This window comes from Saccoglossus kowalevskii, chromosome 22 (assembly GCF_978046115.1).
Source record: "Saccoglossus kowalevskii chromosome 22, keSacKowa6.1, whole genome shotgun sequence".
Taxonomy (NCBI): domain Eukaryota; kingdom Metazoa; phylum Hemichordata; class Enteropneusta; family Harrimaniidae; genus Saccoglossus; species Saccoglossus kowalevskii.
Window position 1 is genome coordinate 3,564,375 of NC_140662.1, and position 144,179 is coordinate 3,708,553.

Genomic DNA, 144,179 nt, shown 5'->3' on the forward strand with positions numbered 1-144,179 from the left:
GTCAAATTTATACAAGGTATTTGTAATCTAAAAATATTGTATATTTGTTATTTAAATTTGAAATATTAAGAAGATTGTATTTGAGCTGGTCGGATAGAAACATTCATTGGAATTAACCATTCATTTTTTGTTTAATATACTACAATAAATTGTAGGCGAGCTCATTAATATATAACTGATCTGTTACAGAGAGTACTGTAAAACATGTCTTTTGCGTGAGTATGTCTTTTTAGCGAATTTAGCGAGAGAACTGATTCGCTAATTCAAGATGTGGCTGATGACTTTATTATAAATTCAAAATGGCCAAGGCTTGGGGATTTGTATACAGTAATCCGGGACATAAAAATCTGGGGCGCTTTCTAATTACACTTCACAGTTGAGCATAGCGAACATGGGAATACTAGTATGTCGCTGTTTACAAAACATTTATTGAATTCTAATATATATTTGACTTGAATAGATTAGTAGATTACATGGCTGTAACAATTTAGGGAGAAAACTACAATTTAGCAATGTAAAAGACCTCCATAGAATCACAGAGCACTAAAGAATCGCGTTCTGCTACTTTATATGTCTTAGAGTCTCGCAAAAATGTCAGATAAAATAATGAATTATTATGGGTTGTGGACTGAAAATAGCACTAATCTCTAGGTATTTTTTGAGTGAAAATAGCCCATTTGTGCGGGAGATCCTGTACCAGCCATATCAACTGACATTATAATTCGTGCTTATTCTGTTGCGCCTGCCTAACTGTATGCATACTGTTTATCGAGTACGGTTGCAATTTAGCTACATTGTTAGTGTGTTTTATCGACCACACAATACTGTAATGTGCACGGAGAGGTAAAACTATCTCTCCACATATTCGCGTTATTGCATATAATTGTCAGAATTTCTACGTATTTCGTTATTGAAAGTAGAGTCCTTACATATTCGCCTGTTACATAGTGTTTGGCAATAACTGGAACATCGTGATTGAGATTGCTTTGAGATATTCGTTTTGAATTATGTTCGATCTGATCAGTAAAGCATTGTCAGCTGCATTACAGATGAGTTATACCTACATTCTGTTGGTTGCAACCATCATATTCCTGTTTTCATATTGGTGGCTTCGACGACATCAAATTTATAAGCATGGCAACCTTCCACCTGGTCCACGTGGTCTACCATTAATCGGGAGCATACTAGATCTCGCTACCCAGGATGCCCCGTATCGCACTCTGCGTGACATGGCTGGTAAATATGGAGACGTGTTTTCGTTGAAGTTAGGTCAACAATTGGTCATTGTGTTAAATAGCTATGATACAATACATGAGGCATTGGTGAAGAACGCAGCGGACTTTGCTGATCGACCTCAATTGCCGATCAAGATCAGTACCCACGACAGTGGTGAGTGTATATAATTTGACGATCCATGTATGATAATTTAAATCGATGGTAGATTTGTAGATTACTCTTTCATTGTTGACCTCACATTTTCGGAATTCACCTAAATCGGCCAGGAACATGCATAGCAAAAATATGGTTTATTGCACATAAAATTAGGAAGCTTTGGCCGTACATTATCCGTTTGATTGGTGTTAATAAGAAACAAATGTCTCAACGTTTTGTAATTTGTGTCGAAAATTATTTAATTTTTTGCCATATAATTTGAATAGTTGAAGCACTCATAGCCCCAAAATGTTATTTTTCCCGAAATCAAAAATGGTTGCAAATAAATCTGACTGATCAAACTTATTTTATTTTGTTGCATGACAATTTTTTGCTACGCATGTCATATACAAAATATGAAATAGATCGGTTGAAATATTCATGAAAAACTTAACTTGTTGTAATCCCAATATGCATGGAAACCAAACTGTCTATAACAATTCATTTATTATCGATGAGGGTGGTGGATTGACGAACATCTCACCGACTGAGGGCAGTATTGCATTAGCTAACTAAATCCGTAACAGACGTATTATTCCATGTTAAAATATTTCAGGTATGATCCTGATAGAAGTAAACACGGAAACAATATTAGAATACGAAACTGAGTACGAAGAAAGCCTGTGTCGATACAGCACTCAAATTCATCGGTAATTCGATCATTCATTAGTGTGATGGTGCTGTTTCGGGTTCTTTGTTGCAACCTTCATCAGTCGGAACAGTACTTGACCCAATCATTCGATTTATTTAGCTTTCAGAATGTTCGACGTTATTACTTTCATTGTACAATTTACTATACAAATGGAATAATTCCAGAATGTACATTTCTGTAACGAGCTCATGGACCATATTCGTTGTAACCATGGTATCGTTACCACTAATTTTAGTTTAGTATTGCTCGTTGTTTAGTTGACGAATGCTTTCATATATATAGTCAGTTGTATTCATGATTGCAATGCCACGACCTTTGTCGAATGGTTTTATTACAATTGTGTTATCATTTATCGCTGCTCTTTCGGAAAAATTCATGTTTTGTTTGGGTTTATTGTTAGTAATTTTGGATATCTTAGCTTTGGTTGCCTCAATGTAATTTTCGAAGATACTGTTATGAGATTCTGGTGGGTTCCATGTTGATTTCATTTTGAAAGGATGTTGTTGAGATTGTTTATTACAAATTAGATATTTGATACACATTCTCCTAGATAGCATAGACATGTCTCTGAGCAAAGTGTGATAGATTGGCTTAGGTGGGGTTGGTATAAATTTGAGTCCGTTGTCAAGGGCAATGACCTCTGTTGGGGTTATAATTTTAGAAACCAACTGAGCTTGATCCGCCAACCGTTTATTTTTAGCAAGTTTTGCATTGTATTTCTTTATTCATTTGCATCTTGCAATATATTTCTTAAGTGAGAAGTGTCTATTGTGTTTTGTGTTATTGATTGTATCCATAGTAGTAATGGTAGTTCTTTTTTGGGAAGATGTGGTGGCCCTGAAAAGGGCCATTTGGTTTGTGTGCCGAAGCACTTGTTAATTTAAGGCTAAAAGGGCGTTTCCTGCCCTTTTGGGGGGTCCTGCACTCTTTTCCTCGATTTTTTGGGGGAAATGTCTTAGTTTTTCAACAGCCAGAGCCTGATGTTCTTTTCCAGCCAGGCATTTTATATCTGCAAACGCGCCCTTCTCCCACTTCTCCCAGAATGGTCTGGAATTTTTTCAGGTGGGTCTGTAAATAAATGTCAAGTAGTTTAGTGTACTGTTTAGAAGCCTGGTTTGGACGATCGTGGTTTAGAAGGGAGAAAACATACAGGAGGTGGACTGAACCACTGAAAAAGATAAAAACAACTGTTGAGTGCAAAAACAAATTAAAGACAAGGTGTCTGAAAAAAAATTCCATATCAGATAGATCATTTCAATCTTCCTGCCCCCCCCCCCCAGGATATCAATCGGTCCGTCGCTTAAAAATCAAAGATGGAGGCCAAACCACGTAACTGATCAAATGACTTGATTTTTCGCATAAGAAGCTTTGGTCATACATGACACATACCAAATACCACAAATAATTTTGCCATTTTTTCTGAAAATCTGAGATAGCGTGACTTAAATATTTTTGATCATTTTCTTGGGATTTATGTGATCGCTGAAGATTTCATTCGTGAAATAGATAACTAATAACCCGATTATGCTCCTGCAAAACATCTGAATCCTAAGACCATCAGGAAGGGCTCAAAATGGCGACTTCCGGTTGAAATTGAATTATTGATTTCAACGACAACGGTTTCTTCGTCTTCACCACACATATATGAAGTGTATAGTTTAGGGTGCGATCAGTGTCAAAATGTTGAATACATTTCGTTTTTACCATTATATATATTAAAGCGGGAGGATCGTCACCTGCGCACGTGTGGGAATTGAGTCCCAAGCGACAATAACAACACACGCTAAAAACACAAAGGCTCATGGGTAGACGCTTGTTTGAAAACAATGACACGCTATGGCCATCTGGCGCATGCGCAGATGACGACTCCTCCGCTTTAACATATTGCTGTGTGTTGTTATTCGACAAAAATTGTTTTGATCTTACTTTCATCAAAATCTTCAGTATATGGGTAGTACACATACGTTACCATACCATTCGCCTAACAAAATCTGCATGCATGTTCTAGCTTTCATTATCAATAGCGAAACGTCCAATTTGTAATACAAATGGCATTGCCAGGTTTAATATACAGACATGGGGTTTCGTATCGATGCATCTAATATTTAGTAAACTTACTTATAATTACAGGTTTTGTGATGACCAATAATAAAGCTGCCACATTCAAAAGACATATATTTCTCAGCTCAATGCGGAAATTTGGAATGGGAAAAAAGTCAATGGAGGCAAGAATTCACAAAGAAATTTGTCATCTGTTGGAGGAATGTCAGCACAACCTAGCATTTGACCCGTCGCTAAATGTATTCAACTCAGTTTTTAATGTAATTTGCTCCGTAACACTTGGACAACGATTTAGGTATTCGGATCAACGATTTAAGGATTTGACAGACGCACTGAACTTTATGTTTAATATCTTCCACTTATACTTAGGAGTGGCATTCATCTTTCCCGGGGCTGCAAGTTTGATGGAACTTGTAGTTGGCAGAAAAAGTCTTCAATCCAATGCTGCATTTTACAAAATCCTTGAACCAATCATTGATCAGCATCATGAAACATACAACGAAAATAATCCTAGAGACCTGATTGATGTGTTACTAAAAATGACTGATGACTTGAATAAGGGAAATTCTTCTCAAAATCTGGGTAAAAAAGGCATGCCATTCAAGTATTTTTACATATATGCTATGATTCTTGACATATTTGCAGCAGGGGCAGAGACAGTGTCAAGTACTTTGACATGGGGACTGCTGTATGTTTTAAAGCACCCTAATGTACAAGACAAGATACAAGTCGAGTTAGACAGCATTGTGGGCAGGGACCGTCTACCCAATATGTCCGATAAACCAAACCTTCCCTACACTGAAGCTGCAATTACTGAAGTTCTTCGCATGGCAAGCACTGTTCCATTGTCTGTACCTCGGTGGACAGCTAATGACACATCATTGTTTGGCTATCTCATCCCAAAGAACACAATGATATTGCCCAATCTATGGAATGTTCTTCACGAACCGTCTTTGTGGCAAAACCCAGAGCAATTTTATCCTGACCGTTTTCTTGATTCAAATGGCAAATTTACCAGATCCAATCAATACATACCATTTGGGCTAGGTGAGTTAACTTGTTATGATTCATAATATAATAATGATATTACCATTGGTCGTATGTATGGACATATTCAAGCCAAATTTGTCACTGATACAACTAAATCACTTTAATATGGCAAGATCCAGTTTGAGTTTTAATCACAGTATGGATAATATGATTTGGATTGAACAATACATTATTTGATTGAATGGCAAGGCGAATACCTTTAAATACTATAGTGTAATGTTTGTTTGTGCTTCGATCGCGATCGCGTAACGGATACTACTTATAGATCACACAGGATATAATAAAGCCGGATGGTCAACAAATCAGTATGCAAATTAAATCCCTTTTCTTCAGTCTGTCACTCAACATGATATGAAGGACGTGTTCACCTACAACTAAGTTTCCGGGAATAAATTGAAATTACTCAACAAATGCATCACGCACTGTAAATTCGGACCAAAGATAAAGAAAGTACACAATATAAGATTGTATAATCCGGGATTTTTAGAAAAATGTTTTTTTCTAGTTTTTCCCCTCTCGCTACCTTAACTTTACTGGAACCTAAACCCATTCACTAGGATTATAATGTTAAAATAATTATGGTCTCAGTTGAAGATTATGCCAAGAAGTGAGGGGATTAGTCTCCCAAGTGGATTAAGTCCATAAAGTCGTCGATATTAGTCGTTGTTAATCCTAGACCAGCATTCTAGTAAATGTATGTCATTCCTCCATATGAAATATAGCTTCTGGATAACTTAAAGTGCAGATTACTTTCAGACATTGCATTAGTTCATTTTTTTTTTCACATACTACACAATACTACATGAAATAATGTTTGAGAATTATTATTTATCTTATCTGTGTTTGTAAGAATGATTCTCGCAGATACAAAATAATACATTGTTCTATGAAACTTATTTCATACGGGAGGTAACACATTCTAATAATTTATTCTGTAGAGTAGTGAATATTGAATTGCCGAAACGAAACATGAAGCTAAAATATGTAATTTTACACAGTTACATTGGTGATATTAAGTAAGCTTAATGGTGCCATTCCACTGATATGTCCTTCGAAACTGGAAGTTAAAGAAACGCTGACGCACATCGGGCTTTCATTGCTAAACGACCGAAACATTGATTCAAAAAGTGTTATGACAGACACTACTTATCCTGTGGATAAATACTCACACAAATGATCGTAAATGTACAAAACGTCAGGATAGGGAGGGATACTATAAACTGTTGATTTCCCAACAAGGTCATGTACCTATCAGGGGGAATATCCTCTCTCTCTGAGGTTCTCCACACGTGTCAGGGGGGAATCTCGTCTCGTCTCCATATCTCGTCCCCTTGAGGTACGGGATCGCGAAAGTCACTTATACTTTACAGTCAAATAAGACACACACAACGAAATACGTTTCAGCTCTCGTCTTAGTCGGTCAATCGAGCACTCTATAAGACACAGCGCCCTGGGGAAATATCCCCAAGACTATCGCAAGGCTGGTCCAAGACTCTCTTAGACTGCGTCAACACTCGCCCAAGGCTCTCCAGGACTGCTCTCTCTCTCTACTGCGTCTGTCGTGGAGTATTCGTCAAGACCAACTCAAACTCTCTTTATTCATTTCCAAAACTCTAACCAATTACAAAACAGTAAAAGACTCTAGGGCGTAACCTTCAATCATAAAGCCAATCACACTAAGTACTGAATACGTCATATCTTTTGATTAATCGTTCACTACATTAATAACTATGGATACCAACTGTCAGAATGAGTAGTCTAAATAGCGGCGGTTATCTGGTAATTAGTTCCAAATCACTGAGCCAAGTTCCGTCCAAAACTTCAAATAGGCCTAAACGATGACAGACATAACACAACAATTCGCTAATAATCAACTAATTAAGTCGGTTAACAGATACGCAAAAACAAATTCATGACATACCTATATGGTTTGTTAATTTAATTCACCAACTAATTAAGAGACGATTTCGGAGTGCCATAGCAGTGATGGGTGTGCTCACTTTTTGTAAACACCTGACATCCACTCATGGTTGTATCTCCCTCGAAATTGACTGTGCTGTGTTTGTCATATTTGTTTTTCTCGAACGAGTTTGCAATGATTATTGAGATTTTATATTTTTACTTAGGTTCACGTGTTTGTCTTGGAGAGCAACTTGCAAAGATGGAATTATTCCTCATATTCGCTGGAGTGCTTCAACATTTCCGTCTAGAGGTCGATGCACAGAGTCCACTCCCATCGCTAGATGATGGTTTTATGCACATAACTTTGCGACCCCCGAAGTTTAAGATGCGGATGGTGAAACGATAAGATCAGTAGTATTTGTGCTTCAAAGGAAACCTGAAATTGCGAACTTGTGTTGGAGTAGTTGAAACAAAGGCGTAGGGCTTTTTTTTTTGTTTTTTATAAAAATGCTCTAATAATTTAGGAAGTGCTTTTTGGATTTAGCTTAAATATAATATTCACGCCCAATGTGAGCTCAATAATGTACGTGTGCATTTATGGATATTATCATTTGAATGTCTCATCTTATAGTTGGAGTAGCCTACAGTAATTGTGGTCAGTTGAAGTTGACAGTATGTTTAAACTAATTAATATGTATAAGTTTATAGAAAGAGATCCCAAACTTAGTAATAGAATATCAAAACACAACCACAAAAATTATTTTATGCCAGAGACAATAACAACATTGACGACGGGGACATCTATCACCCTCTCGTATAACTTCAATTCAAGCAGGGTAAAACAAACGAATTCTGATTATATTCTATAAACCAAAAGCAGTTCTTTTATCTTTATTTAAATTTATAAATTTCCCAATTCAAACTGAAACGAGCGGTTTCTATTGGATGATTGAATAATGTAATGTTTTCAGATGACGTTATTGTTGTCATCTTGACGATATGGAAATTTATAAATATTTATGAAGATGAAGGAATGAATCTGTTTTGACAAGGTAACTACAAGATTTATTTTCTGAGACCGCTCCATGGCAGTCATATTTTTTAATTGGTGTTGGCATAGCTTTGTTGCAAGTGTGAATAGACAACTTGCGGGTTTCAAATATACGTTATAACTTGCTGGATTATGTCAGTAACGCTATAAACTTGTTCAAATTCTGTGCCACGATACTCTCCATCAATAGCTCATGTTTACCCGTATTTGTACAAACTGCGGCGACTTTACATTGTCAGAAGTTTGTGCGACTATAAGCCCAGCGTTAACCTATACACAATTCATGTTATATCAAATTTTATGAATATCTTGGTTATTTTATAAAAAACATGTACGATAAAGCCCGATCAAAATGAGAGAAAATTATGACGAATTCGGACAAAACTACGTGACACAGAAAACCGCAAATGGTCTATTGCCTATGGGATTATAATTAAAATTACAACGTTCTTTTTAAGAGGAAGGTCAATTCCACTGGCCGGGATTCATTCACTAACGAATGCGACTTTGGGGGAACCTTGATTAATGGTCCGCAGATGCTTGCGTTCGACTGGGTCTGGTTGATGCCAGGATAACATATTAAAATGTCAATTGATACAGAGATGGCTGCACATCTCTGTCATGTAGTCCCAAACATGGCTTCTGTGGCAAAAACGCACTAGCACTTTGCACATAAAACAGTGACATTTAATGTTCTGAACTGTCACCTGACACAAACTACCATTTTTAAGGTTTGCATAGATAATGTTCAATATGAAGAAATCAAAAATCACAATGGGACATATTAGGTAATTCAAACAAGATTGTCATCATAAATCGATCAATCATCCTACACTTGAATCAATGAGACCACCCCAGTATGAGTGACCACTACAACCCTCACCTGGGGGTGCGAGATATACGTGTTGTGCCACAAAAATATGATTAAACTTTTTTGGGAAAATCCCTAAAACTGGGTAATAACTCAAAAAAAACATAAGAAAATAGGCTCATTTAAGACTACTGGGCTAACATTTTTGGAAATGACATCATTTTCCCTGATACTAGATTTTTTCTTTCTAAACGACAGGGTAAAAATGATCTCCAGTTGGCCAAATGTCAACAAAATGGAAAATAAAGCACGTAATATTTATGTATAGCATTATGACTTGGTCTTGTATCAACTATCGAAAATAATCAATAAATGATGTCTAGGAAATGGTTAAAAACACATGAAAACAAGCTATGTATGGCAAAGTCCCAGTTATCAAATTTAAAATATGTAGTTTTGTTTATAGTAATATAGTTGGAACATAAACATGTCAGAAGTATGGATCCAGAAGATAATGCTTGATTATTATGATGTTTTAACATTAAAATGATTGACATCTTGTATCTGATCGTCAAATGAGTACTTTTCCATATTGAGAAATATTGCTCTGGAACAGCATTAATGGCCATCAGTCGGCCATTTTGAATACATCTATGTATCTATAACACGATCTAAAACGAATATACAAAATTTGAACATAATCAGTCAAAGCATATCATAGATATCGCTCATAGATAAGTGCATTCATGTAAACAAAATGACCGCCAGTCAGCCATTTTGAAACCAATCTGAAAAATAAAATGATGTGCATCAGGAAACCATAATCTCTAATGAATGTACCAAGTCTGAACACAATCCATCCATAAACACCAAGCTCCAGTTCTGGAATGCCAGAAATGCTTGATTTTTGATGATTTGTCAGCACAAAAATAGAGCCATTTGGTCATTCTGAATCAGATAGTCAAATCAATACATCTATGTCACGATGTATAATGAATATATAAAATTTGATTATAATCAGTCAAAGCATGGTAGAGATATGGCACTAGAACTGCATTCATTAAAAAAAATGGCTACCATTCGGCCATTTTAAATTGGATCTGAAAAATACCAAAATCCATCTATAAATGCTTGATTGTGATGATTTTTTTTAGCACAAAAATGGCCACCATTCGACCATCTTGAATCAGATTGTGAAACATGCATATGTATAATATTATTTATGATGTATGTGTGAAGTTTGATTGTGATTGGTGCAGGCATGTCTAAGATACAGGTTCGGCCACACGCACTGATGCACAAAGGTCAAAACATAAGTGACTGTTTATGGACTGCATACGAACAGGGACTAATAAAATCAAAATGGCCACCAGTAGGCCATTTTGAATCAAGTAACATATTCAACTGATGTGCATCAATGATTCATTATGTTTACACCAGGTTTTATAATAAAATCCAGCCAGACAGAAAAATGGTTGATGAAATTTCATTATCTTTTCGAATGAAATTGGTTACCAGTCAGTCAAAAGTAAATGATAAATCGGTGCATATGTGTACCATTATGTCTTTGAACCAACTTTGAACAAAATCAGTGAAAAAAGTGTATCTGGAAAATGAGTGAATAAAACATGAGTAAAACAAAATGGCCACCAGTCAAACAAAAATGCATGCATTAGTAACCATTATGGTCAACATAGTTTTATAGATGTCTTTCAAAAATTGCTCACAATGCTATCTGGGAGACAGATTGGGAAACAAATTCTCTGACAAACGTAATTTTACTTAACATGGATTAAAAAAGTTAATACTTCTCAGTCAGATTAAAAAATATTTAGCAGTTTTTGATGACAGAGATAAACATAATAGAGCAACATGTTAAACTATATTTAAAAAAAAATCATGGGCTTTAATAATATTTATAAAACTTTTAGTAGTTTGCCCTATGCTAATATATATGGGCTATAATACATTTCCAATTATTGCCCATACTTCACCAAACTCGTGTTGATGAAACTGTATTGCTCAACTTTCATGGTAATTGCATAGTTGTGTACAAAAAAAATGAGCATTCAAGAAAGGAATTGTGAGAGACAATCCTACAGGTACTATGGGTGCAACAAGAGAATTCAATGACCACATTATTTTGTTGATGTATAAAAATGGTTCTGTATTCAAGTTTAGAACTGGGTTAAAAATACTTCACACATGTACAATGGCTGTAAAAAATAACATAAATAAATATTTGAATCTGAATACACAGCCCTTGCGAGTCAAATGGACATTAGACCCAAATTACTGCTAAGGTCTCGCTAAAAATGAGAGTCGCAAGATATTTTTATTGTTCTTTAAATAGTGTTTCATTTTTTCCTGTCATCGCATTTACTGTACCAAATATTGTGGTGTAAAATTTTTACTATGATGACATTTCATGACCACAGTATTTGTTTTTTCTTTTTAAGATTAATAACGGTATTAACCCATAGACTGGAGCTTGAAAATTATTATACAATACAATCAATTATACCTTGAAAGTGACATCCATGTTACCCTTTGTTAGTTTGCGAACATTTCCTAAAATTTACAAAATGTATTTTCATTATAACAACGGCACAATCAAGTTGGACAAAAGGAAATTCAGAGCGAAAATCAGTACAGTTCAACAATTGGGTAGTGCCACAGTTTGTATTTTTAATTATACATGAATGACCCCAAATGAAGTAGTCTCTAGACATAACAGACACTGCCTCAAGAAAAGTCAGAGACAATGTAGCTGATAATTACTGTGACCAAAAGAAAGAACAGTAAATATTGTATAATGAGTAAATAGCGACATCACACAAAGTGTTGCCACAAGAAGCAATGGCTACACTGTGAGCAATATAGCTATATTCATTAGCAAAACAGTGTCTCTTACTGCAATTGTGTTGTTACTTTCTTTTTTGCGGCCACCATAACTAAGATTACTCTAAATATTAAAAGTCACACTAGTCGTCGCCTGTGTTAGACCTGTGTTTGACACCTGTTAGACAGATCCTTATTCATACAATATAGTACCAGCTATACCTTTGATAGGCTTCGGATATTTTTCCAGTAAATCGTCGAACAAAACAAAATGTTGCATGTTGAACTGTCAAGCTAAATTGATTTCTGTTGTAATCAACTAAGTTGGGAATTAATGTAGCGATATTATGCAGTGTTCAACTGTTTGGCATCAACAGTCTTCAACAAATCTTACAAATGACCATACTGTTAAAAATTATATATTGTGTGTGCATGAGTGAGTGAAAAAAAACATGTTTTCCATATTTTATAAAATTAGGTAAACTTTTAAAAGAAACAAGGATGTCCACAATACAGTATGAAAATGCTTGTAACAAACTTGGTAAATTATTGGACTGAAACTGCTGACCAGAAGTGTATCATCTTTGACCCTTCCTTTAACATTTCGCACACATGGTAACATAGCAATAGAAGACATTATAGACATTATGCACTGGCTAATGCAATCATATAAGAATAGAAACAAATATGACGTGGGTTAGAAAGTTCATTTTTTCCTTCATTATCTTCTTGCAAAGTTTTTCTCAAGGGCTGCTTTGGTCCTTTGAAGTGAATGGATTTTGCTCTTTATTCTGTGTTCCACTGACAGATCACCGGGTAGCTTCAAAGGTCTGAAAATTCAGAATAGGTTGAATCAGTATTTTTAGTTGCAATAGATGGATGGGCAACATAACCAAATACTAGCTCATTATTGGTACTACAAATATTATATTAAGATGATACAATAAATTCAATTTTACTTCTATTGGAGATCTGCTTTCACTATAAATAGGAAAAATATGGTAATCACAATATATAAACTTACTCTAAAAACTCAGCGTCTTTAGACTTATTTTTCTCCATTTCATTTTCTTGTTGTTCCTCCACCTTTAAATAAAAGATAAAATTTGAGATCACCAAAAAAAACTGAGGTTTTATAATCATCGTTATGTAGTCAATTTATCTGCTTTGGTAGTCCTTACTCATGAATATGTACCACTGCTTTTGCCAAGTAATTTAGAATTGTTTTTTTTTTTGAGGAAAAAAACACAATATGCTTTGAGCAAGTACTAAATACTACATGTACATGTATGAAATAATTATGACATAAACTAGTTCTAAAAAAACAACATGTAAAATAAACAGTATAAAAACTAAATTAAATCACCATACAACAAGAAACATATTTATAAGTTTGCATTTTGTTTATGCTACAAATTTGGGATAATGACACATTTCTTTTGTCTTAAATAAAAATTGTGTGAACTATCAGCGTTTTTAGAACGTAAAATCTCTGTGTGATTACGAAAATTCCTCCATCCTAGCCACATATTTTTGCAACCTCTAATGAAATTATTAGGCAAGTGCACTTGCAAGCAATTAATTGGGATGCTTTTTATAAATATTACACATTATTAGTGTCAGTTATTTTCATACATGCATGAAACAATATGATTAATTATAATCTAGTATCTTGACTGTAAATTGCCATTGTATTGTTATGTACTTCTCCAGTTATCACAGTCCGAGATAGCAACAAATAGTGCCAATGATTTCAACAAAAGATGAATTTCAATCTTTTATTAATCGTTTTTATTACATAAACTCAACTACTGACAAGTGGGAAGACAATTCAAACACCTGGGTCAAACCTGGGTTAACCCAGCCTGCCTTTTCCAGCCCTAGTCAGACCTACAATATGCAAATTACTGGTAGTAGTAGGTTTGAACCTAACCTCAGGATAAACTGCTCGCCCATTAACGCTCCCCCCCCCCCACTGAAAACAAACAATAGAGAACAAAGAAGAAAGTTTTTCTTGCAATACTGTTTCAGCCTAGTTTTAGTAGGAAAAAAAAATAAGATGCATACTATAGAGCTCCATGTTCATACTGAGTGTTATATTTTGAAGTGTTATTAAGAATTCCAGCAGCAATTTTTTTTCTTTGCAAGTTATGTAAATGCTAATAATGTCATTTATAAGTGTGATGAAAATTATATTCATTTATTTCTGTGATTGGTAATAATAATCAGTTTCCCACAACTTACATTTTGGTACAAGTCAATACAATTGTTATTGTCAATACTTAGTCAATTTATCTGGAATTAATTACAGACGTGATATTTTGTCATTAAATGTGAATCAACTGATACCTTAGATGCTCTCTATTGTGATATATATGGTGAATTAATGTTTGAAACAGAACAGGGAAAAAATAGAATTTTAATGAGCAGCTTCTTGGAACAAATTACTTACGTTATATATATATTTGGCATAGTCAGTAAAATATGTTTATCCATGGAGCGAATTGGTACATTTCGTCCGCAACAAGTACGGTCAGTTTTGAGCCCATGCCAGTTCATAAATTCATAGAAAACGTTTTTTGGTTAAGTTTGTAAAGTCTGTGAGACTGCGAGTTATCAAAATATGATGAAAGTATTAAATCAAAAATAGCAACATTGTTTTCTGCGAAGGCATCTCAAAACCGCAGTCCCTCTATTATTGTCTCAAAACTAAAGTCGGCGGTAACGCTACGACTACTGTAATATTGTCAGCTGGCATTGCGGTGAAATTACGAGTATTTACCGCTGCCGATATCTTACTTTACGGTGACAAAATGCGCATTTCAAACCCCCGGTTAATTATAAATAAACGATTATTTTAGAAAGTACAACAAAGCACAGTGCCTTGAGGGAATGTGGTTGAAGTAGGCAGCGAGGTGTTGTTTTTAAACACTGCAGAAAATCAAGCACTCAACGTTGCCATCTTGGTTACCTCAATCAGAATTCCACCTTGCCAGCATGCATCGATCACGATATTGCAACGTGCATTGTGTCGGCAGTCCTTGGTACAAGGCACTCTATGAACAAGGTATTTTCAGAGAACAGGGTTAGTTTTTTTATAAGCAGTCTCGTCTGCAGATGAATAAATTTTGCCTATAATAAACGCTTACAGTACATGTAGTTCTTTCTTTCAGCGCGAGTCCATTTAATTTAGTTGATGTGCAGCAAATTGGAATAAATCTTCATGGCGTACGCTGCATTTGTTTTTCGGATTTAGTGATGCCGCCCTCCTGAAAGAATTGTTTGAAAATTGAACGTGCAGCAGTAATAATGACTTGAACACAGTAGCGCAAGTCTGAAGTGAAACTTTGTATCAACAAATTTTTGTCTTCTGATACTTATTAGCTGTCAAAGACACATATCAATTATCCAGCCCAATGAAAAGTCTGATTCACATTCTCTGCTCAATTTGCGACTCAAGCGTAACAGTTTATCAAAACAATTTATTCAGCACTCTGTTCACCGGTATTTGAAAGAGTGTTTTTTAGGCAAGATGCACGGTAAAATGAAGCTTGCACACAAATAAATCAACACATTTTAGAGACAACTATCTGGACTTGAAAAATCAACGTAAACTATGTCAATCTGAAAAATAAACAACCTCTTTGAAGGTGTGAATGAGATAGGTTTGAACCGCAGATTTTATGCAAATTCATGCGGTCGCCCTGAACCGCACTGTCTATTGTTTAAACTTCTAAACCGCAAAACTGGGTTTTGTTCGGGTTTTGTTCGGGCGGTTTTCGTAGGTTTGACCCACATGTTTGAATACGAGATCACCCCTAAAACAATGCATATAGGTCATGTCCTCAGTAAACATGGATAGAAAGCATCATCATTCCAAAAAGTTAAGTTCAGTCAGTCAGTCAGTCAGTTGAGTTTAATCTCCCCTCGTCTTTGAATTTTAGCTGCTAATCACTCAGTATAAAAAAAATAATAAAAGATAAATTCAGAATTATGATCACATGCATTGATTTACCTTGTATTGATGTACTCTCTGCTTTCTCTGTTCTGTCCGCCATGATGCATTGTCTATCATCTCTTTTCTTCTCCTTTCCATCTCCTCCGCATCGGGTCTGAATCAGAAAGCAGTGGCAAAAACATCAACATCAAAAACCATAGTGACAGAAAGAAACTGAAAATATTATAGACAGCAGCCAAGCTGATTTCAAAAATTCTGTTGATTATTAGAGAAAATTGTTTATCAAACTTTCAATAACATCCATTTCATGTAATGAAAGCATATGCATTAATTTGGTGGGACAAAAATTGTCCAAACAAATTTTTAGCAGCGACTTTTTTTAAATTAAAATATAAATATAAAAATTAGTATTTAATTGATATCATCTGCCATCTTTTCCGGAAGAGCAAATAGTTGGTAATAGCAGTTCAATATAACCTAACCCAACCCAATATTTCATAAAATTTCCCTTCATCAATACTGTATACTTACTTTTTGCTGTGCACTGGTCTTTTTTGATGAGCAGGTGATCTGCTTCGTGACTTTCTTGAATGACTGCGAGTTTGTTTTCTTTCAACAGGAGATCTAGTACGGTTTCGTGAACGCTGTGGCGATGTACTTTCTCTACCTTTTTTCCGTCTCTCCGGTGATTCACTTGACCATTGCTGACCATTGCTTCTTCTGAAATCATGGTGGTCCCGACTCCTATGCCGCCGACTGTCTTTATGCCATTCACTTCGAACATCTCTCTGTCTATCAACATATCTGTCGTGCCTGTCTGTATGTCTGTCGTTGTGCTTGTCTGTATGTCTGTCGTTGTGCTTGTCTGTATGTCTGTCGTTGTGCCTGTCTGTATGTCTGTCATCATGTTTGTCTATACGCTGCTCACTGTGGTGGTTATGTTTCCTGTTGTCTTGTCTCTCCCTTGATTGATCACTTCTTCTAGAGCCAAGCTTATGAGACAAACTTTCATCAGGTGACGCCCGTCTCTTTGGATAAGAGTAAAATACATACTAGGTATTAAGATTGGTGTATAAATGCTATATTATTTTGCACCATACACACACATGTACATACAAGAATGATATAATCCTATGTTTATTTATCTCCATAGTTTTTATACACATTATTATACACGTAACAAAAATTCATTAAGTGATGTGATTCCATTTCGGTCCTGTGCTATATTATTGGTGTATTCATTGCTAGTACATAGTTTTTTGAAAGCCTCCATGAATGAGCAAAAAACAATATTGGCAGGTGGTGTGTTGGGACAGAGTTAAAACGTGATGCATATTTTCCATGCATGAAGACATCCGAAAGACATTCAAACATGGCTGTGTAATTTTTGAATACAGCTGTATATGGAGTTTTGCAGATTGTCGACATTGTATTGTATTCACTGCCAGATTCATGTGGTTATTTGCAGAGATCACTTATTTGAGGAGCTGGTTGATACAAGTGAGGTTAAGGTGAGTTGATACATGTAACAACCAATGTGTATTAAATTGCGCCCTATTTGGAAATATTAGAGATACTTTCTTCAATGCATTGTTCAATTAATCACTCACAATAGCTGTATCATGGACAAAACAGTTGCGTCTACAGGAGAAGATTTTTTTCCAGTCAGAGATTGAGCTGGGATTTTAAAATCAATTACTTTAGCTCTGAAAATCCAAATAGGTAGATCAGTTCACTCGAATAATTGTTCTTTTTCTTCTATTTTTTCACTATAATAATAAATAATTTATTAATTTATTTTTACAGGGGTTGCATTAGTGTTTGATAATGTGGAGTCCCTGGGACCCACCCCTTATAAAATGTGTGGGTCCTTTAAAAATATGTGGGGTCCCTGCCGCTACCGCATTTTTACAGTTATTAAAATATAATGCTGCTTTTACAAATTTTAAATCATTACTGGGTTTATCCTCAAGTTCTTCATAAGCCAAGATAAATGAACTGGTGTCAGACTTAACTTAGACTTAATACAGTTCTGGCAAGAAAAGGCATGGCCTCATAGAACCTGCCGGGGAGGAGATCTTGCAAATAACTAATTGATTCATGGCTTCTAGAAAAGTGATTTTTTTTCTCCCATAGTCACTTGTGTTATACAATTAAATAGTTCATTGTTTAGATTAATATTGTCCCCAGAAAACAATACACCCAAAATTTGTATATACTAGTACTAGTACCAGATTCTGCAGTAAATTTGCCTCTGGGCAGTTTTGGTTTTTAAAAAAATAATATGGGACCAAGAAATCGGCGATTTTTCGGCAGATTTTATTTAATATTTGTTATTTAAATATTTTGGCGTAATTTTTCGGACATTACAATCTCCTGACGCCTAAAAAAAGTTTTTATTCAAGAGTATGTTTTTTGTGACTAGCGAGAGTGCGTAATCTTCGTTTCGGTTTGAGTTGTTGTCACTGTAAACGATGTTAAATTATTCTTCAAATGCTCAGTTTATTTTTTAAAAAGAACTAATTTTTTGATTTAAAAAAAATCATGCCGTTTTCCCATCAAAATCCAAGCCAAAAGATCGTACTACAACATCGGCAAATCTCTTCCGCGTTGCGTTCAATAACATTAACATATTTAAATGAGCTATGGTAATTTGAACACGTTGGCGTCATCCAGCATTTTTATTGGTTAATTAGCGATTTGACCTATTAGGTCAACCATGCAAGACAAGGAACATGGCGGATACTCGAAAGCATCGAGCGTTAATTTGCGACCGGAATTATTTGCTTACGACGAAACGAAGTTGAATTTTATTTGCATTTCATAACAATTCAAAAAATTTGTGGCAGGACTCCAGAAGACGTACCTACACTTTATGCAAATTTTTTTTTAATTATGCTAATTTACTCATGACGTAGCAGTTTCTGTGCTCATGAATATTCATTAATCTGTGGGTCAATACATTTTAAAAGGGGCGATATATTATTTTTGGGGGAAGAGTTAGAAAGGGGGATCAGTAATCATTAGGGGGTCAATACAAAAGAAGGGACCCATTTGGAGAGCAGCCATGCTCCTCGTGTCTGTTGTTGCACGTGACCTACAGCTGTCAACTGTGTTCGTTCTTCGTCGACTTCGACTGCCTTCCATGTGAGGTAGTATTCTTGCGTTCTGTTTTTCTGACTTGAGTTTTTGAATTCGCTGTTTATGTTTCTAACGTCTTTCATGTCTTTTGTAGGAGTGTCCAATCCGTGATTCGAACTTGCGATCTTTGAGTTCCCAGCGCACTGTCTTGTCCACTGTACCACGAGTGTCTTCACACAAGAGATAGGATTTAAGTCCTAGTCATAGGAGCACTGTCTTCACTAGCATTCAAAAATCTAACTAAACATACTGGATTCGAACCAGCGGTCGCTCACATTGCTGACATAGTACAAATCAACTGAGCTATGTGGGTAGTCATGCAAATTGAATAATTTGTTGTCATATTTAGCTTTATTGCCAAATAGTGTTTGCGAGAAAAAGATGGGCAGGCAAGGGAATTGAACCCGGCTCCTCCTGATCACTATGTAGAGAACTGACCCACAAGACCACGATGGATTGACTGGTTTCGTTTGCATTTGATAAGAGTATATAGTGTGTATATATATAGAAATACAACATATTTCTATTATTGAGTTACAATTGTCCAAAAAATTGGCAATTTTGTGTTTTTACTTGTGTAAACTATATACATGGCATAACCCGTTAGTGTACATTTTGCCAATTGGGTGTTTGCCATTTGCGTTGCCCATACCTGACCCGACCCTAAACCTAATGCCAAGACACATTCCTGTTTATATTTGCTCAATAATGATACTCTGTTGTGCACTGTCTGCGGGTAAGTTGCATTGATGTCAACTGATTAAACAAGTCGCGTTTAAGTAATTTCCACTATTAACAAGTGGTTAAACTGTGACAATAAATGTGTGGACAAATATTTGAGATTAATTTTGATGTAGACAACTCGTTTAATTATTTTACACCATTACAAGTTGTTAAATTGAGAGAATAAATTTCTCAACAAATATTTAATACTTAGTTTAGTGTAAACAACTCACGTTTGATTAATTCCCACAATTACAGGCTGTTAAATTAAAAGAATAAATGTGTGGACAAATATTTTATACTTATTTTGGTGTAGACAGCTCTCGTTTGATTAATTCCCACAATTACAAGTTGTTAAATTGAGAGAATAAGTGTGCGGACAAATATTTTAGACTTATTTTGGTGTAGACAGCTCTCGTTTGATTAATTCCCACAATTACAAGTTGTTAAATTGAGAGAATGAATGTGCGGACAAATATTTAATACTTATTTTGGTGTAGACAGCTCTCGTTTAATTATTTTACACCATTACAAGTTATTAAATTGAGAGAATAAGTGTGCGAACAAATATTTAATACTTATTTTGGTGTAGACAGCTCTCGTTTAATTATTTTACATCATTACAAGTTGTTAAATTGAGAGAATAAGTGTGCGGACAAATATTTTAGACTTATTTTGGTGTAGACAGCTCTCGTTTAATTATTTTACACCATTACAAGTTGTTAAATTGAGAGAATAAATGTGCGGACAAATATTTTAGACTAATTTTGGTGTAGACAGCTCTCGTTTAATTATTTTACACCATTACAAATTGTTAAATTGAGAGAATAAATGTATGGACTAATATTTGAGTCTTATTTTGGTGTAAACAACTCGCGTTTGATTAATTCCCACAAATACAAGTTGTTAAATTGAGAGAATAAATGTGTGGACAAGCATTTGAAACTTATTTTGGTGTAGAAAAGTCGCATTTAATTTACTTCCACAAATTACAAATTGTTAAATTGAGAGAATAAATGTGTGGACAAATATTTGAGACTTATTTTGGTGTAGACAACTCTCATTTAATAATTTTACACCATTACAAGTTGTTAAATTGAGAGAATAAATGTAGGGACAAGCATTTGAAACTTATTTTGGTGTAGACAACTCTCATTTGATTAATTCCAACAATTACAAGTTCTTAAATTGACAGAATGAATGTATGGACAAATATTGACCATTATATTTGTGAGTAAATACCTGTTGTTTAATTAATTTCCACCTCTACAAGGTTGTTAAATTGAGAGAATAAATGTGTGGATAAATATTTGATACTTATTTAGGTGTAAGAACTCGTGTTTGACCAACTTCCACCATTGCAAGTTGTTAAAATAATGAAATAAATATACTGGTATCATTGGATATTTGATTTAATTGTGAAACTTTCTAACAAAATGTTAACAGCTGGCTTCGAACCCTCAATCAGCAATTCTGCAGACACAGTATAAATTCCACAACACCACAGAAGATATTCGTCTGTTGCCTGAATTGTTTTCGTAATATAGGGAACGTCATCGACACTTTAACAAAACTTACCTTGACTTGGGTCTTGTTTATCTCTTGTGACTGGAAACTGTTGAACAAATTGCTCGTCGTCCAGTTTAAGACGTAAGTTATTTTATTATTTATTCCATCAGTTTTGTATGGTGGAGTTTTGTGAGGTTTATTATTTTTTCGCGACGTTCTTTGCTTACTTGTTTACGGTTTGAGAGATTTCAGTTTATTTGATTTACGTTTTTACGGTAGCTGAGCGGGACTCAAACCCACTGTCTTTTCAAGACAATTTTGTTTTTATTTGATGGCACGCTTGTGTACCACGCCACGACGTTGGTCGTGAAGTGGTGTTCATTTTTCTAACTACTCCAGTGTTCCGATGAGTTGAACGGAAAAGCCAAAACGATTGCTAGTTTCTGATTGCTTCCGGTTCTGGTGAGTGTGTATCTCATGTGATTCGAACCCATGTCGTTTGTATTGAGCATTTTTTTATTTCCCATGTTGGCTACGCCGTAATATGCAACCACTTCCCCGTTTTATTGTGATTTTGAGAGTGTTTAATGATGTCTTCCTCGCCCGTCACGCCATGACCCAGTTTCAACCACACGGCCATTTTGCAACAAGTGCGTGACCCTCGGCGTGACCCGACTGACTATATGATCGTTCTGTTCAACTGTTAAGCTAGGATTTATTACCGTTATTATCATTATATTGTCACATGATTTGTTTTACCTTATGTGTAATGTCTTAAGTATCTTTATTGTAATTTGTATATACCAATTCGTATATACCGAGGAAACGACCCCGATTGAAGATCATGTATTTTGTGACGTCACCAATTCGTGTGTAGGTACGGCTTCTAGATCCGTGCCAATTTGTTTTTTGTATGTTATTATAATCACTACTGAGTAATACCGGTAATCGACAATCTTGAAACGCAGCATGACTGGATTGCGCAACCGTGATCATTTTATGCTCGGCAGTTGTGTTCGTTTTTACTTCGTTTAAACACCGTCCCGTGTTGAGGGACGGTGGTTTAAAATAAAAATTTTTTACCAATAAAATTAGGAAAAAAAGTGTAATTTGACTTACCAGGTTCGTTTTTTTTTTTTTTTTTGAAAAAAAATTACTCTGGGTGACAATGCAAGTTTTAGGCGGATAAATTAGGTCACATTACATTCTACTTGTCTCAGTATTGACTGTCTCGCCGTACTTCAGACGGGACTTCACACTTTCCATTGTGACATGTAGATGCTAATAGGTGTTTTTGAAGACAATGGCACAGTATTTTACGTGATTTTACAAGCTCTATGAACTTTGTATGCGGGACAATGACATCGCAAACGTACACAATGCCTTTAGACCTATCATAATAGGACCGAGTCGCGTGCTCACCGGATGCGTCCCAGGGACTCACCAGTTAAAAAATTCATGCGTCCCACAGAAAAACTATGCTTCCCGGACGCAAAATTCCGCGTTAACGCAATCCCTATGTCATTCACTTTTAAAAGATACACAGCTGTGAAATCCGGCCACAGTGAAATGCATGATAATATTTGAGTGCATGATGCAAGTTGTTATGCTCACAGATCTATGAACAAAGATTTTCAACTGTCACACCTTGAAAGTTTGGGTGTACATGTATAAACTGTGAACTAATAAGACTTTAAGAATCCAAGCAATCATTTCACTATTTTGCAAAGACTGACCCATGATTGAGGCAAAGCACATCAATGAAATGAAAACATAGAATCAAGATCTTGTGCGGTGCCTGCACGCTGCTACAGGATCAGTGACAGTCTTGATGAATAGTTAGACCAACTGTATATTTTTTTTCAATAGTGTACCACATACTGAAGACATCCCTGACAGTGGGAACTATGGAAAAGCTACAAAAAATGCATCGTTGATTCTTTGCTATTGCAATACAATGCTATAATTGGTTTATGGTCATTGGTCACATTCTATATTGACTCTAACTGAACACATGCTTTAGGGTTTTCCATCAGATCTACATGTATGCATTTTATGCAAGTTCAAATATGGGACTTCATAGCAGATTTCTGCAAGGTTGTGTGGGAATACATTGTGCAAGCAAAACAGTACGATTCAGGCGATGATATACGCACCATAGACACAAGGCTTGCTGTACAGTATTTGGTTAAAAAGGTTCATGCTCCAAAATGCACAGATTCAAAGCATTTGGTTTGTGATTATGACAGAAAAATTGTAATGATACATAATTCAGCATCGTTTGATTCGTACTGTCTTGATGAAGCCAGCCTTTCATCCTAATGAACCTGTGCAGGATTGTGTTAGGAAAAGCTGTATTTGACCTCAGTTCAAAAAAGTGATTAGATTGGGCATGCAAAGGAGCTGGATCCATCAGTGTTACAGTAACAACAAGGCACATCAATTTCAAATTTTCAAAATAGCTTAAATAACAAAAACGTTGAGTTTGATTTCATCCACAATGAATATAGATTTACAGTGGAAATTCTACTATGGTACATGTATAATGGGTGAGGTAAAAGCTTAATAAATGGATTGAAAAAAATTGAATTTTTAGGGGAATATGTAAAATACTGATAACATCTCATGACCTGTCTTTAAAACAACTGTAACTGAAAGAGCCACTCACCAAAAGTCCATAGCCATCAGGTTTTCTGCGCTTCTCTGGAGATCCTTTATCTTCTGAGGAGCTACTTTTCCTTTTCCGATGTTTATGTTTTCTGTCCTCTTCCTCCTCATCACTGCTGCTTTCACGATGAGATCTTTTGTGCTTTTTCTCTTTCTTCTTCTTTTTTTTCTTGTCTTTCTTCCCAAGATTATGTCGAAGCTAATATAGAATATCAATGAAAAAAGTAAATTGGAGAAGAGTAACGGAGCTGATTAAAAAAAAATTTATGATTAGTCTTTTCAAATGTTTAACTTGATTCTCATTTTTAAAAATTTTCAGTCAGTATTAGTGACTCATAAAAATTCAAATTTATTCATTTTAGTATTTATCTTCTGTAGATACCTGGTGTTTTTGAAAGCAAGCTAAATGCTTATTGGACTATACGTGAAGGTTGGAAATTAAAACACTCTTTCTATATAATTTGAAGTGCAAGTTACTTCAAAACCAAGTAGAAGGGATACTTCATTTGATAACTAACTCCTAACATGACAACACATAGCAACAATATTTCTATTTAGTCTTTGTTCTTGTGCTAAGTTCAATTTAGTTCACAACTACTAGTCAATAGTGATGGTTTCTACATCGCCCCTAAAAAGCAGATTGTAAGTACTTAGTAATGGATGAAAATGGAAACTGAATAGCTGAATGTCAAGCACCAACCAGGGGAGGAATTTATGTGTTTCTTTTGCCAAACAAGTCAAAGTTATCAAGACGAAATAAGTCGGAGCAAGTTACCAGTGAAGGGAATATGGGATGTCCTTAAACCTGTGAAGTTTGTAAAGGACAATTTCATTGTTAGCTGAACACACGATGCTACAACACCATGGTTACATTCATTGCACAGTCAATTAGAAACAATATACTCCCAAGGATTTTAATACAAACCATAGTTCCAGTAGCCAACAAACAGGTGCTTTACAACACTATTCAACGCTGGTTACTGGGTAGGCTCAAGGACGCGAGATAGACCGGCTTAGCATGGCAAGTTCATTGTTGTATATGATCAAATCATCTACATTATACAACAAATACAAATGTATGAATTCTTGATGTTGGCTTCAGTCTAGGCCAATAAGTGAACAATATCAGCACATACCATTTCCTGCAGCTGTTTCATTTTAACTGGGTTATTCAGCAAATCTTTTTTGCTCTGCTCCTCTCGTTTCCTGCAACACAGAGATAAAACTGAAACACATTCGCTGAGCAGATACATTGTACACCTACATGTAAAACTTACTACCCTTTCAGTTTTATATGATAATTAGACTTTTGGATTTGGAATGACATCATTCATCATGGCATGCTTGTATTTCAAACTGTTTTATCAGATATAAAACTTGGATAACCAAATCTTAGAAATGTAATTTTAGCACACAACTGTGTTAAACTTTGCAAAAATACCAGCATGGTAACATTCAGCAGTTGCAATGATCATTTTTACTATTCAAAAATCAGACAAAATCAAATTGGGTATGCATAAGAAAGCTGTGCTTTTCAAGTTTTATCATTGTCGGCTATGGAGAGTTCAATTTTAGTCTTTAGCAATACATGAAACAGTCAGCAATACATGTAACAGCTAACAGCATCAAATTTTAAAGACACACATTTGGCAAATTGTTACATTTGTTGCATTGTCTGCATGTGTAGTCTATGAATCTGTAACAGACTTTAGAGTACACTTCTTAGTTACCAACGAATTACTTTGTAATTTCAATGGTGCAGATTATAAAAATACATAATATGGTTTGCAATCTAATGCTGCTGATAAGCATTTCTATAATGTGCCCAACATTATATTAATACACAAAACAACAACTAGAGAATATTATAAATAATTTAATGCTGAAGTTACTGAATGTGACTCTTTAATTTGATGAAATGTTACTTACTTGATAGCAAATAACGGATCCTCTCTGACTTTATTCGCCATATCAATAGTCAGATTCACACTGGAATTATCAAAGATTGCTCCAACACTTTGATCATCTTCTTCCGCAACAACATGTTCATTATTTGCGTCCATGATACTTTTGTCAACAGATTTACCAAGAAGATAATCTTCCCTGTTCACTTGATTGCCCGCACCTTGGTACATCCAATCTAACTTGTCACTCTTCTTTCTATGGAGCAACGATGAAATCAAAATGATCACTTTAATCTGAGGCATACATGTACTAACTTTATTTTAGTCTAAAATTGTACAAACATGTATGAACAATGATTACCTATTAAATTCCGTCAGAATGTACACGTGTATACTACGGTATAGTGTAACATAGAATCTATACAGTAATTCTATCCCCTCACTATCATTTACAATCTACTTATTAAATTAAGAATGGTCAATGCAGAGACTATTTTAAATTGGAATGCCTTTCCTCAATGACATCATATTTAATAATCTACACCAATCAAAATATTTTTCGTAAACGATTGACTTTTTACAATACCAAATCATATTGAAGTTTTGAACTGGTACAAATGTAAAAGCCATCAATTAATACAAAATTATATGGAATACATGGTGAATCATTTGTTGTCAGAAAGGAAAATTTCCGTCAAATACAATCATACATGTATTCATGGCCAGTAGAGAATAGACTTGATTTATTGCACTAATAGGTAAAATGCGTTTATATGTTATAATCATAAAAGCTGTTAAAACTCTTTCAGTACCCATATTTTACTTTTTTAAAAGTGCCAATTGATGCAAAATAAATCCTTCGAAAATAAAACATTTGTAAGACATAAAACAGTTTCACCAAATAAGCATTATGCTCACCCTGATGTGAGCCAGTGAACAAACTAGTGAGATTGTGCTCTCTATCGTGTGCACAACCTAAGAGTAAAAGTGTATTAACATCCTTAATGCTCAACATCTGCCTCGCAACTGATTGCATTCACTGCAGGGTACACATGTACATACATTGTATTTGCCAGAAACTTTAAAGTGCCTGTCAAAAATAAGCTAAAAGGGTGATTTGAGGCATTATATTTGACAGAATTGTCAAAAAAAAAAAACAGAAAAAATGTTGCTTGTCAAATTGACTGACTGATAATACATGTACATGTAGCTGGCTAATGTATGGTTTCACAGTGCATCAATGCTAGATATTATTGTTGAGGGTCTTGGAATCCTCAGAAAGCACATACATGTATGTGTACATTCTATGTTTTATGCTTGTGAAGTTTCTAATTCATGATTAAACAATAAATTTATACAAAGTAATAACACATATGAACTGCAGCTGATGCCATCTTATGATGTACAATAATACCTACTCTACTGTGCCATGATCCACTGCAAATCTTTGCATGTCCTCTCGAGCTCGTTCTTCTTCCAGCTCCTTCTGTAATTCTTCTATCTTCTTTTTTTCCGCTGCATGGGTCTCTTCCTTCTTCCACACCCGCTCTATGTTTCGCATAGTCTGCGGGTGCCAGCTCTTTTTCATGTTCTGAAAGAAAAACAATGGACATATTTGGATTGTTGAAACTTGTTTTCTCTTATGCAATTTATATATTCCGCTATGTCTTAGACTTTGCTGGGATACGCTATATATTGGCGGACAATCCTGCAATCCCTGACTGCTCCTAAAGGGGAATAAAATGACAGGGCGTGGATGTACATACATACACTGTATGTGTAACTACATTGCTGCCGTGGCCCTAAAAGTGGGTCATACAGGCCCAGACAAAATCCCCAAATTTTGTTTCCCGTTGTAGGTTACATATACATCCATGTCAGCTAATCAGTTGGTACTTCACTATTTGACACGACTATCATGCAAATTCCACACTCATGATTCAATGAAAATGAAATTCTGTCCCACCTTACTTCACTGTTTTCCCGATTCATTGTTAAGTATTGGTTATCAAAAGATGAATGAGATCGGAATTTGGCGATTATCAATTAGATTTATAATATTGAGCAACAAAATATATCTTGATTACTAAACTGTTGATAAATTTACAAGTTTCTGATTTTCTGAAATGGCAAAGTCTGAGAAGCAGGTTTGCAAATAACTCTATTTTACATGTTATTGTACATGTATATGCGCTATACACATCTTAAGCCATTCTCTAAGACGGGCCGGAACAGTAAGTCAGAAGGGTATCAGGTCGTTTGGACCCCTCGCCCTTTCGACCCCTGGACGATTAGACCCCCTCGACGTTTCGACCCTAGGACGATTAGACCCCTCGATGTTTCGACCCCTCGACGGTAGAACCGCTTGGCGTCACAATCCTCACCATTTGAACCTAGCATTATTTTACTGGGTAAAACGAGAAGATACCTAAATTTAGCGACAGAATCGTGAATTACGGCGACCCTTCGACGTTTTGACCCCTTCACAGTAGAACTGTCACAAACTATTATTACCAATATGAATACTGACTGATCAAAAAGCATTTGAACCTAGCATTATTTTACTGGGTAAAACGAGAAGATACCTAAATTTAGCGACAGAATCGCGAATTACGGAGACCCTTCGACGTTTCGACCCCTTCACAGTAGAACTGTCACAAACGTTTGGACCCACTATTATTACCAATATGAATACTGACTGATCAAAAAGCAGCAACCATTTTTCTGTATAAAATTAGTTTATAATAAAAAAAAACAGAGTCGCAAATTACAGCGGCTATCTTTTCTGATCGATGCCTGGGCGTTGGAGAGAGTTCAGTCCGCCATGTTGTTTACTATCGGCATCATGAAAAATACGAAATAAGCTTAGCATATGCAACTTTGTATATGTTTGCTAGTGTGTTTATTGAACATTGCAGTCTATTCCCTACTTGAATTCGAATTTCTACAAGTTGTCTTGGCCCCGGAAATGAACCCGACAGAATATAATTCAAATGAACATTCGCATTTTCCTGTTTGATGAAATAATCACAGCCATGTACCGGCTGTAAATATGTTTCTTGTATTTTCACCTAACTATTTTGATTGGGGTAAGGTTACATATTAATCACAGCTTTACACGGGAAAAAAACATTGACTTTTTCCTGAAAACAAAACAAAAAAAGAAATGTGTTAATTGACTATATTGCCGTCCCTAAGAATCGAATGGTATAGTCCTATTGCTAAACAATAGCCTTGCAATAGTAAACAACATGGCGGACTGAACTTTCTCCAACGCCCAGGCATCGATCAGAAAAGATAGCCGCTGTAATTTGCGACTCTGTTGCCATTTTTTTTATTATCAACTAATTTTATACAGTAAAGTGGTTGTTGCTTTTGATCGGGCAGTATTCATATTCGTAATAAGAGTGGGTTCAAACGTTTGGGGTTGTGACGACAAGGGGTTCAACCGTCGAGGGATCGCCGTAATTCGCGATTCTGTTGCCAAAGTCAGGTACTAGTATCTTCTAGTTTTATCCAGTAAAATGTTGCAACTTTTGACAAATAAAATGGGTGCAAATGTTGAGGAGTGTGACGTCAAGCGGTTATACCGTTGAGGGGTCGAAACGTCGAGGGGTCTAATCGTCCTGGGATCCAAACGGCGAGGGGTTCAAACGACTTGTAATCAGTCAGAAGACATGACACTACACAAGATCTAACAGACCAATACAATACTTACCAAGTCACCTCCTCCCATGGTGACGGTTTTCCGGGGGCAGCCTATGTACCGTAGTTGAGTAGTAGATTAATAAGCTAAGACAGCTTAGTTCGTAACGATAACGTTCGCCTCACGGCACGATCAACCAGTGTGGCGTCGCGGAGACGTTTAGTCGCTATCTTTTGATCAGCCACATGCAAGAAACGTGTTGTATGCAGTTGTGACTATGACTATATGAGTTGACTTGATTATTTCGGTCAGAATTCAAGCGCTGTATAAGTCATAACAATAATAACTGGCACAGTGTAAGAAGCAAGTTTGCAGCAAAACAACTCAACACATTAAGGAACAAAATGGTTGACCGCACTAAACGATGACGTTGCAAAACTCGTTGCACCAGTTTAAAGGTTATGGAGCCAACCATTTGAATGTAGGGGTGGCACCTTTCTTTTAACGGGACGTCTTGACAGTTTCTAGTCGATGAAGGGACACCTTCGAAGTATTTCTATTCATTACGCGCCCCAAATATTATAAATTTTAAATATAAAATTGCACTTTGAATCAATGGTCGTGTTTAACAAGGTGGACACCCTCAAATGTAAACAACGTCACGTGACCAGGTCGATGTGTGAAACAGAATAGACAGCAATTTTCTAGTGCGCACGTCGTTCGAAGTCTGTGTTCCTGTTTACTGCGAACAAGCATTTCAGAAAAACTCCGTATTTAGATATTTCAGAAATGTCCAGTGCCGAAGAAGCCGCGGACATTAAAGGTGGACATCCTCCAGCAGGTGTGTATTTTTCGTGAGCACTCACTTAATTGACCGAGAAAGTTGGCGCGACAGTATCCCGGGGGTTCTGGTAGGCGTGGTGAGCTCGATGCAGCAACCCATACTAACTGTTATTGATTATGATAACAATAGCAACGTGGTGCATTCATTTATTTCGTGATTCACCCGATTTCACTGTTTATACTAAATTTTGATTGAAATTTATTTGTCCGTGTAGTGAAGGGTTTTTGTGGTGTCAAATTCATACGACATATGCCAATCTAAAAAAAATTGATTTTTTATTCCTTAACACCTGGCAGACTCCGTACAATGGCCGGGTTATCTAGAGGTTACGAACTAGATTATACGATTACGTCAAATTTATTGCCACGTCCACATCACGCAATAAGCGAACCAGCAGACGATCAAGACATATGGAATGGTTTATTATTACAATGGGAATATTCCTGTTGTTTGAGAAAAATGTGTCTGTTGATCAAAATATGTGTTATACAAAACTGAAATAAATATCGGTTGTGTAACAGTTATAAGATAGGCAATTATTACATGCTTGGCCGATAATGAATATCATTAGTCAATTAGGCAGTTACTAGTATGCCCAATACTTTAATTTAAAATGGTACATGCATTACCATGTATATGGAAAATCTCAGAACAATACATAGTTTTTAGCATTTTTCTACAAAACATCCAAATATGTTACCGTTTCTATCTTGACCAGGGTAACTGACTAACATTTTAGTTTCAACTATCCCCACCCATAAAGGCTATTAAAGCTATGCATGTTTTAGTGTATATTTTATTTGACACTAAATAATATATTTTGTTACATTATCTGTGGTCAAAAGACATTAAATATAATAAAACACAAGTACACACACGAGACAAAAGAAAATATATAAATAACTAAAGTCTAAGTAAAATTACTTGTACATGTAGTAAAATAATGTTGTCAATAAATTTGCTAGCACTATTGGCAATGAACCAATCTCTCGAACTTAAAATTTCTGTAAACATTTGTTGTTTTGATAGTTTAAAGATACTTTTATTATAAATGCTAACTACATTCAGAAATTGAGTACGAGCATTTGTTATTCCAGTATGGTTACAGTCTAAAAGTGCATGGATTTCATTGCCAATAGCCCCATTGTTACAAAGTTGGCACTTTCTTTCCTCTGGAGGTATTCCTTGATATCTAAGTTTTTCAATTGGTAGGGTACATTTGTATGTGCAGATATCCTAAATTTGGTGAAGCTGGTTCTATGTTGTGCAATTTTTACTTGATTCAAATATGGTTCAAATTTATATGTAGGTTTGAACTGAGTGTATGTACGTAATTTATTGTTTTGGGTTGTCTGGACTGTTGGTAGCCAAACTTTTTCAACATAGATTTCTTTTAATTTTGAAATAAGCAGAGTATTGTCATCAGCATCACCAGTTTTAGTTATTTCCTGTAATTTATTTACAAATGTTGCCCATGTATTACCTTTGCTTTTGGTTTCTGAGATGTAAGCACAATGTACTAAGTGACTGCAATTGCTGGTGTTGTTTTCAATTCTTTTCTCGTATTTAAATAATTGTGCACATATTTCAGTAATGACAGGATATGTGCACAATTATTTAAATACAAGAAAGTATATCCAAATATATCCAACAGAATAACTGCAATTTGCCCCCCCCCCCCCCCAATGAACTGTTGGTGGTGAACAATTTACCTAAGTAGTTTCTTCTATAACCGTTAAACACATGCTTAACAATGACTGTGTTTTGTAATATTTTAAGCTGGTAAGGGTATTATAGTGCAGTGACTTGCCAATTATTTTATTGGACGTAAACATTTCATAATGCAAAAATTACCATTAAATTTCAGTTATAATGTGATCATACTTGGAACTATATCAGTGTTTATGTGTTGCGTTGTAATGTAACATAGACTGTACAGTGATTATGATTATTTTTTATTTGGCAGTGAAAGCCGGTGGTATGAGGATAACACAAAGCAAACATGCACATCCTGAAAAACCCGAAAAACTAACGAAGGAAGAAGAAGAAGAATATGCTGAACCCACTAGGTAGGGTTATGATAAAATAATGTTGAAAGTGATGTTCATGTAGTTTAATTAACACATTGCCAATGTTAACACAAATCCTCCATGGATAAGCTGTTAAGTATAGTATTTAATTAATGGTATCTGCAGGTAATTTGTTAATCCACAATGCCCACCTGAGCTTACATATACATGTTTATATGTTTAAGCTTAAAAAAAAAAGATTCCCCCTGAGCTGCTAAAAAAATGGTTTTTATTTTAATTTTATTTTTATAATATTTTGGCTAAAAAAAAAGAAACAAAATCTGCACTGTTTAAACTGATGCATGTGCTGACCTGATATAAATATTTTTTTTTGGTGGAAAAGTGTGGCTGGTCTTAGCTTGAAGAAATGCATGTACTTGGTTTGTCTGGCATCAAAACTGTGACAACTGTCTCGCGTGTGTATAGCCTGATGTGTAAAAAAATATAATTTTTGCTCAAATAATGTTTGTCAATAAACAGATTTTGTAACACCGACTAGTAACGCATTCCCTCATTTCATTCATATTTATTGTATAAGCACCAAGATTGAAGGGTGGTGGTATTCGCATCACCAACTGCGCAGACCACTGTGTATAGACAAATGAGTACAAACTGAGACGTTACCATGCATTAACTGTGTAATCTTTGGTGATTAGAAGGTATCAAAAGTTCACTGGCAGTAGTGCCATTAGAAGAGCGCATTGGATTGGGGGAAAATCAATGTTGATAACATGTCGCATATGCGCCAAGTGAAAAAAGGTTTTCTCAAACGAAAAATTTAGATCTTGAATTAGGTGAAGATTCCATATTTTGAAAATTTCAAAAATAACTTATGGTTTCACCGTTCAAAAAAAAGGAAAATATGAAATATTTTTTCAAAAATTTGATCAAGTCTATTAACTGATGGGGAAATTATGTCTGCTTTGTTGAAAATTTGCAAAAGAATTATGAAAAAATGAGTGAAATCGTGTGAAATGTTGGCAATAAATATTATTGATCAAAAAGTACTCGTAAACTATAAAGTATTTTATTTTCACTTGGAATTTATTTTTACTATATTTCCTAAAAGGATGATTCAGTGAAAATAAAATCCAGTGATTCTCCATTTTTTCTGAAATTTTACATTGAACTGATAAATATTCAATGAAAAAAAACTCCATACAAACAAAACGGCTAATGTACCTTTCCAGCAAAATGTTATTATTTACAGTAGACTTAAAGATGCTATACAAATGTGCATTTTTCTCAATGAATGTATTATAATCATTCTCTTATACACTAACGTTAACGTAATTTCCAATTCACTATTACATTAAGTTGCACAACCCTCACACCACCAATATGTGTTGATGGACATACTGAGAAATATATTGGCTTTTAATAAGAAGTCATTGATATGGTTACAATTAGAGGTTATTGAACTGTTACATAACATTGTTCCATAATCTCATTTTTAATTAAGATGATGAATAATTTATGCAATTAGTTGTGAAACATGGTTGTTAAAATTCACAGGATCAATTCTATCAAAGATGAGCCTAGTATGGTACAGTCCAGCCCTTTTCGAATTGTTACTATATTTAAGATACTGTTTACATTGGCAGGCAATTTGTTTTCACAGAGTTTAACATTATGTATTCATTGTAATGTGCTTTTTCATGGGTTTTTAAGATTAAATTTTAAATTGCAATAATGAGAAGACGGTAACATACCATATTTGTTCCATTAGTAAAACATACGCTTATGTAAAAATATTTTAATTTACTTCATCTGTTGTGTTATAAATGTGACTATACTGTCAAAATACTAGTAAGTCTAAGTTTTAGATACTCTGAACAGAAACATTGCAGTTGTGTGTTTGCGCCATTCGGGTAAATGAGACATACACCAGTGACTGTGTTGGTAAATGAGACATACACCAGTGACTGTGTTGGTAAATGAGACATACACCAGTGACTGTGTTGGTAAATGAGACATACACCAGTGACTGTGTTGGTAAATGAGACACACACCAGTGACTGTGTTGGTAAATGAGACATACACCAGTGACTGTGTTGGTAAATGAGACATACACCAGTGACTGTGTTGGTAAATGAGACATACACCAGTGACTGTGTTGGTAAATGAGACATACACCAGTGACTGTGTTGGTAAATGAGACACACACCAGTGACTGTGTTGGTAAATGAGACATACACCAGTGACTGTGTTGGTAAATGAGACATACACCAGTGACTGTGTTGGTAAATGAGACACAGACCAGTGACTGTGTTGGTAAATGAGACATACACCAGTGACTGTGTTGGTAAATGAGACATTGACCAGTGACTGTGTTGGTAAATGAGACATACACCAGTGACTGTGTTGGTAAATGAGACATACACCAGTGACTGTGTTGGTAAATGAGACATACACCAGTGACTGTGTTGGTAAATGAGACATACACCAGTGACTGTGTTGGTAAATGAGACATACACCAGTGACTGTGTTGGTAAATGAGACATACACCAGTGACTGTGTTGGTAAATGAGACATACACCAGTGACTGTGTTGGTAAATGAGACATACACCAGTGACTGTGTTGGTAAATGAGACACACACCAGTGACTGTGTTGGTAAATGAGACATACACCAGTGACTGTGTTGGTAAATGAGACATACACCAGTGACTGTGTTGGTAAATGAGACACAGACCAGTGACTGTGTTGGTAAATGAGACATACACCAGTGACTGTGTTGGTAAATGAGACATTGACCAGTGACTGTGTTGGTAAATGAGACATACACCAGTGACTGTGTTGGTAAATGAGACATACACCAGTGACTGTGTTGGTAAATGAGACATACACCAGTGACTGTGTTGGTAAATGAGACATACACCAGTGACTGTGTTGGTAAATGAGACATACACCAGTGACTGTGTTGGTAAATGAGACATACACCAGTGACTGTGTTGGTAAATGAGACATAGACCAGTGACTGTGTTGGTAAATGAGACATAGACCAGTGACTGTGTTGGTAAATGAGACACAGACCAGTGACTGTGTTGGTAAATGAGACATACACCAGTGACTGTGTTGGTAAATGAGACATACACCAGTGACTGTGTTGGTAAATGAGACACAGACCAGTGACTGTGTTGGTAAATGAGACATACACCAGTGACTGTGTTGGTAAATGAGACATTGACCAGTGACTGTGTTGGTAAATGAGACGTACACCAGTGAATGTGTTGGTAAATGAGACATACACCAGTGACTGTGTTGGTAAATGAGACATACACCAGTGACTGTGTTGGTAAATGAGACATACACCAGTGACTGTGTTGGTAAATGAGACATACACCAGTGACTGTGTTGGTAAATGAGACATACACCAGTGACTGTGTTGGTAAATGAGACATACACCAGTGACTGTGTTGGTAAATGAGACATACACCAGTGACTGTGTTGGTAAATGAGACATACACCAGTGACTGTGTTGGTAAATGAGACATACACCAGTGACTGTGTTGGTAAATGAGACATAGACCAGTGACTGTGTTGGTAAATGAGACATAGACCAGTGACTGTGTTGGTAAATGAGACACAGACCAGTGACTGTGTTGGTAAATGAGACATACACCAGTGACTGTGTTGGTAAATGAGACATACACCAGTGACTGTGTTGGTAAATGAGACACAGACCAGTGACTGTGTTGGTAAATGAGACATACACCAGTGACTGTGTTGGTAAATGAGACACACACCAGTGACTGTGTTGGTAAATGAGACATACACCAGTGACTGTGTTGGTAAATGAGACATACACCAGTGACTGTGTTGGTAAATGAGACATAGACCAGTGACTGTGTTGGTAAATGAGACACAGACCAGTGACTGTGTTGGTAAATGAGACATACACCAGTGACTGTGTTGGTAAATGAGACATACACCAGTGACTGTGTTGGTAAATGAGACATAGACCAGTGACTGTGTTGGTAAATGAGACACAGACCAGTGACTGTGTTGGTAAATGAGACATAGACCAGTGACTGTGTTGGTAAATGAGACACAGACCAGTGACTGTGTTGGTAAATGAGACATACACCAGTGACTGTGTTGGTAAATGAGACATACACCAGTGACTGTGTTGGTAAATGAGACATACACCAGTGATTGTGTTGGTAAATGAGACATACACCAGTGACTGTGTTGGTAAATGAGACATACACCAGTGACTGTGTTGGTAAATGAGACATACACCAGTGACTGTGTTGGTAAATGAGACACAGACCAGTGACTGTGTTGGTAAATGAGACATACACCAGTGACTGTGTTGGTAAATGAGACATACACCAGTGACTGTGTTGGTAAATGAGACATACACCAGTGATTGTGTTGGTAAATGAGACATACACCAGTGACTGTGTTGGTAAATGAGACATACACCAGTGACTGTGTTGGTAAATGAGACATACACCAGTGACTGTGTTGGTAAATGAGACATAGACCAGTGACTGTGTTGGTAAATGAGACACAGACCAGTGACTGTGTTGGTAAATGAGACATACACCAGTGACTGTGTTGGTAAATGAGACATACACCAGTGACTGTGTTGGTAAATGAGACATAGACCAGTGACTGTGTTGGTAAATGAGACACAGACCAGTGACTGTGTTGGTAAATGAGACATAGACCAGTGACTGTGTTGGTAAATGAGACACAGACCAGTGACTGTGTTGGTAAATGAGACATACACCAGTGACTGTGTTGGTAAATGAGACATACACCAGTGACTGTGTTGGTAAATGAGACATACACCAGTGATTGTGTTGGTAAATGAGACATACACCAGTGACTGTGTTGGTAAATGAGACATACACCAGTGACTGTGTTGGTAAATGAGACATACACCAGTGACTGTGTTGGTAAATGAGACACAGACCAGTGACTGTGTTGGTAAATGAGACATACACCAGTGACTGTGTTGGTAAATGAGACATACACCAGTGACTGTGTTGGTAAATGAGACATACACCAGTGATTGTGTTGGTAAATGAGACATACACCAGTGACTGTGTTGGTAAATGAGACATACACCAGTGACTGTGTTGGTAAATGAGACATACACCAGTGACTGTGTTGGTAAATGAGACATACACCAGTGACTGTGTTGGCAAATGAGACATACACCAGTGACTGTGTTGGTAAATGAGACATACACCAGTGACTGTGTTGGTAAATGAGACATACACCAGTGACTGTGTGGGTAAATGAGACATACACTAGTGACTTTGTTGGTAAATGAGACATACACCAGTGACTGTGTTGGTAAATGTATTTTGTTTAATTTATTTGGATAACTTTGTCAGAGTGCAATTTACGATTGGATGAAATAAAATTACAAAGAAGTCACATCTTCTATAATAATATTTAACATGTAATTTAGTACAAGTTTTATGTCACCTGTTGAGGTTGGTTTGTCTAAACTTGTTCCAATCGTGTAACGATCCCAAGAAGCACATTCACTCAGCACCTGAGCTGTCAATTTTACTGTTTTAGTGTCCAAAAAAATAATGTGGTGACTGTAATGCTTCAGCATGCAAAAAATGCAATGTTTTTGATGTACATGTGCTTTTATTGGAGATGTGCTTTCAATAAAGCAAATACTAAATGTATGTTGTTAAAATTTAATGACCAAATGCATTGTGTTGATGCAGAAACTTTAAACATTAGCATTCAACTAAATGATGTTCTCTTTGCTTTATTTACAGTCCTCCTAAAACAACTGTGGTTATTTCTGGTGTAGTAAGCAAAGGTGATAGAGACTTTCCACCAGAGGCAGTGAAAGTGATGCACGAGAAGCCTATTCCAAAGCATGACAACCGCAATCCACAAAGCAAACATAGTATGCCAATACAACAACCACGTAAATAGATGACACAATTTATCCATAGTTCCACATGCAACTGTTCTTTCACATATATATAGTGCCGGAAAATCAGGTTGCAAAACTATTATTAAGAAAACTATTATTTTCCTCAATTTTTACGATATGGGATTCCATTATCTTCCTTCATTGAGCATTGTGGTACACTAAAATGAAATAAAGTACCAACACATCACCATCACCCTTTTTTTCGTGAAGGCTTTCGGCAGGCGATGTGTTAATGAGAAATAAAATGATAAAACATGGCAGGTTCATTTATTATTATTGTACATGTATCTGTTATTAATTCAGTTCGAATTAAATTGTTTTATTTCAAAGTGGAATAATTAATTCAGTATCTTCTGTTGCATTTGTTTGTCTGTATGTGTTAATGGGTTATAGGTCTAGCTGTAAAAGATTATTTGCACCACAGCTGTGTTGTATTGGCAATACAATTTTCAGTTGTATAAATGGTTGGCCCAATGTAGTGCTTCCTGAATCAGTCACACCAAAGGTTGATTTAGGCGGGGTATGCTATGCATATTAATAAGGAACTAGTGTCTGAATGTTTCAATGATATATTCATGTACTTCATTGTACTGTAAGTTATATTGTACATTGTTAAGTCTCTCATGCATGTAATATTATGACAGAACCCCACACCCTCCCCGTGGCTTTCGTTGCGTATGGAAGTTATTTTCACGAGTGATGCGGTGTATCCTACGGCCGTATTTTCATGTTAAAAAACGCAAGTCCAATTGCGTTGATATCGTATATATTGGTACTACATGTGGTTCTCTTTCAGATTTGTTCGTTTTGTAATGATATCTTTAATTCTCTAATATTGGTGAATATTTTTGTCATTTTTGGTAAAAAGTGATATTTTTGACTTGTTGAAACCGCAAGTCTGATTGCTTTTATATTAGATATTCAGATTTGTTAATTTCATGGTGATATCTTCAATTATCTAATTTTTTGGTGAAAAGTGATATTTTTGAATTCTTGTTGAAAACAGTCCTGTTGTTTTGATACATGTACCTATACATATTGTTCATTTTCTAATGATATCTTCAGTTCTTTAATTGAAATGTGCATTGCTAACAGCGGAGCTATCTCAGCCGACTGGCTGCTTGTTAAAACATGCAATAGAATACCCTGAACAATTGCTTTGTTTTTTCAGTTCTTTAATAATATTATACAATAATTAATACATTCTCAGCATTAGAGTTTCCAGTCAATTTGTTTATAAAAACAATGAAATTACCAGCTGTTTTTATTTTATTTAGAAATTGTCTCAATGACCTCAAAAAGAGACCTTCAGGTTTTTACTGTGCTATCATTTTGACAAATGCCAATGAAATATATTGCTGTTATAATTTGTTCCTGGCACATGTGCAGAAAAATACTGAAATGACAAATTCTATGTTGTCTTAAATGATTTTACAATTTTAATATTGGCATAATAAAATGGTTCAATTGTTCCTCCTTCAACATGAGAACTATAAATATCTTTCCATCACCAAGTTTGTTTGTTTTTTTCTTCATGACCTTCACTGCATGTTGTTCACCAAATGTTGTCAAACTTGATATTCTTGATCACTGCATATGGTTCACTTAATGTTGAGACAATTGGCTGTTGATCTCATTTTCCATAATTGCATGTTGTACACCCAATGTTGAGACACTTCGATGTTGATTTCCAATTTTCCATAATTGCATGTTGTACACCCAATGTTGAGACACTTCGATGTTGATTTCCAATTTTCCATAATTGCATGTTGTACACCCAATGTTGTGACACCTCGATGTTGATTTCCAATTTTCCATAATTGCATGTTGTACACCCAATGTTGTGACACTTCGATGTTGATTTCCAATTCTCCATGACTACATGTTGTACACCCAATGTTGAGTCACTTCGATGTTGATTTCCAATTCTCCATGATTACATGTTGTACACCCAATGTTGAGACACTTCGATGTTGATCTCCAATTCTCTATAATTGCATGTTGTACACCCAATGTTGAGATACTTCGATGTTGATTTCCAATTTTCCATGACTACATGTTGTACACCCAATGTTGAGTCACTTCGATGTTGATTTCCAATTCTCCATGATTACATGTTGTACACCCAATGTTGAGACACTTCGATGTTGATCTCCAATTCTCCATAATTGCATGTTGTACACCCAATGTTGAGACACTTCAATGTTGATCTCCAATTTTCTATAATTGCATGTTGTACACCCAATGTTGAGATACTTCGATGTTGATTTCCAATTCTCCATGACTACATGTTGTACACCCAATGTTGAGACACTTCGATGTTGATTTCCAATTCTCCATGATTACATGTTGTACACACAATGTTGAGACACTTCGATGTTGATTTCCAATTCTCTATAATTGCATGTTGTACACCCAATGTTGAGACACTTCGATGTTCATCGCCAATTTTCCATAATTGCATGTTGTACACCCAATGTTGAGATACTTCGATGTTGATTTCCAATTCTCCATGATTACATGTTGTACACCCAATGTTGAGACACTTCGATGTTGATTTCCAATTCTCCATGATTACATGTTGTACATCCAATGTTGAGACACTTCGATGTTGATCTCCAATTCTCCATAATTGCATGTTGTACACCCAATGTTGAGACACTTCGATGTTGATCTCCAATTCTCCATAATTGCGTGTTGTACACCCAATGTTGAGATACTTCATGTTGATCTCCATAAGCATGTTATTCACCAAATGTTGAGACACTTAGATGTTGACCTCTAATAATTCTCCACCACTGATACATGTAGTACACCCAATGTTGAGACACTTGGATGTTGATCTCTATGTCTTGATCATTACAGCCATGCTAGATATATGAGCACACACTTGTTATTACGTTTAACATTCATTATTTTATATTAGTGTTAAAGTACCATATAATTGGATGAATTATAGACTGAGTGCAAAATTTGAAAATATATTTTGTGAACTGTTATTCAAATATTTGTTACATTGTTGGATAAACGAATGAAAGATTTCATATTTCGTAATACATTTATCTTCCATTAAAATAAAAAAATGAGTAATTACTGTCTGTTGGTGGCTGTCAGTAATTTCCACAATGTTTTTGGTTACAGCATAAAATACCCCATAGTGAGGTACTGTCATTATCACAAACCCATTTCGAAAATTTTATAAATATTTATCAAATTCAAACTGAACAGTGATGTTTTTATTGGCCGATGGAATTATAATATTGGAACATTTTTGTTGCAATTTATAAAAAATAGGGGAAAGTGGGTTTTGTTGCGAAGTAAGACTGGTACTTGTATGTTATAATCTATTTACGAATGTAAATATTTGTAAACTTAATTTGCAGTTACACATTGAATGAGTGTATACAGTGGCGTAGGCTGTTCTAACGTCCTCTAATTTTAATGCAAAAGCTCGTACCCAGCCAAATCCAATCTTAACCTTGGATTTGAATGAAACCTAATTCAAAGGAAGCCGAATGGGTTTATAAATTTTGTTGTGAAGTATAAACATGTCTTACCTAACTTTGGTGTTAATTAGAGAGTTGAAAAATGTTTCAGTATTACTGTTTGTTTGATGACATATTTATAAAGTTTTCAGATATTATTATAATAATGTGAATCCCTAATATGAGTATTATAACATGACTAAAGGGCAGATATCCCTTAATGTTTTCATTTGTTGTTAATTTTCAACTGTTTTTTAGACAAGTTGAACTTTTTGAAATCTACCTGTCGTTCCACTAAGATGGGAATTTAACCTGATCTACATGGGAGTAAGGGTTAACTGGCATGGTCTGTGACAGTTATTGTTTTCTCTCCTAGGCACTCTGCCAAAAACTAGTCAGGCTACAGTGAGGGATACCCTTGTTTCGCTGCATCAGCAGTAGTCATCCCCTCCTCCACATACATGCACCACTTCAAAAAAACTAGATTACTATCAATGTATTCAATAATCTGTTTTTTAATTCTGTTTTACTGGAAATCGTCTACTAAACTAAACATATAAACAAGTCAAAATTATAATATGATGGCATTTAATTCACTGGCAAGTCTGTGAATTTAAAACCTGATGTATTATACTTAAAATAGTAAAATTACAGAGATGGTGATAAATGTACATTGATGGCGTTTACTCCCCACCCCACTTTACTCATACATACAATGTATTCAGGTAATGATATTATTGTAACTGCATGTCCTCCCTACAGCTGTGTTAGAAATGGCTAAAATAATTATGAAAATTAGGAATATATTAATGTATGGTGATTCCGGGTTTTAATCTTCAAATATGGCTACACTTAAAAAAAGAAAAGAAAAGAAGTTTTAGGGCTAATCTGCACTGGCTCGGAAGGTTGTAAATGATTAGCTAGTTTGAATTTCTAATTTGCATAACATTACTGAGAATGAACGTGCATTCAACGCCACAAGTCTTTTGTTTTTTTAGCCAATCAGAATTCATCTTCCGAGCCAGTGCAGATCAGCAGAAGTTTTAACGTGTTTGCTGAGAATTTTAAAAATAGCGCCCTCTGTGACACATGAAAAAAACAAAAGTATTATCCGGTTTGTTATGCCAGCTCCATGGCCTTCTTGTATTTCGCTTTGATGGCGTGTATGTTGAATCTGTCTTACATGGCCGTTTGAAAGTTTACGTGAGATATGGAAAACATCATATTTCACGCCACAGTTCCTCTATGCATAACCTATTGATATCCATCACGTATTTAACGGAAATCGATTCAGCTCTACATGAGAACGTTGTGTTTTGTTTGGTTTTTCACAAAAATAATAATTGCAAGCTTATCAAAGGAACAGTCGGTATGCCGCGTGACGTGTGTTATAGGGCGGTAGTCGTCGCGCCACGCATGCGTGAGATATATGGTTCTCATATAAACAAAGATGGCAATTTTGACTGTTGCGCAGACCAATGAGTACAAACTGAGACGTTACTTAGCTTTAACTATGTAATTTTAGGCGATTGGAAGGTATCGAAGAAATCACTGGCAGTAAATAGTGCAAGTCGGGCCCAGGTCATACTTGAGATTCCATTAGAAGAGCGCATTAAACTGTGAGAAAATCAATGGTTATCGATACATATATCGTATATGCGCAGCGCGACGACCACCGCCCTTTAATCAACACCGGGCGACGACGATTACATTTCGCAAATTACAAAGGTACTAGGTGTTTACAACCTCCAGATATTACCTTGATGTATATCAGGTGCGCCACCACAGGTTAAATAGAACAAGCCGATAGACTGGCGACCCGCTTCGCTTAAACATAATTTTTTCTGGTGTTGCCATGGTAATAGTAGGACCGAATTTGTTTTTCAAATTGTTCCACCTAACTAGGGTGCAGGTGTGACCAGCTTATCAAGTTTGGACAGACAATGTCGAATTCATCAAAAGCACTGGCGTTCACTCAAAACAAAAAAAGTTACTTGGCTCGGCTCCCCTAAAAAATCACCGAAGAGTAAATAAGCCGTTCCTGGCGAAAAATTACCCAACTTCGAGGCTCAATTTCAATTTTTCAAGTCATGGTATTTCTGTCGATTTGTTTGAGATTGAATTTCTGTTCAAATATTTTACCTCTGTAACTTACGACGAACAATATTTGCGTTCTCCTAGTATATAATTAAGCTGCTCTAAATATAAGTGGCATATTAGCGCGCTCTAGAGGGGTTTATAGTAGATAGGCGGTCATAATTTCCCGAAGTTATAAATAAAATAGACAACTTTGTCCATGTTGCGACTACTGCGGTTGTTTTCTACGTTTTTCTTTAAGGTTGGTCTCAATTCGTTCACCTCTCCCCTGCTACACGACTGTACTGGTCTGGCGATCGCTCAATAGCTTATATATAGGTATATTTGTTTACATTTGTTTCCAACCAGGTTGTAAATAAATGAAAATGTCGCTCACTGATCGGCACTAGCTCAAAATCTGTTATGACACATTATGTTATATTCGGGTGCGCACGACCGGTTCTTTCGAAAACGTAAATCAGTGGGTATTCCTACCGCTTGAGGGAATTTATGCGTTAAGACCTTGAGTTATGACTACCTAACTCTTTTATGGTATTGCAACATGTCATGCTTATTTAATAAAATAGATTATCCAACACAATGATTGCGCTCTCTTCATGCGTACCAAATAGTGCTTTCGTTGCAGTTATTGAAAATAATAATAATAAAAAAAAACGTTTATATCTATAAAAAAACACAAAAGCAATGTAACTAAGTTATGCCGCATGTGGACATATCATACAAACGTATTTTTAATTTAAGACCAGTGATTTCCCGTGCTAAATTTCACTAAATCTCCTTCGCCATTCAACTTGAAATATTTGTTTATACTAAGACCGACAATTAGTGTCCCTACACGATGGTACATGCATAATGTTTCATCTTATCACCGAATCCCACGTGTGATTTTCTGTTCGTTGATAGACAGCATAGTGGGAATGGTGTTATAGGTGTTGAAGATCACAAGAGAAATAAAGAACAGTAGAATTGCGAGATGACCACTACTTGAGGACAACATGACCACAAATGTTTTTGATAGACCTACTGATAAGGGCCGGTATTTTTTGATACGTTACACATTTACACGCCGGCTAGTCAATTTAAACAAGTGTCATAATTATGTGTCAAGCTCGAACACAGTTGAAAATCTGTCTTGACGGATGTAATGTTACGACAGTGAACCCCGGCTATTGATCACTGAATATATCTTGAAATGCATACAGGGTGGGATGTAGGCAACAGACAATAATAGAACCGTATAATACGCACATGCACAGTCCCTACAGCACTCTCCCTTTAAAGGGCGTCGGTCGTCGCGCCGCACATGTGCAACATTTTTGTTGATAAACATTGATTTTCCCATAATCCAATGTGCTCTTCTAATGGAATTATAGGTACGAGTTGTTGGCCTGGGCACGACGTGAACTTATTACCTCCTTCGAAACCTTCCATTCACAAATAAAGATAACTTGTTAAAACTTGATAATGTCTCATCTTTGTTTACGAGACCCATATCCCTCGCATGTGTGGCGTGACGACCACCGTCCTTTAACGAACTTTGATATTTCGAGGCTTGGTGTGAGCACAGTCCCTCTATAGGGACTGTGGTGTGAGGTAATCTTAACCTGAGATCACAGCGCCCGCATGCGTACTTGAAACTACGCCACCTACATCAGGAATAATGAATGGTAATTAATGCATGTGTAACATGTAACAAATTTGTTTGTGTTACGACTTGTGTTTGACCACCACTACGAGACACGGTAGTTGTAGTCATAACATGCGCCCTTTATTCGTTGATCAGGTGATAGTTATACTACACTTATATTGGTCCAGCAGTCTATCACGTGATAGTCATACTACACTTAAGATTGGAACAGCAGTCCAGATATGCAAATATACTGTAAAACATGTCTTTTTCGCGAATTTAGCGAGAAAACTGATTCGCTAATTCAAGATGTCGCTAATGGTTAGGCTTTATTATCAATTCAAAAATGGCCGCCAAACAAAGAAACCAGAGAGATTTGCTAAATCAACATTTCGCTATTTCGTCATTTTACCACAATTCGCTAAAATTGCATGCCGCTTTTTCAATATGTTTTATAGTAATTGTAATCAGCATACTGTAGTATATTATTTGTAACAAGAGTTCGTTAGAGACGACGTCAAAAGATCGATGTCGAATAAAAAACTTAATTCTTTTAGTTTGTTTCCAAAACACCCACCCCCACTGAAACTTAATTGATACATATTGATCATGGCGTCAGACTACATTAGTATGGCATAGCAGTTGGTTGTAATAATGAAGCGGAATATACGCATGCTCAAACTACTTTTCAGGGTTCTGCGCATGCTCTAGGTCTCTAGGTTTGACGCACATATTTACACTCGGACCAAACCATTTTTTCATTTTCTGTTATTTTTGTCTATGATTGGATAGAAAAAATCGAACTACAAATACTTCAAGGTTTTTTTGACTTCATTAAAAACAAAATCGTATTTGTAGGATGGAAACTTTTTGAGGTGGAACCGCCCCCCCACTGGCAAACTAAAGCAAATAAATTTTTATCCGACATCGATCTTTTGACGTCGTCCCTTAGTTGAGAACCTTACAATCAATATCAAAGTAAATTAGAAAGAGAAGACAATTGGATGTTATATAACGCTTGATAACTTTTCCTTCTGACTTTGTCGGTGGGTAGATAATATTTAGTTTGGTGTAATTTTATTGAATTATAAAGAATTTCGTTTTCACACTACTTCAACAATTATATCACGACCTAATATTTTCTCCAAAATCATATCTAATTTGCATACAGTACGAACTATAAAGAATTTGAGTTGTGATTCCAATCGCAGCTCGATCGACACGAGTCGGAGCACAGCGAGTTTGTATTCACGTCTTTCAAGTTGTGAGCGGCATGAACCGAGAACAGAACAGAACACAAATTATATATTGCCTTAAAGTTTGATTTCGCAACAATTGTTTATTTACACTTTGACATATTATACATGTACATAGTAAATGCTAGTTTTATTCCGTAGTTTATATTTAAAATTGAAAAAAAAAATCCCGATTATGTTCTTAGAGATAATTACATAACGGAAGTTGGGACTTGATGATGTAATACACAACATATGTGCAATTAAACAGTTCAAGAAATTAACAACCATGGCAATAGTGTTCAATGTGAAACTATTCAACAACTGTTGGTGTTCTACCTATTGCAAACGTTCAAGTTACTCGAAATATCATGAGTTGAAATTTAACGCATGTTGTTGTTCTCAAATTACTTCGCACATTAATATAATCTACCTTGACTGAGAGTTGTAGTGATAGATCTGATTAAAATCACATATTAGAATAAATTCAACGGCGTACACTGCCCCTCTTACTCCAGACTATGCAAATTGTTTCAGGCAGTTCTACATGTACCCACATCGTCACCCTCTCTGAAATATATTATGATATGGTATAATAGATAATAAATATTTCGATGATGAATACGCACTAAAATCAGGTAAAACTATTGATGTGTGAAGACTGATTATTGTACGTTCGGAAATATCACGAACCTGAATAATAATTGTAATGACTTTCAAGGAAGTAGCTCATCATACACTGGACAGTGAGCATGCGTCTATGGTCGAGATAACTCGACCGAATTACTCTTGTCACGTGATCTACAAACCGAACACATTCGGCAAAATACGGCGAATTACTAGTCGATGTTTTCCCATAGTTATATAGGTTGTATAGCTCCATACGTCGTGAGTACAAGTTGAAAATTTTAAAAGATAATTATTTGTTCGTCAGCAAAGATCCAATATCATGTAACTAGCCATTTATAGCCTTTTCTCGGCTCAGAACAGAACGAATACTATGCCATATGGTGTCGTATTAAAATCATTCTGAGATCGATTGTGCTAGTGTGAAAACCCCAAACGCTGGTCCCTAAAATTGGAATTCCCCAAGAAGTAATTCAGAACAGAGCGCCCCCAGCGACATGCTGCATTCAATCATCGTCATCTTCGGAACTAGACGAAGAGGACGATCTTCCCACGGCCAACGGATCCTTTGGGATTCTTCTTCTCCTTGACGATGGAGGGGACAGAATTGCATTTAATCTTCGACTGAATCCCGATTCGTCAGCTGGTTTTGTGACAAGAAACTACGAGGGAAAAGATAGAAAGTATTTAAATCTGTCATGTTGTACTCGTACCACCGCTGTGGTGTCTCCAAATATGAGAAAAATTGACGGACGGGTGTTTTAACGTCAGCATTTGGTTGGCTAAAAGCTCCCATTTTGCGACAGTCGTGGTATTAGTTCCGGTACATAAATAATTTGAGCTCGTGCTTTATATGACGTAATTGTTACACACGACCTAAAAGTATCCTATGACTCTCTGCCATTGCTGCCACCTTCAAGAACCTTTAATAAAAGTTTGAAATTGTTGTTAAAATAAGTGAGCAATATTATATTCTGTTGGTTTTGTTCAAAATTGTAAAAAATGGCAAAAATGTTCACTCCGTTCCCGATTGCGGAATAAGCCAACACATAATTGTTGAGAACGTTGGTGATAGATCGCATGGTAACATACACTGGTATAATATGTACTTTAATATAGGTACGACAACATGGAATAGTATTCGTTTGTGTGTTACAGTACCGATTTTTAAGAAAACATGTCAAAGATAATTAAAAATTATTAGTGTTAGAACAGTTCCATAGAACACATTGTTTGTATCAATATTTAAATCCCAGATTTTTTAAATTCAGGATAATAAAAAGTAATTTAGTTGTTTCACCTAGCAGCCTACAGTTTTAGAAATATACCAGGACATCTACGCCATATGAACCAACGGTTCAACACCATATTGACAAAATGACTGCCTTTCACTAAAATATAACTACTAATGTCTTTAAAAAATAGATAGTAGCCCTGAACCGTGACGCTTTTAAGTCAACATCATTGTGTTGACCTGGAGTACAATTTAATGCAAAGGGAATAAATATCTGTTATTCACATTAACGCGTAGGCTTTCGCTTCATAAGTATCTCAAATAATTTCACATGACATAGATGTTTTACAGTGAATAAACACTTAAAACGGGTAATAAAACACCCAGACTTGCCTCCCACCATTCGCCGCTGAATTGGCGGGAAAGATTTGTCCAGTACGTTTGATGCCCTTACACAAATTCTGGCGAGAGACGCATGCTCACTCGACGCGGGTGGTCACGTGAAGCAATGGTTGATTACACTACATGAAGCCCTTACAATCAATGAGTAGAGTATTGCATTTGATCTTAGTGGTCATAGATACAAAGTAGCCTCAGGCAACAGCAAGGGTTAATGGGAACAAAAAATAGAAAGTAGATAAGCGAAAGTAATCGCAATATTGTCGCGAATTGGTTTTACCTTAGGCACAACGAATCCTTGTTTTCTGGAAGTTCTCGTGGCCCATGATGCAATGCGGCTAAACAACGGACTACTTGGTGGCGTCGAATTTGACGGTAAGCCAGAATAGGACAAACAACTTGACGAAAAAACGAGTTCCGATATTGTTCTGTCTTCATTCCGTAACCCTCCATACCCATTCGTGGCCAGAATATGTTCGGATTTCGATTTCTTTTTTGCGCCTTTTTTAATTTTTGTCGATAACATCTTCTTATTCTTTTTTATATGTTTTTTGTCCAGGTCCATGGCGCCAAGACTAGAACACCTTGATAGGTCGGGATCACTGCTGCATTTGACCCCTGATACTTTGTACATTTCATCTGTACATCGTCGAACTGCTTCCAGTTGATCGGCGAGTCGCATGATAAGAGACGAGCACATATGACGTCCACAGAAAAGGGCCCACTCGGCCGCACAGAATCCTCGCCGAAAGTCCCGCAAATCTGTAGAGGCTCCTGAAACGACGAGAAAAAACACATAGACAAACTATCATTAAAACATACATAAATAAATAGAAGCGCTGAGATAAGGTGGAAACACGGTGTAAATTATTATATGTTTGTATTCAAATTCACAGAGTTTATAAGTCAAATTATTTCGTTCGTTTTGGCGACGTTCTCATTTGGGCGTTATCGTAGTTTCGCGTTTATACATACGTTGTGACTGCTTTTTATATAATGGGGGGGGGGGCAGCCATTGAATTTATGGGGGAAACGAAGTCCGATGAAAAACAGTTTTCTGGGTTAACCGATATGCGAAAGCGACAGACAAATACTCTTCAAAAAAGGCTAGTCGCGATAAATTCAGGCAACTGTCATGAATTTGTTTTCGCGTATCTGTTGACCGACTTAATTAGCTGATTATTAGCTGAATTGCTGTGTTATGTCTGTCATCGTTTAGGCATCACTTGACAAAAATCAATATCTTCGAGACGATAATTGCATGTAAAGAAGACATTTGATAACTATTCATAAAGCAGAGAAATCTTTAAAACCTCTCTAAATACGGAAATTAGGACAAAGCTCATTTGATCAAGTTCGATTAAACCTGAGCAAAATTATCGCGAATTGTATTGGTGCCTTGAATTCTGAAATATGTGTGCTTTCTAAACAGCTTGCAGTTCATCGCCCACTATTGAATATAGACCAACAAACAGCACACCACCACTTGTTGAAGGGGTTTTCAATAGTCGGCATTTAGCTGAATGCGTTCAAGACACCCCAGTTTTCCAAACTTTATGCATAATGTATGAGCTGTCATGAATTTGTTTTTGCGTATCTGTTGACTGACTTAATTAGTTGATTATTAGCTGAATTGCTGTGTTATGTCTGTCATAGTTTAGGCCTATTTGAAGTTTTGGACGGAACTTGGCTCAGTGATTTGGAACTAATTACTAGATAACCGCCGCTATTCTGACAGTTGGTTTCTATAGTTATTAATGTAGTGAACGATTAATCAAAAGATATGACGTATTCAGTACTTAGTGTGATTGGTTTTATGATTGAAGGTTACGCCCTAGAGTCTTTTTACTGTTTTGTAATTGGTTAGAGTTTTGAAAATGAATAAAGAGAGTTTGAGTTGGTCTTGGCAAGTACTCCACGATAGACGCAGTCCTGGGCAGTCTGGAGAGTCCTGGAGAGCCTTGTGACGAGTGTTGACGCAGTCTAAGAGAGTCTTGGTTCAGTCTTGCAATAGTCTTGGGGACTTTTCCCCAGGGCGCTGTGTCTTATAGTGTGCTCGATTGACCGACTAAGACGATAGTTGAAACGTATTTCGTTGTGTGTGCCTTATTTGACTGTAAAGTATAAGTGACTTTCCCGATCCCGCACCTCGAGGGGACGAGATATAGAGACGAGACGAGATTCCCCCCTGACAAGTGTGGAGAACCCCGAGAGTAGGAGAATTTCCCCCTGATACAACATTCTCTGTTCAGCCTAATTCCAATTATATTTATTTCCCGCATCAGCTATATGGATCCGTCCGTATACTGCAGTGATTATTGGAAAATTGTTTTTCATGCGAAATAAATATATTTGGTCAATGGCAAGAATTTGAATATGAACTTTCTTGAGATTGGGGACTCGATAGAAAATTTACCAATTTCCAATTAACACTACTAAATAGACGGTATTTATTAGCCTGAGCAATGTTTAGTGTGATTACAAAAAGTGCACGTCTCGCATTTCTTCTCAATACAACGAGCGAGGTATTTTTTTTTCTTTTTAACGAGATCACTATTTTCTACTCTCACACCCCCTGTTCATTCAGTTTATAGTTTCTCAGTAATGAACGGTATAAAGGCGACGCTCGACGTGTTCTCTCAAGGTGGCTAATGAATTGTCCTTTATAAACTGTCGACTTTCATGACGTAGATGTTAAAGGAGACTCCATCGACATCCGTGAAGTTGAAACTAAGAAGGATATACCCATATATTGATGGCATTCAGAGGGAGAACACGAACTGATCAGCGTCACCTTTGCGTAAAACGTGTAACGACGACCCGCAGTCAGCTGGCGTACAAGTGATAATAAAATAAATGCGATTAATTTATCAATATTTACTATATGAAGGCCGCCATCTTGAATTCGGCATGAAACTAAATAAAAGATAATTTGAGAAATGAGTTTTTTTTTAGATTCCTACGAATCGTAGTTTCTGTATGGAAAATCCCTTGCATACGAACACCTAATTACACGAAGAACATAGAACATCCTGGTATATCATACATTTGTGTTATCTATTGCTGTATCATTAGTCATATTGGAGCGATAAGGAACGCAAATATAAAAAAACAAAAACAATAGGAAGTTACGTGGTGTGGACATTATCCTATTTGAGAACAAAGTGGCACAACGACGGAGTAATACATTTCATTATTATACATCTGTCACCGTAACGCCATAAGTTACAGCGTGCCGTAACTTAGAGGTATTTTACGGGGTATTTTCATCCTACCATATATGGAAATACGAATTCCAAATATGGAATGATTACGCTCGTAAGCGTCCCCTAATAATAAAAACAAACATGGCTGCCACCAAGGTTTGACCGGACTCTACACAAAAAAGTTCACTGATTCTGTTCTAAACTTTTTCGGAATTCACATGTATCCTTGGAAGGCAAAGATGTGTAATAATAAGGTTATTACGAGGATACCTTAAAGTATGCACTCAGACAGTACGCCGTCGTATCGACCGACGTAGATATTGCTGTTGTACTGTCCTCGTGCATACTTTGGGATATCCTCGCAATAACATCATAATCATAAACACCTCGCACAAATAACGGTCCACCCCTTACCTGAGAGTATAAGCATCTTGGCGGACCGTGCACGCCCTTGTATGGCCGCCTTAATCAGAGCAGTGAAGCCCCCGTAGTCTCGTTTATCGATTTCAACGCCTTTGTAATTAGTCAGAAGAAAATTAACGACTTCGTAATGTCCTGCGAAATAGAATATGGGATCCATAAGTCGACACCATAAACTATTAAACGTAATGAATGCAAAAGTCCTAGTTAAATAATCGCAGTAGCGTCTCCATATGAATAAAATAATGCTTAAAGCGGAGGGGTCGTCGCCTGCGCACGCGCGGGAATTGAGTCCTAAGCGACGTAACGCACACTAAAACGCAAAGGCTTATGGGTAGACGCTTGTTCGTGTACAGCGACACGCTATGGCCATCTGCCGCATGCGCAGGTGACGACTCCCCCTGTTTTAATCAATATAGGTATATTGTCTCAATCTTATCATTTCACTGATAATACTTTTGAGTTACTTGGTGACGCAGGTAATTTTTCCAGACTACGCGTGATTTGTCACGTGATTTCAATGTTAAAACTGGGGGTGAGGTGAACGATTCAAGGAAATAGAATACTGTTAAGTGAAGTGAAATCAATAATTTAATGACGACTGCATAATGTATGAATTGTGAAATACGTAAATTGAAAAAATCCGCCACCGCGAATATTTCAAACATTACTCGTCCAGCGTTCCAAATAGCATGACTGGTTTTGTTGGAATCCTGAGTCAAAATGAAATCCCCCCCCCCAACTTCTAGGGGTGGGGTGATGATGGGATATGTGACTGTATAGCCAGTTTGACGAAAATAAATACACGATCTTCACAACTAGTTGAGTCATAATTAATCTATTTGCGTGTCTCATTTCAGCTTACTGAATTTTCCGTAAACCTGGATGAGTTTCAAAATGAACGACACGCAGTGACAAAAGCTGCTTCCCCGCGAGAGCTAACGTCAACCGAGAATCGCTCGATATACGAGACTGTGACGGGAGATGCTGACATGGAATTCAGCAATAGACATACCGGATTAAGAATTTAATCAGAATAACAAGTAACAGTCATAGCAATCGGCAGAAGAGATGTTCAATATAAACCCGAGGGCAGTATTGCAATGAACACAATTACATATAGCGACATTTGGGAATTCCGAGTCATTCTAGTGTCATTCCTAACGAACTTCATACGCATAGAGGCTGACAGAAAAACGTGACGAGCCAAATAACGCAGACTGTATCTATCTGCATTGAGGATGTTAATTTTTATTTTATTTTTTAAACAAAAATTGACGTTTTCTTTGTGTGTGATTTCGTTACTAAAACAACAGTGAGTGTACGGCTTCGTGTTTTGTACCCGTCTCTACAAGAGCGAGTTACATTTAAGTAAGTTGTTTATTCACTCATTCACCGAAGATCGAACTCACTCAACCCTTATTTTGTAATAGTGTTATTCACTTATAAGTGAAGGACTATTAATGTTTTGGAGTATATTCTTATGATGCACTTTGGCAGAAAAAAAACGACTAGGAAGTAAGAACAAGTCCTTGCACCTGACCACGGAGCAGCAACAAATAGAGTATAAACGCAATAGAACGTACTACGAATAGTAGATAAATACACCTTTCTTAAAAAGTCGCGCTCACCAGCGACAAAGTGCGCATTTGATGACACGATGTCGCAGACAAGTGAAAAACAATGTCGTTCAAAGTTACAATTTGTGTGTGGCTGCTTAGACGTTCGGATTTTAAAATAAAGCTAATCTTTCGAAAGTGTTATTGATGACGTTATTGTCATTAACACGTTATGAACGTGTGTAAGATATTAATTGCTTCGCACAAGATAGCGTGGTAGAGTGGAAAGCCTGCACATCTTTTTTAACCTGGCTACCCTGCTTAAATAATGACCTCTCCTGAATGACTATAACATAAGACCGTAGTTAGTAATGCGCACATTCATTGGTCGTTTTTTTAAGCGGGAGGATCGCCACCTGCGCACGCGCGGGAATTGAGTCCCAAGCGACAATAACAACACACGCTAAAACGCTAAGGTTCATGAGGAGACGCTTGTTTGCAAACAATGACACGCTATGGCCATATGACGCATGCGCAGTTGACGACTTCCCCCGCATTAACTGAGTGGTACGACCAACATAGCTCACCTGCCTGTGCTGCAAACATTAGCGGGGTTGTGCCTTCGTTATCGGCCTGGTTGACGTCGATCAGTTCTTGCATATTTTCTAAAAGCCTGAGAACCGGGAGAAAACCACTGCTTGCAGCATAAGCGAGGCCGGTCTGTAGAAGGGATCAAACATAGACGTGGTAAGAAGGGATGAAAGCCATGAAAGCTCATGACCTTGACAATATGCTGACAGCAAGATATATTTAATTCGGCTTTAGATTAACAAATTTGAGTCTAATCTGCTCTACCACATGATTTCTGAAAAAAATGAATTAACGAAGGTTAGATGCATTTGAGATGTGTGTTTTTTGCGCACTGTACAAATTACTGCCAGGACGTACTATAATACCCAAGGAAACTGACAAGCTTGCCTAATTTGGTCATAATATTAAAACAATATTTTGTAGAATACTCTAAAATGTAAGATTGCACTTTACTTGTGAAGTCCAATTCACCCAATGCATGACTGAGACAAAGACACAGACGTAAACTTGATATAAAAACTATAGCATCGTTGATAAAGGTCACTTATTCAAATCACAGATTATAGAGAGCGCGACAATTTCGACAAGTGTTTAATCTTCTTCGAAACGTGTACATGTGAGAACTAAACTACGATCGATATGACAGCCTGTAGGATGTAACATCACTACGGCGGGGAAGGGGTCGAAACACGTTTGTAAGCGCCGACGTGATTCAATTTATTAGTCTGTTGTTGGAATATAAAATAAACCAAACTGAAAATAGTTAATTATAGAAAACAAACACAGATAGTATCAGGTACCCAACCACATGCACAGTATGCAAGTGTAAGGTTTGAACAAACCAGAATGATCTTACCTACAAAGTAGGTTAAACATACTTCATATACACATTATATGCAAATTATTTTGATGAGTTGATGTTTACATGTATGCTATTAATGAAGATTTATGCATAAATTACCATAACGAAATCATGTACGCACATTTCGTTCACACGACGTTGCAGTATTGTTTAGGATGAGATGTTGAGTTGTTCGAGTTACGGTCATCGTGTTACGAACATCGGGTTACGAAAATACTGAATTACAAAAACGACCACGCGGATATATTAAAAAAACACGCCCAAGTTTGCGAAACCACGTTCAAATTGTAACTCGATGTTCGATTAGCAGTCAATAGAACTTCGAGTTACGAGCAGCATATATTTTTGTTTTTCTTGAACGTCTACATTTAGTAACTCGACCTTTAAATAACAGTTGTCGCGCCTACCATGCGCGAGATATATGGGTCTCATATAAACAAAGATGGAGACTTTGACTGTTGTACAAATCAACGAGTACAAACTGAGACGTTACCGAGATTTAATTAGATATTTTGTAGGTAATTGGAAGGTATCGAAGGAGTCATCGACGGTAATTAGTGCAAGTCGCGCCAACGTCAAACCTCATGCTTGAGATTTCCATTAGAAGAGCGCATTGGATTGTGGGAAAATCATTTTTTATCAACACAAATGTTGCACATGCGCAGCGCAAACACCGCCCTTAACCGAACTTTGAGTAACGGGTTGTTGTTTCGTTTAACGTTGCATATTTCCCGTAATTCGAAGTTCGGCTAACTGATAATTAAAATTCGAGTTACTAAATTTGAACGTTAAACAAACAAAAAACTATGTTGCCCGTAACTCGAAGTTAGGCTAACTGTTAATTACAGTCCAAGTTACTAAATGTGGACGTTATATATGATGCCCGTACGTGAAGTTCGGTATACTGTTATTATAAAGTCTGACTTACAAATTGGGTGGATTTCTGAAATATGGGAATCTTGTTTAGAGTCACCAACTTGCATGTTTAAAGTAGACATTATAAACATATTAGAGGAATGTTATAAATTATATTGTAGAGTTTGCATGAGAAAAGGGAGAGGAGGAACTGGTACTTGTGTGTACATGTAATATATGGTTCATGTATACTTCAAGTCTACATACATTTTTCATGTAGGTTCGATGAACACTTTTCAGTAACTGTAGTTACTGTACTTGATGTATCGTTAATTATATGTATTATTAATTAATGTATACACCATGTAGTGTTCATGTCTGCAAAAAATATACATTCAAGCTGATCGCTTCACACCACATTGTCTCTTCGTGCCATCATACAGTCATTTCGTACCACACCTTCACTTTGTCCGTAGCAACCACGTGGTGCGAAGTTACACTGTGATGCGAAGAGCCTGGGGGCGAAGATTTTTTGGTACGAAGTGACTGTAATTGCAATCAACAAGCACTTACAAAGTTTATTTGCTTTCAGCCAAAGACACACAAAGTGTCCCTCAGTTCCCTCCAAGCCAGCAGCCATGTAACAACCCCTGAAATATCTTACTTGTACAACCTACATACACTATTATAATCTGTATCATATAGGGATTATAATCAGTGCCCAGTAATAAAACAAAACACGTAGAAGTAATTGATTCACAATAAACACGATAATCTTATTCTGCATCTCCTAAATGCACAAATAATGTAAAATAAATAACAAAATAAATATATATTTAAAGTACAATACTCTCTTTACCTTTCTGCCAATGTATTACTGTGATATTTATCATTTTATTATGTTTTTGAGACGGGTTTATCTCTAATGTGTTGCCCTTTGTTTATTAGACATTTTTATGTTTGTACAATTTAAGGTGAGAAATCAGGCAATAGTTAGTGAATTTTAGGATCCCATTATAAAGTATTAAAAATGTAAGTACACATGTTAATGTGCAGCTTGTATATATTGAATAAGTGAAACAGAGCGATGGTAGAACTTGATTTTGTTTATGTTTGGTCTTAATGTAGATAGCATCTAGCTCGTAGTCATGCAAATCAAGGATTAGTCTAGCCTGGGTTTCATTCTTTAAGCTGTCTTGTATTTCGTTGCAGATAATTCCACCCGTAAAATCCCGTAAATATATTTCCTAGCTTATACATATGATAAACTAAATTGTGTTAAATCAGAACGTAAGCCGTTATGAGGGTTAAAGTGACTGGATGACAATAAGCGCTCTGCTTGCTGCCAAGTTTCAAATGATGACATCACATATTTACGATAGAACGCTACATGAGAGTAAAAAACATTGTCATTTTCCTCATGTTTATATTTTTAATATATATAAGATACAGAAAATGAAATAAGCTATGGGGTTACCGTACTCGATTCAGAAAAAAATCGATGTAAACAATGGATTGAAAATAGCTTGTTTTGTTTGTTGTAGGGCATTTTACTATTGTTTTCTGTGACAAAGATTTACCTCAATATATTAACATTTTTGATATGATAATATTTTTAGTGTTTTTTTTATTAAGGAATTGTGTTTTCATTGTGGTATATATGTAAACCGTTGATAAAATGACGTTTTATTCATATTATTTCAGCGTTTTCATAAAAAAAAAAAGAATAACATTGAACCAAAAAACAAGTCTACACAATGTCAACTGATGCTGGAACAATTACATGTTGTCTGATTATGATACAAAATATTGTCACTGCTATAAAAGCTTAAATATGCATATATATGAAAAACTAATGAGTACCACACTACTTTATACAATGTTTGATCATTATTATATATCTTTAAAGTGAACAGGTTGATGTCAAACACATATCTGGCATGTAACTACAAAAACAGTATGCATGTACCAAATTTTAATCTATTTGAGCAAAGTAATGCTAGAATATTCACAAAACATGAAAGTAGTCAATTAATATGCCAATTAGCTAGTTAGCATATGCATATTGATTGAAAAGTAGTGTGTAATATTTAACAACAAAAATAGAATGCATGTACCAAGTTTTAACCAGCATAGACACACTATTACTAGAATATCATTACCAACAAAACATTAAAGTAGTTAATTAATAATCAAATCAGCTGGTTACTATATGCATTTTAATATGCAGATAAGTATTTACCAGTAAACGAAATAAATATGGGTTTAAATTATACTAATTATAGCAGTCAAGTCGCTCTATATGAATAATGATTTATTTCAACACAGACATTCTCATTCCCGAAGATGTTAACTAATTTCACGTTTCATAGTCTCAGTGGTTTAATTATACATCGTGATTTTACGCGGCACAGCACAGCACTACACTACACAGACACGAGTTTATGCTACAATTAACCCAGCTCATGTCTGACATATCAGAACCATCAGGAGGTCAGTGAGATGAATCTCAGAGGTCACATCGTCATGACTGTTTGATAAGCATATTTATACACTGTAAAACACACAGACTCACGCGTGTTTAAATAAGTCAAAACGTATAACGTATATTTAAAAAAAACAATTAAACACGTCTTTCAATACGGAAAATGTCACAGTAACTACCAAGGTGAATAGGTTATATATTCAACAGTTGCAAAATTCTAACTTTGGGATGATTTTATGTATTTAAAACATATTCCAACCACACCAAATTAAAATGGTAGATCTCGATATTTCTGGCTACACAAAGTGATAATTCCCAAGACCCAATTAGACGTATTCCAAACAAACGTATTGGAAACACATCAATTTTGTTTGTACCGCCCCTACATTTAAGAATGAAGCTACATGATGGGTAATACACACAACATGGAGGCTGTGTTCTCTACATTGTAAACTGAAGGTTTGACTGAGAGATTTGTTTATATTACAACAGTACTGTCTTACAATACATTTTTCTTGAGAGAGCACATTGGAAGTGCATAATAAACTATCGTGTTGTCAGTTTTTTTGATTTGAACGTTATAAGAACGTGCTGCAAATAACACATTTTGTGAGTATAGAAAACACCACAGGACAAATCCGTATTAAATACATCCAATCAGCGACTGCGTTACAGCTGGTGATTTTTTGCATTAATGAAGACAAATCCCTAACATAGTCTTGTTGCGTTTCCGTGTGATTTCACTTTTTAATCGACCAATGTCTGAATATGTTTTGCTACTTTAACAGTTATGTAATAGGTTCATACTACATGTATAAATATTTGTATCCACAAAATACTCTCTGTGTGTTACACATTACATGGACATGTTCATATATTTAAATTATCATTTTTTTCATTAATGTGACTTAATTTATTAATTTATTTATTTAATGACTTAATCATCATATTCATACTTTTATTTCATCATTACAGCATTATATTTCATTATTTGGAAGATCTTCTATTCTTTCACTAATATTATGTCATTATTTCCCATTTTTATCTTATATTATACTCATTTCACATGTCTATGTAATTACTTGGCCATAGCTTCACATTTTAAACTCTACTGCATCATCATGTTCAACCAAGTCATTTTATCACTATTTAGTCTATTTTTCATTATTTTATCGTTGTGTCGGTTATTTGTTCGCGGTTTCAACATTATTTGGTCTGAGCTGTGTTATTATTTGAGCATGTTTACATAATTTACAGAGTATTATGTCTTTTTTGATCATTTTACTTCTTCTCAATATATCACGCGTCATTAATTGATCGTTTTACACTGTTTTAATCTTGTAATGTTATTATTCGATGTTGTTCCGGTAGTATGCATCATGTTTACATTGTCTAAAATCGATATGTTATTAATTGGTAATGGTTGCAACATTTGTATGTTTTATTATTGTAACATGACCTGGGGACTCTTAAGCATCATATCACTTATTACATTACACACCTGGTTTTGGTAGATATTGTTACTAGTATTTAAATAAATCATTCATGTTTCAAATGTTCAAAATTGTTCTAAATGACCTAAATTGTTCTGTTCACCAATGACTATGACAACACAGCGACGGAAGTCTTTTGTATAAATCTCTTCGAATATTAACCCTGAAAACCTTATAACAATATAAACAAACACTTATTTAATAAGCTATTTAGACGTAAACATATTAATCGTCGTCTTTTAAGATGCTTGTGCCTCAGCTAAGTTGTGAATATTGATCCCCGGCGGCAAGATTGGGCGCTGATTGCAGATTGCAGATACGCAAACCGGATATATTAATGGTAAATGATTTTTAATCGCAATTCTCCTATTTTTGAAGCACAGCTGTGTACATCACGTTCTCGGATCTTTGCTTTGATTATTCCCTGAGTAGGTTGAATCGAAATGCCAATTTATTAGGGAAATTTGCATGTTTTCATTCCACGTTACTTTTTTTGTCTATATCGCGTTATAAAATCCGGGGTATATCCGCCATATTGTTTCTTCTGGTTGGTAGCTTGTTGACGTATATTAACAAAATAATGCTGTACAAATTCAATAGCATATAACTTATTTTCGGATTGTGTGTATCAACTTAGAATGATCCTACATGTTGCTGATGCAATCAAATACAACGACACGTGCGCCCGTAATTAGTTTCTTGGGTGCGTGTAGAGCTCGTGGTAAAATCCAGGGTGACACCTGGTTTGCCAATTACATAACCACGCGCTATAAGTGAAAGACGTGCGAGTAACAGCTTTGTTGACAGATTAACATAGAAAGTGTAGATACTACGAGCAACAGCGAGAGTAGGTGTAATATGAACAATTTAGTATCATTTCGAGAGTAACGACACCTTAGCTTAGACATCTACATCACACGTAGCCTTTTTTGCTAATATTACCACACTTCACGGGACGCTAATGGATTTCAAAACAAGTCTGCATTTACATTACTGCAAAAGAAATGTGAACAAAAGTCATTGCAATTCCCCCAAGTCTTTATTCAGTTTTATATAAAGATGCCATTTTCCAGAGGCTTGTTCACTATTGTACATAGATGACTAAGACTGGAACAATCTTTGCGATAGAGCAGTTTACCCAAGAAGAGACTACTGTTGTTTATGGATGTAAAATAACCATTTAATAGTACAAGTTGAAAGAGTTTATACAGATATTAGCAAGGTCTGTAATTATGTGCGCTACAGCCTGCTGTTCGTGGTTTAATGGCACTATCCTTAAGATCGTTGAATCCTATTTATGTGTTCTCAACGGGTAATGATTGACAACCACAGTTTGGAATGCTGAGCGGGTATATCTGACGTAGCCACAATATAGAACATTATTATTCATTTCATATATTGACCCTCCAACATATTTTACACATAAAAATTCGAATTCCACATTTTGCTCATTTTTATGTAATTTCTTCGTTAATTTGGAAAGCCTTCGAACAAGAAGACTTCTCAGATATAAAGTTCTCCCTCGAAATATTTTTGGGGATCAAACTTTATATCCCAGAGTCCACGTATTCGGGCTTTACTTTATATTTAATGCATTTTGGGTGTCCAATTTTCCAAAGTGACAGAAGCGAAGAACCTGGGTAGTTTAATTCAACTTTAACCTTCGGGTATCACATTGGTTCTCATAATCCCCGTGACGTTAAAACGCAATTCACAACGATGGTTTTGTAACAGTCGACATTGTAATCATTTGCAGTTATTAGAAATATACATATATTGTGTATAATCATCGACAGAAAGAACACATTGAGACTATTGAAATAGCAAATCTAGAATTAATATGATAGCTCTGCCGCGGGATCATATATGAACAAGATAATTATGAGCTTCTTTGTTCTGTGTTAGGTTGCCGAATATATCATAGAAGCAATTACTTTCAGATGATGTTACATACAAATGAGTAAGTGATATTCATAATGCATCTGATTTCTTTTTCAAATTCATTATAATGCATTCTCCATGTTTGAAATGTCTTTTCATGATTGTTGCCAATAGAAATAACCGTTTTTTTGGATTATGCTCCCTTTACCAGGTTCATGAATATATTTAGCAATATTGTGCTGGTAATGATTTTTTATTTGAAGATTCATATACAGCTAAGACGTGAGATTTTTTGTATAACCTTCCAACTAAATAGTTCATTGTTGTTTGCCTTGTCTATTTCATTTTCTGCTTTCCCAGTGAATCATGGAAATGTAATTTACTCTCACAGAGATAATAATAAATACTGAAAATGCTAGAAAGAATTTCCATGTAAGGTGAATTCAGTAATCATTGATGTTTACTGAATAACCAACACACAGCCGCATCACATAAAAACAAATATTTATTATGCAAATTAGCTAATCAATATGTACAGACTATTTTAAACTATTATCAGACATTTATGTACATACAAATTCTGCTTGCACCAAGTTTCAATCCAGTACTTAATTGTTATGTAAAGTATAGCTTCAAACAAGCGTTAAATATTCAATAATATATAGTACGACTTAGCTAATAATTATGCATAGATTAATCAGAAATTATGATCATACATTCAACTTGACAGACAATAGTATGTACCTATTTTCAATATAGTTATGAAAGCAATTGCAGAACAGAGCAGAATACAGACAAAGAACATGCTAAATTCGAATGCTTTTTATGCAAATCACCTAATTGATATGCACGGACTTGTACAAATCCTTTATAGCAAGATATAAAGGTGTAAGATGTATTGCTGAAATGCTGTGACAAATGACAGGAGCCGCTATTCGCTCGCTATTACCCGTGTACATCACGATTATAGTGGTTTACACTCGACGGAAAGAGCAGTAATCGTCCCACAAACACGAGGGGATTATAACACCTTGCCGGCATGGAGTGCAAGAGCCATATATTTACGTATTTATTACGTATATTTACGAGGAAGAGTACAATCTAATGTTTTGAATCTACTATAATTCATAGATAAATAATTCAAACTGTATAAGAGCTGTCCCAGGATACGATTTGCTATCGGCTGTTACAATCAAGGAGGAAAGTAGACTATATATCCTCGGTTTTCTCATCTCCAGGGATGGGTGTTTAGCACCGTGAAATATACACGTCGAGAATCGCCAAATGCCTTTTTATATTGCTGATGTATTGAAACCAACACGGGTACGACATGCGGTAATAGCTTATATGAACGGAGAATGTAATTCCATCCGATGCAGAGTGACTTTAGGGAATGAAGACTAGGGGATTGCATGCAATAACCTGCGGCATGCACAGTGTAAAAAGCGGAAGGATGTGCGCGAGCTTCGCAAATGAACCAATTTTGCCAAATGCGTAAAAGTCAATTCGCAAAATAGACGCCAAAATAATTATTAAAATCACGTACAGAAGAAACACCATTGTATAGTAGGTATTATTATTATTTCTTAGTTTTATTTAATTAAAAAAAGACAATCTTATAAAAATGAATATATACTCGGTTTTGTGTTTGACGTCTCTTATAACAACATCAGCAGTTTATTTGTGTGAAAATATATTATACTTTTTACATATGTTGGTTTTCAATATTTATTCATGAAGTTGGTATCAGTATGGAGTTCGTCTAAACGACTATGATATCAAGACACTTGACATTAATCTTGCAAAAGCAATAACTGTACAGAGTCGGCGCATTATAACTCAATTTGTTAGGACCCTTTTTTATTATAACTCTACATTTTAATTTAAATAAGAGCACACAATCTAACATGTTTCTTCTGTAGATTCAGCAGGATTAAACGACCTTTGCAATCAAAGTCTTTTACCTCACTTATCTTTTGATCAAATATGCCATGAATTTCTATTTTCACTTTGGATTGTTGGTCGATGGTTGGGTATATAATCAAAATATTCATGTACGATCATATTGTAATTTTCTGAAGTCTTTGTCATGTAGTATGTAGCTACGATACTACAAGCATTTTTTATTATAATGAATAATTCATGACATGTATAACTATTACGTTTTACCATCACATAACAACAATATATATATATATATATATATATATATATATATATATATATATATATATATATATATGACTGATTTTAGCACCTGATACTGCATGGTTCAACGTGGTCATGCATACTATAAGTGGCTGTGTTAAAGCGGGGTAGTCGTCACCTGCGCATGCGTCAGATGACCATAGCGTGTCATTGTCTACAAACAAGCGTCTACCCATGAGCCTTTGCGTTTTAGCGTATGCTGTTATCGTCGTTTGGGACTCAATTCTCGCGCGCGTGCTCAGGTGACACCCCCCGCATTAAACTCACCATTGTGTCACGTGACACACTAAACTTGATCACGTGATCCACTACTTAAAAGAGAACGGAATTTCCATCTTTACGATTTTACAGTGACACCTATGAATGTACGTGACTTTCAATTTTGACATTTCAAATGCCGCAGGATATAAGCTATGTGTTTCAAATTTCATTGCAATGAAGATCCTGGTTTATATTTCCAATGAATTCCGTTCCACGAAAACAGTTACAATAGCACAATAAAGAAATAGAAATGAGTTGACATATACGAGACATTGAGGTACTCTATACAGTATGTTATATTTAAAGATTAATTGAACAGGATGGAAAACTAATTCATAAGTAAAATACCCAGAGTTTTATTTATAGAAAACTACTAGCCTTTATATTGTAAAGGTGCTAGATATTATGAGTACGAGGTCAATTAAGATGACACTTCTTCACAGAGAATCGCGGCATCACTAACAATTGTCTTGTGCAGACGTCAGGCTGCCACACGTGAAGCAGTGGTCTCTCCGGACCACGTGACATAATTTTATCTCTACCAGGGGTCCATATATCGTGTGCTTACTGTGGTGTACTTATTAATCAGTCTTTTGTTTTGTGTTATTGAACCTGATTGTCGATTTAAATTTCGCTTTGATGTACTGTTATTTCTACTTAAAAATATCTTAACATGTTTTAGTTGATTCAATGAACACTATTCTACAATATGACGATATAAGACATGATTTGCTATGTTTAGTGAAATTTGACTGTGTGTAATCGTAGATGGTAATGCAATTATTTAAGGAGGCAAGTTTTTTTTTGTCACATGGTAATCAAAATAAACCTTTATATATTTTATAGAATCTATAAGTATAACCAATTATTCAATGACAATTTCACGATTAAAACAGTGGTCACAATTAACAACCTGTATGATTGTGATGATTACATTTGCACATCCCCATGTATTATAAATCATAATAAATGACACAGTGAAGTAAGAAATAGTTATGGAACATCTTTATCTATCATCTATGATTTTTTGGATGTCAAAACATTAGTCACTGAATATTTCATGACTATTTAAGAAAATAATGCTGCAACTCAACTATTTATCTATTGATATGTAAATTAGTGTATATCTATGTGTTAATTCTGACATTTTTCTTATTTCAGAGATTTTAGTTGTATTATATATAAAACTAAGAGTCGGAGCGATTTTTATTCAATTCACGCATTCTAAAAATGTCACCTTTACAAAAACTCAATAAGCTCATTGCAATTATTCAGGATAATAGTCGTTTAAAAAAACGTTCCTGTTTACTTTATTAAGACGCACTGACAGCTTAATTTACAACTCTGACAGTAACAACTAAACCCGTGAAAGTTAACATTAAATATTACCTAGACGCGAATGGCAGCAGAAAACTCGCTGTCGCTCAAATAAGTTTTTAAATTCACTCCCGTTACCGCGTTCTATGTAACCAATGTATCTGAGGGATAGAAACAAGTCGCGTTGCTTTATCGGACTAAATGAAATCCCGACAGCCATTGCGGCCAAGATATACTACAAACAATATGTACAGTGTTTCTTTTAAGAAATTATACTTCTTTAATCATTACCCTGCCTGTCCTATGTACTTTTAGCGACTTAGCAAGATAAAGCTTACGAAAAACAATGCAATTCGTTGGAAGCTAACACCAATCCACGGAATTGATTCAGTTTACTGAACTATTAACGATGTTAGCGTAAATTGAGTCATGACAACCTGTCAGACGTACATTGGAACTCAAAATATTCGTCACACAGCGATTCACCATTCCGTTGAATTGCGATTCTTATAAGACCATTACGCTATAACGGAACGCAGGAACTAGACGGAAAATCTCCATTAAGGAAGCACGTCAATGCCTCCCATTATAAAACCTTAATCCCCTGAAGTCCATCGAAGTGCACTAGCAGAGTAAAACACGCTTGACAGGTACATTGTCGCAATAATTATTCAGCTACATCGACAGCCCTTAGGTCAATCATAGACGATATTCATAGACACAGACATATGTCGCATGCCTTGAGAGATTACATTTAGCCTTAGAACATTCACAGTAAATGAACGTGGATGAATGCAATGACAGAATACGGTAAAACTGTACAAGGCTGACAGGTTATTATCTGCACGTAAACGCTTAAGTGAGTTATCATATTATTACTTAACTAAATAGATAGAAATTTTAGTCGGCGAGTTCACAACTTCCGGTAACATTTCAAGGATATCAACAACAGAAGGTGATTAGTACAGGTGGGATATTCAACGCATGCGCAGTTATGCCGGATGTTTCTTTTATAGCAATGTTGAAATAACCAATTTACCTGCTCGGGAAGGGTACCTAGATTTCGTAGCTGTAATACAAGTAAAATAGTGTTCAATCACAAAGTTATAGTAGCTCTAAAGGTAGTTAGTATTATGTCACATGATATAAGACACGCCCCCTAGCGACTGTCGTTTCAGTAACGTAAATCGGCTCTTCACAGCGTCGTAATTAATTGTGCATCAATAAGGAATGTTTTGAAGAGAGTTTATTTTTATCAACAAAACACAATTCCAATCAGTTCGTGTATTTCCTGATTAATTTGGGTTTGCTCGCACGTATGGCTCGAAGCGTTAACACTAACACTTCAATTTGTAGCCAGTAAACAAAATTTTAGTCAATTGTCAGTTTTTACTAAAACTAATTTTCTGAAGGAAAGAGCAGACTACAAATGGGACTATTTTGTGATTTTTTGATGAAAACACATGCATTTGTAGAATGCTTTTTGATTGGTCTGATTGTGAGGTGTTATGATTAGGTAGCCATTCAGGCACAATCTTGTAAGTAGCACGCACTGATTGCGATACGAAAGCGGACAGGTGGCAGGAATATATAACTGACGAACGAACAGTATATTAAAATAACGTTTTCAAAGTTCGTCCCTTCGTCTTACCTAGGATTTTATGGGAAACAGGTCAGTAACAAGACATGTTGGACATTCACAATGACATTTCCCGTATGGTCTATAACGTACCATACGGTCTCTTGAATACGGTGATCTTTATGGGAGAGTGTTTAAGGCTCAAAGCTAGAAGATTCAAACATGAATCAATGACAAGTAGTTCGTCTCATAATGGTTAAGTTGAAATAAAGGTCTAGTACTACAATTGAACTTCCCATAGTTTATCTCTCTAATCTGTCAAGGAGAGCTAATATTAATGGCACCTACTCCGAAACGCAAACTATTAGAACATCTTTTCCTCAAGGGTCCATATCGGAATGCCTCTTGTTCTTGATGCATGCTAATAATCTCCGTAGTACAAGCTTATCCAAGCGTGTAACTAACCTATATACAAATGACACCATTCTATATATCACTGATATAACTATGAACAAAATCTGTGCGAAAGACGCTACATTTGCATGTAGCATTTCCCAAAAGCCCAAGGCTACATGGTATGTATACTAATGTGTAATGGACAAAAGGAAACAACATTTGACAAAACAAATGGTTAAACTTGAATCTGGGTAACCAATCAATAGAAAAGGTAAACAGTTAAACATATACGTATTAATACAAATGTAAATTTCAATGGTCAAGGTCATGGTCAGAATAAGTGAATATCGTAAATGATCAAACAGTATTATGGGTAGCGTGTCTGTGCTTACTCAGTACAAAACACTAATATAAATGGAGGATCTGTGTCGTGCCACTCAATTATCCCACGCAATTTGCCAGTCTCTCGAAAATCATTGGAGTGCAAACACATATATGTTAAGTTTTTATCCATTCTCCAGTTATTCGAAATGTAATTCTCCCATCGATGCTGTCCGGGTAGATGCGTGTAAGTCCATGGAGATGTAGGATATCTGTTTTAGTGATGATCTAACTCGGTCTGGTCTGCAGAACATTTGATTTGATAGAAATTGGCAAATTAGTCAGAGGCCAGAGGCTTCCACCAACATGTTATCTCTGTCATGCCGTAACTCATTACCTGATATGGATGGTGTAAGGTTTCCACTTGAATCAACATAGTTTATTCCCAGCTTCAAGATGCTTTTGTTAGCTTTTTTTGAGGTTTTCACTTGACGAGTTGTAACATTTATTTAAGCTTCGCGTTGAATGCTGATGCCTGCCATTACGTGGGTCGCGTGCATTATGAGATTAATATATCACATTATAACACATCACTCGTTAATACTGTACTGTAATTGGTCAAAACAGGATCACGTGTAATCGGCTAAATTACCATAGTAGCGCCAGAGAAATTACTAGTTCTATAGGGAGACTAGTACATCAACAGGTGCCCGGGGATGACGTCACTCGTCACCTAATTTCCAATATGTCGTCTGCTAGTTCGGTCGCTGATATCGATGGTCCGCCTCGAAAGACTGGACGATTCAGCTTCAGTTTAGAAGAAGAACTTGACAGACTAGTAGAAAATAAAGATGCACTGAAGACGAAGGACGCAATCAGCTTTTCGAGAAGCGTCTTTACATCGTTTTGTGAAGAAATCGGGACACCGCTAGCAGACGTCGAGAGGAAGACGGCAGACTATCTATGCACGTTCCTAGTATGAACGTGTAATGTGTTATAAAACACATATTGCATGGCCTAATTCGGGCATTAGTATACGTCTATTTCCCCGAGGGGTAGTGGGGTACCAACAATACCTGCGATTTAATAGCGTATATTGTGTGATGGGCCAATAGTCTTGTATCACGTTGATGTTGACCTCCTCCTTCTGAAATAACAGACTCTCGCAGTTGGATGCAAGTTCGTGAATGGAAATAATAAGAGAACCATCATAACAACATTAAGTTCTGTACAACAGTATAGTTGACTACATGCGTTTTCAATTAGTACTGACGTAAAAGAACTGGTGATATGACAAAACATATTACAAGAAATATTAGTGAGGTAGAAGTTGATAGAAATTGTCAGAATTTAACCTAATCTTTATTGATATGTGGGTGTTACTAGGCTCATTTCTAAGATAACAAAATCACAAATGTGACTGGAAATACATTTATTATGAGGGTTATGATTAAAACGGGTGATAATGCCAACCTGTATTGCGTCGATAAAAAAGCATTATTTAAAGCAAGACTATTTCATCTGATTGAATAACTGCACTGCACAACACGTATCACTGGTTCCACCGTACAGTTCCGAAGTACAGTTCGATTATGAACTCACATGAGAATAAATAGCGGTTGGGATGTGAATGGTACAATCCAAGGTTTCTTGTAACAAGCTAATATGAAACGTATATATTTGCAATTCTTTTCAGTGTTCAAATGTAAACTACAAAACACGGAAGCATGTTTGTAATAATAAAATAGCAATTACTATTGAAATACGTTCTGTATACTCAGCACCATAGGTTACAGACTTCGACCATGTGCCCTGAAGGGCCTGTCTTGAATTAATTCTTTGAATTCTTTCATCGTGAGATGGAGATCTTCTATTGTAGATAGACACAACCGTATATACATCTATAAACACATGTCTTAAGAAAGTACAGCTTATAGATGATATCTACAAAATTGCTTTTTTGACCTATGCCTCTTGAATATAAAAATAGAAATTTTTTTTTTTACGGCACGAGAAAGTCATTTATTTTTTCTGCTTATACAAGCAGGGTCATGCATTAGTCAATTTAATCAAACGTAGGTTTGGTTTAGGAAAGTCACGTTAGGGTGAACAATGACAATATTAGATCGTGTTTTTATAGAAATTACTAGTTCATGGGTTAAATTTTTCATAACAAATGCTGTCTTAGAATAATTATGGAAGTTGATTAATATGGTTTTAATTACGCTAAATACATAATTGTTTGGACTAAGTCTCCTCAGCATATAGTATTGCCCAGGGGATACTCTTTGATTATGCGTATGGATAATCCGACTGTAGTGATATACTAGTAAGTTGTCAAGTGATGAAATACACCGCCCATTGTTGTCTATACTTAATCACTTGTTTTCAGGCAAGTTTCGAATGTTCTTGAGATTATGATCGTTGCAGTTGCAACGTCACAAATCTTCAAAGATTGATTGCAGGCGATAAAACGTGCTTTGTATAATAGTGACGCGAATATTATTTGAAAAAAGGTTGGCTGTAGAATATTGTCCTTTCCAATTTTCACATTTACCCGTTTTTTTCTTCGTCCTCGTTGAGTGTGTGCATCAACTGCGTAATATAACATATTTTTTTTAAAAACGAGGTCACTAACCCATGTGTTTTTATTATTGCTAATTGATTTTTATTAAAAAAATAAACTCCCAGTTTACCAAAAATGAGACATTCACAAATGGTTTTGTAAATCTGTCATGACCACCCTGCAAAGTATACACACAGGAAATACGGAATAGCACCTGGTCAAATCTTCGATTCACACGATCACCATCCAGTCTTCAAGTACGAGGGTCGACACCTACGCACGCGTGGGAATTGAGTTTCAAGCGACGATAACAACACACGCTAAGACTGCAAAGGCTCATGGGTAGACACTTGTTTGTAAACTACGACATGCTATGGCCATTTGACACATGCGCAAGTGACGACTCCCCCGCTTTAACATATAATGTGCAATATTCCGTGAAAAACTCACACTCTTACCATGAATGCATCAGCGAATAAACAAAATAATAGATAACTAGCCGATTGAAATAAACATCGACATTTGTTCAAGAATTACTATTATACTTCATTAATCAGAACTAAAATAATAATCAACTTGAAATAGAAGCTACATGAAATAGATGCATGATAACTATGCAGATTAAGATCACATGTTGGTGATTTTAAGTGTACTTAGCAAATTGAATAATTAATTAATTATATTAGAATTAAATATAATTAGGAACACATTTAAGGTTGTTATTAAATTAAATTAAAACGTGTCTGTCATTTCGGCATGAATTAACAGTAGGTAAAAAGCAATCCAAAAAAGTTAAAAAATAAACAATTTTATGGAGCACAATAACATACATTTTTACAAGGTTACAATCCATCAAACAAGATTGATTATTTATTTCATTATACATCATGATTAAATTAATCTAACCAAAAGAAAAAGATAACACTCTCCCTATTCAGTGTTGTAAAAATAATCATCACGGAAACGTTGCCGTCATTTGTTTACGAGATAGCAAAGTGCCGTTCATGAAAGTATAATTTCTGGTTTTCGTGATAGCGATCTACTTTAATTTCCCCGGAGAAGTGAACAGCAATAACATAATAAAGAAAAAACACAATTAAGTTTTTTTAGTATGCATCAGGACATTTGTTCGACACATACAGACAATTACATTAGAATTCAACGATGTCGACAACACAAATAATAACGAACAAACATCCTCAAGGATGATATGAATACATAACACTAGTTTATTGCATATTAACACAAGCAAAGGTTCGTCCAATCTCTTGCCGAATAATCAACGATCATAGAGATTCTTGAATCAACAACTGTAAACAGGAGAATCGGTATTTTTTAAATTAATCAATCAGCATACACTCAAATCAAATAATCGCGTTCATTATATTACATATGTCACGAACTTTTTATTAAGACGTGTCGCGTGCCATGGCGATACATTATTAGATTGCAGGGAAATTCAATCGCCTCACCGACAATTCTACAATACGAAACATTAAAACTCATAATCTAGTTATGCCCTTCCATGTTATAACAACAGCCAGGGTCAACATTTACTAGTTTGCAATAACATCGAGGTATTGGAAGAAGGGGTCAAATCACGAATGTAAATAGGACACCTAACACATTTGTATAGACCACAGAACACACACTGTCAATTTCATCTCCGGTATAGCAGGAATCATAAATCACACACAACTATATTATGAGAAGCAATTACCAGTAGTACGCGCGCGTTCGCAATTTGTATTCACTTGAAATGCTTTCGAGGATATTAATGTTAATTTTGGAATAATGAAAGTGGCATTTGGCCTGTCGAAGCAGATTATATTCTACGTCGTGACAAAAAACTACGTTGGGCGTTTTGTTTTAAATTATGCTCAAGACAGATTATAATCGGCAAACATATTTTGACTACACGTGGGCTGGGCTGATTTATCTAATATATTATTCAGGGAAGATAAATTGTTGTTCATTATTGCATTGTAAGGACATGAACGGGAGTATGGCGTTGTCGAGCTACTACAGAATAAATATACAATGTGGTTTTAATGCATATTTCAGTTCCGATAAAACGCTCACAGTTAAACGGCATGCAAAACACGACAATTTCAGCAGATGCAAAATTACTACAATGTCGTAATGTGAAAGAATCGTTCATTGAAATGTCGAAAAACAAAGAACATTGTTGATTCACACACAACTAGGCTCGTTTGTCTGTCCATTTACTGATAACCAAGCTGCACGTAGTATCGGTATTTCAAATTGCGAACGTGTCGTTTCAATAATCGGCACCACACGAATTAAAACATGCATTATTTCATATTTTCCCAAAGCTTTACATAGTAGACAACCCCAATCAAAATATGTCTTCGGCTGTAATGGTCTTTTTTGGATAAAATAGAACACAGCACGTTGTTAAATAATCGTTGATCCTACTCTACTTACAGTATGGCTCACAATCACATTGTATAAATTATATTATTTTTCACGACAAGAACCACACGCAAATACACACACGCAACAACACGCCCCTAGCATGTATCCGTCGGATTCTGGAGAGACGTGAGTGATGACGTAAATAGTACACACTTTCATCTCAGTAATGCTATATGTATGAGCACACTTTGGCTAATGTACAATGAAATAGCCTACAACAACGTAACCAACATTTTGATTTAGGTGCCCAAAGCATAAATGAAGATCTATATTGCTTTATGTAAATTGATATAATGCATCGTACGACATTTTTATATTTTCTAGATCTGAGAGAACTCTGCGTCAGAAAATAATAACCTGTGACATTCTCTGCAATCATTCTACTATAACAATCTATTGAAAATCGAAAATGACTATATATTCAATAACTAATATATTGTAATGCCGAAAGATAAAACAATCATTTAATTACTGATCATAAACACATCTTCAGTTATCTTTGATTTACAAAATTGGGCGTCAGGTATTCCACTAGTCAAATATTGATACGGGATATACATTAATATATTCGCATAAGCTTTCATGTGATGTATAGTTTGTTACAGTAGCATGCATAAAATGCACTGTTGTATTCGCACAGTGTGGACAGTGCACAGTCTTTTATTTCTATTATAATACCTTTGCAAATGTTTCTACTAACGTGTCAGGGCCACCATTTGACATGATATATGCATTCAATTTACTTTGTAGAGTTGCACATATTGCCAAGAGAGAATTTCCGACAGTTGGTGAAGCCTCTGTCATGTACCTTAAAATAGGTATTGTCTCCGGCTACTAAATCTATTCTGTTACATTTAAAAGCAATTTGCCACATTATTGGTGACGAGTTCACTGCATCTAGTACGTAAGGTCGTCACCTCAATGACCTGTACACCGTTCCTCGATTAATAGAAAAAAAACTTGTATCATGGGAACTGAAATATGGGGTGGGGTGGAGTGGGTTTACTGCAATGGCAATATACTAGTGATGTGTCGGCAGTATCTACATCCCCCTCCCCAAGAACCAGCCAACATATTTGTCGATACATGTATAAGTCATAGACGTTTTGTTTGCATTTGTTGCCTGCATGCAACCGTCTGACAAAAAGATAGTGGCATTTTTGTCGATAAGTTGCTTTATTTAACATGGAAACATACATTTATAGTTAATAATAACAGCAACATCGACCAATGCCGTTATTTTTGTATCTTCATGCGCAATCGTCGTTTTTTGCAAACCAATAACTGCGCAATTGCGATAATCTTACAGACTAGATTTCTTGTTTAGAATATCTCAATTATAAATCAAAATTATTTCCCAAATGGTCGTTTCCATGGTAACCATACCTATAACTGTGGCGAAATTCAATACGTTTGTCCTTGTGTGTGTCAAGGGCAAGCAACACATCCCCGACAATTTACAAGAATCTCGCAATTACTTTTTCAGTTTCCATTAGTACACTATAAGCCAAACAAACGAACGAACACTACTGAAAACATAGCCACTGATGTGGAGGTAACAAACCACCAAAAGCTCCCAAAGGCATACCTTCTTAGACGGTAATTAAATTAAATCATAAAATTATTCGCGAATTGTGCACGCTACTTTTATTTAACTAAATCACAATTACGCCACCTTTGAATTGTAACGATAATTCAAACTGAAATTAGAAAGTACTGACATCGAAATAGGAAAACGTTAAATAATACGAAGACATTAGTGACAAATTGCGTCAACAGATGAACACACCATTCGATCCTTGGATGTATTCTATGCAAAATCAATATAATTAATTAATATGCTCATTAATAGAAAGTTTACAATATGTATATAGATATCTGCTCATCGCTGTAATAATGGTGTAACAACATTGTTGCTTAAAATATCAATTCCTAACAGTTTTATTATGCTTGTTGCGTTGTCCGCAGTTTTATGGTCAGCCGATGTACTGGTCTGTGTGGTGTCGGGCCCAATAAACACGCAGACAACAGGTTCGGTATACAAGCAAGGTTTACTTGTGTGTAATAACTAACAGAACTCACAAAGATGGCAGCCCTGTCCCAGAATCCCATCTGTTGCTAAGCAACCCAACTGATGGCGGGAATATGGCCATGCAAAGTACGGTATATGTTTATACTATTAATGCTCAGACACAACATAATTCCCCCTCACGGAAAGGATGCATACTCCTAAGTATAAACATACAATGAATGAAAGAACGATATTAAAGTTCGATAAGAGTTCAAAATCTCAAACATGCAACAGTTGAAATCCTTTTAACTGCATTAACAAACTAATGTTCTATAGATACAGTTCTTATGCTTATGAAAGTACATAGTCTCTCAAATATGCTGGCATACGTGTTATTCGTACTGGACGACTTTCGCGTGTTGGTAAGATATTAGCATTTGTAACTACTGGATGATGTTCTTGGTTTATCATTAAGTGTTCGTTAGGGAGTTCAGGTGGGGGTACAGATGAATCATGTCTATGCGAACGTACACATCTTCTGGCACTCCATGCTGTACCGTCGTCAAGTCTAAACGAAAACTTACCAAGCTTCTTAACAATGCGATGCGGCTCAGAAAATGTAGGGGAGAGCTTGTGACTGCGATTTGGACGTTTAACTCTCACCCAGTCTCCTACATTCAGATTGCTGGATCTAGCGTGCTGTCGTTGATCTGTGTAAGACTTGATTCTGGATTGACGTTGTTCTATTTCTGACTTCATAGCTGGAATGTCTATTTGTGCATTACCGATGCTGGTAGTAGATGGTTTTAGTTTATCAAGTGGTAGACGCATTTGACGATTGAGCATAAGTTGTGAAGGTGACTTTTGAGTAAGAGCATGTGGTGTAGCTCTATAGTTCTGTAGTATTGTACGAACTGAATCTGCGAATGTCTTTCCTTCCGACAACTTCGTTTTCAAACCCTCTTTCAGGCATTTATTGAATCGTTCCACCCCACCGTTGCTTTGGGGGTTATATAATGATGTTAGATTATGTTTGATACCATGTGATTGTAGATAATTTTCAAACTCGTCTGAGGTAAACTGAGGTCCGTTGTCAGTAGTGATCACTTCTGGAAATCCCCATCGAGTGAAAAGTTCTTCAAGAATCTTAATAACTGCTGTAGATGTGACCGTTCCTGTTGTTGCCACTTCAGGCCATTTGGAATGTAGGTCGTGTACTACAACTAAGAAACGTTGACTATGTGGTGCTATGGCTATCTCACCAAATATGTCCATTTGTATAGAGTTCCATGGTTCTGTCGGCCATGGCGTTGGTTGAAGTGGTGGTTGTTTTGGTCTAGCTGACTTGCCACTGATAGCGCAAGGCTCACAATTGCGGACGTAATCTTCGATCTGAGAGTCCATACCTGGCCACCATACTGTTTCACGACATCGCTGTTTCATACGAACTATACCTGGATGTCCGTCATGGGCCATTCGTAGGACTCGTTCCTGCAGGGCTTCAGGAATAACTGCACGTGAACTACGGGCAATAGAGTATTCATTCCATACTGTAAGCTCATCGCGGAGGTTAGCGAATACCTTGAGATTTGGTGGCACACTTTTTGGCCAACAATTTTGAACATATGTGGCAACTCGTTGAAGCAGCGGATCATCACGAGACTGTGTTTGGAGTTCGCTAGCTGTGACTAACCCATCTAAGTTAATTTCGAGAATGTCGTTTTCAGTTTCTGTGTTGTCCGTAGTGCGTACAAGACGACTTAGCATATCTGCGACAAAGTTCTTACTACCTTGCATGTGCTCGACATCAAAGTTGTACTGCAAAAGACGATCAGTCCATCTATAGATACGTAGTGGTTTATGACCGGAGCCTACTGTTGACAGAATTGATTTGAGCGCTTCATGGTCAGTGCGTAGTGTGTATTTCCTACCGTAGAGTACAATATGCCAATGTTCTGAAGCATACACACACGCTAAAGCTTCACGTTCGCTTGTTGAGTATTTACGCTCGGTTGGAGACAATGTCCGAGAAGTGAATGCAACTGGCTTCTCTTCATCATTAACTATTTGTGACAAAACTGCTCCGATTGCATATCTCGAAGCATCTGTAGTAACATATGTTTTAGCATCAGGGTTGAAGTGTGCGAGAACCGGTGGTGACGAAATCTGGTTCTTGAGTTTGTCGAATGCGCACTGCTGATCCTTAGTCCACTCCCATGGCTCATCTTTTCGTAACAGTTTACGTAGGGGTTCAGCTATGTCTGCATAATATGGTACAAACTTTAAATAGAAGTTTGTCGTACCAAAAAATGATTGCAATTCCTTGACATTGGCAGGCTCGGGGAGATCCATAATTGCTTTCGTATTGGACTGTAATGGTAACACACCAGACGCGGATACTCTGTAGCCAACAAAATCAATCTCATGTTTCGAAAACTCACACTTATCTCTATTGAGTGTTAAATTGTACTTTCTCAGTTTGTTTAGCACTGTGTTAAGACGCTGGTCATGTTCTGCTTGGTGAAATTCGGAGGTGAGTTCACCAAGGTCAGGTAGGGGATACTTATCAGGTATAATTGCTTTGTTTACATCTCGCAAGTCTACACAAAGTCTAATATCGCCGGTCTTTCTGCGTGCAACAACTAAATTTGAAATCCACGGAGAATTATCAATGCGTTCAATAATGTCCAAATTCTCAAGACGACTCAATTCCGTTGAAACTTCCTCGCGTACTGTTAGCGGTAATCGTCGAAGTTTCTGTGACACTGGGGAAATGCTTGGATCAACACCTGGTCGGTGCGCAAAAGTAGTAATTTTCCCAAATCCAGAAAATAATTCAGGAAAGTTGTCAACAGCATCCACTGAGTTGACAATTGTACCATGTCTACTTATCTGAAATCCAAGTTGGTTGAATAAATCAATTCCCATGAGATTACTACCATTTTTTGTGACATAAAACTTAAAGTTCTGCACAGTCTGTTCATCATACTGCACTGGAAGACGTACTACACCAATAACCGGAATGTTACCTCCATTGTAGCTGGTTAACATTTGTCTAGTTGGTAGCAGTGGTATAGCTTTGAAGTGTTGTTTGTACAATTCCTCATTCAAGATGGAAACCTTAGCACCAAGGTCTAGTACTAGGTTGAGTCTAATCCCATTTATTGTCACAGCACAAGTTTTGAAACTATTGTCAATTGCGTTAACTTCGGAAACAGTATATATTAACACTTGTTCAATGTCTGAGTCCTTATTGGGTGTATCCACTTGTTTAACCTTTGTAGTTGCAGAGCTTCTACACATTCGTGCAAAGTGACCAATTTTATGACAGTTTCTGCACTCTTGTCAGTTGGCTGGGCAGTCTGAGTGACGTGTATCATGGTTATTGGAACCACAGTTGCGACAACCTGAAAGTTTATTTTGTGTGGCCCGATTTCTATTACGGTAGTTTTGAGTACGATTTCTGTTGTACTGTCTCTTGTTGATACCTTGTATTTTGGGTTTTTCTTCCAGTTTTACTTTTACTGGGTTTGGTTCGAGTGACATCGTGTCAGACGCAATCACATGTGAATCAGATAAAGCATTTTCAATTTGTTCAGCTAAAGTTGTGGCTTTATGCAAAGTTAACGTGTCTGGCTCCATTAGTAATCTTTCTCTAATACGTGGAGTATGCGTTTTCTCAATCAGCTGATCTCTGATCATTTCATCTGTGAGTGTACCAAAATTACATTTGGCAGCATGTTCGTTCAAAGTAGCAACATAACTCGATATTGACTCACCAGGACGCTGTCCGCGCTGACGAAATCGATGCCTTTCCAGGATAACGGATTTTCGAGGACCAAAGTGCGACTCGAGTTTATCCACAACATCCTTATACGTAGGGCAATCACCAAGAGACTGGAAGATTCGTTGTCCCTCGATCCCTAAACAATGTAGTAGTACTGCACGTTTTCTGCCGTCAGCAACGTCATCACTGTCTAGATTGGTGGCAGTCATATAAGTTTTAAACCCGGAATACCACCTCCGCCATGAAATCGCTGGCTCACCTGGACTAGCTAAGAAAGGTGTTGGTGGTGGGAGATGGAATTCAGCCATCTTCGTCGCCAAAATGTCGGGCCCAATAAACACGCAGACAACAGGTTCGGTATACAAGCAAGGTTTACTTGTGTGTAATAACTAACAGAACTCACAAAGATGGCAGCCCTGTCCCAGAATCCCATCTGTTGCTAAGCAACCCAACTGATGGCGGGAATATGGCCATGCAAAGTACGGTATATGTTTATACTATTAATGCTCAGACACAACAGTCTGCGCATGCGTTACTTTCATTTTTCGTGTTGTCAAGAGACTTGATAACTGGACTACTAGGATGTTTTGTTTGATGTTGTCGAGTTGGGCATATTCTGACATCACCAAGAAATACTTAGTAGTGTCATATGATAAAATCTTTGTATAGGAGTCTCTTCTGTCCGAGCTATTATGGAAAAGCTTCGATGTCGCTATCGAAAATTGCCAATTCTCGGGGGCGGAGCTACGTCACAAGACGTTCAACGTTGCTAAGACGCGCACCACTGTACATGCATTTCTATGGGCTCTTTTCGCGCTGCTGTGGAACGCCGGTCGAGCCGGTGAAAATTCAAGAAAACAACACAAACTCAACTTTGAAGTAATCCTGAACAATCAAATTTATATATGGTACACACGTAGGGCTAATGTTGTTATACTGTTCAGGGGAGTCTCAACAATCATTCCAAAGTACCGTTTGTGCGAGTTTTTGACCTTTGTTTTCACCAGCAGGGTTGCCAAGCGGTGAAAATGCCCGGATGTCCGCCCCGAGGATATGCTTCACATTTAAATAGTTGAACTGTTTTGGCTACAAGATTACTCATTAAAACACGCCTGGGCAATCTTGCTGAACATCTTGTTGAACTGGAATTGAAATGTCTGAAGTCTTGTGAATACGACAAATGGTTCAAATTTTATGAACACAGACGACCGACAGCAAGATGTATAATGCACTTGCCGCCAAAACTGCAAGATTTGTAGGCAGCTCCTGCTTATATGTATGACACGTGTGTTTGTTTGCGATTCTACCCCTCCAATAAATGACCATACAGAAACAAATTGTGAAAACTATATTTAAACACATACAGTTTTAATTACAACATTTCAAAGACAAAGAAGTTGTTGCGCCAACATTTTAAAACTCAATGTATACATAACAATCAGTACAAACTAATAACAAACGAAGGTGTTAAACTCCAAACATGGTAATTTAAATTAAAATCATCGGAGACAAAATTGCACGTAAAGTTCGCAATAGTCGATGTTAGTTGTCGATTATAACAACATACCAACGCGACAGTTGTTATATAGATACCATCAATTCATTAGTGTGGTGTGTCGACCCAAGGTTGTTACTCGACGTGTGCGTGGGTGATGTCCCACAATGCTCTAAAGGTGTGAAATATTTCATATAAAAACCGTACACCTGATAGATTCCTACGTATGCCTACCATCAAAGGATGCGACACGGAGGCGCCAAGAACGCGGGTTAACTTGCCTCGATTGATAGGTGGTTAATTTCGTTTGTCCAAAGTAATGTATCACGTTAAAGCGTGGTAACATGGAAATCTAATCACAATTGAACGTGGATTTGATGGGGTTATATTAAGAGGCGACCGAAAACACCCATTTACAGTTAATTGACAAATGCCACGAGTTTGCTTCCACACCCTGCCATGATGCTTTTATCGCACATAACAGCGTGTACACAATAACACGTTTACCCGTAATTGACACTCGTAGAGATAGCAGCGGAAGCGCCAGTCGACTGAATGTAAATTAACGTAATTTAGACAATGCCATTGAAATCGAGATCGAGTATCCTGCACGTCAACATCGCGATTATATTCTAAATGAATTCTACATACTAAGTGGTTTCACACCTTTAAAGACGATGACGATCTCATAATACTTGCATCGCAGGAAATAATGAAATCGTGTTGCCTCATTTAGCGCGCTCGTTATGTATAGAATAGTTGTAAGCACATTTATTTGTTTTTCATTCTTTATCTACTCAAAAGCATCACATAGTTCTCGGTGAAATTAAGTTGTGTGCAAACGTCACAGTTGACTTATATAGCTGAAGGTAATACAGAATCAAATATTGCATCACTGTACATTATATACATACCAACACACGAGTGATGGTTATTTATATCCCATGTGTTGATATGTATGTAATTTACAGTGATTATTTAGATTCAACATGGACATCACTGTATGACTATGTGTTTTATTACAATAATATCCAATATGTATAATATGCGTGGATTGATCATTTTGAAATTACGCAAAAATACGAAATACCCCCAACAATTAACGAGAAAATAGAGGGCATAGTTATCGTTGTTCCGCCTGGAAAACGTTGCTATCCTCAGCTACGTCACAAGACGTTCCACCTTGTTAAGACCCGCACCACAATACCACGCATTTCTAAGAGATCTGCGCGAGCTGGTGTGGAACGCCGGCCGAAGAACCGGTGAAAATAGCTAAATTTGAGAAAACATCACAAATCTACATTGAAGTAATCCTGGACAACCAAATTTATACATGTTGGACATGCAGGGTAATCTTGTAACACTGTTGCGAGGAGTTTCAGCAACCATCCCAAAGTGCAGTTTTCTGTGAGTTTCGGTCTTTGTTTTCACCTTGATGGTTGCCAGGCGGTGAAAATGCCCAGATGTCCACCCCGAGAATATGGATCAAAATGACAATTATAGTCATGTAAGACCGAATTGAATTGATGTTGTATTGCAACCTTGTAAAGTCATGTTGTCGATTTCAGAATCTATTTCTTACAAACCCGAAACGCACAGACCAGTTGCATATTACTCCAAAGTAGTCGAAACCTCTATACTAAAAACAATTACTTTTTTTTCTAAAGAATCAGAAAAAGATGGTTGTGGTTTTCGAAACATGTGGTGCAGGCTTTTGTATGGCATGAAACCATGGAAACCATTAGAAATAGTGTGTGAAATAGCTGATTCACATTACAATTGCAATATCTTTTTAAGAAAGAGAAGAAATAATGGTATCTAAGAATTCAAACTTGGTGAGTTTAATCATTTATACCATAATTTATGGTAATTACATGTTTTGAATATTCATAATTCAAAGTATTTATAATCTTCCGGGGGACAAATGACAGCCCTCACACGCAAATCCTTGTTTCATAATTAAAAAAAAAATGTTTTGCTTTTTTGTTTTTGATTCTCGGCTTTGCATGTTAACAAGACAAATTACGAAATGGTGAAATCATGATACACAAATTCTTATTATTCAGGCATTCAACATGAACTCGGATAATGGGATAACAAATTGCGTTTAGAAGTGTACTCTCAAATTATGAAACAATAATCTAACATTGGCAAGAAAACAGTTTTCATCTGATTCCAATCCACAAGTGGAGCTTCTTCAATAATATTATCTCAAAATGAGAAATCCTCTCATCCTAACAAGTTCTTTTAGAACACCGCGTCACATGTGTAACAATTGCAGGAGTTATAAAATGCCATAGCTTAGTTTGATCAATAATTAACATGATAACAGTTTACTGTTACTACAACAAGGCCAACAAATGTGAAGTCATATTTGATATTGTAGCTTATTACACCCACGTAAAATACGAATTGATCGAGATTGATCGTTTTGCACCATGATATAATCTCAGCCATTTGCAATGATTTACTTTATTTTCGGAAACTTATCATTTAATAGTATGAAACGTCTCATATTTTATACTACACAAGATTATTTCCATGAATTATCACTTTTATTGTCAACCTACCAGATAGTTGATAAGCATGTATGTCATTTCTAACTATGTAAACATCTGAAGTTCAGTTTTAGATAGTATGCGTACAATGCTTTTTTTAAAACAAAATAATGACATAGAAGGATTAATGACAGTTAAAATGTTATTCTACTAGCAAATATAAGATGCAAAAAACATACCAGACAAAACAGTATATAATGTTTACGGTGCTGAAAAATTATCATGTTTCGGAGAACTCAAAAGAATGTTTATAATGTGTATTTACAATCACGACAACTTTTTTGCGTGACGGAAACTAATGAGCTGTCCAATAATAAAATATATAATGAAAACAAATCTTAAATCAAAAAATATGTTATTAGTATGACAACATTGCTGATTGAAAACACGTTGTCTAGTTTGAAGGATAAATTTAACAATGAGGTACTTATATTGAAAGTGAAACATATTGAGGGCATTTTGCTTGTTGAATATTATCAACATGAAGCTATTAAATTTCTTTTATTTTAAGAATTAACCAGGTTAAAACGGAGAATATTCTGATATATAGTCATTTTCCATCAAAGTTACCGAATATTTTGTGAAATTTTTGACTTTTGACACATAAAATATAGGTCTAAATTACCTCCAGAATAAGGATATGTTATCGATTTGATCATCTAATTTATGCGTGTGCATGTAATTTGCACCATTGAACAAGTGTACACATATTTGTGGAATATCCAACGTCAGTCTGTACATATGATTTGTCATCAATCATTTTTTTCATTCAGTGTCAACCTACTTATTCTATTGCCATTTTATATAATGGTAGCATTAACGCAATGGCTTAACTAGACTAAGCATTTTCAGATCTTTCTTTCTTTTTAAGAAAATTCTAAATATAAGGCAGCATCGCACATACTTCTTCTACGTATTTGCTAATGTATTCAAATATTGGACAACGTTTCTAGAATAAAAGGCGTTATTCGCAAATTCTAACATCAATACTTTGAATGAAGCTTACTGATAAATGAAGTGAAATATACATTTGCCGAGGCACAGTTTTTTAAATCTAATTAAATGTTAAACTTTAACGTTTTTAGAAATTTTCAAATCAACCTAACACATTGGTTGGAAAATTGTCAGAAACTTCAGTTGTAGTGTTGGCATAACATAAACTATGATTACACTCTTGGTAAAAATGTCAGCGATCACAAATCTCAGTCATAATTTCGATTTAAATTGATTGTAGTTATTATTAAATCATAGAATCTCTTACAATTTTCAATATTTTTTTTTCAAATATTAAGTCATTGTGGATATCATGGACTTTTTGATAAATTTTAAGCTAATAACATCACAATAATATATTTGCTGTAGACAATAGGATTTTACCAACCAATGTTACCTGTATATCATTTTACTAGATATGTACATGGCAAGTTGTATATATGTAATAGTATATCGTTTCTTGTGAATTGAACATCAATTTATAACCAAGGAAATATTATTTCAAATTTTTCTGGATGAATATCACATAAATGCAACGTTATTGGTCTATTATTATAAATAAATTTTATTAGAATGAGAGCTCAGTTTTACTTCATAAATATGCAAATACGTAAGTATCATAAAACAATAATAATGCACAAGTCTGTTATTATTACGATGATGCACAATTTGGTTTTCAAACTGAACAATTTTAGCATCCTACAAATTTACATACAAATTAAATATGAAAATTAGGTGATTAGCATATCGTGATCAAATATTCATGCATAGATATTCGCATTTTTACCGATTGTGTTATATATAAAAAAAAATATTTCTCAAGCCTGAAATTGAAAACAATATGGTTGTTTAATTCTATTTTCATACAATTAGAAAACAGTTGCCAGGAAAGGACCCTTACCACCATTTTCGCCATCCAATTTGCTATCTTTGTATATGATAAACGGCGAAAAAGAGGTAAGTTGTATTTTGCATAAGATGGGAAGGAATAACACATTAAATAATGTTTTTTGTGTGTGATAAATTAACCATACGTCTAGTTCCACCATGTGTCTAGGCGGTGTTGTATTGGTATATGATAGATTTCATGAATTGTCATAAATTCAGTAGAAAGTGCGAGTGGGTTATCTGTCATGCCTGCTATGATGGTTCCTTGAAACTATGGCGATCTGGGTCTACCAACACACATTGCCGTTGTTCCTGGCAGTGGTTACCGACGACTGGGCATTGTGTGATGTAGGGGTTAGGACGATGCAGCAACGACGACCGTTTGAACGCGTAGCAGAGGTCGATGCGTTCCGTTCCCGTACTGCCTGAATGTGGTTTGTAGTGATAGTTCTATAGGAGATGCACTAATACAAAATAGACATTTTAACGCGTCTATGACACTTTTAAACACATCCCCCATACCGCGTTTTACCATCGTCCGATTCGCACGATTTTGCGATTTTGCTGAAGTCGAACAACCATGACTGTCAATACGAACCCGTGCATGGTCATGTCAGGAAATGCTGTATTTAACTATATATTTAACTATATATATAATTTATATTGAATGAATTGATTGGACGCGCGAAGGAGTCGGATCCATCAATCAGCATTCCTGTTACAATAACACCATCGATTTCAAATTAAAACCAATATATTTTATGGTATTTTATCACGTCATATCTTAACTGAAAATAACACGCGACTTGGCGCTCGATTTCCCATGGAAATGATTCACAACGCTTAACCTCGTGTTTCATTTGTATGGGAAACGCACTAGAGCATGCGCCATTGGGTTTGATTACAGGTTTATAGTGTGAATTCTACCAAGCTGAGTTAACGGCCGAATAAATAAAACTTGCCTTGCTTGTTTCCGTTTACAAAACTATGTTAATTAATCATGTGAATGACAATTACCGCTCAAAGGCTAATTTGCTGGTTGCTTTAGACCGATCATCAGTTAGATTTGTTTTGAATTCCTATGTTTGAGATCACGACTGGGAACACCGGGCACACAAATTATCGTCTAAAGCTACTATGATTCATTTGCTTTAATTTGCCAACCACCAGTAGTAAAGTCGATATTGTCTTTGTCAAGAAATATACCCGGTGTAGAACATCAACAAAATGAACAATCGAAGTCGCTAACGAATGTGCCTGAATTGCGAAGATTCTCAGTTTATGGTGTTCAGCAGAACCGGGTCGATGCTCAATTATGGTATTACGAGGTCCGTGAGGCGCTATTATATGAAATGTGAATGACGTCTACATTTGCATAATCTGTAAAATGACACTGTAACAGGTGGATGTCCATATAGTTCTGTCCAATACATTTTTCAAACGTTTAAGATTATATTTTATTTCATTCACGAGTCGTTGTGCAATTAAATGTAAAATTCCATAGAGGGGAATGAATTAGCGATTAATAAATAATTGTTTTACACGCTACTCCCGACCGCAGCACAACGCAACGTCAAAGGATCCGGCATATTTCTCATTTGGACAATTTCTTGATTCTAGAATTTTCGTGTGTAAATATATTGTTACGATGTTCAGGTAAAATACAGCATACGTAATCAACTTCATACAATCGTATGTTATCATTCGGCATACGTCTAAAAAGACTTCTACAATAAATTGTATCAGTTGTTGGCCTGTTAGTTGCAGGTTGAACGGTTTTGATTGTAATGTACTAAGCTCATTTTCACCGTGGAATTACCTTGTCGGCAGTGATCACAATCCAGTTATGACGTCAATAGAGACAGGATTAATTTTTCAGTCTTGCCTTCGGTTAATAATTGGTGCAGAATTCCCACACCATTGACAAGCAGTCATAATTGACTTATGGCAACTAGACTACACCATGTTACCATCGTCATGTACACATTTGTTGTTTAATCGTCGGATGCTAAATTGAAATTACACGTACATACGCGGCATTTGCGTATTCCGCCCCTGTTCTAATTGGCACATTCGTACGCTTTACCCTTTTCATCTATTCATAAGAGCAACGCTTTACCTGACATGTGTCGACTTAAATGATTGAGTTTTATAAATTCTTTAGAGCTGCATGCCGGACTAAAAACGATTATTCGCCATATTTGAATTTTCGAAGGTCACACGAACGACTCAAGCGTATGGAAGATATGCTGGTGTAATTGAAAACATGATGCTGTCTTATAGTAGAGTTTCAATGTCCGTAATTACCTACAGTGTAATATATCAATTGCGTGTGAATATGCAATCCAATCTGCCCTATTTGGGTACATACACATTCAGAATGTTTTGATACGCCATAAGAATTTATTTATTGCAACGAACATTTAGAAATGAACACATGTATAATCTTCATGCCGTGCATAATGGTTTTGAATACTAGTATTCACTCGCACTAGTATTACCACGTATTCTCATTATATAGATAATCTTCAAAACATACCTTTTCAGATCTATCTGCATAATTGACTTCTTTTTTATTTAGTCCTTCTTTTATTAATTCCTTGAGGCGCTCTTCATCACAGTCCTGACACGCGTTTAAAAACGCAGACTCCAACCTTCTTGATTCATTGTCACTCGCCATGACAACTACTAATGGATGTAAATCAAATAAAATGTGCACTTGAGTGGCATGCCGTTATCAGCAGTTTGTTATTCACCCCAACATCAAGAAAAAAAGATTTTATTCATATTATTTCAGAAAATAAAAAAAAAATCGTCTCACATTGCAATTTTCACATTCGTTGTTTACATCCAGAATGTACTTACATATGTCGTATATCGCAGATCAAATTAACAAGAAAACATATCTTTTTTCTTATACTAGTCTCGCATCAATGGAAGTCCCGTGAACATGTCATATAGTCGTATAGTCACTCCAAATATCAGTGTGATTCTCTCTTAAAGGCATTGTTATTATCGCCGAGTCGTTGCATGACGCATTTTACTCAATTGAAACCCTCAACGTCATTCAGTATGTCATTATAAAATGCTCTCGAAGTTCAATATAACCTGAAGGCCAAGAGTGATGTCAAACAAAACCTAATAAGAGCACATCGCGTTAATTCTGTACATGTATCCGGCACGTAGCCTTTTATTTCCATTTAGTGTCTGAAGACGCTTGGTTAGTATTTGTTAATGTAATCTTATGTTAAATTTTCAGTTATTTGCCCCAGGATGATTTAAAAGGGAATATATCTAGAAGAGCGACGCATGTGATTCTATATTACGTTATTCTGTTACAAATTGATTATAATATAATGCGACATTATAATTCGAAGTAAGCATACTATATGAGCGACATATTTGTATTGCTTATTAAGAAACGTCTAAAGCTGCGAGTAGGAAGGTTATTTAGTCATATTATGTCGAGTACATTTTGGGCCACGCTTACGTGATACAAATCGCCATTGAACCGAACGGAGTAACATTTAGACATGATTTTGACTCTTTGTATAACCAACAGAGACGCAAACCAAATTCGGATTACTCAATCGCTGGTAATGTGTAATGTAAGAATGTTTGCATACGTAATTGCAATTTTGAATTAGTTCGATGATTGGGTATCATATTAACAAAGACGGTGACGTTAACTGTTAAGCAGATTAACAAGTACAAACTGAGACGTTATCAAGCTTTGATTAGGTATTGTTTTAGGTGATTGGGAGGAATTGAAGGCGACACCGGCGGTAAGTGCAAGTCGCATCCAGGTCAAACCTCATACTTGTGATTTCAATTGGACGGGCGCATTGGATTGTGGGAAAATCAATGTTTATCAACACAAATATCGCATATGCGCAGCGCGATTACCACTACCCTTTAAACAGATATATTTCATTTCAATGCTTTTGTAAATTATGGAAAAGAATTATATGTAGCTCAGGTTTAAAGATGTGAGAGTAGTTCGATGTGTACCAAAATGCACCATGCCCCTCCAGTAGCTAATTAATTCCAATATAAGTGTCGGTTTCAACATGCTAACTAAACAGAGTGTTTTCAAATGCGTTTCATATACATGTACATGTCTATGTATTTCAATACCTGAACGTATATCGCAGTCGAATACTGTTGCAATTTACAATCACGCCTTTGGGCAAGCAGTAAACATGGCAAGACATCATATTACCCAATTAACTGTTATATAGATTCCCAGCAGAGCAGAACGAGAACGTTTGTTTCTCTGCATTGCGGGTAAGGAGTGTCCCAAGGTAGTTACACAGAGAACGAGAACGTTTGTTTCTCTGCATTGCGGGTAAGGAGTGTCCCAAGGTAGTTACACATAGAACGAGAACGTTTGTTTCTCTGCATTGCGGGTAAGGAGTGTCTCAAGGTAGTTACACATAGAACGAGAACGTTTGTTTCTCTGCATTGCGGGTAAGGAGTATTCCAAGGTAGTTACACATAGAACGAAAACGTTTGTTTCTCTGCATTGCGGGTAAGGAGTGTCCCAAGGTAGTTACACATAGAACGAGAACGTTTGTTTCTCTGCATTGCGGGTAAGGAGTGTCCCAAGGTAGTTACACAGAGAACGAGAACGTTTGGTTCTCTGCATTGCGGGTAAGGAGGGTTCCAAGGTAGTTACACATAGAACGAGAACGTTTGTTTCTCTGCATTGCGGGTAAGGAGTGTCCCAAGGTAGTTACACATAGAACGAGAACGTTTGTTTTTCTGCATTGCGGGTAAGGAGTGTTCCAAGGTAGTTACACATAGAACGAGAACGTTTGTTTCTCTGCATTGCGGGTAAGGAGTGTCCCAAGGTAGTTACACAGAGAACGACAACGTTTGTTTCTCTGCATTGCGGGTACGGAGTGTCCCAAGGTAGTTACACATAGAACGAGAACGTTTGTTTCTCTGCATTGCGGGTAAGGAGTGTCCCAAGGTAGTTAAACAGAGAACGAGAACGTTTGTTTCTCTGCATTGCGGGTAAGGAGTGTCCCAAGGTAGTTACACATAGAACGAGAACGTTTGTTTCTCTGCATTGCGGGTAAGGAGTGTCCCAAGGTAGTTACACAGAGAACGAGAACGTTTGTTTCTCTGCATTGCGGGTAAGGAGTGTCCCAAGGTAGTTACACATAGAACGAGAACGTTTGTTTCTCTGCATTGCGGGTAAGGAGTGTCCCAAGGTAGTTACACAGAGAACGAGAACGTTTGTTTCTCTGCATTGCAGGTAAGGAGTGTCCCAAGGTAGTTACACATAGAACGAGAACGTTTGTTTCTCTACATTGCGGGTAAGGAGTGTCCTAAGGTAGAACGAGAACGTTTGTTTCTCTGCATTGCGGGTAAGGAGTGTCCCAAGGTAGTTACACATAGAACGCGCAGTTGATCATTCGTGTTAACGTACAAATCTTGCCAGGTAAAAAACATACATACACGACGTATGTTGAAATTGTGATTTAAAGTTAAATAGTTTATATGTCTTTTTACTGAAACGATCAGAGTACTAAAAAATAAACGTAAATCCGAAGCGTCAGAAACACGTGTAATGAACCACACTTGTGAACCGTTTATTTCTTAGTAATTTTGTTTGGGAATAAACAGATGCTCGTTTCTGTATCACGTGCTAGTTATTATTCAAATACGTAATAACCATCGAGATGTTGTTGCGTTTTTGCAGTTGGTTATCATAAAACAATACGGATATATCTATTTTAATGTTGACAAATACTACCATACACCCCAGGTAACGTAAAGTCGAGTTATTCAAATTTAGGTAATCACTTGCCTCTGACGTCATGTGGACTGAGTCTGCAGTGTTACTGACGCAGTCGACATATCCCGCACATTTGGAGCATGCAAATGATCTATTGTGTTGGTGAATGTATAATGACATTCCTGGCCGACGGAAGTATGGTATCACTACTGATGGATCAAATCTACCCTACACTCTGTTTACAATCGTGCGCATTGTATACGCTCTCTGATTTGATAATATTACAAAGATCGGTTAAATACAGTTAAACTACACGCTGCGTAACATACGAGCTAGAACTACAAAGTGTGTAGGACTGTCAACGTAACGTTAATAAAAACATGGCTTTTGAAATAGCATAAGCCACACCACTGGTCGGGACCGTTGGAAATGCCAATAACGACAGACTAGACAAACTAAATGTTCCTATTTATATCAATAGCGAATGCATAATTTTTTGGATGTATCATATTTGGAAAAATTATATCTCACAGAAGACGCTGGTTTGATGCAGTGAAGTTCAAAATATAATAAATATTTTCGGATTTCTATCTCTTTGATACTCGTACGATCAGCGGATGATTGGGGGTATGGTTTGTAATGTAGAATAATATATCAACTCATTTTAACCGTATTACATTTACTATAAACACGTATTTTTTGTTTCTCTGTTTAATAAGTTATTTTGAAATGATGTGAGACAATCAATCTCAACAGTGTGGGAAATGCTATCCCAAGCTTTTGGAGTGGGATTCAATTATTCCAGAACATTCGTGTACAACGTGACATACAATATATGAAGGTGGATGCCCCCAAAAGAAAATCCATATACACCGAACAAAATGAATAATTAATGTGTTAGCAGTCAAAGTAACATCTGGCGTTTGTGTAGTGTCTTGGGAGGCTATTCTTGTTGTTCATCCTACGCAGCATATCATATAATGCCTCTCAGAGGATTTACAATCAATTATAGAGTTTCAAGATTCAATAAGCTTTGAATCTATACCCGGATATAGCGGCGTCAAAAATTAGGCGTCTGTTACGTCCATGTGAAGAGACGTCATGAGTTGTAAGGAGTAGGAGGATGGTCGATGTTGTTGAGAGAAGGTATCATTCACAATATATTGCTGACAATATAGATATATAAGGTTAAAATGCTGACATTTTCATAATTCAGCTGAACTATTAAATGAAGGGAAATGAACGACTCGCCTTCACATTCATATTTTTGTCAGATATAATGAGTTTGCAGTTAAATATGACAATACTGTTACACAGATGTTATCTTAACATATCTATTAATGATTTATATCTCAGATCTCTAATAGAATTAATTTCAATATGACACTGGTTCATATATGGCGAATGCTACAAGTGGAGCAGGATGTGCCCACCTCTTTCTCTTTTCGAACTACCTGATATCACAACTTGTTTGTATACCCATGGGTACGCGTACCGTTCTGCAATGTATTGACTAGTTGTTTTGTTTGTCGCTATTTTGTGATTCCCTATGTGCTCTTTTTAATCATCTACGGCAGGTACGTTATTTCCACTCTTACTGCGGAATTGTAACTCACCGGAAACCACCTGTCAAAAATATTGAGATGACGGACATTACAAAAAGCATTTCAGGTACATTTTGGTGGCTATAAGCCAACATCTTAGCAATATATTTAATACTTTAAAGGTATATTTTAGTTAATAGTTTGTTATAATGACCAATAGCTGTCATCGCCGCAAAATTATTGATTGAAAACAATCGATATGATATGCCACGAACACAGCCTTTACCTCTTTGAGAAAGGGGTAATAAGAGTATTCTATGATATATGTAATATTGACTATTTTCATAACAAATACATGGCCATGATTGGTCACCATATGCCAACCATGGCGCCCTTTATAGACGAGAGACTTCATGTTCGTATAATATATAAAAACTGATTATTAGCAATATTCTAATTAGGTGAGACATCTACAAGCAAACGGCGCTTATTGATATATGTTTTGCTGATGTTAAAAACGCTTAAATCGAAAGTGGTAAAAAGTGCGTGATGATTATTATTTTAATTATTCTTGATCCTTATGCGATGGCCGCCACTGGTCGCGGAATTTTATAATGCACTCAATAAGTGTTACACTTCGATACATATATATTTCAAACAACAAAATATATTGTGAGTTTATTTATCCAATTCTATGTTTGCAAAACTCAGTGTTATTCCACACATCTACATATATTGCATTGTAAAACATATTCTTACTAAATCATTTATGAAATGTGACATTTAATTTTTGTGTGTGATGGGAATAAACCGATTATGACTCAAAGAATGCATAAAATAAAAAATAAAACCCATAAGCGTAAACTGAATCTGATATTATGTCATTTCAAAAGGGATCATTTATGTAGTAGACAGTTCAAAGAATATGTTACATTGCCGCTTAGCATTTCGATATTGATTTATTGAACTGAAAACTTGTGGGATTTGATGTCAGAGGCTGCATAACCAGTTCACTCGATTGCTTTTCAAATCGGTGCAGAACAATTGTGAAATATTTTGAAATATGTGATGTGTATGTTGTGTTTATTACGCACCACCAACAATCATAATATAACGCTTGTTCAATATGGCGTCCTATACGACGCATACAACAAACACAAAACATTGTTTGCACTGCGCAAGTTATGCCAAACCCATTTCATCTTTGAAAAGAACTATCGATTATATTCATATTTTAATGTTTCAAGTAATGGACAAACACATCATGTTTCTTTCTCCATCTATGCTTACATTGGAATTTAAATATAACACAATAAAAGTTTAATGAAATAATTCAATTAAAAACGTTTCACAGAAAACTGAATATTGAGATTGAATATTCAGTGATCAATGTGTGTTTTGTGAGATTGACATGCGCGATTTGATACAAAGTGACGTCGTTACGACATCTGCGTGAAAACACCGTGAAATAGAATGTAATGGCGTTCGTGTTCTTGTTTTTTTCATTGCGACATTCAAGTTGGTACTTGCAGAAGTACATACATACTAAAAGCATTATAATATTGAAAAAAAAGTAAACAAAATGTTATCCATACAATAAGGGATAGAGGTGAATTTAAGTATTTCTTTTTAGTAATTCAGTGTTTCTGCTCGCAAATATTCCCTTAAAAAGCACATATCACAAGTTCGTGGTAGCCGTTAGAACATACATCTAATTCAAATTAACTCAAGAAACCATCATATAGATAAACATTCAACTACGCGTAATACTTTTACCACTATATGCGCCATGACTATTTCAACTTTACGTTTGGATCATTTGGAAACAATGTAGAGAATTGCCCGCGATCGCATATTCAATTCTCCGACATTAGCATATTATTAATTATTAACATAAAAGACTCCACTCTGTCTATTATTTGCACTGCAACAGGACTCGAACAGGGATGTTGACTTACATCATGATAGACTACATTTCCTTCATTAACAATCCCGCCCACGCCTTGTTGCCATGCAATTGGTAGTGCAAAGCCCTTTATTGCTAAACCATTGTTTGATGTATTTCCCAAGTAAAATTTGAACATCATGACAAATATTATATCATAGATTCAATTTAATTGCGTATGTACCAACCTGTTATTAAAACGATCATTCACCCTTTCAGAAGAAATAAATGAGTATATCCATTGCATACCCAACGGCTATTACATATTGAAATGATACATCTTAATCTTGATAATTATTTTTTTCATATTTTGCGATTTTAATGACGAGATTGGAAATCGATACATTCGGTCTGTTGTCAGGTTTCACAACAAATTAGTTTTTCCTTATTCCAAGTGCTCCAGCACGTAATTTCGCTGTACTTTGAAGCACATTCCAGCGATTTAGTATTATTTTTGCGGCTGTATGTTACATGACAGACCGAATCATTTAACAATCTACTAAATATATGTTATGGAAAATATTTAATAATAAACGTGTAGATTTCTCAATTCCTTAGCTCCGCAATTTTGTTTTTACACGCCACGCCACGACACGCCACGCCAGCCACGCCACGCCACAACACGCCACGCCCACCACGCTACGCCACGCCACATCACGCCATGCAATACAGCAGTTTGTTATTAACAGCTACAAACAAAAGAGTGATTGATAAGAACAACATTGCCTTCACCCATACACGTACATCATTTGGACGTCACAGAAGGGTTCCGTCACTAGAGGGCGCGCAAATTTAACAATGTTTCTGATATTCACTGGGATTCACTATCCAAACATGCATATGAAGCACATTTTATGAATGTCATCTCAAATTTATACATATTCCCAGACATCTGTTTTCCGGAAGTGGAGGTTTCACGTGAAACGGTATTTGATGTCAATGTCCATTTCTTTTTTGCCTGCTAACCAATCATCAATTTCGTCGCCGATTTGCAATAAATCATTGCCTTTTTTGCGACAGAACATTGATGTGCATTCAATTGGTCATAACTGGCATGCTATAAACGAAACTCAAAAATAACATTTTTAAAGCTGAAACTGAAAGCTAAACAATCACGTAAGTTCGATGGAGTGTATGCGGGGATATGTTCGAGACGCTCATACAACTGATACGTGATAATTATTTGTAACACGGTTTAGTATTGTATTATTATGGTTTATTGAACACATGAGAAACAACTATGTCAACTACGCCAGTTAATTTTGACCTCTATAGCAGAATAATTAAATTAGATTGGTGTTTATTTTCATTATACCAGGATATACCAAGCAAAGATTTGTTAACGTGTATTGTATTAAAGTGATTATTGTTGTATTTAGTTTATAGTGTCGCTAAGACTTGAATAATAAATATGACTACACTTTGCGGTTCTCATTACTGTCGCAAAATAATCTTATTGTGTATCTCATCCACGTCAAATAGTTTGACATATGTAATTATGCCCATATACTTTGGGTGCGTATTATGTTAATTCCACTTCTAGTTTATGCATAATTTGTCACATTTGTCGGCACGTTAGCCAAGAGGATCTGTCTATACTTTCAATAACTCCTCTAATATCACACCCCATCATGTATTTCATCATTAGTGTGAATGAACTGACATAAATTGGGAACGTGTGGCGCTACTGATCATTGCAATTTAATAGCATGATATGTCTTGCGCGGCGACAACGATTATGAAATTATTTCTACTATATATCCTATTTATTGACCATAGCTGTTTTTATCCATTTAATAACAATATAAATCCAAGCGTTTTTTTCATTAGATCATCTTACTGAAAAATTACTAAGCATATATTTAATGCAAGATGAAGTATAACGGACTTATCCAAATGTTACCACTTGAGGAGGAAGAATATAATGACGTATAATCGGTGATTGAAGGGTGTTACGTTTCGGCGATAATTGCAATACGTTCAAATTAAAAAAGAAACTGTATTTTAATGCCAGTGCGTATGATAAGCATATAAAACCTCGAAACAAATAACAAATAAGTTTACTGGGACTCAATGTAGCCTGGTTAAATCCATAAGGTAACAAAACGCCAATACTCATAACTATTTCATCTACTAGTACTTTTGAATCTCTTTGATTTGACATTGCATCTGTGCTCTGTATCATGAATATTGTATATATCAACGAAACTCTCTGTTTGACTAACTAAGGGAACATTTCATCAATATCATTTACCATAAATACTGCGTCTATTGTTTAAGCACTCTGTTTGACTCTATAAAGAAACACCGTATGTATGGTCTGTACAATAAATGTTGCGTTTACCATAGACAGTTTTAAATTGAATCTGTAATGAAACATTGCATCGAGTCTGTACCATGAACATCACCTCTATTTCCGAATCTTCCTGAAATAACTCGAGGAACCACTGTATACATAGCCCAAATAAATGTTCCATAAATATTGCATCTATCATTCATTAAACCTCTTGGATTCATAGTGTAGATATGTTACATAAATATTGCGCCCATCATTAAATCTCGCTGATTGAATCGCTATGGAACCAATTTGTTCCTTATCTAAATGTGTTCGGGAAATATTGCGTCTATCATTGGTATATCTGAATGAATCTTGTACGAGAGAATACATCTTCTTCAACATGGCATCGATTATCGAAATTCTCAGATTACACATACAAAGGGACAATGTATTCATTGTATGTTTCACCATTATTGTATCTGTCACTGAAATAAACACTGTGTAATTTGCAACAATCAGCAAACTGGTGTGACTGCGCATCACATTTCGCATATATTTCCAACTAATACTCGAAATGTTTTGGATTCTGAAGCCTGAATTTGAAATCACAATGTGTCAGGTTGACGCACATGATCAATATTGATTCCATCCATCCTGAATAACTTATCTAGGGTTATAGCCATGTTTTTTTGTGACATTTAACATTTTTTTATATTTAGTCATATTTGCTTTTATCTTCTGGTTTGTCAATAATTTGCATAATGGGTACGCAACTAATTAGAAGAAAATACACATAATTGGTATTCTGTGTGTCCGTATAGAACATAAATTAAAGATTTGACACAATATTGAGTATATATGATGGTTATGATAATTCAGCGGCAAGAACAACAGTCTTACAATTTGTTTTTCATCACTGAAAAACGGGATATTGCTTTCGTGCTGACAGCTGCTCTTATTACGGGTCGGCGATATTGTATTGATTAATATATAAATACCAAGTATTAAATTCGAAACGAGAAAGGAAGATTATCTCGTCAATGAGAGAATTGATTATATTGTGATTTTCGATGGCCAATCAATACGAAAGATATTGTCGATAAGGCTGCTTGTAGAATGTAGGATTCGATCGATCGCTGCCTAGTTAATGACTTTTAAGAACACAGACTAGTCGCCAGCAAGTGCAATTGCCTGTAGCATTTACAGATTTAAAACGATTGGCATCCCCGTGTGCTGATATAGTTGTGGCGAAGTGGAATGCGACGTGATCTGGTTGAATTGTCTCGTATAATGCCCATATTTGTGAAATGGCTGGTTAAGCGTGCTCATGCGATGGCGCTTGTGTAACTTATTTGATACTAATGTGTGCAACCAATCACTGATAGTGTTTTCGATCATGATTAGAGAGCAAAAGAGACCTGAGGCAAAATAGTACATTAGGTTGAAAGCTAATCCATGACAGACCTTTTGAAGCGGTCATAGTTGTTGTTATACATAAGTTCACTAACTTATATGACTTTGAGAAAGTCTTGGATAAGGTCAGAAGATGTGTGTTTTCTGGTTTACGAATGAATACCTGTCCTGCCTTGTCCTGCCCTGTCCTGCCTTGCCCTGCCCTGCAGTTTTTTGTGCGCATAGATATCTGTACTGTGTGACATTGCTGCCACGCTGATATATAAAGTTACAATTTTGTTGGAAAATGCAATTTTGCACAATTTTCTATCCCAATTAATTCACCCTCGAATGATTGATAGCAGTGTTCCACCGCATGGATAGTCATTGTCCACCCCTCCCTCCACTTTTCTAAACAAACCCAGATAACCTTCACATTGTTTTAGGTTTATTGTCTTTGGTACTATCATATGAATTTTTAGATTTTGTTAGAACAAACTTAAAATAATAATTGAAATCTCAAGATGCAATTTAGTAATTGATTGGTCAAATTCAAGTTCTAGACAGAAGACTAAATGTTCGACATTTACAAACTAAAAGAAATCATCATAATTTTTTACATATTTCTTTAAATTTAAATATGTGTATTATTACAAACTATTTTAAAACCGATGTTTTACAAATTAAATATTGCATTATATGTAGTGTTTCAAGTCAAGATCAACTGCTTGTATTGTGCAGTTTCATTCTGTGTAGATGTGTCTTATATTATTTGACCTAATCACAAACATCCGGGTTTCCATTGTTCCCTTATACGTGTATTTGACATAGTACTGATCGATGAAACGATGTGCATATGTAGTACAAATGTATTCACGTTCTTTCACCTCAAATCAACCCACCAACATTTACCTTAAACATTATTCTATTTTATTACATTATAATGTACAATATATATGTATGTTTAATTTCGACGAAATTTTTAAGTTAAGAGTACGCCATTTGATTCAATGTTGACGCCACAGATCAGCCAGCCATTCGTAGGCGCGACTTACGGTATTATTTATATATTACGTCGACAGTCACTGTGATGTGATGTGAAGAGTAGAGGTGATATTAAATGTTATTGCGTTAAATTAATATACATGTAAGACTGTATTCTTTCACAGTGAGTGATATATCGTGAGTGATTATTCAGATCAGCCTCATAGTGTTTTTAATCATTTTTAATCGTAATGGTCTTTTATTTTTATTTTATATATTTATATTCCAAAACAAAAGTGCTCAATACAAAGGCTATGTAGAGCGGGTGAATACGGTAATAGAAGAATTAAGGTAGAGATGCAGGTTCGTGGACACTTGGGAGCGCATTTTTTTTTTTTTGCTTTTTATTATTCAAATAGTCTTGGCTATAGACTTTTAACATTATGTAGAATTGTGAATAGAGGAACATACTCAAAATACTTTAAGATTTTAAAATATAGATAACAGGTGCAAACATTCTCTCTTTTGAATGCTTAGCAAGATTTAGCAGGGATGTACATAAATAATAAAAAAGAGACATGGTGAAAAAAAGAAATGACAGGATCTCCATGCACTATATTTAACTTTTTACAAAACGATAATACATTTAAATTTGGAACTGTTACAGCCATTTTAATTATTGGCATTAGCAAACTTCTTACTGAGTGAATTGTTGTGCAAATTAGCAATTATCTCAGCTTATTTTTAGTGCACATCCCAGAACTTAAAAAAAATAGCTCCTAGACGCTTTAACCTTTTGTTTTGAAAATTTTCACAAATGATTGACAATGTGTTTATGTTCAAAACGCCGCCGGGGCATTGTTTTTGGTTGAACAGTGTTACAGCAATCGTACATAAAACTAGCCTGGGTGTTAATTTATGCATAAATATGAAGTAGTGAAATTTGAGTTGCTGCCCTGCAAACTGGTAGGCAGTTTTCAAGACGGCACTCTCTTCATAGTAAACAGATGTACCCATAAACTAATTTTGACAGGAAACAGAAACATGGTTTAGAAGCTATTTTTTTTAAATCACTTTTGACCAAAAAAGCACATTTTTATGCATATTTCAAACTACAGTGTCCATAAGAAAAAAATACTAACAAACTATTAAAATTCATACAATATGCTTTCCGAAAATATTTAGTTTTGTGGACAAGGGAGGTCATCTTGGTTTCCTAATTAACGAATTAAAATACCTGTCAGGTACACTGCATCTCTACCTTAATAAACAACTACATGAATATTGAAAATCGACAGCACTGTTTCGTAAGGTACAAGTATCTCACTCATCAGGAGCTTTATGTTTAATAATTCACTGCACCAAAGAGCATACATTATATAAGGGCTGTTCTGGACTTACTGGTAATGAATTCAAAACAAGATACAGAAACCACACGGCCTCATTTCGCAATCAGGCCTCCAGAAATGCGACAGAACTAAGTAAACACGTCTGGTCACTCAAAGGAAAAGATATTAAATATAAAATACAATGGAAAATTCTTGCTCGCGGTAGCCCGTATAATAGCTCCAGCAAACGATGTATTTTATGTTTGAAAGAAAAAATCATCATAATTTTTAGACCCCACCACTCCACACTAAACAAAAGAAATGAACTCGTGTCATCATGCCAACACAGAAGAAAAGCTCTAATATGTAACAACTAAACTTTCTATTTAATTTTAATTAATATGTTAATTTGCGAAGCTTATAATTTATGCTCTTTGGTGCAGTGAATTATTAAACATAAAGCTCCTATTAAGTGAGGTACGAAACAGTGCTGTCGAGTTTCAATATTCATGTAGTTGTTTATTAATTCCTCTATCACCGTATGTAACATCTGTGTATGTCAGAGCATAATTTTATAACAAATTATATTGAATGTGGAAAATGCCTACCAGCAAAAGTTGTGCTGTGCTATTGACAACATCATTTACGCGAAATAAATGACGGGCGCGTCCAACTAGTGGAACGTATAGACACGTTAAAAGCACTACAAGTTCTTGATATTTCTACAAAACGTATGACAAGAATTAAATACAAAATGTGTGCATGGAAACAATGACTTTCCTATCTTAATCTACACCGTCAAACCCACCTGTCATTTTGAATGAAAAATACTTGCAATTTAGGATTCGATTTCCAATAGAAAGAACAAAACATCGTATTTAAATGCCCTGTTGTAGCCATTGCATATAGCCTACCTGCTAATACTAATGGAATATTATGATAACAAATCTAGCTCAAATTGCTCATTTGTATTTCTTATCATGTAAAGCTGATGTTATTTTAATACTAATTTTGACTTCAAATACCCGTTTTATCATTCTCGCATTTACCACAACAAAAACTAAACCTTTGGATTCGTGCGTTGGCAAGAGTTCAAGTTATTACCCAACAAATGTGTTCATGTTGCGTGATATATGATAAGGGTTTATTCACATAAAATAATATATCTATAATTATAACATGAAAGGTAATATTTACCAGCACGGGCTGAACCTAAACACCTCGTGATCTTGTTTCTATAGCAGGAAGTTAACCACGTGACACTTCTTGTCTCGTTATTATGAAGAATATATATATGTATCTGTTCTGGTTAGACGTAGTTCATTCGTTTAAAATCATCTGAGTATCGTACGTTCAATGATTCGTGTTCGAATGCATGCGAAAATCTTTTTGATTACACCCTATAGGGTATGTGAATAAAATCTACATCGTCAAACATGACCCTGGGCTTCGAAAACAAACTCCAAATGTCTGACACGAATCAATTGCCCGTCTATTTAAAGCATATAGTTTGTGCGACGAGAAATAGGTCGCATAAAGAGGTGTTCTATATTGTATCCGACTAATACAATAACATACATATAATTATACGCAACTTGCGCCGAATGCAGTGAATTAGAAACCAAAATTCTGTTTGTTTGTTCAATTTGTTATGTATAAGCCGATACATTTCTCTGAATATAATAATAGCATAAAATCAATCTTTATAGTTCTATGTTGAGCATATATATATATATATATATATATATATATATACATCGTAAATTTTCTTCATATGTTTTTATTGTCGTGAGACGTTGCTATGTCAACATACATATGTTTCATAAAACAGTTGTTGTAGTGTACTACATCAACTTGATACAAGGTCGATTTTTTTTTAAAAATATAAATTGAACAAAACTGTTGCCGGTACAGTTCTATTAAGAGTGAAAAGGGAAATCTTGTTATTTCCAATCTAAAATCGCAGGACCATCTGCTTAAAATCGATTATCTTATTAATCATGCGCTAAATATGCACAGTCCGCGTATGCTTACTTTTAGGAGAAGGTCAATACTGTGGGAACATTATGGACAATAAACCCATAAACACTTAATCCGACGAATCTAAAGGGGACGTACATACGTGCCACCATTTGCCATATCACGTTGCCTTTCAGAAAGAGAGATAGAACGTGACTGTGTACCGAACACGATTCATGGAGCTACATATACAACTGTGTGTCAGATGTGTAATGTCACTGTGTTTTCGGTAATATGGGTAATATGGGTTTGTAATATGGGTATATTGAAGACGAGCGCATCATACTACATTGGGCGAACATGTAACAGCAACATCTCATTGATTTTATTTCAAACAAAATCCATACATTACGTGTATAATGTAGGTGATTCGACGTTGAATATAGACCAACTGCATGTTTATTGGTAAATATGAAATTGTTATACAATAATGTTATGATGGCTCACAATGGATCACAATAAATACACCAACGGTACATTGAAAGCTTAAAAGGAATATTTGCAAGTTTTGAATAGCAGGAAGTAATTTTGTAATTATTGTTTTGTTTTTACCTGATACCAGTTGTTAAATCAGTTAATCGCGTTGCAACAAAAACCAAACATTGTCACATGAGAGCTATCGGATCTGTTTTACGATGAATATCATTATTTTGTTTATACATCACGAATTTTCGAAAATTAGATAAATTATTAATGATAACTTACCAGCACGTAAACTTTCAACAAACTGGTATATTGGTTCAGTAATAATTGATGATAGAATGTCTTAAACTCAAGTAACTATGAATCGGTTTTCCACAACCAATCCAATAAGTACGGTTCGATTCCATTTTAAGAAGATTATCTTAGTGTAAGGCGATGCTGTTCATGGATTATTGATTTCCTTATAATACGATACAGGTTGCAATAAAGAGCTTATAACATTTTAGCATTTGTTCTTGGCATTTTGGTGTGTTAGTCTAAAGCAAGATAAAGGAGTTTACGTTCGGAAAAAATACGTTTATATTAAAATATAAACAAATGAACATGATAATTATTAAACCTGTATGCGCGTAGCTATTAGGGTTTCAATAATATAAACGTTCCGTTATGTATGTCTGTACTGTACGGTTTCATAGACATATTGAAATAGACAGGCAGAGATGAAAGAAACGTGCGTGCGTTGTTGAGTCAATGTTTGGAAAATTGGAATTGTAGTTTGTAAACATTACCTTAAAAAACGAAAGTCTATGTGGCCGATAGCAGCAATAAACATCCACATATACATTTATGGTCACGAACCATATTATCACGTAAAGAAATGTATTTTCAGATGAACGTCTAACTGCTTGCATGACCAATTGAATTGCCGGGATTACCCGGTACAATTATTACGCTGCTTTCTCGCATACAACACGTGGGATTTACGTCATAGCTAGTGCATGAATCTGTAAGGAATATTCACGTACTTAATAATGGAATTTCGACAACAACTTATGTTTATTATTTCACTAAAGTGTACAAGTTATTCAGATTTTATGTATGCGGCATTTGTGACTTCGATGTTTAGCATAGAATCGGCGTAAATTCGTTCATGTCGTGACACGTTCATCAACAACTCACAGCTGACAATTGTGGTATTCTGAAGTGCGTATTTGTCTTTATCCAAACTATTAAGACTCAATGTTGTACGATATCGCTAACATCTTTGATATGCAAATTGTGACATTTGCTAAACCGTAAAGTTGTCGCACTTGGCTTTTCATGATCGGCAACTCTCAACTCTAAAAACGAAGGGTAACGAGAATGAATTAATTTCACACTGCTTACTCCGATGTAAAAGCTTAGTATTGATTGACATTATATGCAATGTGCTATGCAGATTTTGGTGAAATGGAACATACGGATTTATGTTACTAACATGATTTGATTTATTCACGCACACTCCCATTTTTGACAAGAAGAGAACATGACACGAGACATTATAGGACTGTGGGATTGGGGAGCATGCATATTCAACCACGAATCGAGTATGCCACAGCAGCAGAACTGTTATCAAGATACACAGTCAACGTTTTTTTCTGTTACTAACTCCTATTTTTGCCCAGCGTGCATACAAACCTAGTATAATGTTCGACAGGCCAGTCTTGGATATGAGTATTATGTTTTATCTCGTGCACATCCAATTTGCTAGGTTTTTATTTTAAACTGCTCAACTAGAGTAAAGGGTTATATAACATGGCAGAGTGATGCTTTCTAGTAATGCGAAAAACATCACAATATATAATGTATATATTATAATAGTACAATATTATAGAATTACAGAAGTATATATCAATGTATACAACATACATATATAAAATATACAGTATACAATCATTTGTTATCGGTCAATACAACATTGTCAGGGATTTATTTGATATGATGTACGGTGGGAATGGGCAGCAACATATCGCATTCAGGTTGCATCTCGAGTTTATCATATGTATGACATTTACACTGAAATATACATTGAGCGTTAAAGACGCCACGAAGCGTGCGTTCGAATTTCAAATAAATAGACAATGTTTATTACACGTGTGTGTGTGTGTGTCTTCTGTGGTGCTTTGAACGTGTATTCACCGTGTTGTATTTGCTGATCTAAACTAGACAATTATTAACGACCCCCTTCTAACATAGCAGGTATGAACACAGAGTGTCGTTGCAGCTTTCACCCACTACCACGTCTATTTGTAAAACAAACAAAAATACACTTCCAAGATTATAACCTACAACATTCTGAATGTATGTGCATACCCCAATCAGTAAATCTAAGTGGGTGTTGTGTTTAACTCCGATATGAATGAAGTTTTTTTTAATGTAAAAGTAATGCAGTTAGAATTGAACATGCCTATATTCTCTGCCTAGTATGTTGTCTACATTTGTTTCGTTTAGCGCGCTGAAAAAAAATTGACAAAAGCTATTTTACTTCTCTCTCTATTCTACAGTTATTTTACTTGTAAAACGTTCACACTTTGTATTGCTAGTACATTTTCTCTCATGCCAAACATGATAAATTCCAGGCTAATCATCTGTTCGATTGAAAACCAGGACGTTTTATATGGCGCGTACAAAGAAAAGGAGACGCGCATGCCCGATCGCGCTTGGGTGCATTCTACACGTGTGTGCACAACAAATAATCCAATCATATTTTCTTTGAAAATCGGAAACCTTATAAATATTAAAAGCCAGACAACTTATCTGATGGCGGATAGGGTATATACCACTTCTGTAGTGGGTATTGGTCATTTTCAATTGATTTTGACAGGATTTCGGCAAAACTCCATGATTCATTCATTAAATATTAACTCATATACGTATTGCGCGGTGTATTAAACGATCGTCTTATAGTCATATGCAAAAGCACATATAGAAAATTGATTTTAGAAAACATGACGTCATATAAAGCTCAATAAGATGTAGTCATATTCCCTGACGGGAATACACCTTCTTCTTTATAATCAAATCTGTTCGAGCGAGTTTGATGAGCTGAAATCATATTATATCACCAGACAGTACAATTGTAGTTCTTGTATATAAAACGAATTATATAACACATTAGGAAATCAATATATGTCTTTCAGATGATGCATAACCCCAGGCATTAAAAACAGCAGTAATCCGTTTTGGAAAAAAAGACATTTATAAGATAGGGGAGCAATCAACCCTGGATTTTTCTCTAGTGCATATACCAAGTTTTCGAGTAGATTAAAGTCCGTTGACCTTAGCTGTAATAGTTAAGACATTAACACTAGTTTCTTTGGCAATCTGAAATTTGCTGACGATGAGTTCATTCACATTACATATTAAAGCGGGGGAGTCGTCACCTGCGCATGCGTCATATGGTCATAGCGTGTTATTGTTTACGAACAAGCGTCTACCCATGAGCATTTGCGTTTCAGCGTGTGTTTTTATCGTCGTGTTAGGATAAACTTAATTTATTCACTTTGTACACGTCATATAATACTAAATGTAATTTCTGATTGGCTGAGGCGATGATGTCATGTATAAATAATGAGTTGCACCACAATTCCTTGCGTTCTTGTGTTCTTCAGTGTTATCTGTTAATAAAGCACTCATATATATCACTTTGATTCATTATCTAGCCTTGTATTTTACAAGATGGATCAACGATCAACTAGACGAGCATTGCTTATATCCTCGGGCGGACATCCGAACAGTTTCACCGCCTGGCAACCATCGCGGTGAGAACAAAGACCAACAACTCTCATAAAACGTTACCTTGAGATAGTTGTTGGGACTCCCCTGAACAGTGCAACAAGATTAGCGCTGCGTGTGTAACATATATAAATTTGGTTGTTCAGGATTTCTTCAAAGTTGAGTTTGTGTTGTTTTCTTGAATTTTCACCGGCTCGACCGGCGTTCCACAGCAGCGCGCACAGAGCCCATAGAAATGCATGGTACAGTGGTGCGCGTCTTAGCAACGTGGAACGTCTTGTGACGTAGCTCCACCACGAGGATAGCTAAAACATTCTCCTTCCCAGAGTTCCTTGCGGTTGTATTACCGAAAGTATCTCTGCAAATTCGCTGGTCCCCAGCGTCCTTTGCGAATGTCAAGTAGGACGCAGGTAACTAGTAATCGCCGGAAGGAACGTGACTAAGTGACGTAATTTGAAAACATTCCAAGTTCCGTTCTGCGTATTACGTATCTGTAACACTACAATAAAGCCATGCTCATACATTCTGCCGGCTTAGATTTATATATTTGAGATGTTTCTGACATTATTCGCTGTTTCTGTGCAAATTTATAACAAAAGAAACAGTTTTTTATTCGCCCAACTTTTGAAAGTAAAAGGAAACCCCTGAACGGTCAAGAGCGTTAACGCTAACGTCAGGTAACCAGGGGGGAAATAGAACAAGCAACGAAAAAGTGATAGACCAATCGGAATGCCGGATTCGTTACTAGTTACTGGCCTCTTGTGACTCGGTACGCCATGACACTTGAGGCGGGAACCAGCCAACTCTGCCACCTCACACAGCCATTTTGTGGTGAAACACCACAAGACTTATATACTACGCCAATTATTTGCGTATTTGTGTTATTAGAGGGATCTTGTGTTGATTTATTCCTACTGATAAACAAGTTTTAAAATAATTCATCGATAGCTGATAATGATTTTGTTGTAAACGCACTGAAAACGGTGAAATAGTTATAATTTACAAAACAAAATAATTCCATTGTGTAATAACCGTTACCAAGGTGTTACTTGGTTCATCAAACTGATCGTCCTGTCGATTGCCAGGCGGAGAATTACAAACTAACGAAAGCACTTCCTAGTATTGACGAATAAATAGTCCTACTGCCACACCGTTTGTGTTACAGAAAAAAAGAAGCTTCTGACTTTGAAAACAGCCAAAATCTGCACAAACAACGCGTACACATTCGCCGGGTTCGAAAATCGCTTGCATAGCAATGTTTTGTTGGGCGCCTTTGCAAGTAGTGCCACTGTGACGCATCTACCAATCAACGACAAGCATAAGATCGCGTGGTGGTAGAGATATATTCGTAATATAACTCTGCTTGGGAGATTGTAGCTAAAGGAGTCGTGTTAGACGCGAGTCCTACGCGGCGTATACAAGGCGTATAAAGTGCTTTATTTGTTTGCGCGCAATTCGAACGCGTTAGCGTGCGAGGGCCGTGACGCGATTGAAAGGTGCCGCCGCCGTGTCGTGTTTGTTAGTAGGCCCACACGACGTCTACAGCGCGTGTACAACGCAGTTTGTTTACACGATACACTACCCGCGCGACTACCACCGCCTTTTATATAAATTGAGGACACCCAAATTAAGTAATTTAACTTAATTCCAGGACACTAATATACGACCGCTTATAACGCGGATCGAGAGTTGTTAATGATACGCTTTATATTTCAGTAGTGAATGAGGTTTATTTGAAATAAACGAGATAGCTCATTAGAGTATACACGTTTCCATTAGGATAAACGGATAGCTTTATTTCTTGCAGTATATTATCTATTGAGGGGAATTATACAAATACTTTATACCAACTAATTGGAATTTCCCGTAAACATTGCCAATGAAAAAAAAAAAAACTGCAGATGAGGAAATAGGCATTTGAAAAAAAATAACGGGAATTCATGTCCGTGTATTCGATGTTCAGAACAAGGTGACCCCTCGTCTTGTTTATTCATGCAAAGCACGTTCGAATTGCGTAACATGATTTACTGCAGGTCTCCAGATCTGTATTGCACTCGACGTGGAGAAAAGTATCGACGTAAACACAAAGTGACCGCCAGTTTAGGAATGAGATTATATAATTTTAAGTTGAGAAGAGTGATTATCGGCATAAATGGTTAACGACGATTTTTCTGCTGGCTATACCATTATGTTCTGAATCTATAATGGGGGCTGAGTCACAATGTAAGTAGGTTTGATTTTGAAAAGCCGCGTTCTATGTATTTGTGTACAATTATGTCTGCATTTACTAGACTGTATGGCGGTGTGACGGGTTATGTCGAAATCCAAATTATCTACATCTTGTTCGTTTACCGTCCGCTATTACAAATACCATCTGCCAGTACTCCACCACGTTTATATATATTCACACTGTACAGATTCGAATGGCCCGGCGATTTAAGGTCCCTTTGTGACTGAAAATATGTTTACTACAAATTGAAGCCCTTGGGTGGGAGTGAACAATTTAACCGATACAGCATACGCGGCACATGGCTCATTTATTTAGGTAACACGTTGCTTGCCATTAACTTCCATTCACGGTCTCATTTATAAACATTGTCTGTTATCAAAATTATTTTTCTGTCTCAATTCTAGAACGCAGCTATGTTCTCACGGGATGACTTATTTCAGAAACGCCTCGATTCTATAAGTTTCGTGTTAATGGTTAGAAAATTGCTGTGACTTCGCTAATACCCCGTCGGCTGTTATTGAACTGTGTCGCGGAAACTGATTAGCTGGCATGGACTTTGAACAAATAACTGAATTTCTGATATTTTATGATTGTCGATGTTCAGGCTGTCGGGTCTATGTACAATAATTGAATGCGGACTTGATGAAATATCCTTCGTATAATTCTTCGATTCTTAAAACAATTATAAAGGTACATCCATCTTGTGGCTAACTTGCATGACAGTTGCAGTGACATTTCCACATCATTATCACCCCGTTTTTTTTTAATGGAGAATTTTCCCGTTTTTATTTAATAAGCAGCGATTTTTGGAATTCATTTGAAACAATCCATTTACGCCAGTGCTGACAGGCATGATATTAATTAATAATCTACGACGACTGTTGGAAGTAAGGTAATAATCCCAAGCCCGTCACTTTGAACACTGGAAGGTTTTACGCTTTTTATTCCAACACATAACACAGTATGCATTAACTTCTCCAGGCGTACATGTACACACATGTACTCAATTTCGAAAATGATAGATTGCTCATTACTCGGACTCGATATCCTCATTCTTGCCAGCCTAATGTACCAGAAACCGTTCAGATGATACACATAAACGTGGTTGTATGCACTGAACCGCGAAAAAAAAAACTAAGTCTAATATATTTGTCGCCAGAAAAATACTAATATGTCTGAGCATGGATGCACACAATATATGTCACTAGTACATATACGGCGACTGAATTTCACGACGAGAAAATATCGATAGCGTAATCAATTTCAGATACGTATAGTAATTGGACGCCAAATCTAAGACATTCTAACTTGTCTCCTCTTGTCGAATAATCAACCATAGCAGATGTCGTATACAACTAATACAATATTGAACTGAAGATTCAACTTCCCGTCCACATGTTGATGACCTAATTCCCGCAACTGCTCATACTTTGCATCCAGTCTTGCGCATGAGCGTGGATGAGCGTTAAGCTAAGATTTTCAGTATTTCGTGCAACTTGTGCCCTAGAATCACAATACACTGTTATCAGTTTATCAATGCGATATTCATAATATTATTACTAAGTATGATATTATTTTAGAACCTTCATATCACAACGAGCTGCATTATCAAAATTTAAGTGTATACTGCTTCAAAATCGAGCACTATATTCGGTTACACGTTTTGTGTCTGAATATAAAAAAAACCTTCAAGATGGGAACATTATTGTTACCAGTGTTGTTATTGATAGATCTATTTATAAGCGTCAGTTAACTAAAATGGACAGCAGGATACTAACTATCTAGAACGAGTGCCCGGTTGCATAATAATAGACTGTTGTATTTGGGACAATACAGTATGTTTTATTTTCCACTGAATTTAAACGCTACGCAGTGACACTACGCATGTCTTATGTCGTACACTGTATCTACACGTGTTACACGCGATGTGCTCTTATGTAAACATTATACACATGTTAGAAATGTACATTTTCACGCTATATGACGTCATCTTGGTAATTATCTATATTTGCTATTTGGCAGGTGAAATTTCATAACACACATTAGGTCTTGTGTGGAATATAAACATAGAATCGTGACTTAAAATGCGGGTAGAGGACGACAGTTCGTGTTTTGCGCAATATTGAACACTGATAATGTCTTAACTGACCTGACATCGCCTCTGACTCCGTTGCTGCGTCCATAGTGCGTGGCTGTAAATATCCCTTCCGATGACGTAGTTTCACTCGGTTAGTACATTGTTACCAGTTGGCAGTTTTGTTTTTCCTCCAAGCTACGCTCCACACACTCGAGCGGTTTGACGGCGTGCTACTGTGCAATTGGATACAAACACATAGTCCGATTAAGTATCGCGGAAGATACCATTTTTGTCACGAGGGGAGGGCAGCCTTGTGATGAATTGGTTCTATCTGTCTACTGTTCCAGGGCCAAATGTTAGTGAACCCATTAATGAGAAATAATCATTCTGGATCATTATAGAAAAATAAAATTAATAAAAAAATTGTATGTAGCAAAATTGTGAATAACTTTCTTGCAGATAGATATATTTATAATACGATTCATGATTGTCCACAATAATTTACTCAGTGTCGGTAAGCAGCGTATTTTTATCATTATGTGAATACTAAAAGGCACATTGACATCAAGTGTCACTCTATTCAAAAATCAATTCAAAAGAACACGCTTTGATCGAGTATTCTCCTCAAAGATGGTCGGCGGCATAACACATTATGCTTGTTGTGTGTCTCACGCTATATTTCTCGTGGAACACTAACATACTGAAATGAACAAAACTGAATTAAAAAACAATGAACAAAAGAACAACATTATTTTGCAGAGTAAGAATAGCAGAAAATATATTTTATAAGATGAGAGACAATGACGAAAAGTCACATGAAAAATTAATTTGCTGGATAATTCTAAGTTACACTGCTGATGATGAATAGTGTTTTATTCTCATTATATATTTATTGAGTTCGGATAACGATTACGCGTCGTGATGATAGCTCGTCGAGGACAAGGTTGGTGGCAGTATTCACGTCAAACAGTAATCACAACATGGTTTGACGAATATAAAGAAAAACAAGTAAATCGAACTTTGTTTTATTTTTTTATAACGAGCGCTTTTAAATCGTTATTGCGTCTCCGTTTGTTAGTACTCACACAGCTGTTCACACGTAACAGCTAATAATTGATTGTGCGGAGCTGATCGATAATATATAATCCACCCAATGTAATAGGAAGACATCGATTGAAGATGCTTGAAATTGAATTTACGGGCCTTAGTTTTTTTTTCACTATGAAGCCAAGAATAAGTGTCATCATAAGCCATCCATTGTTCATGGATTCCGTCCCACGTAACATACCTGAAGACAGAAGACCTCGTTGAGTGAGAGCGCCCCCGTGCATGCTTTTTCCTACTCAGCAGTGTTATATTTTCTCCCGTGTGCACATACATTTGTTTATGATCACATACAAAATGGACACATGCGGTATTCATAATAAATCAATTCTCAGCCATGCATGGACATTTGTTATTCGATTGGACTGGAACTGTCTAACTGGTCTCTATTTTGGTTTAACAAATTATTTTCTTTGGCTGAATCTCTGATATGCCTTGATATATGTCATTAAACACAAATAGACAAAAACGCACAAATTAACAGGTCCCAGTTTGTCTGTTATATGAGTGTCAGTCGTTATAGATGATAACAAATCATGAATATTAGCCATCAAACCACTAAAACGAACTGTATCACAACTGCACCGATGTATTATACTGTTATACTAATCACAAATACGTCTTCGTCTGCAATTACATGAAATAAAATACCAACGATGACGATGTCATTTTTAATAACTTGTATTTAACCTGTCATGCATACACAAACGATATTGATATTATCAATTATATTGACTTATTAATAGTTGCCTCATCGCCTTCTGTTCTCTTATAATAATTATATAAATATAGATGTAAATTGGTTTTTCATATCCACTCACAACAAGTAAATTTCGGTCAATAAAACGACACCAATGTGTCATGGCGTAGGGACTTGTGTATAACATATAGCGAATAGTGTGACCACGTGGTTGACACGTGTAGTATATCTCAAATAAGAATCTCATAACAGTTTGGGTATCAATTAAGCACATTTAAATATTTTTTTAATGAATTTGACACTTGTCATTTTAGTTCTTTAACGCTGAAATACTAATGTAGCCGGCAAGGCATATTGTAATGTGTTTGCACGTGTTTTACCATACAAAGTCACATTTATAAAGACTGGAAAATGTGTTTACGGCTAAGATATATGAGGGAACACTTGTATGAAGTTTGCTGACGAAACACGTTTGATTAACCGACCTAGAATCAATTTGAGTAGCGATGATTTTTTTTTCAATATACCTAGTGCGAGAAATCAGCACTCAAAAAGTTGAAAGATCGTGACTGAATTAAACGCGTTAATCAGCTAGATTGGAGTTTTATTTTGATTTAGAACGTTGTACGCGATCGTTTCGTCATGGATGTGCTGTCATTATCAAATATTACCTAGTTTGTCAACAAATGAGACAGATGTTATATTGTTCATGAAATCAAAGTTTGTACATGGTGGAAGATCAAAATAACCAAATAACAGAGATTGCATTTTTCTCTATGAACAATATAATGCCCGCTAACAAGAAATATAATTAACTTCGATCGGTAAATAGCGAGTCAGCGCACATTTAATAAATTCATATTAACAATTTGGTTTGTAACATCTTTTCATAGCAATGGTTATAATGTCTGTGACAACATCAGCAGCCGTAGTGGCAACATGAACAACAACAACAACAATAACAACAACAACACATTTGTAAATTGGCGTGTGCATGGCTCAGTGCCGCATCGTAGCGAAGATTATCCTGCCACAAAGACGCGCATTCCCAATAACGGATCGAGATCTAATTCATATATAGATAATCTTAATTGCCTTGGGAATTCATCGTATCAGGTCAAATAATAATTTATGTAACTGTGACAGACAATGAACAGTTGATATTGAAAACAGTGTAGGGAAAATCAGTTCAGTAAAATATTATTTCAAATGAATTAACTAATAAGGAGATTGCAATTATTGAGCAGAATAAGATAGCATCTTAGTATTTATATTATAGTATCTGTGTTGCATTGACAAATGTATTCATATTTGATTTGCCTCCGATTTTTATGGAGTATGGGCTTTCAAAATATATATAATGATCCTTATATATATTCACCATTTAGTAAATTGACTTAAAATGCATTACTGATTTAGTCGTCACCTGTGAGAAGGTTCAATGCACTGTCATTAGGTGACGCGATAAACATGATTTTGTTTGTGTTCGTGTATCTTATTTGGATCATCGACGCCATGTAACTCACCGTGTTATTATACAAGAGAAAATAATGATTGGGTTTCCGAGGTCAAACACATACTAAAAGCCTCTGAAATATATTACTTTTTTTCACCGACAATTCGTAAAGTATGGGTTTACTTTCCACGAAAGAGACTCTAGGTCAGATTTTTTAAAAAAGGTAAGCTTAAAAGGTAAACAAATTACGAACTGTAGCAAGAAAAGCCGTCTTTTTGGTTTCGAAAAATACATCGTTTCACCGAAAAATGTAGTTTCTTCCCAAAAATAGCATTCGTTGCTCATTTTGAATATTAAAATTGCCCTAGAACAGAGTCAATGCCTGAGTACGGGTGGCAGACGCCCACGAGTTGCCCGAGTCATTAAAAAGGAGCATGGACGCGGTTCTGCGTACTAAAGTTTGAGACGTCGCCCAATATTTAAGCGAACATCCTCGTGCTAGCTATGTTATTGTAAAATAATTGACAATTGTGGAATCCTTTAGTCCGTAATTATTTGACCACAAGCACTGTCTTGCGTTACCTGTGAGCATGTGGTACATATCGAATATATAATGGTATTAAGTGCATTGCCGTGGATTTCGTAGACACAATACAATCCGAAACCTGTTTTATTCATTAAATTGAATGTTTACCTCGTCCGCAAGTAATACGCATCACACCGATACGTCATCTTTCAACCCTGTTCATTACAGTAACAGTGTACAAATTATATCATCTCATCACCGTGGAATGAACTGATAAGTGACGTCAATCTGACGGTTTGACCACAACGTTACAAACACATGACATTGAAAAGAAATATATCAAAATACATACATACAATATATGAGGCCCGATTACACAGATTGCCGTCTTGCAAAGTAACAGAAAAACAATAAAAATAGAAAATACAGCGAAACAAATATTTCACGGGGACTCCTACAACGTTATCCCTATAATAGCTTTCTGTAAATCTATACATTGACATAGTTACTAACATGCTCAGAAATTGACGGAGATTGCCAAAATCTCGATCGTTTTTCTCTGTCCCTACTTTAACCAGATAAATGTCATTTTGTTTACTTTGACTTTCAAATGATATTCACGTGATTCAACCCCACTCTACGTTACTCTGTTTAGAAAACATTTGAAATGGTCTGTGATATTGCGTTTTGAACAAATTTTCTCTCCTCGACTTGAAATGCAAATTAAGAAGGTAATACGACCATGCAATAGCTATAGTCATACACACACGAACTGAAATGACATAACTCTCTAACCTATTCTAAAGAAGCGATTTGTTAAATAATGTATATATACACATATATATAAGTCAGTAATGCTATCGGTACTGCTCCACGGAATGAAGCGAACTTTTGACCTCACGCTTTACTTCATACGCCCATATTGATTGCAAAGGGAATTGTTGAAAGTATATTACATTCTTTTTGTATAGTTCCCATTTAACAACAATTTTAATTACTAATCAACAATAATAGGTATTTCCAGAACTCGTTACCATGGCAACCCACAGCAAATATATAAATGAGCATCGAAACTGTTAATATCTATGATTATAAAAGGAGAAATGCTGCCCTCTGTGTTTGTAATTATGTAATAAATGTGCACTCTACTGCGTAAGATACACCACATTTCATGTCAAAACAAGTTTCTATCATAGCCGTATTTCAATATAGTTTCACACTCAATGTTAGTCCTAAATATTGGCCGTCATGGCATAACATCGAAAGCGAGTAATTTCTCCTGTACAGTAACCGTATTATTCCATTCTCTAATAAACCTAATTTGTGTCACAATGTGCTTCACTGTTAGTGATGACATCAATTTTAAATCAACATGTTAACCGGAAAATTAGAAAATTGGCAAAGTTATGTGAGTTATGTATAATTTATATATAAAAACAAACAGTAAAATTGTGCACCAGCATTTTTGATTCTGAATACAGCATATGAGTACAGTTGTGCCAATCTACGTATAGGCAAACATACATGTATGAGTGTAGGTAAATTAATTCAAAGCTGGAGCAAAAATGAAAGAATATATCGAGATTACATACACATTTATGAACATGTAAACATAAAACACGATATTGAAACTTGCAACACAGTAAATGCGACAATGAAAACATTCACGATTGGAGTGTTATTACCATTAGTTGTTCAGTAATTTGTGTTTACTTTTGTCGCACGCAACGTAATATTACCGTAATTGGTATAGTACAGGTGTGATGGTTCAAATACCAAAATGGCAACAGTAACAGAAAGACTTGGCGGCGATGATAACATACGAACACGGAGCCAACAGATGAGGTTTCAACTGGTACTGGTATTAATATACTCTGCAAACATCAAGTACAATAACGCGGTAAAACTCCACTACTCCAATAACTGATACTAAACTCCAATACAATTCAACGAGATCTCCGATCTGAACTCAGTGCTTAACAACTCCCCTATATACACCCACTGTCTATGAATAGACCATTACATCAGCATACATAATGACTCTGGAATTTACTATAAATTTCTAGAAGGTTCCATTACCTTCTATTGCCTTCTACAGTGTTCTATTACCTATTCAACCAGTTTCTAAAAAAAATCTAGAATATTCCACCCAGTACGTTTCTAGAACATTCTCAGTGACACGGAAGTGGTAAACAAGTCGTATGCGACATGCCTCCCCTCTCAAGAATATTATAACATATAATATTACATGACTAGCAACGACGTCAATAATACGAATACGATAACAATTTCAAATAAAAAAACAATACAATATATCAAATCGAACTGAATAAAGCTCTGAGTACATAAATTTGAAAATCACATACAGTAGAATATAATAAAATATGAAATATAGTCACAAACGAATAACATTCTACTATACTGTTCAAAAAGTTCCTCAGTCCATCAATCTACTCGTTACCACATTGTCCCGTCCAGGAATATCCTCAATACGATAATTATATCCTTGCAGAGTCATCGCCCATCTCATCACTCGGTCATTTGCAAACTTGGCTTTATCCAGGTAAGACAATGGCTAAACATTCCCTTTCTACAGTTGAATTTTTCTTTTCTGCATCGGAAAACGTCTTACTTGCATAAGCAACTGGATGAAGCTTCTCACCATGATTCTGCATAAGTACTGCTCCAATTCCTACCTGAGACACGTCCGTCCGCAACACAAATGGTTTCTGTGGGTCTGGCAACTTCAGAATTGGTTTGCCCAATAAGTATTCCCGCAAAGTGTTATATGCTTTTTCCTGGGCCTGTCCCCATACAACTTTGTTGGGTTGTCCTTTCCTTAGTAGGTCACTCAGGGGTGCTGCAATAGTTGCGAATAAGGGGATGTGATCTCTGTAGTAATTGACCAGCCCAAAGAATGATCGGACACCTTTCTTGGTCGCTGGTCTTTGCGCTTCTCGAATTTTTTCCATGTTGTCGTGACTCGGACTCACCCAATTGTGTCCAATTTCATGACCCAGGAATTCTAATGATGTTGCACCCAGAACACACTTGGATGGTCTAGCTGTTATGTCCGCCGCCCTCAGTCTTCGTAACAACTCAGATAATACTTGAACATGCTCATCCCAGCAACTTAAATAAACTATCATGTCATCTATATAGCTTCCAACCCCCTCCATACCTGATAATAATTTCCTGATTCCCCGCACCAGAGTAGCTCCGGAATTCTTCATTCCAAATGGCATCTTTAAAAATTCATAAGTTCCATCGGGAGTGACAAATGCTGTCTTTGGTATATCTTCTTCAGCTACTGTTATCTGCCAATAACCCTTACTTAAATCAATTTTTGACAGAAACTTACTATTATGTAGCCTCTGAAATATGTCCCCTGTCGTTACCATTGGCTCAGGGTCTGTTACAGTGCCCTTATTTAATTTCTTATAGTCTACACATATGCGATTTGATCCATCCTTCTTCTTTAAAATCACCACCGGTGACGCATAGGGTGATGTAGACTTCCTGATTACTTCCATTTTAAACATATCTTCAATATCTTCCCCAAGGTTCTCCCTTTTTGCATACGGTAGTGAGTATGGCTTAGATTGTATTGGTGTATCATTTGTCAGGCCAATCGTAAACACCTTATCATAAGTATTGACTAAACCCACCAGTTCTTTTCTCTGGTGTCCTGTCAGCTCTGTACCAATTTGAACATCTTTACCTGACTCCTTGGGTTTACAAGTTCCTAACTCTAGAAGATCTTCGTCTAGAACTCTTCGTCTACAGCATTCTCTTCATCTAACTCGTTGCACCCCGCTGTAGCTGCGCGCACAGCATTCATCAGGTCTATGGCCATATTTGGTGAGTAACTTGTCTCACTTACATCTGGTTGAGGTGACATCTCCCGCTCAACATACAACTATAACATATTTACATGATACGTCTTCACTTTGTCACCTACGTTTTCACCTATTACCTGCTCCACCACATAAGGACCCTTCCACTGCATCAACAGCTTGTTGTTGTCAGTTGGCAGCAAAATTAACACCTTATCTCCTTCCTTAAGCACTCGCTTCTTCGTTTTACGATCATAGTAACACTTGGAACCGCCTCTGAATACCGTGTAGCATAGTCCACCATAGTTAAGATGTATCGATGACCCCCGTCACTGGCTGGCGTAATTGGTCCAACTAAAACTATAGCCACACGCTTGAATGGCATATCAATTAAAGGCATCTTACCTACTGGGCCTTCACAACTGATCCCTTTGAAACAGTCTTCTGGCACACATCACACGACCTACAAAAACTGGTAACATCTTGATGTAGCCCAGGCCAATAAAAGCTAGTCACAATCCGGTCTTCTGTCTTCTTTATCCTCATGTGTCCACCAAATATTGAATCATGGGCAATCTCCATAACACGAGTCCTCAACAGTTTCGGCACAACCACTTGACATACCGTCTTGCCTCCTGGAACTGAACGATCCCGATACACATGATATTCCATATACCTGGAACTCGGTTGTATGGTGCCCTCTCACTTCTGGTTCTCTCTTATTATAATACTTCTTCAACAATGTGTCTGCTTGCTGCATCTCAATTAATTTGTCTTTTGTTACATGTGTTCCAGTCTTTACATCACACACTTTGAGCGGCTTCACCTTACCAGATTTCTTCACTTGCGCTCTCACATTCCACACTGGATCCGGGTCATCTGGTGGTCTTGCTCCATGCACATTCCCAACAATTAACTCATAGATTGGGTCCTGCACACATAATGCTTCAACCGTGCCTCCCAAATATGGCGTATCAATTCCCACTATGGCGACTGGAACCCTTCTTACAATACGATCAACCATCAATATATGACCCATCTTCTTGACTATAATGCCATTACACCCAATGTCTCTCAACATGGTCACAGCTGTGTCACCAACCTTCCCTTGACTCACAAGAAAAGTCCTGTCCTCCACAACGCCACTCCGTTCCATACATGCACCATTCACAACCTTTAACTGCTCCCCCGATGCTAACAACAAATGGTCCTTCTCAATCATTTTAGGCACATCACTGTTAATTTGAACAGCACAGCTAGCACTTATATTAGACTCCTCTGCAGCTGCACCAGTAGTAGTGCTGGGTTTGACACTCTTTTTTTCTAGACCTTAGTGTTGTCCACTACGGCAGAACTTAGCCACATGTTCTATGGCACCACACTGAAGGCACTGTTCACCTTTGTCACGGTTGACATCAGTAACGCGGGATGGACATTGTGCTGCTCAATGACCAACACAACACCGGATGCTACTACCCTGTCCCACATCAGTATTTTTACTGGGAGTCTTATTATCATTACGCCTCACCTGGTCCTTTGTGGATAACTGTCGACCATGTGCCACTAGGTACTGCTTTGCTATTACTGCAAACTCATCTAAATCTTTGGGTACTTTGAATCTCTTGTACAGGCACCAATAAACTGCTCCTTCACCATCAAGTCGGTAACACCATCATATGTTGCTGCAGTGCCTGACAACTCAACCCATTTAGCAAAATAATTCTTAAGCTGCACAATTAACTGGGCAGGACTCTCAGAACTTTCAGGTTTAATTTCACGGAATCGCTTCCTGTACCCATCCTCTGTGAAATCATATCTTGTCAACAGCGCCACCTTCACACGATCATAGTCAACTGCATCAGTGTCGGACATTCTAGAATATACTTCCAGTGCTCAACCAGTCAAGTATGATGAAATTGTTTACACGTATCTGTTGATCGAGTTAATTAGCTGACTACTAGCGAATGGCTGTGTTATGTCTGTCATCGTTTCGGCCCATTTGAGGTTCTGGACGGAACTCGACTCAGTGATTTGGAACTAATTACGAGATAACCATTGCTATTTGGACTACTATTTCTGACAGTTAGTATTCACAGTTATTAATGTAGTGAACGATTAATCAAAAGATATGACGTATTCAGTACTTAGTGTGATTGACTGTATCGGTGAAGGCCACGCCTTAGAGTCTTTAAACTGCTTTGTAATTGATTAAGGTTTTGAAAGTGAATAAAGAGAGATTTAGTTGGTCTTGGCGAGTACACGAGGAGAGACGCAGTCCTGGAGAGTCTAAGGGCAGTCTTGGGCGAGTCGTGGGTCAGCCTTGCGATAGTCTTGGGGACTTTTCCCCGGGGCGCTGTGTCTTATAGAGTGCTCGACTGACCGACTAAGACAGAGTTGAAACGTATTTCGTTGTGTGTGTCTTATTTGACTGTAAAGCTTAAGTGACTTTTCCGATCTCGTACCTCAAGGGGACGCGATAGAGAGACGAGACGAGATTCCCCCCTGACACGTGTGGAGAACCTCAGGGAGAAGAGATTTTCCCCCGTGATACAACAGCGCACTCAATTTTGTGGCCCATCCATCTCTATGCCAACTCGCATTCGTTGAAAACCTCTCAAACCGCAATAAATAACTATCAAGTTCATCCTTACCATCAACAAATGCAGGCAACTTTGGTGACTGTGCATCACTGACCACATTTCGTTGACCACCAAAGTAAGCCTGCTGGAACCCCGGCATTGCTGCTTGCAGCTCTAATTTCCTCAACTCAAATTCTCTTTCGCCTGCTTCCGCTTCCAGCCGTAACTTTTCCTTTCTTTCCTCAATCTCCATTTTCCTCACCTCTGCTTCCCTTTCCTTTTCTCGCTGTTCTGCTTCCATTCTTGCCTTTCTCTCTTCCCTCGCCGCTTGTCTGTCAGCCCGCTGAGAACTCAGTTGCTCCAAAATAAATTTCATTTTGTCTTCTCCAGTCATTCCCAGTTCATCCGCCCATTCCATCAACCCTTGTTTCGACATATCTTTTATCTCGCTGGCCATGTTGTCTTCTATATGCCTTCCCTGTTCCCGGACGAGCCCCCGGATGTCACACGCAACGTAATATTACCGTAATTGGTATAGTACAGGTGTGATGGTTCAAATACCAAAATGGCAACAGCAACAGAAAGACTTCCCTGGCGGCGATGATAACATGCGAACACGGAGCCAACAAATGAGGTTTCAACTGGTACTGGTATTATTATACTCTGCAAACATCAAATGCAATAACGCGGTAAAACTCCACTACTCCAATAACTAGATACTTAAACTCCAATACAATTCACCGAGATCTCCGATCTGAACTCAGTGCTGAACAACTTCCCTTATATATCCATACTGTCATAAATAGACCATTGCATCAGCATACATAATGAGTCTGGAATTTACTACCAATTCCTAGAATGTTCCATTACCTTCTATTGCCTATTCAACCAGTTTCTAAAAAAAATCTAGAATATTCCACACATACACAGTACGGTTCTAGAACATTCTCAGTGACACGGAAGTGGTAAATAAGTCGTATGCGACAGTTAGGCCACACTGATTTAATTTTATGGATGACATCCTCTGAAAACCCCAAAACTAATGCGAGAGGGCGAAAAAAAAAATCCTGGCAAAAAAAAATGCTGCTAAAACCACAGGACTACGGAGCTATTATTACGAATTGAACCGCAGTGTATCAAAAAACAACAAGTCTTTATTTGTAGGAGGCACATGTTGATATACACATCTCGTACTGTATTACTGTCACAGGTATCATCACCTTTGATTTTGAAAAGGCAAGAGGATAAAGCAGACGTTAGCTTTGCCAACTTGAAAGGCATGCACATCAACTCAATAATAAAGAAAAACTTACTGTGTTGTATTGAAAAAAAAATTAATTAAAAATGAACAATAAGTTTGTCAACAGCAACCTGAAAATTAACTTCTTTGACATTCAAACTACAGCTTTTAAAGTGACACTTCAGATGCTCTAGAACTACTTCAACTATGTAACAAATTATAAGAGGCTCGATATTGAAAGAAAAACACCAACAGAGAGTCAACAAAAATTTGAATGCAGAAAATTATGTACATGTATCTTGATGAAAATTTGTCATATGATCAAAATATTACTGACTGTGAGTGCAAGCAAATTATCCGAATCAGAAAATGAAAACAAAAATAATAAGAAACTTTTCTTCACCCCGAAAGGGGATTTCGGCCGAGGAGCTTCTGCTGCTTTCATTGCAGTTTTGTCGACTTCAATGCGGACAAAGCAACCGAACTGACTTGTCGCCTGACCGAATTTTAGGCCACCATACACCTCCACTCCTCTCCCATTTCTCTCATCGTTGCGGAAGAAACGCAGGACAGCCACTCTGGACAATATGTCCTTAAAGTTGTCTGGGTGAAACTCGCTTGCCGTTACCGATCTCTCGTATAGCTGTGTAAACGTCACATCCCCCTGGCCAACGTCAATTGCGTACCAGTCGACAACAATCCTTCCGTTTTATGCTCATGTATGTTGGTGGTGTGGTCGCCATGTTGGGTCATTTATGACAAAATTGGCATGTTTTGAGGCAATCTCCTTCATAGGTCTTTGCGCTTTACGTAATGCGCATCTAACTATGCGTAGTTTGGTTTTGAGGTAGTCCAAAACGAGTTTTACGACAAGTCGGCGCTTTGCGACAATATGAGTCGGCAAGTTCCGGACAGAAAACCGATCTGTGGAGACTCGTCCTTGGGGATTTTTTTTTTTTGAAAACAGGCGAAAACTAATGCGCGCGCGGATGTCATCCATAAAATTAAGTCGGTGTGGCCTTATAATCATTAAAGCAATTATTAATAACATTTATTTCAAGTTACGTCGACAAGGAGCGAAAGTGTAACATATGATCAGTGACGCTTGTAGCTGCGTCTAGTTCTGACTGTCTTATGCAACGCAATTACAGCCACCGGAAATTATTTCTGAACTTGTTTTAACCAGAAACCAGCATTGGTAAGGTTTTTCTTTTTGGGACGTTTCTCGAACACACTCAGTCATGATGTAACTAACTTCAGTTTCTCTAACATGGTGAAGCTTGACGGAAACAATATGTCCATCTTTGTACAGAAGAAAACCATTGTCAAGTCGATATTCGTTTAACCTGGACACTGTCCAGTCACATCGATGTATTAAGTAAGCAAACATATCTGTAGTTTTGAATGATGGCATGTAATGGAGGTTTTTCTCCCAGGGTTTGATAGTATACGGATGATCTAATGTCAGGGTAGATTCCTTGTCCTGAACTGTACGGCGACGCTTGCGCGAGGTTTCGCGATCGTCAGGCTCTAAAGGCCGAACTTTTAACTCATTTGCAAGTTCCACGAGTTCAATCAGCTTGGCCTTTTGTGTATTACAACAAGTTATTCCTCATTCTTGTAGAAAATGACGTAATTCAGAAACTTTTTTCGAATGCAAATTTTCCATTGTTACGCTTCTAGCAAAAAACAACCCCACTGGGAGTACGCCCCCGCACGGCGAAACCTTGAAATGCATATGTAAATTAGCTGCCATTGAGAACTCAAAAATTGGGAATTAAAATGACCAGTGATTACCTTGTGAGTTGCAACGCATCCTATCAAGAATTAGCAAGTACCCAAACCACACAAAAATGAGAACATTCATCGAGATGCCATTTTTGGTATGTTTTCGAAGCTTCACAAGACAAGTATTCCTCTCTCTTTCTCGAGTGTTACTACTGGAATGACTGTGTACTTGATTTGGTATTTTTTAACATACCCAACTACTTCGGATCTGGTGCCATGGAAACCTACATTCTGACTATGGAAATCATCATCAAGACAATTGTATTAATTTACATTAAGTAAATTGGTTTTCACGAGATTATTTAAAATACTTATTCAAGCGCAACGCAATAACTATACTTTATTCACAAATGCATACTTGTCAATAGCACTGTATGTCTGCTTGTTGTTATTTATGTCGATATCATGAGACATACACACCCGGGACACCCAGGCAAATTGCTAATTAAATTGTCAAACTGATAGTGATGTAGCTGACACCACATTTAATACTAAGGGTACAATTGGATTTTTGTTGAAATAGCTTCACCAACATACCTAAATTATATTGGTGCAAACATTTAAATGATTAGGCGCTTGGTATTAATTTGCATACATTTGAAATATCCCAGAATGTCGGCCGTCTTATTGGAAAAACATTCATAACTTTATATTCATTCAATTGCCAGACCCTGATTGTATTCTCAACCCAAAATTACGATTTGCGAAATGTTTTGATTTTGTATCTCACATACCTATCGATTGAGAATCCACTTATTCGCACCTTTGGGGACATATCAAATATTCAAGATGCTGGGCAAATGCCGTAAATTTGAACAGTAAAAAAAATACTTGCCTGTATTGTTCAATTTGCCGGTGATTCAAACGTACTGAACATTTAAAAACAACGTCAATAGAGTAGCAAAGGTGTTAGACTGGCGCAGTCGGGTGATTAATTTGTTTTTTTAGTTTAAATGAAATAAAAAAAATGGAGTTGTTAGCGCGAAATCCCCTGTAACTGCAAAATCACTCCGACTGGTTTATTCTGCATGGCCCTCTATCAACACTGCACGAACCCGTCGATTTTTAAACGGGTAATTATGTTAATGAGTGTTCTAATTGACAATCATCTAAGTCAATAGCAACGTCTCATCAATCATAGACCCTCTAAATCTTTTAGAGGGTCTATGCTTCAGTTGACCTCTGACCGAGAAGACGTCGGCTGATTGTAGCAGCCGATTTTTTTTTAATTCTATGACTAGTACGAGTTACTTTTTTACAAATTGTGACAAACTCGAATTTAAAGGTGTCGCCATGTTGGGTCTGCAGTGTGACCTTTACCGTGTTGACCTCATTATGCATTTATTTCCGCGCCCACCTCATTATAATATGTGCATTCATGAATTTAGTTATGAATTTCCTGCAGAATGAACCAGTCGGGGTAATTTCGCGCTAACACCTCCATTTCGCGAATCTTTTTATTTTATTATGGCAACGCATGTTTAGGTTTATTTAGTATACGTTTTGACCCTTCAGCCCACAATACCTAATATTGCATGAAATAACATAAATAATTCATTGAGTTTTCACCTTTTCCTCGTAAAGGCGTGTTGGTTGTTCCCTCTCCTGACTTCCTTCCTACTTTCTGTACCACCAACTTTTTTATATGTTCTCAATTGACGACGCCTGGCAAGCTTTAGCCGGATACATTTGATCGGAAAAACAGATCTTTTGTAGAAGTACAACCGGGCGACATTGAAAATCTACCATTCTGAAGTACACCAAAGATAAAAAAAAAACATGCAGTTTTGAATAATGATACAGTTTTGTAAACTTTAAACAAACAAAAATTTACACCGATTATTTTGAACTGTCGAGCTGAATCGATGTCAGCTGAATCGATCGAAACAGATTGTGTTTGCAAGTTGTAAACACTACGTTCTGTTAAAGCCGTGGGACTTATTACGGTAACCGAAGATATTGTACGACATTTCTGAAGTCGGAGAAAACAAATGGTTATGTGAAATTAATTTTCATTCCTGTTATACTATTATGGATGAGCATCGATACATTCATGCTATCCATTTTGTTAATCGAACGTTACAATCTAGACTTGCTCCACGATTGTTATTCATCAACTTTGCATATTTATCGCAAAGGTAATATTTTCCCGGGTCGATGAATCTAGAAACAATTGGGTATTACGTACGTTATTTCAGAACGATTTTTATTGGTTCTCTGAGATAGTTGGTCTAGCATTATCATATAACCTCACAAACAGGAAGTCCACAGGATGGGTCAGAGCATTGAGACGCAAATCGCCGCAAACCAACCGATCTGACACATACCGCGCGTGGAACTATGGGAAAAGTGGTCAGAACTATTTCCACATTGTGTCAACACAGGTTGCGCTATTCAGTTGGTTTGCGGCGATCTACGTGTCAATGCCAATATTGAGAAAAATTAGACCTTTGACCTCCCAATTTACAAGCATTTTAATGTTAATAAAATAAGACATTCTGATGAGTGTTGTGCGTTATCTTAATTGATCAACTCATTTAAGATTAAATCTTGCTAAAAAGAAAGAAATTTGGGAAAGAATTTGTTCAAAACAAGAAAATAATTGTATATAGTTCCGCGGAAGAAACGCTAAGTTAAATGATGGCGGATGGATATTTAGCCGTCATTGGCTAGTTATGCGTCATAATACACAGGTATGTGCTGAATAGCGCCACCTGTGCTGACACAATGGGGTCAGAGTGTACCCCAGAACACTTGTCGCGATATTACGGATATCGACACATAAGAGTGAGCGAAAACAATATCGTCACGAATGTTCTGGGGAGACCACAGTGTGGCTTGTGGGTAAGAAAAGAAAGTGTATGCCGATGACGTTATGGTCATTTGAGTTTTGAGGACCGATCTTTACTATTGAGATGAAAATATCACATTTAGTGGTGGATCGTTAATGGGTGAAGTGCTCTTAAAAAATGCATTACACTTCTTCATCGCCTTGCGTACACCGCAATAACAAGCGATTACTTTTCAACACAGATCTTCAGTCGAGGGAGTGGCGTTGGGTATTTATGTTGGCCAACGTTGCTTGAGGACGAAGGTGTAAAACCCATATTTTTTTAAAGCGGGAATGCCCGAAGCTCACTTGTCATTTTTATACTTTGCTGCTGTTCTATTTTACTTTTTTTATCGAATCCAGGATCATCTCCGGAGTATACATTGAGGTAACATTTTCCTTCACGGTTCAGTCGTTTGGGATTTCACTTGTATTTCTTCAAACTGAACTAGCTTGGTCGATTATGTGATAATATCCTCTGCACTCTTTCCCAACATAAAAAAATTCTCGGTCATGACCCGCACTGAATCAGACCATTAGCCGTTATTTTATTTGGCGTCTGTGTTAAGATACAAAGTTCATATGATCATATGACCATGCAAATTCTTTCATGATTTGTTTAGAAGCAGATAGTACCACAACAAATTTAAATACAATTATTGAAAATACTTCACGTGACATTACCAAATCTATAGTTATCATAGAAAATGAGTTCCGATTGGCAGCATCGAAATGTCATATGATAATTCGCCAACAACGCAATCGCAATGGTTTGATTCTCAGTGTAAAAGAACTAAAAAAACAAATCATTACGTAAGTTCCGCAATACAAATATCTTACTAAACTCACAAGAATACCAGGGAATTCATAAACAGTTTAAAAATGAATGTCGCACCAAAAGGCAAGATTATATAAACCACCTAAAATCTGGGCTCGTGACCACCGATACTAAATTGTTCTGGTCAACCCTTCGGCTGGCGCATTATTGTTCGACGAGTTTGGGTAGATCGCGTGGAGTTATTACATACGACCAATGGCTGCAATATTTTATAACTTATTCATTCCCAGAGGGAAATTTTGCTCTAGCCACAGGGAGTTACTGTACTAAAATGGTAATTGTTTGGGACATTTTAAATGGCCCTATTACCGAAGAGGGAATCCATGAAAGTATTCGACATCTCAAATCAGCCGGAGCTGAAGAGCTTATTAAGGATTGTTTTACAGAGGCATCGAAAATACTAGTCCCATACACAAGTATTCGGTTTAATCATATTTTCGGGGAATATATTCACGTCCATCTTGAATAAACGTATATGGTTTTTGGGCCGAGGTCCTTGGAAAAATTGACGAATCACAAGACGGATTCAAAAAAGATTATTCCACTTTTGACAGTGTATTTGTACTGCAATCATTAGTACAAAAATAGTTTACAAAAAGGCGTGGCAAATTCTACAGTGCATTCGTCGATTTTTCCCAAGGCCTTCGATACTGTCGAAAGACAGGCTCTGGTATACTTTACTTAAAGTGCCTGTGAAATGGCTGCTATTTTCACGCCTAAAATTATCATTTGATACATAAATATTATTAATTTTTATGTTTCTAAGCATGAATTATTTTTTTAAGTGAAAAAATGTGTTTTAAACTCAGTCTATGGCAACTTTATTTTTGTGTATTTTAAAACGAGGCTCCTCATTAGCATACAGAAATTCCCCTTGTGACGTCAGAAGGGGAAGTCGCATGGCAGCTTTCATTGCCGATACGTGTAAATAAGGCAAATTTCTTGTGCAGTTTTCTCGTCTTTGACTAAATTGTCACTTATGTACTTGTCGCCGAGGAAGAATGGACCATAATGAACACATAGTATCAATTTTTGTTGCATGGGGTTGAGCTAGATGCGAAATATGTCCGTTCTGGTGTAGCTGGTAACCGTGATCGTCACCGTCACCGGCGCACGTTTGTACACTGTCGCTGGACAAAATAGAATTTGTCGGCGGAATTATCTCGTTAGGCACGTCACTACACTGTTTTATTTCATCGATCGTCTGAGTAAAACTTTCAAAATCAAAATAAAAGAGAACATATTCTGACATTCTAAACATTAGACTATAGTGATCACTATAAAATAATTAAAAAAAACGACAAATCACAGTTACTAAATAAATGACAGCCGCGTGGAAATAAATTGACTTTTTGTTGAAATAGGTGAACGCGCCGGGTCAGGACGAGGGCAAGTGCGTTAAAAGCGGCGTTCAATTGGATAACAAAAATAATCAAGATCGACACACATACAGATAAATTCAGAGTGGATTCGAGTTAGCGTGATCTATGGCGTGATTGTCATAACTATAATAATTCTTATTTCATAAATTATTACGCAGATCAAGCTGCAAGCATGGAGGTAAAAAAAGAACAGAGGTGTGAATTCGACATTCAACACCAATCACCAAACAATTCAGAAACTTTTAGCCTTCGAAAATGAAAACAATTAGAAGTGTGTAAGGGCTGTGTAATTCCTGTTTGTCCGACGCTTCGTTTTCGTGTCACTGTCAAAATTATTGCTACCTTTTACCTAACAGGGACTAAACGATAATCACGATCGCAAAAAAAGTCACCTCATTTGAAACACTTGCCGAACGTCTCTTTCTCTCTTCTAAAATCCGCCTCGGTGATCATGGGCTGGTCCGGAATCTATTTCTTTTAAAAGTGTTGCGCCAGGTTTATGTTAAGTGGCTTTCGTCCACTGATGTCGCACCTTCGGATCGATTAGAAACGTGTGAATACATACACTATGACTATACGTTTCACTGCAACTGCCCACAACACAACACAACACAACACAACACAACAACTAAAAACTCTCTCTCAAAAAAATAAAATAGACAAAAAAAAGAAGAAAAAACGCCGACCGAAAAATGTATATCGTTTAAAACTATACTGAATGACCAGTGTTCTTACGACTCGGGGGTATGACTTCCTCTCACATGTTTGTCATTTGGTGGCGCACTTTCGGTGAGAGTCGGAAATCCGGAAACAGTCGACCGTTTCAGGATAGGTGGGCGTGGCTACAACACGAGAAATATCCCAAATTTACTTGGATACGAGTAATCATTTTCAGCAAAAAAATCAATAACTGCTCATTTCAGTGGGACACAGATCTAAAATGGGACACGTGAGGGTGGGCATTGCACAGGCACTTTAAAGGGGGCGTGAGGAGCAAAGTGTTTAAAATCTTGTTTATTCTAACGTGAGATCGCGTGTCAGAACAGGGAGTGGATTAACCGAGTATTTTGAGTGTAAAACTGGGGTTCGCCAGGGTTGTATGCTGAGTCTGTTTTTGACTCCCGTGTGCGAAGCACAAAAAGGGAGTCTTTGCAGTTAGTGTGTCTGTATGTGTTTGTGTGTGTGTGTGTGTGTGTATGTGTGTGTGTTTGTGTGTGTGTGTGTGTGTGTATGTGTGTCCGTCTGTTCCACTGATATCTCAAGAACCATACATCAGTTTTTGATGAAACTTGGTGCATAGATGCTCTGGGCCAATGCGCAGATTTGATTAGGTTTTGGTAAAAATCCACGCATATTAATTACCTAATTTGCATGATAATTAGCTGATTTTTAGCTGTTCCATGACTGTTCCACTGATATCTAAAGAACCACTCATTGGATTTTGATGAAACTTGGCACACAGATGCTGCAAACTAATGCACAGATTTTATTAGTTTGGGTAAAAATCTGTACAATATTAATTACCTAATTTGCATAATGATTAATCAATTTTCGGCTTTTCCACTGATATCTCAAGTACTAATCATCACATTTCAATAAAACTTGGTACATAGATGTCATAGGACACTGCACAGACCTGATAGTTTTTAGGATAATATCAGTATATATTAATTAGCTAATTTGCATAATTAATTAATTTTCAGCTTTTGATATATCAAGTAGTAATCATCACATTTCAACGACACTTGGTACATAGATGTCATAGGACACTGCACAGACCTGATAGTTTTTAGGGTAATATGAGTACATATTAATTACCTAATTTGCATAATTAATTAATTTTCAGCTTTTGATATTTCAAGTAGTAATCATCACATTCAATGACACTTGGTACATAGATGTCATAGGACACTGCACAGACCTGATAGTTTTTAGGATAATATCAGTATATATTAATTAGCTAATTTGCATAATTAATTAATTTTCAGCTTTTGATATTTCAAGTAGTAATCATCACATTTCAATGACACTTGGTACATAGATGTCATTGGACACTGCACAGACCTGATAGTTTTTAGGGTAATATGAGTACGGTACATATTAATTAGCTAATTTGCATAATTAATTAATTTTCAGCTTTTGATATATCAAGTAGTAATCATCATATTTCAATGAGACTTGCTTACATAGATCTTCTAGGATTATGCAGAGACCTGATTAGTTTTAATTGGATTTTAATTACCTAATTTGCATAATTAATTAATTTTCAGCTTTTGATATTTCAAGTAGTAATCATCACATTTCAATGAAATTTGGTACATAGATGTCATAGGACACTGCACAGACCTGATAGTTTTTAGGATAATATCAGTATATATTAATTAGCTAATTTGCATAATTAATTAATTTTCAACTTTTGATATTTCAAGTAGTAATCATCACATTTCAATGACACTTGTTACATAGATGTCATAGGACACTGCACAGACCTGATAGTTTTTAGGGTAATATGAGTACATATTAATTACCTAATTTGCATAATTAATTAATTTTCAGCTTTTGATATTTCAAGTAGTAATCATCACATTTCAATGAAATTTGGTACATAGATGTCATAGGACACTGCACAGACCTGATAGTTTTTAGGGTAATATGAGTACATATTAATTAGCTAATTTGCATAATTAATTAATTTTCAACTTTTGATATTTCAAGTAGTAATCATCACATTTCAATGACACTTGGTACATAGATGTCATAGGACACTGCACAGACCTGATAGTTTTTAGGGTAATATGAGTACATATTAATTACCTAATTTGAATAATTAATTAATTTTCAGCTTTTGATATTTCAAGTAGTAATCATCACATTTCAATGAAATTTGGTACATAGATGTCATAGGACACTGCACAGACCTGATAGTTTTTAGAATAATATCAGTATATATTAATTAGCTAATTTGCATAATTAATTAATTTTCAGCTTTTGATATAACAAGTAGTAATCATCATATTTCAATGAGACTTGCTACATAGATCTTCTAGGATTATGCAGAGACCTGATTAGTTTTAATTGGATTTTAATTACCTAATTAGCATAATTAATTAATTGTCAACTTTTGATATTTCAAGTAGTAATCATCACATTCCAATGACACTTAGTACATAGATGTCATAGGACACTGCACAGACCTGATAGTTTTTAGGGTAATATGAGTACATATTAATTACCTAATTTGCATAATTAATTAATTTTCAGCTTTTGATATTTCAAGTAGTAATCATCACATTTCAGTGAAATTTGGTACATAGATGTCATAGGACACTGCACAGACCTGATAGTTTTTAGGATAATATCAGTATATATTAATTAGCTAATTTGCATAATTAATTAATTTTCAGATTTTGATATATCAAGTAGTAATCATCATATTTCAATGAGACTTGCTTACATAGATCTTCTAGGATTATGCAGAGACCTGATTAGTTTTAATTGGATTTTAATTACCTAATTTGCATAATTAATTAATTTTCAGCTTTTGATATTTCAAGTAGTAATCATCACATTTCAATGAAATTTGGTACATAGATGCCATAGGACACTGCACAGACCTGATAGTTTTTAGGATAATATCAGTATATATTAATTAGCTAATTTGCATAATTAATTAATTTTCAACTTTTGATATTTCAAGTAGTAATCATCACATTTCAATGACACTTGTTACATAGATGTCATAGGACACTGCACAGACCTGATAGTTTTTAGGGTAATATGAGTACATATTAATTACCTAATTTGCATAATTAATTAATTTTCAGCTTTTGATATTTCAAGTAGTAATCATCACATTTCAATGAAATTTGGTACATAGATGTCATAGGACACTGCACAGACCTGATAGTTTTTAGGATAATATCAGTATATATTAATTAGCTAATTTGCATAATTAATTAATTTTCAGCTTTTGATATAACAAGTAGTAATCATCATATTTCAATGAGACTTGCTACATAGATCTTCTAGGATTATGCAGAGACCTGATTAGTTTTAATTGGATTTTAATTACCTAATTTGCATAATTAATTAATTTTCAACTTTTGATATTTCAAGTAGTAATCATCACATTTCAATGACACTTGGTACATAGATGTCATAGGACACTGCACAGACCTGATAGTTTTTAGGGTAATCTCAGTATATATTAATTAGCTAATTTGCATAATTAATTAATTTTCAACTTTTGATATTTCAAGTAGTAATCATCACATTCAATGACACTTGGTACATATATGTCATAGGACACTGCACAGACCTGATAGTTTTTAGGATAATATCAGTATATATTAATTAGCTAATTTGCATAATTAATTAATTTTCAGCTTTTGATATTTCAAGTAGTAATCATCACATTTCAATGACACTTGGTACATAGATGTCATTGGACACTGCACAGACCTGATAGTTTTTAGGGTAATATGAGTACGGTACATATTAATTAGCTAATTTGCATAATTAATTAATTTTCAGCTTTTGATATATCAAGTAGTAATCATCATATTTCAATGAGACTTGCTTACATAGATCTTCTAGGATTATGCAGAGACCTGATTAGTTTTAATTGGATTTTAATTACCTAATTTGCATAATTAATTAGTTTTCAGCTTTTGATATTTCAAGTAGTAATCATCACATTTCAATGAAATTTGGTACATAGATGTCATAGGACACTGCACAGACCTGATAGTTTTTAGGATAATATCAGTATATATTAATTAGCTAATTTGCATAATTAATTAATTTTCAGCTTTTGATATAACAAGTAGTAATCATCATATTTCAATGAGACTTGCTACATAGATCTTCTAGGATTATGCAGAGACCTGATTAGTTTTAATTGGATTTTAATTACCTAATTAGCATAATTAATTAATTTTCAACTTTGGATATTTCAAGTAGTAATCATCACATTTCACTGACACTTGGTACATAGATGTCATAGGACACTGCACAGACCTGATAGTTTTTAGGGTAATATGAGTACATATTAATTACCTAATTTGCATAATTAATTAATTTTCAGCTTTTGATATTTCAAGTAGTAATCATCACATTTCAATGAAATTTGGTACATAGATGTCATAGGACACTGCACAGACCTGATAGTTTTTAGGATAATATCAGTATATATTAATTAGCTAATTTGCATAATTAATTAATTTTCAGCTTTTGATATAACAAGTAGTAATCATCATATTTCAATGAGACTTGCTACATAGATCTTCTAGGATTATGCAGAGACCTGATTAGTTTTAATTGGATTTTAATTACCTAATTAGCATAATTAATTAATTTTCAACTTTTGATATTTCAAGTAGTAATCATCACATTCAATGACACTTGGTACATATATGTCATAGGACACTGCACAGACCTGATAGTTTTTAGGATAATATCAGTATATATTAATTAGCTAATTTGCATAATTAATTAATTTTCAGCTTTTGATATTTCAAGTAGTAATCATCACATTTCAATGACACTTGGTACATAGATGTCATTGGACACTGCACAGACCTGATAGTTTTTAGGGTAATATGAGTACGGTACATATTAATTAGCTAATTTGCATAATTAATTAATTTTCAGCTTTTGATATATCAAGTAGTAATCATCATATTTCAATGAGACTTGCTTACATAGATCTTCTAGGATTATGCAGAGACCTGATTAGTTTTAATTGGATTTTAATTACCTAATTTGCATAATTAATTAGTTTTCAGCTTTTGATATTTCAAGTAGTAATCATCACATTTCAATGAAATTTGGTACATAGATGTCATAGGACACTGCACAGACCTGATAGTTTTTAGGATAATATCAGTATATATTAATTAGCTAATTTGCATAATTAATTAATTTTCAACTTTTGATATTTCAAGTAGTAATCATCACATTTCAATGACACTTGTTACATAGATGTCATAGGACACTGCACAGACCTGATAGTTTTTAGGGTAATATGAGTACATATTAATTACCTAATTTGCATAATTAATTAATTTTCAGCTTTTGATATTTCAAGTAGTAATCATCACATTTCAATGAAATTTGGTACATAGATGTCATAGGACACTGCACAGACCTGATAGTTTTTAGGATAATATCAGTATATATTAATTAGCTAATTTGCATAATTAATTAATTTTCAGCTTTTGATATAACAAGTAGTAATCATCATATTTCAATGAGACTTGCTACATAGATCTTCTAGGATTATGCAGAGACCTGATTAGTTTTAATTGGATTTTAATTACCTAATTAGCATAATTAATTAATTTTCAACTTTTGATATTTCAAGTAGTAATCATCACATTTCAATGACACTTGGTACATAGATGTCATAGGACACTGCACAGACCTGATAGTTTTTAGGGTAATATGAGTACATATTAATTACCTAATTTGCATAATTAATTAATTTTCAGCTTTTGATATTTCAAGTAGTAATCATCACATTTCAATGAAATTTGGTACATAGATGTCATAGGACACTGCACAGACCTGATAGTTTTAGGATAATATCAGTATATATTAATTAGCTAATTTGCATAATTAATTAATTTTCAGCTTTTGATATAACAATTAGTAGTAATCATCATATTTCAATGAGACTTGCTACATAGATCTTCTAGGATTATGCAGAGACCTGATTAGTTTTAATTGGATATTAATTACCTAATTTGCATAATGTTCCACTGATATATAAAGAACCACAAATTGTATTTTAATGAAACTTTTAAAGAGAACTATGCAGAAACCCAATTAGTTTTTGGTAAATATTTATGCTTATTAATCTCCTAATTAACATAATTAATTAACACTGATATCTCAATTACTGATCATCACATTTGAATAAAATTTGGTACCTAAATGCTCTAGAACAATAGACAGGCCTGATTAAATTTGGGTTAAAATTTGTTCATATTAATTCTCTAATTAGCATAATAATTCATAATTGTTTTGTTCTGTTCTGTTATATTAGTTACCCGATTTACATAATTATTTTTCAGCTTTTCCATCAATATCTCATGTACAAGTATTTTTGAATTAATTTTTAATGTGTCTTCAATACTCGCAGCACACGGGAGTTCTTTCTAAGCTTTCTTTGATTATTTTTATGTTTTATTAATGAGCTAGTGGGGGAACTTTAACAAACTGAACAGCATGGCGTTCAACTGTACCCAGATTTGGTGGAACCATTTTGTTTGCTATTTGCCGACGATGTTGCCATCTTTTCAGACACTGTTATGGGGCTCCAGCGACTATTAAATGCCTTAAGAGCATATTGTGACAAATGGGAAATGACCGTAAACCTAGAAAAGACAAATAATTGCGTTTAAAAACGGCGGTCTTTTGTCAAAGCATGAAAAATGGTTTTACGACGGTAAACACGTAGAAGTAGTTTCTTACTACAAATATCTTTGTGTATTGCTTTCATGTAGATTGCAATGGTCGTCTGCCACTAAACTTTTAGCCCAATGTCACAAGGGGGGAGTCAAGTGTGGCTACCAAACAAGACTGCCCTTGTGTTGTGGGTTCTTTCCCCACTGCTACTTTTTAGCATTAATTGTGACTTGTATATTTGTAAACAACCAACAAGCAGTAACAGGTGACCCTGGTGTAGTCAGTGTGAACATATAACAGACGCAATCATATATTAGCAGTTAACGGTTTATTAAGTATAACTGGAACAGATTAAAGGTCAATATTAATTAAGTCACACCGCACAAGGTTCAAATCCCAGTAGGAATACAAGTCGGACTAGAACCCTGTGAGTGTTAACCAATTCTCGACGAGTTAGAGATCGTACAGTAATATGAAGCTTACATCCAAGTGTAAACAATGTACGAATGAATCGTTTAACTGATGCCGTTCCAATCATTAAATATTGCCAATTTCCAGCGTCTGACCAGTCTAATTGGGCAAAACACGTCAATGGAATGACTGCAAAGCAGTACAAAATTACAGCATATATATATAAATTTTATGAATTAAATAAATGAAGTGCACTCCAAAATATACACAACCTAAAATTATGCATGAAATGTGTAACCCTAACGTAGTGTTACTGACCAGTATCATACGATGAATGTCAATGTCTTGTAACATTGCAGTTGAACGTGTATAATTAATTAAACGTGTTGGACGAAGTCCTATGGCTGTTTCAACCACGTGTTGACGCTATCTACGCGAAGACAACCCACTGACTTTCTCGGGGATACACAGACAGTATGTTCCGTAGATGTGTTGTCTCAATCGTTGACGCTTTGCAGCCAACAATGGTTAAAGTCAGTTCGCCGTAATGTCAGTTCTACAAGAAGTCCGTTGGGACTTGTAACTTTTCTGCATTAGTTGTGTACGAGCTTCAGACAATGATGTCCAACGTGGTTACGCCAGATGGAATCGCCCGAGCATGCGATGAAGGCGTAGTTTTATAGGTATCAATGTCCAGGTGCACATACTCGGTATTCAAGATGATCTGTTCTCTGGACCATACCATTCCAACAAGGGGTGTATGACCCATCATTTAAATAGGAACTTAAATTTCACAAGTATCTAGACATCACAAGTATCTAGACATCCGTACAGCATTTCTAGTCACCTCGTGACACCCAAAAAGCAAAAAAAAACTTTCATAATATTTAGGAACAACAACAAAGTCTGGCCTTTAACATATGAAGCATTTCTCAAAATATTTGGTTCAATTGTATTGCCAATACTGACATATAGAAATCTGGGGGTTCAAGGAATATGATTGTCTTGAAAAAGTTCAGTATTTATTTTGTAGGCATTTCCTTGGTGTATTAAATAGAGCGCCAACTAACAGTGTCTTGGGGGAATGTGGCAGATACCCAATCTGGTGTTATACGTTATGTGAAGTACTGGGCTAAAATTATCAATATGCCCAAAAATAGATACCCACGTACATATTATGAAATGTTGTATACCATAGAAGAATCTGGGGTACGATCAAAAAGTACGTGGCTTGCAGAAGTTAAAACATTGCTGTCTTTATGCAATCTTGACCATTTTGTGTATTCCCAAAAAGTTGGAAATACCAATTTATTCTTGGAAATATTTTGCGAAAGATTTAAAAATTATTTGTACAGTGAGTGGTTTAGTGATATTTGTACCATGACTAAATTAGATACATATCGTGAATTTAAAACAAAGTTAATATTAAAGAAATATAGAACTGTTATTTCACACAAAAGTGCCCTATCACGCTCTCGCTGCTCGGCACACTGTCTTTGCTTGAAGTAAGTAGAGGAGCAATCTGAAGAAACCAAAGGATATGTAAACTTTGTGAAACAAACCAAATAGAAGATGAGTACCATTTCCTGTTAGTCTGCCTATTTTATAATGAATTTCGTGACATATATCTACCCCGTTACTTCTATGATCCATCGTCTTTCAACAATTTTTTTTTAATGAAATCACATGACGGTGTCATTTTGAAACGCCCTAGTGAATATGTATTTCATACATTAAATGTTAGGTACGAAATTTCAGATTTATTGTAATATTTACTATACAAACGCACAAATGTTCTTTGTTTTGTAATCACTTTATGGACCGAAGGCCTTTAATATATGTGAATAAAGACCACATATAGAACATAAAGAGTAATTCGAAATTGCTGTAAAGTTTTTAACGAATTTTAAATTCAATTATTTGTCGATAAATAAATGTACTATTTCTAATGCCCAGCGTAACTCTTTAGCAGTCCTTTGCTCGATGATTATTATATAACGTTTTCATAACTACTCCTAGTATTATTCAATAAAATCGGAATAAAGATAATAGTAACAAACCCAAAGTCCGTTTCTGGAAATATTTTATTTTTTTAGCAATTAGAAAATAAATTGTGTGTGTAACAAACAATGTTTACAAGCCGGTAGGCTGGTTGGCGATCCGCTCCGCTCAAAAACAAGCAACATGTTTTTTGGCTGTTTCCATGGTGACATAAACGTGAAGCTGACGTCGGTTTATAACTAATACGAAGTTCGCAAACACCATTCAGTCTTTAGAAGTCACTTAGTTTAGTACTAGGACCACAGTTACTCTCTCCTAGTAGAGTGACTGTGCTAGGACGTATTCTGCTGTTATTCTGCAGTGAGTAATTTAAATATACGACTCCTAATCGAAAAATGTGACCACAGTCCAGAATTTCAGACGGATATTAAGCAACCTAAGAGCATATCAGAAGCATTTACTCTAAAATATAAAAAAAGAACTGCAGTCAAAAGTCAAGAATACTAGCAAATAAAGGACTCTGTCCCACAATCCTTTGTGCGCGTTATTACGGACACGCGCAAAAAACTGTACCACGCTTGTCAAATCTGGGTCAAATATACAGTACGCTACTATCTTGCCACAGATTGTTTAGTAGTGGAGTGTTCGGTGACCATTGAATTAGCCCGTGATTCATATTTTATGTGTATTAATTTATTCATCAATTTTCGTGACTGACAGTACTGCCCAAATTTTAGTCAAAAAACGCAACTGGTGAAACGGAAGAGCATCGCCAGGCGATGGACGCAGGGCTCTTTGGCAACGACCGCATATAGGTCAAAATACGCGTTCTATTTTTACGCGTTAAATTTGGCTCTTCCCTTTCGCCCCCTCCGGAATGTTCTATTTTTGCAGCCTAATAGCAGGTTTTTCGAAAAACGTCTAAAAAACACAAGAATTAGTAGAAATGTTCCTGTTTTGGGCGGATTATTGATAGAGAATAATGTCTTTATTACAAAAATGCTGAAAAACCGTGAGTTGTTGCCTTAGTTATTTTTTTATTGGCGAAAAACTTCGAACTCGGCAAATTTGGTTGCACAACTTCCCTTTATCATATACACCCAGCGACACCGACACCGATGCCAGCTGACTGTGTACAAAACTGGTAGGAGGTAATACATTTTGGGCGAAAGTATTCAAAAATCAGTTTTTGGATGTTGCAATGGCAGTGGTGGGCCAGGATTTTTTTCCAATTAGTGACAGCACGACCTACCCGTGAAGTATGAACAAAACCAGCCGAGCCGTTGCTGGGGAAAAGTTACCCCAACTTTGGGGTCAAATTTCTCGGTAATGGAAACAGATATCAAAAATTCAAATGGTAACTTTGTGTCCACACTCAAGCTGAGTAGAATGAGCTATGTTTGAAGTGTTTTATCCCAAATTTGTAGGAGGAGATACATTTGGCGCGAAGCTATCCAAAAATCAGTTTTTTGGCTGTTGCTATGGCAACGGTGGGGCAAAAAAATTTTTCAGATTTTTCCTTATAACTAGGGTTAAGGTGTGACCTACCTGCCAAGTTTGAACGAAATCGGCCAAGCCAAAAAAATCACAGAAGAAATAATACGTGAACACTGGAACACTGGAAATGTACACACACAGATACACACATACACACACAAAACGACAAAAGTGATTATAAGGGCAATCCTAGCGGAGCGGATCGCCAACAATGTTAAAACAATCTTATTTTTCACATTTTGGTGTGATTATAATACTTTTTTCAGAATTTCTCAAAATCCTTATTAGCAGAAACTAATGTACCACGTTATTCGCGGTATCGTATTACAGCTGCAGTGTTCCGCTATCAAATAGTGATATCGTGGGCGTCTTATCTAAATTTGTAGCGTCAGTGTTTTTACTGTGGTGTTGCACTTCCGGGTCATATCTGCAGGGCAGATTTCAATTACTAGATCGCTTTTTAAAGTAACGGGCCGATTAGAAATTAGCTGACTACTTTTAAGTTAACGGACTGATTTTATAGTAGCAGAGCAAATTTTAAATAGCGGGACAAATTTCGTACCTCATATGTAAAATCGATCCGCAGTTTTTAAATAAAACGGTCCGCTACTAACTGGTACGTTTGTCCACAAAACAATGTTGATAGCCATTACGCGGCTTCACATACGCTGTATTCAGTTGAGAACTGTGTACATAAACAACATGACACGTATTTGATTTTTTAACCTCATCTTACGAATACTATCACTGCCGGTGTGCGTTGTGCCCTCGTCGTCAGAACTGTTTCGATTTATTAAGGTCGTCAACTGCGGGCGCCACTCAAAATTGTGTGATGACTATAGTCGTCCGATATATTCGTTCATTCGTTGATAATTCAGCCAATCCGCGAATGACTGAATAATTTTATAACGGTGATGAGGTCAGTGACATGCCTGTGTGAATCTTCCAACAACGCAGAGGGCAATAATATTGCCAACAATGTTAGAATAAGATTTAAAACATGAATTTGGGAGAGCGAAGTTCATACAGAACTCATTGTACGAATTATTGGTTGCACTCTGGCACAACGTTAAAAACGTCGACGGTGAAACATTCATAGACGTGGCCAGTTACTGTACAATCAAAATCAGTACATTTTGATAATTGGAAAGTGACATCTTTTGTATTTTCAATGAAATGAGCCAAAATAAAGCAGTGATTAGCCATAACACACACAAAGTCACACTATTCTTCTTCGGGTGTAGGTAAACTATGATGAAATTGTTTACGCGTATCTGTTAATCGACTTAATTAGCTGATTACTAACGAATGGCTGTGTTGTGTCTGGCACCGTTTAGGCCATGTGAGATTCCGGACGGAACTTGGCTCAGTGATTTGGAACTAATTACGAGATAATCGTCGCTATTCGGACTACTATTTCTGACAGTTGGTATTCGTAATTATTAATGTAGTGAACGATTAATCAAAAGATATGACGTGTCCAGTACTTAGTGTGATTGGCTGTATGATTGAAGGTTACGCCCTAGAGTCTTTTTACTGCTTTGTGATTGGTTAGAGTTTTGAAAATGAATAAAGTTGTTTTTAGTTGGTCTTGGCGAGCACACAAGGACAGAGGCAGTCCAGTCTTGGAGAGTCTTGGGGCGAGTCTTGACGCAGTCTTGGGCTAGTCTTGGGTCAGCCTTGCGATAGTATTGGGGACTTTTCCTCTGGGCGCTGTGTCTTATAGAGTGCTCGACTGACCGACTAAAGACTAGCTATTGAAAGTATTTCGTTGTGTGCGTCTATTTGACTGTAAAGCTTAAGTGACTTTCTCGATCCCGCACCCCAAGGAGACGCAATAGAGAGAGGAAACGAGATTCCCCCCTGACACGAGTGGAGAACCTCAGAGGAGAAGAATTTCCCCGTGATAAAACAGGCGATAATTCAAGAACCTCAGTAGTAACCGGAATGCTTACATGGCCATATGGGGACACATGCTACCGTAGTACATCAATTAATTCACGGCAGCAAAATAATTGAATGGTCAATATTAATATACGAACAAAAAATACTCTTGTCTTGTGTGATAATTAAATCAATACTTTATAGTTGATTAAATAATTATTATGTATTTGTAATGGGAATAGGAACAAAGTGTAATTATGGCACGGGATAGCAGATTGAACGAGATGTCAATGTCCGGTAGTAGACCTACTCCGGAAATCTGCCTAAAATTACCCGACATAAAATGTCCAAGACAGAAATTCGGATAATTACCCCACCCCCCTGAATATTGACATGGCCATATGGGGACACATGCTACCGTAGTACATCAATTAATTCACGGCAGCAAAATAATTGAATGGTCAATATTAATATACGAACAAAAAATACTCTTGTCTTGTGTGATAATTAAATCAATACTTTATAGTTGATTAAATAATTATTATGTATTTGTAATGGGAATAGGAACAAAGTGTAATTATGGCACGGGATAGCAGATTGAACGAGATGTCAATGTCCGGTAGTAGACCTACTCCGGAAATCTGCCTAAAATTACCCGACATATAATGTCCAAGACAGAAATTCGGATAATTACCCCACCCCCCTGAATATTGACACAAGTGTATTGTTAGAATAACTTAGATCCAATCAGAAATTTATAATTACAAAAATGCAAGGCTTTAATGACTTTAGGTGGTACACAGGACATTATGACACGGTGTAAAAATAAATGTGTGTATCATTCAATTCATCTATATTTAGCGACAATGAACTCTTCAACAAGCAAAACATAGTCATTACTCCAACTTGACGATGGTGTGGACATATGAATAGTATAAGTTTTATAGAATAGCACATAATTATTGATTTCGACAAACTGTCTAAAATTATATTGAATAATAATTATATTCAGGAATCCCTGTTAAAACTTTATTTATAAAAATGAATTTATTAGAATTCGTGTCAACCATAATTACAATACACTATTTCTACATATAATTTAATTTATTTTCATCACTTGTAATCGAATTTGAAGATTAGATATTTGTGCTATATAAACCGATAAACTGGAAATAAATTGGAAATTTAAATAATATAATAATGGAATCCAAAAATTAACCCCAAACAATATTTGTGTGGGGATGTGATGTGTTCCAAACTATGCATGAACAGTTTGTTAGAAATTTATGTAAAACGAGTCTGTGCTTGATTTACAGTATTAGATTTTAAACCATTGAAATGATTTATATTATTAACACCGCCAAAGAGGTCGTGTGTGTTTTTTCGGCGTATGTCTGTTGGTTTGTTAATTTGTTTGATTGTTTGTCTGTCTGTAAGCAGGATAACATTTGCTCACGGATGATGGAACATAGGGGTGTCGGAATGGGAGGGTGTAGGAATCGAAGTGTATCGGAATATAGGGGTTTAAAGATTGAGGGTGACCGAATAGAGGGGTGTTGAAATAGCCTGAAAGGTGTCAGAATAGAGGGGCGTAGGAATAGAGGCGTGTAGGAATATAGTGGTGTCCGAACATAGGGGTGTAGGAATTGAAGGTGCCGGAATAATAGGGTGTCGGAATTTAGGGGTGTCGAAATAGCCTGAGCGGTGTTAGAGAAGAGAGGTTTCGGAATAGAAGCGTGTAGGAATATAGTGGTGTCGGAAAACGGGTGTAGGAATTGAGGCTATCGGAATAGAGGGGTATCGGAATATAGGGGTGTAGGAATTGAGGTTGTCGAAATAGAGAGGTGTCAGAATAGAGGCGTGTAGGAATATAGGGGTCTCGAAGTGTAGGGATGTAGGAATA

General features: G+C 36.2%; 5 protein-coding genes across 5 annotated transcripts; 3 read left to right on the forward strand and 2 right to left on the reverse strand.

Moving 5' to 3' along the window:
- The first annotated feature begins 967 nt into the window (after positions 1-967).
- Positions 968-4,530, forward strand: LOC146728630 (cytochrome P450 1A2-like). The gene is made up of 3 exons (XM_085496074.1): positions 968-1,389; positions 1,988-2,081; positions 4,214-4,530. The coding sequence occupies exons 1-3, from the start codon at positions 1,008-1,010 to the stop codon at positions 4,230-4,232; spliced, it is 495 nt and encodes a 164-aa protein (XP_085352200.1). The 5' UTR covers positions 968-1,007; the 3' UTR covers positions 4,233-4,530.
- Positions 4,273-7,645, forward strand: LOC146728631 (cytochrome P450 2U1-like). The gene is made up of 2 exons (XM_085496129.1): positions 4,273-5,191; positions 7,321-7,645. The coding sequence occupies exons 1-2, from the start codon at positions 4,273-4,275 to the stop codon at positions 7,500-7,502; spliced, it is 1,101 nt and encodes a 366-aa protein (XP_085352255.1). The 3' UTR covers positions 7,503-7,645.
- Positions 7,646-11,096: 3,451 nt separating this feature from the next.
- On the reverse strand, positions 11,097-29,811 carry LOC100373350 (pre-mRNA-splicing factor CWC25 homolog). The gene is made up of 9 exons (XM_002731962.4): positions 29,420-29,811; positions 27,120-27,292; positions 25,727-25,957; positions 24,934-25,003; positions 23,799-23,996; positions 16,289-16,785; positions 15,815-15,911; positions 12,824-12,885; positions 11,097-12,629 (listed from the first exon to the last, which is right to left on the reverse strand). Exons 1-9 carry the CDS (start codon positions 29,435-29,437, stop codon positions 12,521-12,523), a joined length of 1,455 nt encoding a protein of 484 aa, XP_002732008.1. The 5' UTR covers positions 29,438-29,811; the 3' UTR covers positions 11,097-12,520.
- A 174-nt stretch (positions 29,812-29,985) lies between these two features.
- On the forward strand, positions 29,986-38,521 carry LOC100374407 (death-associated protein 1-like). The gene is made up of 3 exons (XM_002731967.3): positions 29,986-30,188; positions 32,158-32,260; positions 38,016-38,521. Exons 1-3 carry the CDS (start codon positions 30,137-30,139, stop codon positions 38,176-38,178), a joined length of 318 nt encoding a protein of 105 aa, XP_002732013.1. The 5' UTR covers positions 29,986-30,136; the 3' UTR covers positions 38,179-38,521.
- An 8,168-nt stretch (positions 38,522-46,689) lies between these two features.
- Positions 46,690-111,065, reverse strand: LOC100373201 (uncharacterized). The gene is made up of 6 exons (XM_002731961.3): positions 110,867-111,065; positions 87,594-87,742; positions 54,656-54,788; positions 52,504-52,644; positions 49,164-49,657; positions 46,690-47,912 (listed from the first exon to the last, which is right to left on the reverse strand). The coding sequence occupies exons 1-6, from the start codon at positions 110,898-110,900 to the stop codon at positions 47,757-47,759; spliced, it is 1,107 nt and encodes a 368-aa protein (XP_002732007.2). The 5' UTR covers positions 110,901-111,065; the 3' UTR covers positions 46,690-47,756.
- Between the last annotated feature and the right edge of the window lie 33,114 nt (positions 111,066-144,179).

What these genes read in the sequence shown, in the direction of transcription:
- LOC146728630 (XM_085496074.1), top strand. Translation starts at nt 1,008, where the DNA reads ATGTTCGATCTGATCAGTAAAGCATTGTCAGCTGCATTACAGATGAGT. An exon ending in GATCAGTACCCACGACAGTG is followed by an intron (nt 1,390 to 1,987) that starts GTGAGTGTATAT and finishes AAAATATTTCAG; the next exon opens with GTATGATCCTGATAGAAGTA.
- LOC146728631 (XM_085496129.1), top strand. Translation starts at nt 4,273, where the DNA reads ATGCGGAAATTTGGAATGGGAAAAAAGTCAATGGAGGCAAGAATTCAC. An exon ending in ATACATACCATTTGGGCTAG is followed by an intron (nt 5,192 to 7,320) that starts GTGAGTTAACTT and finishes ATTTTTACTTAG; the next exon opens with GTTCACGTGTTTGTCTTGGA.
- LOC100374407 (XM_002731967.3), top strand. Translation starts at nt 30,137, where the DNA reads ATGTCCAGTGCCGAAGAAGCCGCGGACATTAAAGGTGGACATCCTCCA. An exon ending in AGGTGGACATCCTCCAGCAG is followed by an intron (nt 30,189 to 32,157) that starts GTGTGTATTTTT and finishes TTTATTTGGCAG; the next exon opens with TGAAAGCCGGTGGTATGAGG. An exon ending in GAATATGCTGAACCCACTAG is followed by an intron (nt 32,261 to 38,015) that starts GTAGGGTTATGA and finishes CTTTATTTACAG; the next exon opens with TCCTCCTAAAACAACTGTGG.
- LOC100373201 (XM_002731961.3), bottom strand. Translation starts at nt 110,900, where the DNA reads ATGGACGCAGCAACGGAGTCAGAGGCGATGTCAG. An exon ending in GGAGTCAGAGGCGATGTCAG is followed by an intron (nt 87,743 to 110,866) that starts GTCAGTTAAGAC and finishes TACATCCATTAG; the next exon opens with TAGTTGTCATGGCGAGTGAC. An exon ending in AATGTTTGCAGCACAGGCAG is followed by an intron (nt 52,645 to 54,655) that starts GTGAGCTATGTT and finishes TCTATTTCGCAG; the next exon opens with GACATTACGAAGTCGTTAAT.
- LOC100373350 (XM_002731962.4), bottom strand. An exon ending in GTGGATCATGGCACAGTAGA is followed by an intron (nt 25,958 to 27,119) that starts GTAGGTATTATT and finishes GTTGCTCCATAG; the next exon opens with AAAGAAGAGTGACAAGTTAG. An exon ending in AGAGAGTACATCAATACAAG is followed by an intron (nt 12,886 to 15,814) that starts GTAAATCAATGC and finishes TTTTATTTAAAG; the next exon opens with GTGGAGGAACAACAAGAAAA.